This window comes from Anas platyrhynchos, chromosome 1 (assembly GCF_047663525.1).
Source record: "Anas platyrhynchos isolate ZD024472 breed Pekin duck chromosome 1, IASCAAS_PekinDuck_T2T, whole genome shotgun sequence".
Taxonomy (NCBI): domain Eukaryota; kingdom Metazoa; phylum Chordata; class Aves; order Anseriformes; family Anatidae; genus Anas; species Anas platyrhynchos.
In genome coordinates, this window is record NC_092587.1 from 47,604,873 (window position 1) to 47,719,739 (window position 114,867).

A 114,867-nucleotide genomic window follows, 5' to 3' on the forward strand; every position below is an offset into this window, starting at 1 on the left:
TTCAATGTCTTCTTTAATTTAGAAACTTATTTACAGTGGAAATTTTAAATTGTGAGGTCTCATTTTCGTAAGTGTCTTACAAGCCTAAGTCACTTCAGCAACTTTTGAAAATTCATGGAGAACTAGGTACAGATAGGTAACAAGTTTAGAAAAATCTCTCATTACAAGTATTAAAATGCAGGTTTACTGTTCGTTTAAAGAAAGCCAAACCCACTTACTCTCTGCCGAGTAGTTTGGTATGTGTTGGACTAACTTGAGTCAGATCCTCCCAGTGCTAAGATCTTTGTACTACTTAGGGCATCTTACAGAGGCTGCTGAAGATTTCTTGAGGAAAAGCAGCCTGCAGCATCAGACAATGTGCATGGGTGGAAATGAAACCTTAATAAAGACTTTAACTTATTTTTGCCTGGAAGCTAGATATTAATGAAACAGCTGCAACCAGCATGCCTTAGCTCTCCGATTGTGATGAGGATTGTTTGAATCTTGTGATAAGGATACAGAAAGGTGCCATGTATCTATCACCCAGCCTGCTACCTGCACTAGTATGGACTGAAAACACAGTGCAGGTAAGGACCTAGTTCTTCTATTGTATTAATTTCTGATATTTGGTCAGGTAGGAGTAATCAGCTGATCTGCTACCTACAAAGAGTTAGGAAAATGTTTATAATGGACAGAATACAGAGGAAGGCAGCAGTATCAATTTCTTGAGGAATAATGTTTCAACCATTTTGCTCTTTTGTGTTAACAAAGGATGAACTCAAACAGGTGCAGGGAAGGGCTATGAGGATGATCAGATGAGTGGACGGTTTATTATAGGAGCCCATAAAGGCTTTGTTTTCATACACTAAATAAGCCTACATATTTATAAATATATAGGAGGGAGAATATACTTAGGCTGAAGAACAGCGTGGAGATAGAAACATGTGAGTGTGAGCTAGTCATGAATAAATGCAGGCTGAAGTAAATTAAAACAAGGTTTTTAACTACCTAACCTTCAAGTAGGAGGTGTGGGAATGAAAGCCCTAACTTCATTTAGGTCTGACTAGTTTCAGAAGGCAGTGCAGAAAACACTAGAAGAAGACAACCTGAGTATTGAGGTGATTCTTCTCCATGCTATTTTCTTGTAACTCTTACAATGAGAAACAGTATTTTAAATATTACCTGTATCACAGTTTTACAATTCACAGAATGGTTGAGGTTGAACAGAACCTCTGTGGACCATCTAGTCCACTCTGGCTGTTTAAGCAGGGACAGCTCAAACAGGTTGCTTAGGGCTGCATCCAGTCATGTCTTGAGTAAGACCAAGGATGGAGACTCCACCAGCTCTCTGTGTAACCTAGTTCACTGTTTGATTATCCTCACTGTAAAAAAAAAAAAAAAAAAAAAAAAAAAAGTGTTTCTTGTGTTTAGATAGAGTTTTGTGTGTGTCAATTTGTGCCTATTGCCCCTCACTGGACACTGCTGAGAAGAGTCTGGTTTCCTCTTCTTTGTTCCCTTCCCGTCAAATATTTACACACATTGATATGATCCCCCTGAGCCTTTTCTTCTCCAGGCTGAAGAGTCCCATCTCTCTCAGACTTTCTCTCTCAGGAGAGGCTGAGAGAGATGCTTCAATCCTTTATTCATTTTAGTGGCACTTCACTGGACCTACTCCAGTAAGACTTTATCTTGTACTGGTGAGCCCAGAACTAGACCCAGCTCTCCAGCTGTCTCATCAGTGCATAGCAGAATGGAGGGATCACCTCCCTCGATGTGCTGGCAATGCTCTTTCCAATGCAGCCCAGGAGGCCGTTGACCTTCTTTGCTGTGAGGGTGCGTTACTGGCACATGGTCAATGTGTGGTTGGTTGGAAGGACCCCAAGGTCCTTCTCTGCCAAACTGCTTTCCAGCCAGTCAGCTGCCAGCCTGTACTGGTGCAAGGGGTTATTTGTACCCAGGTGCGGTACTTGGCATTTTCCTTTGTTGAACTTCATGAAGTTTTTCTCTTCCCATGTCTCCAGCCTCTGTGGGTCCCTCTGAACGGCTGTGCACTCTTCTGCTGTATTAGCCATGCCACAGAAGTTTGTAATAACTGTGAATTTGCTGAGTGTACACTCTGTCCCATTGTACAGATTGTTAATGAGAGCCTTGGATGGGTCTGGCCCCAGTATTAACCCCCCTGAGGTACACCACAAGTGACTTGCCTCCAACTGGACATTGTGCTGCTCTTCACAACCCTCTTGCCTCCAACTGCCTGTTGACACACTGGAGGGAAGGGACGCTATCCAGAGGAATCTTGACAGGCTTGAGAGGTGGGCCTGTGCAAACCTCATGAGGTTCAACAAGGCCAAGTGCAAGGTCCTGCAACTGGGTTGGGGCAATCCCAAGCAAAGAAAGAGGCTGGGTGGAGAATGGCAGAGAGAGAGCAGCAGAGTTGAGAGCAGCCCTGAGGAGAAGGACCTGGGGGTGTTGGTTGATGTGAAGCTCAATGGGAGCCATCAATGTGTGCCTGCAGCCCAGAAAGCCAACCATATCCTGGGCTGCATCAAAATAAGCAGGTGCAGCAGGGTGAGGGAGGTGATTCTCCCCCTCTACTCAGCTCTCATGAGACCCCACCTGGAGAGCTCTGGGCCCCCAACACAAGAAGGACATGGAGCTGTTAGAATGAGTCCAGAGGAGGGCCATGAGGATGATCAGAGAGCTTGAGCACCACTCCTGTGAAGACAGGCTGAAGGAGTTGGGGTTGTTCATCCTGGAGAAGAGAGGGCTCTGAAGAGACCTTACAGTGGCCTGCCAGTGCTTAAAGGGGGCCTGCAGGAAATACGGTGAGGAACTCTTTGTCAGGGAGTGGAGTGAAAGGGCAAGGCGTAACAGTTTTAAACTAAAAGAGGGTAGGTTTAGATTAGATATTGGGAGGAAATTCATTACTATGAGGGTGGTGAGGCATTGGTACAGGTTGCCTAGAGAAGCTGTGGCTGCCCCATCCCTGGAAGTGCTCAAGGCCATGCTGGATGGGGCCTTGGACAACCTGGTCTGATGGGAGGTGTCCCTGCACATGGCAGCGGGGTTGGAATTAGATGGTCTTTAAGGTCTCTTTCAACCCAAATTCAAATTCTGTGATTCTAAGAAATCACTTGATTAGAGAGAATGCTTGTAGTTAAGTCAGAGGAAGTAAAACAATAGTGCAGGGTAATATTTGATTCTGCAGACAGCTCAGAAACATAGAATACGAATGTACTTTTGTCTTAACTGTGATCTACTGATGACACTAAAGTCATATTTCTAGATTTAAGTGTTTAAGCATATATTTATGCCTTTACAAAAAAAAACATTAATGATGGTATCATAAGAAAACACTGATAAAACAGTACATTAATTAAAGAGATTGTAATTATTCTACAATAAGCATGTTTCATCCTTTTAGAATATGGTGTTAGAAATGATGTGGGTCAAAGTTACTACAAGATCTGAACTTTTTAAATTTTGCCAAAACTTTTTAATTAAAAAGCAAAATAAAGCTTGACTCTTGAGGGGAGAAGCAACTGTCCCATGGTTAAGAGTCTGGGTAACAGCAAAAATGAAACACAGATCGGTCTTGTTCTGGAAAACGTGAAATGTGGATTAAAGACCTAACTGGTGGTACAAAATTTGCAGATCCCTAAGGAGTCTCACGGCTATTTTTTGTTGCTTTGAAAAGGCACTTCTAGTAAAACCTTCTAGTAAATCATCTCCTCACAGAGTCCCTGAGACAAAGTAGTCACAGGGTGCTCATTTACACCGTAGAATAAGTATGCCATTTTCTGATTTGAAACTGTATAATTTCTTCCAACCTTTATGGAATACAAATATTTTGACCTTATGAAGATTTCAGAGTTTTAGTTTGGAAAGAATAAACATACAGATAGTATTGGGTAGCAACTCCAATTATGCTAGATAGTTTTGACAGAATTAAATTTAACCTAGTGCTGCCAGTTTCAGATGCCATACTACAAGGCGTGAACAGGTGTTAACGACTCTGTTCATCTTCCCAAAGCAAAATTAAAGCACAGCTGTATGCAGTATGCCATTTTAAAACAGAGGCTTTCTGTATCATTTGAGTAATGTTTCAGACTTACTCCATTACATTTTGGGAAGAACAGTTTCTCAAACGATTAAGTTAGTAAAAATAGGTCCTTCTACCGAAGTATGCAATTTTGGAAGAAAAGCCAGTCTAAGACATTGTTTCTAAGAAGAGAAAGAAATTGCTTACAAATCCAGTTCAGGCTGTTCACATGCTCAAATTATGTCATCTGGAGCTTGATGTCTTGAGGCCTAAACAAGCTTTCAGTTGACAGAAATGCAGATATGTATTATAACATGCCTATTCCCTTACAAAGAAACTAGAACAAAAGGGGAAGCCTGTAGGCTCTGAGAAAGCTTGCAGACTGCACTCACAGAATAACCCATTAAAAAGTTCAGCTAACGAGATGTCTGTTCAAGACAATGCTAATAGAACTTGCAGTTTCTGTGTGTACTATTCAGCAAGGAATCATTCACCAAGCCATCACTATATGCCCACCCCCAGGCCAAAAAGCATGCGGAACAAATACCACACTAGTTGTCTCAATCTCATCTTAACATGCACCTGCTTAGGAAGTGCTCTAAATAATATTTCAGAGGAGGTGGAGCTTTACAGTAACATTACCCCCAAGAAGTCTTCCAAAATATCCTCATCTATCCTACATTTTGTATTTGGAATTTAATAATGCCATAATGGGAAAACTGCTTCTCTGAGGCGAAAGCACAGTTACATTATTTATCATTTGAAAATATCTTTTGGAGTACTGAGATTTAGCAGGGCTGTAAACAAGATTCTCCGTGTTGTAGGTGGAGATCAGAAATACCTCCTTTGACTTTAACACAATGGTACTAAAGTGAGAAGAATAAGGAGGTGGGAAGAATATCTATCTCTGTTGATCTAAACAATGTGAAACTTGAACGTTACATTTTCTGGCCAGAACTACACCAAAGCTCAATGATTTGAAGAGTCACAGGGCTAGCTTTAACTGTTACTTTGATGGTATTTTTACATGATCCATATGACTGTGTGGTAAGTGCTTTTTTAAGAAAAAATATTTCAGTGAAGGTACAAGCATTAGTGAGTGTGTGTGCATCTGCAACAGATCCACTAAAATATGGGTGTCTTAAAATATGTCAAGATGAGCCAATCCTGTAAGCATTAAAGTCAAAAGCAAAATTCTAATTACCTTGTAAAATGAGGTGGCTAAAGAGGTTTTCTGAAAGGCTTTAAATGCTAAATGTGATTCAATTTACATTTTAAGTATAACATTTGCCTAACCTTATTTTCTAATTACCTAGGGGCTTTGCAAATGGTTACCAAATAATATGTACAAACATGTAAAAGAAGGATATTGAATAACAGGAATAGAAGGCTCTCTTCAAAATGCTAGTTTGCTGCAGAACAAACTTAGAGAGAAACATAAAAATAGTTTATTTTCTTATGCTGATGCCTCTAAAAAAACTAAGACCTGCAGAAAGCAAATGGTATTTGGTAAATATCTTTATTACATTTGAATGATCTCTTCAAAAAATAGCATAGATTTTCAAGGGATTTCTTCATCTTTCAAAGCTACAAAGTATATTGTTACCTTTGGAAGTTAAATGTCTAAATGAGCTCTTTCTAGGCAGTCTAGTGGTGGACAGATGCCTCATGTTTCTTCAACAATTACTGACTGGCTTCAAGACAATCATTAGGTTCACCCTAGTTTTTGCCAAGGTTGCTACTGCAGGAAATCCGAGTAATTTTTAGCCGTGAGACTTCCTTAGCCAGTGCATCCTGGAAATAGTTTTCTTTTAGATTTTTTCCTAAGGTAAGCGGAATTTCTCCTACCACATTATGAAAGTTCCTGAAACATCTTGCCACCATAGAGGTGTTAGACTGTAGTTTGTCTAAGTCATCAGCTGCTTTCATGTTTATTTTATTTTACTTATTTTTTTATTTATTTATTTTTACCTAATAGTCTTGATCAACTTGATTTACTCATAGATGGGATCTAATTCAGAACAGATCTGGAAAAGGGAGAGCTTTCCTGGCTGTGCGATCCTGAACAGAGAACGTCTAAGTGGAGTTCATTGCAATGGGGCCCATTAACTGTAACTCAGTCAGATGGAAAAATTTCAGTATTAAGTATGTCTGTCCAGTATCAATTTTACAGGATGACAGTAGTTCTCATACATCAGTATTAATACTAACTGTAAACTCGGTGTAGTGTTTACCATGGAGAATAAATGATTACTTTTGCTTGTGTGACTTGCAAGACCAACTTCTGTATGACATCACTACAATAGGTATGACATTGCTACAATACATTGCTTTTATTTCCGGTAGGGGTCATGGGAATTTTTGCATGTTTGATTGTGTCCTAGTATAGGCAAAATAAATGGCATCTGTAATTGATTAGTTTCTTATTTCTCTTTGCATAAATAATCAGTTGCTACTTTATGGCTGGCACTGGCTCTTCTGTTATTTCAACAGAGACCACATTTTAGTATATACAAATCATCACAGTATTTGAGTGCCCTCCTGTAGTCTGTTGGCTAACTGCCTACGTATTTGTCCTGTACTTCCTTTCTCATCCTCTCCTTAGGGGGAGTGAAGATAATGTGCAAGAACATTTCATTTGGTGCTGGTGCATCAAAACTATAAAACTTCATAGGAATGTGCAGATTTCAGTAACCATTTCATCAGAAAGAGCTTTTAATGATCATTTGAGAATCCCCAGTGCAAACCAGGCAGCTTGGCTCCAAGACAACTTTGATGAGTAAGGTAAAGTGGATAGTGGATAAAGGAGACAGTGTCAAGGTAGTGGTATGAACTAGCCTGCACTCAGCGTCAGTCTAGATCTCCTGCATCCTAGGGAAGGGTATCACACAGCAAGCTAATAGTTATGGGATATGTTATGATCGAAGTATACCATTCTGAACCAGGTGCTCTTCGGTGGAGAGAAAGAGAATGAAAGAGTCTGAAAGGCTGAAGACCTTGTGGCATTTTCATAAGCTGAGGAAAAATAGCAAATGAGATATCTCTTCTTAATCTTCTCTGTGGTTCAGCACTTGATTGAGTTTAGGCTAATCTTACTTTTTCTTTGAAGGGATTTTCAAACTCTCCAAAAAAAAAAAAGTAAAAAAAAAAAATCAGAATCAGTACATTCCCACAAAATTCCCTATCCACTGGATCAGTGAACAGCAGAAAACCACAGTCTTTTCAAAGAACACTCAAATACCCTGAATCACCAGTTAGTTTTCCAGCAAGATAGTTTAATTGATGGGACTGCAAAAAGCAAAATCCTAGTCTGAAACATAGGCAATGGTTTACCATTTCTGGTATATCTGTCCTTTTGAGTTGTACTGATGCACAACCTATAAAGCTATTTCAGCATGGTGTCTGCTGGGTGTACCTGCTGGACTAGTATCCTAAGCCTGTAGTATCAGCATATGAAACCTCACAGACTCCTCACTTAAGTCCACATTTATGGAGTTTAACACCATTTCATTAAGCACTCCCAGATATTTACAGCCTTGTATTTACATTGTTCAGTGCAGATAATGGTGTAAATTGATGCTGTCTAGTTTTGAGTAGTGACTAAAACCCATTGTGAAGATAACCAGTGTCAACTTCTTGACTGTAAAGTATTAATCCATCCAGTTAATACAGGAACCTGGCAGGAAACATGAAAGACAGTGGAAATCCAAGACCTTTCCTGCATGAGGAGATGTAGCTGGCAGTCTGTTGGCACAGTGCAGCTAGCAAGTTCTTTTGGCAGAATGCATTCACATTTGTCTGCTTCTGTTGGCAGTATACTTCATGGCTTCAGATTGTATTGACAAAATATATGTAGCAGTAACTGTGTCTGTAGTGCTCCGCAGTGCTTGTCTCGAAGCCAAAAGCATTAACTATTCATTCTGCACTTGTTAGAGCATTGTCACAGCTAAATCCAGGGACACATGAAAACATATGATTGTCCAGCAGGAAAACTACTTGGTAGGGTTGGAGTTTTAAAGCTCATTCAGAAGTGTCCTGACTGCTGTGTGGATAGGCTGTGTGCCTGGCTACCTCAGTTTCCTGTGCAGATAAAACAATTCCTTGACCTTCCTTGGGCAGCTATGCTGCTTCTTGCTGTTACAAGACTCGCAATGGGAGGGAGTTTATCTCACCAATTTAGGAAAGATGGCTTCTCTGGTCTGTTTCTTTTCCATTTACCACATAGACTATTCCACATTGTAAGTCATACCCTCCAAATCCATGTCAGGCCACCCAGTAGGATCTGGTAGCTTCCAAGTCCTAGAATATCTTTGGGTGTCTGTGACTCCCCCGTCCATGCAGTGTGGAGGGAACCTGGTTGCCCAGTATTCTGGAAGCTACAGAAACTTTAATAGCTACAACAAAAGGTCTCTGAGAGGGGTGAATGTATGCCACAGGCTTTTCTGGGTGGAGTTCATCTTAACAAATGCAGGCAATTCCTTGTCTGGTCTTCATTTATTGTGTATGGAGGAAAATAGGCATTTCTGGGGCTTTTTATTTTATTTTATTATTTATTTTTTCATTTTGCAGAACAATTTATCTCATCCTAATGTCATTAAAATAAACCAGATGAATCAGTCCCTAAATGCCTGTTTTCTCCATTCATTCTAAAGGAGGCCTGAGATGACTCTTTCAGCTCTAACTATGTGTGCGGCAGCTGACTACAGCTGGTTGTAATGGGTTGCCTTTTATTTTAGTGGCAGCAGGCCATGACAGAACTTGCATTGCTTGGGGGAACTGGTTTAGTCTTCCCAGCTTTTTGCCCCTGGTTTTCTCAGAGGGACTGGAAATGGAGCAGGGAATGCACAGAGTTGTGCTATTTGAAAGCTGTTTGTCCTGGTTAACAGTTCTTCATTGTGTAGTGATTGCTCCAGAATAAAGTGTCAAATTTATCCTGATGTCTTTGGTATTTTAACCTGTATTCCTGAGTTGAGTCTTTCGGTGTTAGGAAAGTAGACTTCACACAGTCAGATGCACAGTAGGTATTTTTGGAGAAGATGCTACTGGCAGATTATCTGTTTCCAGGATTTGAACAGCTACACTGTGCCCTGCCTAATTTCTGAAGTATTGGATTTCACTTTCTCAAGATAACTTCTCTGTTTTATTCTATTTTCTTAGAGAAGCGCTGATAGCTCTTCATTTCTTAGTTTTTGGAAACAATGCGCTAAGTGAATGAAAGTATCTAAGAATCAAGCTGTTGGGATCTATTTACCTTGTGCTGTAGGATAGAGATATGGGAAACCAGATAAATGGGATGGGTAGGGCATGAGAGGCAGTTACATCAGAAAAGGAAGGAACAGATCCCACTTAAGTTTTCTGTACAAGATGTACGTGTTGAATTTATTCAATTTGAGTCTGTGTGACCACCAACATTACTGTACTCCATGTTGTTCAGTGGATTTCAGATTTTACAAGTGAGTATTAATTGCTAGATGTTAGATCCTGTATTTAAGATAGAAAGTTTCAAGCACTTGTATTTGCAGAAATTGCAAACCTGAAAGACTGAAGCAGAAAGAAACAAAGCCATTAATATATTTTACAAAACTCTCAAATTCTCAAACAGTCTTGGGATTTTTGGTTAAGTTCATTGCTTTTGAATGATTGGTAGTATCAGTATCTGCTGTTTTGTTTTCTTTCCATTGCCATTCAGGACTTAAAGTAACAAAATAATTTACAAATACCCAGTATGTATTTTGAAATGATGTTATTTGCTCATCTGCTGTTAGATTACCTCAACAGTTTTCAGAGGGGGAGTTGAATATAGTCACTTATTGCAGCTGATTTTTAGGAGCTTTGAACTTGTTCCAGTTCAAAGCAGAAGTCAGTAGGAATTAGGGCTATGGCAATAGAAGCAATTTTGTAACCTTAATGACCATGTAAAGTCTTTTCTTCCCTGATGTCCTACTGAGTTCTTGTGGCAATACTACAAGCAGATGGTATAATAGACTTTCAGGGACTTTGCTATGTGCATTTTGAAAACAGTATCTGAGTATGAGCACCCTGATTTGAGCTCCCTTGTATGAAAAGTTTGCATCTAGTTTCAAGACCTAAACATTAGAACTGTATGTTTAGACATTAAACACAATGTTTTCACTATATAGGATTCACCCAAGGGTGTGCCATACCCTTGAGAATCCAGTAACCAGGTCAAAGTCTCACTGGTGCTTAGAATACTGGGTTTGCTACATGCCTGTTTGAACTCCTCTCTTCTGCCAGACGGAGGAATTTGACATACTTCTGCTTGCTCTTTCTCGGTTCCTTTATCAACAGAGTAGCATTGGATATACACATGAGAATGTATTTTCAACTTACTTCTATGAAGCAGGGCATAAATTAAAAGGGTATTTCATGACAGGACTGAGGAAAGTGTGTGACTTTTTCAAATCTTAAAACTTGGAAACTTCAGATTTGTATGTGCTAGAGTTAGCCAACTTATTGTTAAATCAAAACATGATGTAACATGAATTTCTGGTTGTTAGCGGTCTTCCTGTCTTTTCTACTTGCTTTTCATTCTGAGCTCTTTATGTAAACTCTGTGTTGAAATAGTTTTTTAATCAACCTTTTAAGAATGTTTTCAATTTTACGTTTCCATGGTTTGTTTTTCAAATATGGAATTTTAGCATTTCAACTGTAGAGTCTGAAGACAGTATTAGTGGTTATGACTTTCTGAGTCATTTGAAAGATTTGACAAAAGAATCAAGAAGCAAAAGAGCCTCAAAAGTTGCATTTTTGAATTGACTGTGTGTTTGCAACTGCATTATGTTTTTCTCTTTCAGTCCCTGGATTGACCTGAAGCGTCTGTAAATTGATATTAACTGTATCAGAAGATTCTGTTTAGAAGTAAGAAATTTGGAGGACTATAGCAACAGCAGTATAACAGACCTCATGTATATATGTGGATGCAGTGGTCAGCTATTGCTTGATGCTGCCACTTTTTTATGGTGAAGATCTGATGTCATCTTCCAAGTGACTTACACAATCTGTAGTGCAGAGGTGTGAGGGGAACTCTAGCTGTCAGCAGACAAAAAAGATTTCTGAAAATGGAACTTTTAGAAAAATAGCTCTTTAGATACTGCTGCTCTTCCATAGCCCTTAAAGTGAGTTAATAAGGAGGTAAATATTTGTCATTAACACTATTGCCACATTTGCTTTTAATAACTTTTGAGTTATTGTTGTTTTTCAGATTGCAGAACTGGGAGAGTGAATTTGCAAAGTTGACAGGAACTATCAGCTACTGTTCTGATAAAGGAAAGTGAGGTACGTTGGGTTGGCGTAACCAATGCTACTTAAGTATGTCGAGACTGAAGTTTAGAAATGATCTGTTCCTGTACCCATACATTATAGTTCATGCCATGCAGTTTGTATTAGTATGTGAATGCCATTTTTAGGAGCAACTTAAGGAAGCCACCTGACTTCACTCTGTCCCTATTCTCCCATGACATTACCTTTCTTTAGTTCTGTCAATCACAATAAAGTACTATGTCTTACAATGAAGATATTCATATGGCAATCACCTTAATCATATTACCTAAAAATACTCAAATTAGACTTAATTAACTTCAGTCAAATACTACTACTAGTGTAGATTCAGTAGCAAAGAAGAATTCAGCACATTTGCTTTCTGAATTTGCTTCTCAGGCAGGCTTTGCAGTTTGCACCAAGATCTGTAGCTTCAGTGCTACATTGCTCACAGTCTGCATGTTTGGGCATACTTTCATAAGATACAGTCACACCTTGTTGGAAATCATGGCAGGCATGCCCTATTAGACAAAACAGCAGCAAGCAGAATAAGCTCCTGTCATGGTTTCCATCTCACTGTAACTGGGAGATACTTAGTATAGCTCATATGTTATGTGATTTTTTTTGTGTGTCTGGGGTTTTATGGAAGGAAGACCAGTTTTATGGAAGTAAGTCCAGGTTCCAATGGCACAAAACCAGACGTGAACATTGAAGTCAAATTTTGAATGTGTCAGCAAAGCAATACCACTTACATCAATGGTTAGAAAGAGACAGTTGGGGCTAAATTTTGAGGTACACGTCCAGGACTGTTGACTACTGCAAAATTAATAAGCTTTTAACTATACAGCTGTGTCACTCGTTGTCTTTCCTGCCATTAACATTGTACTTTCTAAAGAGATCTGCCTGTAACATTTGTTGCCTTAGAATAGAGAAGATACTTGTGTTCAGGAAGGAAGCACTAAATGAACAGTATTGAAAAGCTATCAACCAAAAGTTTAATAGCTGCTTAAGGCGCATGACTAATAGTCTAAATTAACAAGGATGACCTTTTTAAATTGGAAAGTCTCTTGCTGACTTCTACACTTAACCCTGTTTTCTGAACTGAGTGCTATTAGATAACCAAGAAATTTTTGAGGATACCCCCAAGTGGTGTTGAGAATTTCATACTGAACAACCACAGATAAATTAGAAATATCCACATGTTATGATAAAGCATAAGATGCAAAAGGTGTTGAGTGCCAGTATTTTATGAGCCAGAACATTTATAAGGTGCTGTTTCAAAAGAAACTAGTAGCAGCTTAATAGTATTGGAGCTGTTTTTTTTAGATGTGATCCTCAATTTCAAGACCTTACTTGGATCTATGAGATACTTGAATCCAAGAGTTAATGATGTTAGCCACTGCAACATTTACTTAGAAAATAATTTCTAAAAGAAGTTTAAGGGAAAAGAACCTGGATCCTCTATGCTATAAACTCAAAGACTTGGGATGAGATACTTCTCATATAATCTTATCTAATTAGAGGATACAAGTTAGTCATCTGGGCTCTCTTTCTTGCAAATAATGTAAAGTCAATGGGCTGAATTGTCCTCCAGAGTTGCCATTCCTTATAGATCATTATTTTAGGATAGGAAGAATTATCCCACTGAAGCCTTAGAACCCCTCCCTTTAGTAGAGTCTACAAGTAGTTAGAACAGGTACCTAAGTTCCACATGGCTAGACAGATACTTCAGGACAGATGAGTTCCACCCTTAGTGATTAAATTAGCATTTTTTTACTGTAAGAAATCCTAAGTAGTAGCCACTGTAGGAATTTCAGTATCTTCTCTGAAGAGGAGGGGTTCTATTTTTTAGGATAGGTTTTTACAATTTTTTCAAATACATATTTTTTTTAATTATTATTATTACTATTATCATTATATTTATAGGATATATGCAGTGGGAAATGTAAGACTTTACATTGGGCATAACATGTGGAATATAAATGGGGAGGGAGCATCCTTCCATTTGAATGTTTTTGCATCCAGTTTTGCTCTGTGTTCTGTCAGTTAAAACAGTTTCCTAGGAATTTTTTCCTAATTGAATAGGCCAGATTATTGGATCACTTTATACTTTGACTTCCTCCCACTTCTGATCCCGATTTAATAACGTATTCCCTTTTCTTGGCCTGCCACAATTTAGGATTTCCTCATGAATGGGAGGACTGATGACCAGTGTTTGTTCTGTTAATTTCACCAAGCAACACAAAACCAGACATGTGGAGTTACGTTTTGGTCCCATTGAACCCTGTAGCCATGGATTTTAGTGGTATTAGAGTTTCACTTGTGGTATGTTTACGGTCATGCTGAGTTTTCTTTTCTCTGCACTTCTGCCCTGATGTGTTGCTATATTTGTTTTTTATTTTTTTTTCTTTTTGTTGAAGAAGAGGAAGTGGTTACCCCTTTACTTAGGGCAATAAATCTGAATAGGGATTTGTTCTGATTAGAGTTACTGCTGTAATATGTGATGATACAGTCTAACAGCGTACCAACCTAGGGTTATTTACTGTACCATGTTTCTCACATATGATGGGAATCTGGGGGAACCAGGTTGTTGTTCTGACAGGTGGTTTGATATCAAACTATTAAAACTGTCATTCAGGCCTTACTTGAACATGGAGCTAATCAAGCAGATTCTGTTTTTCTTGCCATTAATTCACTAAAACTGTGAACACCGTTGGAGGGCCACTGTCAGCTTAGATCAAGCATCTGTCAGAATATTTTACTTGCCACTGTAACTGTCTGGTGGTGCTTTTACCTGGGGAGTTAAGAGAGCTTTACCCCCAGTCCTCTGCCATTAGCACCTTCTGGTGTAGTCCTTATCACACAGTGGGGCGCTGTCATGTGGCTGTGTGAAGCCTATCGATAGCTGAAGCACATGTATCCAGCACTGGCTATGAGTAAAAACTAAAATGACTTATTGAAACTGAGGGATTGATGTGCGTGGGTAAAGGCTGGGGGAGAAGGGAAAATAAAACCAGTTGTTAAGTTGTTCAGGCATTTAATAACATTTTTATTGTTAACAGGAAAAAGGGAAGAATTAATTATACAAAACGGAGCCTCAGGTTTGGAAGCTGTGCTCTGCAGGCAGAGTTCTGTTGACTTAACCAGACGAAATTCCTGTGGAAAGCCTTCTTCTTTGCCAGTCGAGTAAATCTAATAACCTTTCAGGCTAAAACAAACTTCTAAGGATTTGTAACAACAACTTGCTATAGTACTACAGAGACAACAGCATGTCCATGAATTGGAACTAGTCATCTGACAGTGCCCATTTGTCTGACCTACTTTCTGTTTACACTCTGTAAGGAACCACAAGAAGCAAATTTGGGGGTGAGAGAAGAAGGGGCAGTTGGAGGGACAGATGACAGAGGCAGAATGTTAAGTAACTTTCATGTGTTTTGAATCTCATATTTTGTAACCAGGAGAAAACATGAGTGAGGGAGAATGATGAAAGAATACTACTGTCTGATGAAACATAAACCCAGAGGAGTGATCCCTTTCTCTTGGCTATCATCAGTACCTGATGTGGGGACAGATGGGTCTGAATTGTCATTGCAAGGATCTTACTGCTTTCTATGTAAGGTGGTTGGAAAAAGTAGTCTGTCTTCTCTGAAAAGCTTTTTACATAGGTGGTTGTGTTCCCCTTGCCGAATGTCCCCCAAACAAGGATGGTAGAATGTGTGTCAGTCAGTATGTCAGTCATCCCAGCCACCAGTTTGGTTTACAAGGTGGGTTTTATTTATCTGCCAGGTGGTGAGGTGGAGCCTCTAAGGCATACTGTGCCCCACGGCTCTGTGCAGCTGAGTGTTGCCTTTTTGGTCTCGCTGATCCTGTAGCTGATGTTTGAGCCCATGTAGAGTGAACTACTAAGCCACATTCTCAGCAGTTATGACAAAATCTTATAGGATGTGGATTTTGAACATTTGGGTGACAATCAATGGATTTTTGAAATCCCTGTACTTTCTTACTGTGGCAAAATATCTGTTCAACTCAGAGGCAGGAAGTGCTGGACACTTTCTTTTTGTATTAAATTCAAAACTCAAGACGCTTTCACTTAATGACTGTGCCCTTTACCCAGGATTTGAAATTCTTTATGAGAAATATCCGTGGCTACTTCTTAACCTGTTGCACAAAAACTATTAAAAATCTTACTGAGGCTTGGAAGTTTACTATTAATACTAAAGCAGCCTACTTTGCAGCCCTGCCAACACAACGTACATCCTGATCTGCCCTGGCTTCTGACATTCAGGAAAATGATTAACTTGTAAACTTGTATGGTTTTCCTCATGAATGAATTCTGCAAGAGATACATGTGTAAGTACAGCTTCAGTGCGTAGTCAAGGTAAATATGCAAACGTTCAAAAGCACCATTGTGTTCTCCAAAATATTTACAGGTCAGATAAATAAAGTTATGAAAAACGTAGATTCCAGCAGACCTGTGCATGAAGGGAGCCCTTGAAGTCTGTGTGGGCTGTGCACTTGCATCTGGCGCAGTACATAGCCCTCAGTTATGAAATAATTAGGCAATAAGACACATTGACAATGTGAACATACTAATTAGTACACTGAGCAGTGCTGATGTGATGACAGACCTGTTTGTTGGTCAATGTGCCAGAGCTAAAAGCATGAGCTGTGCCAGTCATCTAAGATACAGAAGTTGTTAGAGCAGGCAGCTGGAATAGCTTGTGTTCCCTCTGAATTTTCCAGGGGAAAATGTTTTTGCATATTGGGAGGGCTAGAGTGCAGCCCACACTCCCTTTCCTTGTGGGGTGCTGCCTGTCTCCACTATCCCTTCCTCTCCCTATCCAAGCTAGCTTTCACAGCTTGGATAGTGAAGTGCTTGGCAGCTTTCACAAAATCTTTAAAAACCTGAACTTGAGACTGGGCTATAGAAAGTCTACAGAGGTAAGAAGGGGCAGTAAGCAAGGACAGACCAGGAGAGATGGAGATTTCCACCGTGTAGAACACCTAACTCATCTGAAGCCATTAGAATTTACAGGTTTTTATAAGGCCTTTCTATAATTGGTTGTTGCTTTTAGACTAACCTACAGCTGTTAAACAGGATCAAAGTGCTAACTAGCAGTCTTGGGAGCCAAAGGATGTCTGGGTGTGGGGACAAGTGCTTCCTCTAGTGACTAGAGGTTTCTACATCGGAGTAGAAGGTAGTGTTGTATTCTGTACTGTAGCTTTTCTTTAGGGGTCAAGAGAAGCTGCTTTTGTGAGGTGACACCTCTTTGTTTTCTTTTTCAGTTCAGGATAGGTTGAAGTGAAACATAGACTAAAACTTTACATACTAGTTGCACTTTTTAAAGTGGCTGATGCTGCCTTAGACATCTAATGGTAATACTAGCACTCAGCAGTGGGAATGAAGGCAGAGTCAGAGGATGATTCTGCTTCATTTGCATCTATCAGTTAAATGTCTTTGCACAGCAGATAATTTACATCTTTTTCCATGACATTAACTCTGCACTGCAGATGTAGAATCTCTGCCATGAGGCTGTCCTATTGAAGCCTGAGTTAATGAATACAAACTGAAAGGGTCTGACCCTGTCTCAGCACTTTTCCTGATTGGAACCATGGCAATCTATACCCACAATTTGGTGGTTTATATGATGAACAAAGTGTAAGAAACTGATGCATTATATTTTAACAATCATGTGGCCTTAGATGTGTACAAGAAAGACAAACTTTTTTTTTTTTTTCATTTGAATTCATATTGTTATGCCTTGAGTTCATACTAGCAGCATCACAGTGACCTGCAGAGTTTTATTAGCAAACAAGGAACACTTACAGGTCAGGACCCTCCTTCTGCTTTCCTAGCAGAACGTCTCTTTATTAATGTATTAAAAACATCTTTAAAAAATGTAAAGAAAACAATGAAACCAAAGACCCATTTTTTTCCTGAAGTGACATGAAAAGCAGTGGAAAAGGGGAAGTCCCCTCTTGTGCTAAAAGCACAGGATCACTCACTTATGGCAATCTCTGTGGTAGTAATGGGTCATCTTTACAGGCAGGAGTGGAGGTAGCGGGAGCCTGGCTGTGGAATTTCTGGGCATTGGTCTTTCCTCTATCTGGTGATGTGTGAGAGACACCTGGCAAGATCCCAACAAGGAGAGCTCATTGCCTCTTTTCACTCACCCTATTTCTCCTTTCTCATGTAGGATTGAATAAATAAGATTCAATCTCTGTCTCTGCCCTGCTTTTCCTTTGGTGGGAAGAAAGCAATAAACAGTAGATCCCTAAAGGAAGGGCATTTCACTATTCTTTTTAATCTAGGCTTGCAGATTAGTCTAACTCAAACCACAAAAGAAAACCAAGATATACTGCCTGATAAAAGTGACCAATATTGACTTCTATACATATCATATCTATACAGATATTTCCGTGTTTGCCGATTCATGCAAATGCTATTCCACAGCCACAGAGCTCTCAAACAATATCCCAAATGTGTTAACCCAGCAAGCAGCAGCTTGCCAGCTAAACCTGCTGAAGTCTCATGCCATTCAGTAGGGGTTGGCTGCTAACATGTCATTTGCACTGTTCCTCAGCTAAGATACTGAAGGTCATCATTCAGTGCAAAGCTGAGTGTTGGCAGACAGACAAAATAATACTAAGAGTTGGCCTTGCCAAACTAAGATGGGCTTGCAGAAAGGTCTTTTTATAAGACCCATCTAATGTGTATGGTCTCTTTGTCATCATTGAGATATTCAGAATGGACGTTGTGAAGAAGGTCTGGAAGACGATTATCTACAATGGACTCTTATTTTTTAAGTTTATCTTCCGGCCCATGGGGAGCCCAGCTGTGTATACAAGTGTCCAGAAACTCCTGCCAAGGTTTTTTTGGTCTAATCTAAGAAAAAGGAGCATTAGGTCAAACACTTATTTGCATCACTGTAGGGAAAATATTTATGAAGGCTTTATGTAAGATGTTTTATGCATGGTTGCTGTTTTTCTAAAATAGAATTTAAAGTAATTTGAAATGTTTCCCTAAGTATTGTAAGAAAATACAGCATATAATTAAAAAAAAAAACAAAAACACACACAAAACACTTCACAGCCATAGGAGAATTTCTTAGCATATGATGATGCTTAGCTTCAGAATCTAGTAGTTTATGATGATCTTGGTTTAGAAACTGTTTCTCAGCAATACAGAATGTTTGCTGACTATGGTATAACCTAATGACATAGGTTGTCCCTTCACGCTTGACTCCTGTTGGTGCAGATGGATCTTGAGCATCTTGACAGTGAGTGACTGAGTCTACATCAGAAGACATGAGTTGCTGTATAAATTCTTGCATGCTAAAACACTCTTTCATCATATAATTCTATACTGGCTTTTATGTCAATAAGTTAAGCCATATGATGATAAGCAGGCTTAAAGCAGTGATACTTCACCACTTCACAGCTAGCAGTGTTATGATTAAACTGGCTGCATGTAATGTTGGTGGCCAGGGGAGGAGCAGCAGAAAGCCTGTCAGTAAACAAACTTTATTAATAGAAATCTTATCACAAATGTCACGTGTTAATTTCCAAGGCTTAATTAGAACTTTTTATAGTTCAAACAGTATCAGATTTTGAGGAGCAATAACAACAAATAATGCCGTTTAGTTGTCATTTCCAACTATTTAATACAAGTTTCTGAAACAAAATGATTTCCAAGGTTGCTGCACAGACTGACTTCAGTTCATGAATGTCAAGTATAACCACCTGCACTATGTAGAAGTATTTCCATGTGTTGTGATGATCTCAGATTTATTGTTCTCTTCTAAATGTGCAGCACTCCTAGCAATGTTGTTGGCATTTCCACACATAGAGGACAAGGATGGACTGGTTGGACAGTGGACTAAGGTGAGAGACTTGTTGCTGGTTTCCTTCATTGATTCTGAGTTGGTCATTTAACCATTGAACAAACCTTCACTGACTTGTGTCAAAGTGGATTAAGTCCCTGACTTGAGTAGGATGTGTCCGTGTTTGTGCCTATGCTGTGCATGAGCAGGCTGTGCTACTGAGAAATCTAAAGCTGGTTTGATCCATCACCCATTTTTATGAAGCCACTGGATACTCCTTTGCTAAGGTTGTGTGGGTCTCTTAGGCTGCCTAAAAATCCCACTATCTGCTTTTGCAATGGACAATATATGAACTCACCTAGGAAGTGCTTAGCAGCTATATTGCAAGAAGGGTAGATGCGATAAATGTTGGTGGCCAGCTAAATGCAGCATGGTCACCATGCCCATATGGTCTGTATATGTGTACATTTGGACCTGTGTCAAGGGGAGATTAGACCCGAGATTTCATTCCCAGTCTTTCCTATATCTACCTCAGCTATGTAAGTGAATTTGAAAGTTATACTAAAGCACACTTTTGAACTCAAAATGTTGTGTAGGTGTAATGTCTGTACTTGAATTCCCCATCTTTAAAAATGGATGAAATAGGACATGGCTGCTATTTCTCTCTTTATATTACCACTTGTATTAAAATGAAAGGCTGAAATAGTTGAGTACTACAGTGACTGGGGTCATAAAGTATCATACACGATTGCGTTGTAGTTTTGCATCTTGTTTCTATAGCAACATTCAGCCAAGAATCTCAAGGCTTTTCACAAGTATTCATGAATTAAACCTATGAGGTAAGAGATGGTGATTATTCTTGTTTACAAATAAGGAAATGCAGAGGTTAAACTACTCGATCAAGGTCACACAACAAATCTGTATCCATGCCAGGAATAAAAACCAACTCTGTAGTCTGTCCTTTAGTCACCAGGCTGATATTCTCTATTGGAAGGGCTCAGAGCTGAGAGAAAAGCCTTGTACAAAGTCTACTGATTTGGTCATTCAAAATGTACATTCCAGCTCAGATTGCCTCACTGAAGTGACCTTATATTTTTATCTCTTTGTCTGTCTAAACTTTGCCCTTGTGAAAACATCATTATATCCAGTCAAAGCAGGAGTAGCATGATTTTGACAAGACTTTCGCAAATCTCTGACAAAGCAAAACTGAAGCCTATGCTAAAAAAGTATGACAATCTTTGCATGTATGGCAGCTAATCCTTCAATGGCAATTAGATAAACAGACCCAGAACATTCCTGGTTCATTTCAATGGCTACATAAACCAAAGAAAGCAAACATATTTATGGGAAGAATAATTAGGTATTTTCTCTAGAGTTACCACAGAGATATTGCATTGTATGATGAATATGTGGGGACTGTTGTGAGACAACTAAAATAAATAAATAAATAAATGCCCACTCTTCTGTATTTCTTTTTAAACCACAAGAAGGGAAAACCTGTAAACTCCTAAACTTTTTTGGTATCCAGTCTCTGATCTTTCTGTTGTGCTTCATGCTTACCAGCACCAGAATATTGTAAATGGGGTATTGGAGGAGAAAAAGACACACCTCTTCAACTCCATCATCCCACTGGGTGCAGTTTGTAGAATGAATGAGTAGAAAGTATGTTCTGTTAGAGCAAATATGCTCTAGGGGGATGCTCTTTTCTTGTCTGAAATGAATAGTTTAAAATGGTTTCTTGCTTCCTGACCTGTTAGGAATACAGATGTCTGACCTAAGGCATGCTTCTTTTCTTTCTTCTAGATATTACAACTTACAGTTAATATATGCCTACTGGTGTGAATTTTGGCTAGATCCTTGTGCTCATGCTTTTTGTTGTCTGTCTGGCTGCAACTGAGAATTTTGCACTGCTTGGAGGACAGGTTTGCTGCTGCTTTCTCGAGATCATTGGCTGTATTACTGTTCTGCTGAAGAACACATTGGATGAGTGAATGGCAGTAATTTAGTGAGGAAAAGTCTTGGGAGAGCTGAGGATCATGTTTAGCAAATCTGATTTTAAAAGTTCACAGAGGTGCTTAACAGAAATTAGGCTTATTGGATCAGACATTGCGGGGACAAAGCAGGGATGGAATAAGGACAGGAATGGGGACGATCAGCAGTGCCACCCTGAAAGATAAGCACCCCTGGAACTATATAGTCATATATATCACAGTTTGAATGAAATTTTCACAGCTTTTGAGAAGTCCCACTTAAATGAGCATTAAAATCCATAAAGACTGAAAGGATAAAGTGTCAGTGTCACATAAGGTCTGATAATCAATCTGCATTTTCATCACAGTGTCGAGTGACAGCTGCACCTCAGCTGCCACTGTTCCCTCTGAGCTGGGCTGTCAGAGATGGTGATGACTGCAGATCTTGCTCAGTGTCAGTTTGCAGTGTTACTTCCCAAAATGTTTGGTTGATTTCTCAAGCTTTTTACTGGCTTTTATATGAAAACTTTATAGCAGCCGGACCTGCTCGTGAATTTGCATAGAGCTAATCCAGTCAGTATTACCAGTACTCAGCTTGCATTAAAAAGGAACACCTGAAAGTACAATATCTCTCAATACAATATCTCACTTTAGTAAGTACAGGGCCACATTTGTCATCTGAGTTAGATTAGCTGAGGATACAGGTGTATTTTTTTGCAGGTCAGAGAAAATTTAATGGGAGACATGTAGCAATAGGACCTAAATAAAACTCTGACTCTCTACTTGCCTGTCTCTGGCTCAGATCATTAGTTTATTCTTTTCTAAAACTATAGATCTTTACAGTCTATAAATACTTAAGTGGGAGTACCTCAAAGAAGTAAAATTATTTATATTTTTTTGTATTAAAATAATTCAGTGATCTTTAAAAGCATTTTTTTTAAATATATTATTTTTTTTTTTAATAGAAGATAGCTACTTCTGTTATATATAGTTTATTTTTGCTTCCACAGATTAGAGATAAAACCACCCACTGTAACAAGATTTGTGGGAAGGCCTACCGTTAGGTCTTTCACCTTCTGTCCTGCTGCTTATGGAGGAAGAAAATTGTAGTTGCTGTGTTGTCTGCATGTTGAAGCTCCAGGGGAGGACGGGCAGTTTTGGAAGTGCCAATCACTTGATAAGTGGAATCACCAAAGTGATTGGTTTCACTCCCTGAGTAACATAAGTAACATAAACTTATCTCAGCGTTTTGTAGGGACTAAACCTTGTAAGTAAGAAGGCAAACTTGAGAACAGTGGTGATTTTGGAATATACCACACAATCCCAGCTGCCTATTATTTGTAATGATATTTTTTTCTGTTCTGGTAGAGCAGAGTTCAGTAGACTAATAGAACCTTTCTATAAGATGAATGCACCAGATTCTCATCGTCCTCATGTCTGGTAACACCTCCACGCATAGTCTTATTTAAATGAACCTGATAGACTTGCCTGAAGCAAAATACTGCTCAGGCAACATGTGGCCTTTAGAGAGAAATTAACTGAAGAAATTCTACAGTCAGGCTGTCACTCGCTCAGTTGTTGACACAACTGTTTGGGGACTGTGAACTGGATCAGGGAACCAGACAAGGTAAAAAATAATGCAAACAAAAAGGAGGCAGGAGAAGGTACCAAATTATTTATGGGGAAAGAGAGGGGTTTTGTAGTTCTTTGCTGCTCTGATCCGTGCTTTGCAGTGGCTCTCCTCCCGTTCTGGACAATGGCTTCAATATTTGTCAGACCCTTCTGAGAGCTCATTTTTCTCACTACATAGAGCAGCAGAAAACTATTAATCCCATTTCCCTCCCTTGCCATTTTAGCCTATTAAAGTAGCTCAAAGGAGGGTCTGGTGAGTACCAGAGCTAGTAGGAGATCCAGCGAGTACCAGAGCTAGTAGGAGATAAACAACAGAGGTACGATCTCCTGCTTATAGGTTCAAGGAGCTGTTAGTTTAGCTTAGTGTACCTCTGGAAACCCTGTGCAAATAATGGTGTCACTACCTGTGGGGTGGGAGAGCTCCAGTGCTGAGAAAAACAAGTGACTGGAAGAAGGGGAAGAGAAAAATTCCATTACCAAAATCCTTGTATAATGAAACTGAGGTTTCAGCATGAGATAGAAGGGCAGCCCTTGTCTTGCTGTATTAGTGTACAAACCAGGAGATAAGGGTTTGGAGAAAACTAAGGGAAACCTGAAGTGCCTTATTTGGAACTAGCTGTAGGACTAGTACGAAATATAGAGTTGAGTATGAAATAACAAATGGAGATTGCAAAGTAAATGGATATTTTTCCCTTTAAAAACAATTATTAGTGGAAAGATAAAATTCAGATTTGCTTTTGGAATGATTCTTTATCTTATCACTGCCTAGAAAATCATTTATTTCTGATTTTAATAACTGATTCCAGATAACATCACGGACAGGTGACTAGACTGCCAGCCCTTGCTGGGTTTCACTACATGCATTCTGCGTGTAGAGCTTGTTCTTCTGTCTCTGATGATCTGTCTTCGCCCCCTAGGGACCATCACCAATGGACCAGCTGCATGATTTAAATTCATAGTACTTAAGCAAACTTAATTTCTCTCCTGTTATAGTCATGTCTGCTTAATTATGGGAAGCAAACTACCCCCAGCACACTGAACTGAGTTAGGAGTGTGTGGATGTAACTAGGACTTTTTCAGTCCTGCAGATGTAGCACATTGTCAGTAACAAGAAAGCGTCAAACTCTGAGGTTAACAGACACCAGTTTAAGTTAGTAACTAAAATGCCATGGCTGGTTTATGTCTGCCTGGTGTTGTTCAAAGTGACCACATGGCTTTTATCTGGTTTTCAAGGACAGAGCCTAATTAAGCTCACTACTGCCTGTGCCATTGCCACAGTCCATTTATGATCAGTATTTGTGCTGGTGATTTCATTCAGAAGTTAAAGACTGGACAAGTCTGAAGGAGACATTCAGATTGTTTTATGGATAGAGAACATAATTCCTCAGTTAGCTGTGTTTCCCAGAATGCTAATTTCTGATTATTTGCAATGTACATTAAAGACAAACGATGAAATATGACCAGACATGGTTTGAAAAAACAAAACGAAACAAAACATTGATACACAGAAATTCACCACAAGAATGTGATTTGATGAGACAGGATGTTGACAGCAACACAGCTTTATGGGAGTGCAAACCCTTCCTAGTGGTGCCAAAAACCCAGCTTGTGTGAAGGTGTTATTGGTAACGCAGATCAGCTCCTTGATCTGTTGCTCAGTGTAACCCCAGAAAGACTTGCACTGGCACAACCAAAGAGGGGCAGAGCAGGAACGAACAGCTGTGTCACTGTCATTTGTGCCTCTGAAGGTCTTTTGTCATCAGCCTACAGACAGAGAACTATGAAAGTAACTTCTTTATTCACCTTCAGCTCTCATCTAAATGGGTAAGCCACTCGTTCCTACCCTTGTGCTGCAGTTGACTATTTTTTCAGTTGTGCCATTGGAGTCTTTGTTACTATAAATTGATCAGTGAAATAATTCAGGTTGAAAAGCCGTTCCCATTCCTTATTTTAAGTTCTCACAGTTCAACTCATATTTTATTAAATAACAATCCCACCTGGTAGTCACATAGCACAAGTAAGAACAACATTTTGCCAAGGACAAAGGACGTCAGAAAACTCTTTTATTAGTTTGGTTGTGGATGAAAATATGAACAGAATCACCCTTTCAATGCAAGACGCAGTTTAAAGCCAAGGTAGTTTATTAAAACATTGTGGTTTTGTGGAAAGGGAGATCTTTCATTTTACATCTTCCTCTGTAAGGCATATACTGGCTTGCCTATGTGAGTTTGAAACTGTGCTGTAGTCATACGGATTGTTCAAGTTCTTTCTCCCATGTTTAGTTAAAAGAATTGATTGTCTTGCTCCTCATTGCCCTTTTATAGTCCAGAAGACAATGCTGCTCTGTGATTATTGTTGATCAGCTTCTCTTTTATTTTTAATTGACAGGATCCTGTTATGGTGTACAACTTTCATTAGTAAGATACAGGAAACAAACAAGCAAACAAACAAACACTGCTGTGGTGGTGAATTTTTAGTAGCTACCTAAGACCCGAAAACAAGCCAAACTCATGGTGACACATCTTGGAAAGATTCCGAATGAAAACTGTCCTGGAGAGAGCATATCCAGTGAGCAAAATTACCCAGGGCAAGGCTTGTCAGTTACTGCAAACTGAGAAGAGGCAGCATTGAAAAACAAATTGAACTTTGCTGTAGGAAGGAAATCATGCCAGTGAGTTCTGCAAGAGACTGAGCCATGATGAGGGTGAGGACACCCTCGGAGATGTACTCCTCAGTGACACTTGAATGGGTCACTGAGGACAGAAGAATTTAAAAAGTCATGATTAATACATGGTGTCTGTGACATGTCTTGCAGCAACAGAGCATTCAAATCCTTTGCAGTGCTATCATTGTTAATTATAGGTCCCTTCAATCATTAACATTTTGATAGATCACGGAGTCCACATCTTGCAATTTCAAGGTATCTTCTTTACCTCAGTATTTTTTCCATTATCTAATCTAATTTTAAAACTCCTAGTTAACACAACAGCTGGTACCAACAGCATGCTAATTACTGAATTTCCTGTAGTGTGAGAGGAAAAAAGCAATACTTTTTGAGAATACATGAAACTTCAGTGTGCTGAATATGGGTGAGTGCAGCCTACCCATTTTCTGCCTGCAAGTACTCCAATCTCATACTTGTGTATAATTATTTAAATACAATTATTTAAATACAATTCTGTTGCATAAGTTTAAGAAGTAGCCTAGATTAAGTATTTCTCACATAGCAAGTAGAAAGGCAGGGGCTTCTCTACAGAATGATGGTATGCTGTTTTATCTTTAGTGAGGAAAAAAGCAGGTCTTAAGTAAAACTGACATTGCTTGCCTGTAGTTTGAGTACATGGGCAAAGGATAAGGATTTGCAAAGGATAGCAACCACTTCACTAACCCCTCTCAACGTTGTAGACATTATGCTGCAAAGTAATCTAAACCCCTTGACAGAGAGCAGAGAGTTTTCCCATAAACTCCCTTTTCCCAAACAAGACATACAATTTCAAATTTGTATGTACTCCTGCACCATCTCATGCTACAATTCCCTTGACTGCAATGCTTGTGTTACATTTTTGTTTAACTGAGAAAGCTATGTGAAGCTTGGTTAGTAAAATTTAGCTAAAAATTTCACTGAGTAATCTCTAATTTATTACCAGCTTTTAATAAAACCACAATACATAACATTTACTAGCAGTATATTTTTTCTTTACAAGTACTACTTTTGGGATTGATACAAACAAATAATACACACATGGTATTGTTTCCCTACTCTGCCAGATATTATTTCCCTTTGCAGAAATCTGTAACCACTAGCAGTGAAACTTTCTCCCTTTCTCTCTCAGATGTTACGTAAAATAAACCAATCACTCACAATATGAAGCACATTATGGGAAGCATTCAGCTGTGCCGTGAGGCTCCTTCTCCTTCCACTCAGTGCATGTTTTGCCCCTCATACTGTACTTACTCAGCATATAATCAATTCACAGATCAGATCACATTATGTGGGAAGGCTGCCAGTTTGGGAAGGTAGGAATATTATTTGGAGTTTTTTTTTTCTGTGTGTGCCATTTTGTAAGCTGCAAAAGTGATGTTCCTCTTATTGTCTAGAAAGTTGATGTTGGTTGAGAAGCTTTCTAGAAAAGGTCTGATGGGAGGAGGGTAGGTGCTGAGTTTGTCACAGAATTCAGTGAGTTAGTCCTTGTTTACAGACTGGGTGGCAATGCCACCTTTGTAACTTAGGAATGAAATAGTTATGGGTATAACTATTCAAGATAGTTATGGGTATAACACTTCAAGATGGTTGATGAAGAGGAGAGATATATTACTGTCCTGAGATGTGCCTCTAGTCTGGAGAAGATGTTTATTTAAGATGTTGATATGCAATCGGTGTGATTTATGATGTTTGAGTGAAAAATTAGACAGCTGCTTTCATTTGTCTGGGTGCTAAGGTAGGCTGTGATGATATGGTGTATGGGATGTTGGCATAGGGGCTGGTATCATGATGTTAGGGAGGTGGAAAGATGAGACAACATGATTGTAAATTTGTCTACCTGTAAGAATTCAAACTTTCTTAAAAGTGAACATTAATTAGAAATCTTCTGTGTTATGAAGAGTTGTTTTTTAAAAAAGTACATTCTGAAATAGTAATATATCTGCTTTTGCTGTTTGTTTGCATTGATGGAGGAGTGGGGGGTTCACAGGAAAGAAGCTGAACTACAGAAATACTTGGAATGTATGTTTTGTTAACATTTTGCAAGGGTTTTATTTTGCATTGACCAAAGTACAAATTCATGGTGACAATACTTTCTTATTTTTCCAGCTGCTTCCTACATGTTAGCAAAATAAGATATTTCTTTGACTGATACATCACTTAGATTATCATGTACCTTAACCCAAATGTAAGATCTAATTGACTTGGAAAATTACAGCTCTTGGAGATATTTAAATATGGAACCTCTTCAAGTATTTAACTGTCAGACTGTCCATTTGCCTATTGGAAAGTCAACAATAGCCACCACAGGACTGTATTAAAATAATCAAAATCTCCTCTTTAGACATACTGAGTCACATAAACAAACAGATTATGTATCTTACAAAATATGTCATTAGTGTTTATTCTTAACATGGTTCTTAGATATTGAAAACACTGAGCATATTGTCTAATGTGCATAAACATTTGTGCAATTAGTACTGCAAACCAAAGACAAGCAATGCTCTTTATGGGGACTACTCAATTATTTCCACACCGTTCCATGAAAGGTTACCTGAATAAGCCTAGCATGCTAGGACAGTGTATTTTTCATGTTACAAGAGATCCTCTGTGTATTTGTAAGATCAGCTGATAAGAATTTGGCAGACTAAGCTGGCAGCATGCGTGAGCACACCAGAGAGCCAGCAGTGGTCTGGAACCCCTCTGAAGGCACCCAAACTTGAGTTTTTTCTCCTGAAAATCTGCACTGAAGTTACTATCCTTATGTAGTGGGTGTGCACGAGTGTCTTACCATTAGTCTCACTCACTTGTGGAGCATGGGTCTGCCTCTGCCCAGGTGGTTGGTGCTTGTGGGAGTCAGAAACATGAGACCGGGCACAAGCTACTGCAGGTCTGCTGAAACACAGGACTCACAGAAGTGCCCGTTTGTATCAACAAACACAAGGTAATTGACTAATTTTAGCAGACAGTGAATCATGTTGTTTTACTAAAGGCTAAGATTTTATTGGTTTTGCGGCTTAGCTGATAAACTCTTGCTGTTGTGTTTGGGCCTTTATTAATCTCTTTCCAGTTATACTGGATTGCTTATCACAAGATCACTCTTTGAAAGATAATCTCCCCAAACTCTTAACTGCAAGGCACCAAATAACTCCTATCTCACCCCAAACTCATCATCAGAAACAATCATCCCACAAAGCTGATGTATCACTAGTGGAACCAAACTGTGCTAGAGCAACAAATGCAAAACTAATGCACCCATTTCTACTTCCTCTGCAGTAAGTGCTCCCTTCTTTGTTTAGAGGTATCACTTGTCTTTCATTTCTCACCATGCAGTCCTATCCTCATTCCTCTGGCTATAGTCCCCATCTAATCTGCTTGATCCTATTACTCTTTGCAGTGATATTATCAAATAGGTTAACTTAACTGGGAAAAATCTCAGCGAGATTGTTGCCAAAAGGCAGTTGGCTTAAGTCTGCTACTTCTGTTTTGGATTTGTAGAAAGATTTGTGTCCTGAAAACTTATCTGCTTTTCTTGAGAGCAGCACTTACTCTATTAAAAGATCTTGTCTCTCTGCACTACCTTTCCTTCCTAGCTAGGGTTGACATCTTCCTTACTTTGCTTGCTTTGGATTAAGAAAAATAAGAAAAACAGTTGCAGAATTAGTCTTAGCCTGGATCAGTTAAGTGATCCAGTTTACACAACAGCAATCCAGCTCCAAAACAGTTGACAGTTGTATGGGTACGACTGAGGGGACGTGAACTGCAGTGCAGGACAGCAATTGTTAACTGGGAAAAAGGATGGGGACTATTTAAGGCAGCTGATCCATTGCTCCATTTCATTTAGCTCCACTTCCCAATAGTAACTCAGTGGCTTTGTTCCATGCCTAGCTCCTTTAAATATGCATGCTTTAATTTTATAGTCATATATAGTTTTACATGTTTGTAAATGACAATGTACACATTCTTTTGCCTAAGGAGACATGACTATTGTCATGTACTCAAGACATTTTTCCATAAATAGGAAAAAATATATGTATTTTTAGCTTATTTAGTATTATCCACTAAGCCAGAAAGTTAGCAACTAGCCCAATTTATAAACACAACGTATACAAATATAGAACTGAAAGGTGCACATGTAAGACAAATAGGTGGTTTAATCTCTCTCGTTGCAATATTCTCAATCTCTTAATGGAGCTCATGTTTGTTTGTTTGTTTGTTTGTTTGTTTTGTATTTGTTTTTTAATGATATGAACTTGAGTTCATGCTGACACAGTAGCTTTTCTAATTGATTTAACACCATTGTGTTTGTTGACATCAGTTCTTTTGATAATGATTTTCTGTACAATCATTATGAAAAAGAAAGAAAAGGACTCTGGAGAATATTATAATCCCCATCATGCACTTGGGAGAATGGAAATTCAGGCAGACTGTGACTTTCTTCAAGTCATATTTGTAAAAACACAAAACTGAAACTTCTGACCCCTACCACTGGCCTACAACTTTACATCAAGAAGACTCAGAAAAGCTTTCAATAGCTGAAGAATCAGCAACATGGTGTTTGCACAGAACAGAATGAGCTCTGAAGAAGGGTGGAAAATGTTTTTATTCATAGCATTTAAAACTCTGGTTTATAAACATTTGTATTTGATTAACTTCAGTCTCAATTACAGTTCTGACTAAGCTTGCAGTCCATAATTCTGAGACCACAAAGAAAAATTTCAGCAAAAATATGGAATGTCAAAGTTAACATTCTGGAATTGTGTAAAGGAAAGGATAAACAAACAAAACCAGCCCCCACGTTTTGTGAAGGAACGTTCTGTGCATTGCAAGTACTGTTATCAAGTGCAGTCATGGGAATCACATGAAACGGCAAGAAAGAGTAAGCAGGATGAATTTCTGAATGTAGTCTATGGTTTTTTTTTTTAATGTTGGATCAATCAGTTATTTCTTTTGGCACCTCTTAAAGCCTTGATTTGCTGAGAAGGAAACATGCAAAGGACATAGGGAATGTTTAAATAATGTGGCCTGTTGCTGAAGACCTAAGTCTTGTTGGCAGTCTAAAGGTTTAGGGTCCTCAGTCACTCTGGCACTTTTAGAATGTTTATTTTCAGTGCTGTTGAAAAAGACACTGCTTCACTTAATACAAGACTTCAGTTTTGTGAAACACAAGTCTTCATCACATTGACAGTACACATTGCTGAGATTTTGTCACATGATTCTGGGCGATCTTTTCACATCTGCTGATGAACCCTTAAGAAAAAAATAACAAAAGAACAAGGAGGGAAGAGAACTCAGTTATTTAGTTATGCCTGCAGGAATCACATTTCTCTCTCTTTTTTTTTTTTTTTAAAAAAAAAAAAAAAAAGAGTTGGAAAAGGTCAGTGAACTACCAATTTTTTTTTTATTATTATTTTATTTATTTCTTTTTTTGCAACAAAGCTAGAAGGTCCAGAAGAATTTCTGCAAATAGAAAAATGCAAAACAAATCATAAATTTAAATCAAAAGAACATCCTGATCTTGTTTATCTTGTAGATGAAACTAGAAATTCAAAAACCTTTATGCACAGTTGCAAGTGGATTCAAGACAACCTGTTGTCTGCCTACGATCGGAACAGCTGTTTGTAGGAAAATTTTCCACATAGGTCACCACAGAAAAAGAGTAAAGTGTTGACAGCCTGACAGATGAGTTTGGCTGGCATCATGCCCATCCAGTGGCACGACTAGCACTTTTGTGTACAGTAAGTATTGCACACACTCAGATTGCCTGTAATATAGTATCACATCTAAGGCTATAAACTAAAAATGAAAGATCACCTGAGTTCCTGAAGAGCAAGGCAGTCTTCCCCTAAATGCTCTGCTGATAGAAAGGGTAGTGAAAGTTCAAATTAAATTTATGAAAAACTCTTCATGTAAAAGGTTGCAGCTGTTAATACGTGGAAAGGATCAGGCTGCCATGCTACAAGGCTGCTCAGTGGCCACATGCAAGTCCTTCTTCCACAAGGAGCCTATGCAGACCATGGCAGGTGCCTGCAGCTTGCTAGTTTAACCTTCGGCTGGAAGGGAATTTGGAAAAGCTTTGTTGTTCTGTTCTTTCCAACCAATGACTTACAGAGTAAATCAAACTGAGTTCCTTAACTTCTTCATTTTCTTGTTACCATATTTCTGAAGCGGTTGCTATATTTAGTATTTACCCACCATTACAAATTTAGTGAAGTGTCTACAAGGTGAATATGCTACTGTATAGATGCCTTCTCACTGGGAGATGAAAGCTAAAACATGACTGATGTTGTCATATTTGCTTACATAGCAAATACGCAAGCAGTGCAAGAGCTTTCTGCTTTCCTGTCCCTTTATCACACATAACAGGAGTCTTCATTATCCTAACTCTTTTTAAATGTGTTATTTGTATATATATTTATGTTTCGCATATATGAAACATAAATATATGAGCCTTTGGGGTCTCTCTGGTGGGGCATATTAATCTTAAAGAAGGAAAATGAGTTTCACCACTACTTATCACAAAGGAAGGACAGCACATGGCACTTGGTTTAGCTCCACAGTGGAGACAACTGGGGATGTTTAAGCACCCTCCATCCCAGGCTCAGGAAGCCTGTGGTGATATGTACATTGCAAAAGGTTATTGTCAGCACCCCACATTGTTCTGCCCTTGGCTCTTCTGGGAGAAGCTCTCACCCCCCCCAGGAAAAAGAGACAAACTTATTTTGACAACCACAGTTTGAAAAAGAAAATGACAGGAATGATACCCTCCCATGCTAGAAGGTTTGTCATGTTTTAATTACTTGACTCTGTCAAACCTAACATTTTTTCTTCTTCTACCTTGTTCAACATTTTTTTTTTTTTCTTTTTTTTCCTTTTCTGGGAATTCCTTCCTGAACACTTGCTCTGAAAAGCCTACAATATTTTTCTACTTCTTGGCTACTGAAAAGTCCATACAGTGCTAGCAATCTCACAGTACCTGATATGTTGGCTACTATGTTAGCTACTTAACGTATTAGGGGTGTCGTGGTAGAGGATACAGTAGGGAGGACATATTTCTCTGTGGGAGTTTCTAAGGTACTTGTACAATCATTAACAGTTTTATTTTGGTCACAACTGCAGGAAAAAGAGCAGGAGACATGTTAATATTAAGCTTTGTAACAATGCTTTGTTTCACTGCCCTACTTATAAACAGCCCAAATTATAAATAAAGCAGAAGCCCAGCTTTCCTGCAGAAACAAATGGAAAATACTGGCACACTTAAAAAATGCTGATGTAGAAAGTGTGTCATAAAACCAAGAGGTTTCCCAAATACCGATCTTTAATTATGAGTCCTCCTTCTGCAGTATGCTGTGGCTCAATGAATGGCCCAGGAGCAAAGCCCTAGCTTTGCTTTAGCTTATGCTGATTAGCAACTAGAATTGTTCAAATATGAGTAAGTCATTCTTGAGTCATCTGTGCCCCACCAGATTTTTTTCTGGCTTGACAAGCTGTTCAAATGATGCTGATGCTGTTTTCTGTGTATAGACAAAACCCAAGGTCCAAGCCAAGGTTGGGAAGTCTTGCATGCAGTGAAACTAAACATAAACTTGAGTCAACAGGGAATGTGGTGTTTTTTGAGCAAATTAGGCACACTGCTGCCCTTGCCTTATTAATGCATGTGTCTCTAGACTTCACCACTGCCAACAAAAGCTGATCAAACATGAATTAAGGGTGGCTCAGCAGGACAGCTGGTGTTTTCACTAATTGGCAATAAGCATACAGTTGCAAGCATCTCACCTGCCTTCCCGCTTGATATAAACGTGTACAGCTTTTATCCCCAGTGGCATGATTTTAAATTGTTTCTAAAGCTATTTTCCTTGGTGTCCCTGACTATGGAGAATAGGTTTAATCTTTCCAGTTGCAATGAACAACCATTTCAACAAGGGCTCTGGTCAGTGGTCAGGGCCATGTACATTTATGGAGAGGAGGCATGGTCCAAAGTCATGCAAATAAAGCTAAACGGGAAGCAACCATGGTAACAGAGCAGGCTTGTAGAGCTAAAATGCATTCGATTTATTGTCTTAATTTTTTACCATTAAAAAAATAATAAAAATCAAACCTTCCTTTTATCTAGGGAGGAAAAAGAGCTATAAAGGGAAGAGTACCCTCCTTAGCTATCTATATAGCTACATGCATTGGACATATTAGATTTTCAGAAAACAGGAGACAGCTTAGAGACTACTGTCTACCAAAGATCTGCAGTACTACTGTAACTTAACTTATGTTGACTCTACTTTTTAAATAAGTTGCAAATAAAAAAAAATAGAGTGAAAATTTTGGTGTATAATATAAACCAGGAGTATGGGAGTATAATATAAACATGATGTAGGACTGAAGATGTAGGTGAGGATCCATAAATACGTGTCCTGTAGTAGAGGTCAGCTATTTTATGCATGCTGAGTAATATTAACCAATCCTAAAACATGAGGAAACATCCAATTTAGACAATTTATCCCATAAGATGTCGTCACTTGTTAGGTCAGATCCTTTTGATAATGTTACAAGAACAGATCTATTTTTACCCAGCTCTGTTCAAATATCATTCACTAGCTTTGGTCCAAAGCCTGAATGAACAGGTGTAAGAACATTAGCTGACCAAATATGAACTCATATATTTTATATATTGTACATGCTCACACTTTTATTTATAAAATGAGTTCACCGTCCTTGGCATTTTACTTGCACTGTTTATATTATGTCTGTCGAAATCTGAAGTGAAAGTACTTTTTACTTACCAAGACTACAGAGAGATTTAAGAAAACTCTTAAATTCTCTATAATGTACTTTAATGTACTTTTCCAAGAAAAAATAGAATAGCAGAATTCTCTCTTTTTTTTTTTTTTTTTTTTTTTTTTTTTAATGATACCGTATGAGAGTTTATGTGCTTCTTTACTTTTTGACAGTTTTTTTGGACGTTTTTGCTTGAAACATTATTGCTGTGCAGTCTGTAAATATCTTTGCACTTCATTTATAGTCCTTGTTTAATGAAAGTCAGTGAATACTTAGAATTTCTCATACCTGTCTGTACACATATCTTTTCCCACATGGCTCAGGTTTCCTATAGCTACCAGCAATTAACTGAAGGTTCCTGGTAAGATACAAGGAAATTGCATACAGACAAAACACAAGCCCAAAGAAACAAGCAAATATCATACTGGGAATGTCAGACCATGTGATTTTTAAGCATACTAGAGTCAAACGCCCGTCTTTAAATGTGTTCTTTTTAGCATGATTTTTTCACAAGCATTTGACTGCCGAGTGACAGTACAACACTGGCAAAAGCATTAACCCTGTTGTTATCTAATTATCAGTGCTGCATTCATGATCTAAAACTTGATACCTATGCTTAGCTGCTTGTTTTGAGGTGGCTCTTAGGTAACTGCATAAGAGCGGAATTTTTAGCAAACATTTTTAGCAAACTCTGTGTGCTTAAAGCTGACCACCCTCTTTATTTAACCAGGGCCAGTACTTTTCACTGAAGCAAAGTTGAAATTAATGGAGCTAATGGATATTTACTCAAGCCAATACTCTAAATGAAAGCACTACACCTGTATATAATTAAGATTCCAGGAGTGGTGGATAGCAGTGTGTGTTGTTAAGGCTGCACAGCGTGTACCAGTCTGAATCCTTGTGTCCAGCTGCTCATAATTTTGAGAAACTTTGGCCATTTTGGCTGCACTTCTCCATAGCTGATTTCTGACTGAGGTGCAAAATTCTGACAAATAGCAGCCAGGTGATCAAGACATTTCTGAAAAGAAGATTGAGGGAAAAAAAATGTTGGTTTGTTCCTTTAAAAATATTCTCGGCATTTGTCCCTGCAGTGTTGTAGTTTGACCTGGGAGCTGCAGGGAGAGGGGGAAGGAATGGGAGGCAGCAGGATGAAGAAGAACAGGAGGGAGGCATGGAGATGGTGAAGATGGAGAAGAGAGAGGAGGTGAGGAAGGTAAACCAGGGCTGGATGGAAGAACAGCTGACCTGGGACATGGGCTGGCAAAAAGGAGATCAAGTAGGCATGGGGAGGTAGAGATGTATACATGTATAAGGGTGAAGGGTGGAGAAGGCCTGGGAGCTAGTGGCAGGAAAAACTCTGAAAGAGGCATGTTCATAAGGGTCATGGAAGACCAAGTGGGAATGAGGTATCTAGTAGATTTCTGGGCAAGAAACTGGGAGGATATGTCAGGACTGAGAGGGCCTGGAGGCTGTTGGGAGATTGATATTGAAGCAGTGACCTTGGAGAGAAGGCAGAGGGATAGAGCTGAGACTGGCATAGCCATGACAATGGGGCTTATAAAAGAGGCTTTCTGGAGAAAGAGGAAGACACAGGTGGGTAGGCAAAAGCGGGGACCTCAACAGGGAGCTGCTACAAAAATATTTATGCATGGATAGGGACAGACAGGAAGGGCTGGGCATTGTGAGTTAAATACAAGAGTGTTGAGACTTTTACCTGTCAGAACACATTTTTCTTCCTCAGTGAAACCCACTGAGGAAACCCTAAATTACTGTATACATCACCAAATTTTGGTAGAACCCCCTGACAAAGTAAATGCCTTGCAATTTCTTCTGCTAGTGGGAAGGCAGCTTAAACGAATCGGGCACAGAGACCTGTGCTTTGGGTCGGAAAACCTGGATGCATGGTAGGCACTCAGGAGAGGCACGTGGGAATTGCTGTAGTGGGGAGTTCCTCTTCTTTTCAGGTGGTAGTTTGGAATAGCCTTGGAAATTATATACACGTGATTTATTCGCTAATACACTTCTTTTTTTTTTCTTCCTCTTGTTTATCCCTATTGACTTTATTCCATAATAGTTCTGTGACAGAATGGGACTTTAGTACCTTCTTTTTTTGTTATCCAGAGTAAATTAAGACTGAGATGATCAGGAGCTGATATTTCAGAGTACTCTGTGTTTATTACTGCAGATACTCAAATAAAAGCATCCACATAAATCGACTGGAAGACGCCACTTCAGCTCTCCTACAATTTAAAACCCACAATCTCAAGCCACAGCTGGGAAGAGAGCAATATGCAATTGCTAAAAAACAATGAAAAGTATAATTTAAATGGCTTGGCTGGCACTGCAGATGAACCCCATGGCAAAAAGCCACATTCATTTGCTTTTGTTGTGATACCTTCTCTTTTCTTCAAGTACACTTTTAATCACTTGCCAACTTCTGCAATGAACAATATAGTGAAAAAAAAGAGTGTCCAGAAAGGGTGGCCTGCACCAGTACATAATCTGGATTTGGTCCCAGAGAAAATTGATGTAAACAGAGTAAGGCAAGGGCCCTACCAAAAACCTTACGTAAGCATGTATTTTAAGACCTTGACTGAGTGTACACAGATAATCCTATACACAGCATCGTGTCACAAACTCAGGTGGTTTTGGAGGTTGGCAAAGATCGCTAAGCCATTAGAAAAACTGATCTAATAATTTGGCTTCAGTTTTGTGATAACTAGGCCACGTCCTAGTATTTGTTCACTGATGCCACTGCCGTTGCAGGACTGGAACAAAAAATAATGACATAACCCTCTGCTTTTATTTTGTAAGTGCATTTTAGGTCTAAATATATTCAGAAAAAATGACTGCACCTGACTTCACAGTTTTCTATACTTATTACTCTCTTGTCAATTGTGTTCCATTTACACAATGACTACTGTATCTGCTTCCAATCCAGCATATTCAACCTGGGCTATAAAAAAGTAAGCAATATTCTTATAGAATCATCCAAAAATGAGATTTATAAGGCTGGACAAGTGCTGCTGGAAGAGGAGTGTTAGCCTATGTATTTGTGCCCAGATTGTTCTGGGGGCCTGGGTTGCCTGTATGCTGTTATGGGTATGTGTGACTGACCTCATGTGCCACATGTGGCTGGCTTGGTGCCTGAGCAGTGGAGAGGAATGGTAGTTCTGCAAAACATCTGAAGAAATCATGTTTTTCCTCAGCACATTGCCAGACCTCACTCCAGTGGACAACATAGTCTTGCTTGTGGCAAGATACTGGCTGTGGGCTTTGTCCCATGACCTGATGCAGTCAGAGAATCAGCCACATCTCCCAGCCTCTTCTGGTGGAAGGAGTTCTTTCTTACAGGAACTGCAAGTCTGAGGTTGGAATTGTGGCAGTTGGCCTGTTATTGTAGGCAGAAGACTAGAATTAAGTTTTCTCCACTCCAGCTGATTCATCTCTGCCATTCCACCAAAAACAAAATTTTGCTGACATTAATTAAGTTAGAAAATAATTCCTAAACACCCTGGAAGCTGACAAGCAGAATAACCAGGTAGCATGCCATTTTATAGAGTTACTTCATGAGAGGAGAGGAGAGGAGAGGAGAGGAGAGGAGAGGAGAGGAGAGGAGAGGAGAGGAGAGGAGAGGAGAGGAGAGGAGAGGAGAGGAGAGGAGAGGAGAGGAGAGGAGAGGAGAGGAGAGGAGAGGAGAGGAGAGGAGAGGAGAAGGGATTTATTTTTATGAAGCAGAAGAGACGTAGTAGAGCAGATGTTGGACCGAGTGGCAGGGATAGGATAATCTGAGAGAGGAGGAGGGAGAGTAAAGTATTAAAACCTCAGGAGACTGAAAAAGGGAAGAACTCAGGAGTCTTATTTTTTTCTGATTCATGGATAATCTTCCTTTTTCTCACCTGGAGGTGTAGCCTCCTGGTTGGTATTTCTGTTAGCAATATCTTTGCCTTTACCATTGCCTTTCTCAGATTCTTCAGATGTGGTCCACAAACCTCCTGGGATCTATAGTGCCATTGTTGAAAATTAGTGTTTTGCATAGGGAGGGTAAATGGTTAGTGCTAAGCCCTAGACTGGATTTCACAGTGACATCCTGTTCTGAAGCAAAGAAACAGGCCTTCTCTTTTTCTTCACCTGCCTGCAGGTACTGCATTTCAGGCTGGTGCCACTGTTTCGATACAACTTTGGGATGCGTGAAGCATATAGCTTAAAACATAATTCTCAGTCACAGCTTTTCATCATAACAATGAGAAAACTTAGAGCCAGAGCCACTTCAGTAAAGCAGTAGCAAATACAGAATTAGCAGCGTTATCTTCCACTCAAGTCCCTGCATTCTGCATGGGAAGGAAGGTGATCATTGCCTAGGAGGTACTTCCTCTGCAGGTGTTTTCCAGCCACTGAACTTTTGGGCATGAATTTACCCTGTCAATGTGTTTTTGTGCCAGATGCCACATTATATTTGCAGAGGACAAACACCTGTGTCCTTAGCAGGGCTGGTTGCTGCTTTACAGCCCTTCCCGTCTCTGATGTGTGATCTTCGCTCTTCTTGGTGTTTTGCATGGTTTAAGGAAGACCCCTTCCTTAAGAAAGATCATGAATAAAGATCACACTTTAGACAAGCAAGTAAACAAATAAACAATACTGTCAGGAGGACAATGATATTTCTTTCTTTAGCTATTATTTTCATATTTGCTTCTTCATTGGCAATTTTACTCCATCGTCATTTTATAAGCAGTTTGTAGGAATGAACAGAGACTTGGGATGTCTTGGAGGCATTCTGCCTGGCTATGCGAAGAATGTTCGCTATCAGACAAGTGGTGGAAAATAATAAGAAACCTTGTACTGAACCTCATTAATGTGTAATAAAATGGACTAGCTCGTTATCTTTGAGATACAGACCACTATGCCCTGTAATAGAGAATATCTGCAACACAGGGGAAGAGAAAAATGGTGTGACTGTAGGAGCAGCAGTGGGTTTGCCATAACAGGCATTGCTCCGAGGCAGCAGTGCCTGTGCTTTCAGCCAGGGCAGTCTCCTAGCTTCTGATAGCTGTGTGATAAGGGTAGGTGTGGCCCTTCCCCTGCTAGATAAGTGGCCGCGTACATGTCATATTCTCAAAATCTACCTGCCGCACCTCCAGGTATGTGTGAAATGAGTCACCTCACTGGAGGCTGCGTGTGTCCTGCTGCATGGCTGATGCAGCCTGGCTCCATCCCGTGCTCACAGCACAGTGTGTCATACATCCAGAGGTTGTACATCTGTCCTAGCACCACACACGTGCTGTCCCACCTTGTGTCTGTCTGTTATGGTGGGGAGACCTGCCTGGATGTAGAGGAGATGAATGTTGCAAGCTGGTGGAAGGGCTGTGAGGCCCTCAGAAGAAATGTGGATGCAGGTTGCCCATCCCATGGCTTGTGACTTACTGCCTGTTCACATGCCAGAGGCTCTCCAGAAGGTGGTGTTGAGACAGGGCTGCAGCCTGGCTGAGCCATTCAGTAAGTTCATGAGCTCACCGCCCTGCACTGAAAAACTCTGACTCACTCACTAGGATTTCATCCATTAGGGTAATTAAAAAGTAAAAAGAAATGAGGCAAAGCTAATGAGACTTCTTTAATAATTTCAGTGAACCTCTCTTGAACAGAAACAGAGGAGGAATCATTTCATTTTACAATAATTAGACTTTAATTCATTGAAGCTTCCAAAGTGACTAGGTTTTGGAAGTGTAAGAAGCTGTGTCTGACCAAATTCCAAATTCCAAGGCGGAGGTCACAGCCTGTTATCAAACACACAAAGTCTCAACATTTTTTCTCATGTTAGGAGTGCAAACAGATGTTTTGAAGGAGTAACACGCACAAGATGTTTTGTAAGCAGGAGCCTGGAAGGGGAATACCTGTCTGTTTTTGCCTTGTGCCTTCTGAGGAAAGGCAGGCCAGGAGCTCAGGTTTTCCTGAAACAGGGAGTGTGAGCAGGAAAACCAAAGTAACCAATGTTACTTCCCTTGTTTCCTTTTCTTCTGCTTTTTTTTTTTTTTTTTTTTTTTTTTTTTTTTTTTCTCAGTCCTGTGCTTGGCTATGTAAGCGCCCTGCTTTTTACTAGTCTAAACCTCAAATTTGACTTTGTTGTTATGCAAAAACTTACAAAAAGGGTGGCAAGTGTATCAAAACCTGAAAAGCATACAGAATTTGTTGCTGATGTGTAGGTGCTGGAGTCTCCTGATTTCATCTGAATCACATTGGAAACTAACCTACTAGAGGCTGGGAAAGGCATACTTACTATGGTTCAGGATGAAACCTTACCAGTGGACAGATTCATCGTAGAAGCTGAGTATCACCCAGTCAGGCATCATCTAGGAAATAGTATCTGACCTGAAGTCCTGCAGAAACTTCAGGCTGTTGTCCCTTCCCCAGAACAATGGCTGAGGGTGGTTCAGCTCTAGGACGGTGTCTACTGTGACAGTATCCATGAAGTGCTTGAAATCAGGGAACTGCCTGCTAAAATGTGAATAGCTCTAGGAAAGGTTGAATGGGTTAACATGAAAAAAATAGCAAGAAGCTTAGTAAAAGAGTCAGTTTTCTGTCTTATTTTATTACCATGTGTCCATCTCTGGGCTTCCAATTCTGCTTGGGAGGAAAGGCCAAAAGGCCCTGTGTTTTTTAGGCTGTCCAGTGTTTTTGGAGTGGGATGCTGCGAGGTGGGGGTCTTCTGGCACACTGCTACCAAAAGCATCTCTGATGATTTTCTCTCTCCTGCTCCTGGCTGCATAGTGCTACTTCCTCCCTCGTATGGGCCCTGGTACTTAGCTGACTCTGTGCTGATTCAGTTTGCAAATGCAACAGAAAAGAAGTCTGCTTTTATGATTTATTTTTTAGATTAGTTTACTGCCTCTATTGTAAGCAGAATTGGTTCACTGAGGGCAGCACAAGGGAGAAGGAAGAGCACATGACAGAATACTGTGAGAAGGAGCTGGGACACCCTCCTTTGGTTGCCATAAGATGTGAGATATACTCAGATTGCCTTTCTTGGGAATTGCGCTCAAGTTGTGGTTCTGTGAGAACTGCCTACGTTAGTGCGAATCCTTTTAATACCATTTCCGTGGGTGGAAAAGGGGATGTGGGTTCAACAGGATTATTTTGACTGAACTGTGTGCAGAGTATGTACAGATAAGCAGGCACAAAGGAATGGGAACCTCAGCTCGGGTACGGAGAGATGAGGGCAGGAACCTTTTAACCAGAGTATTAGCTTTGATCAGAGCCCAAACTTTTGTAGACAGACAAAGGTGACGTAATGTTCCTGGGAGCTGGAAATTACTTCACCTAAAACACTCCTCTGAGTTTGACTCACAGAGAAAATGACTTTAGGTGAGATATATTTTGAAAACATCAGGGGGAGGATTTGGATCTTACCACTTCTTTTATTTAAGAGCAATAAATTCAAAGCTTATTTCTGGCACTCCACAAGATCAGTTGGCTTTCATAATGTCATAGAAGTGGGGTAGGAGATTGCCTCTGGGTAACTGTTCAGTAGAAGTAAGCACAAACAACAGAGATTAAAGATCATGGTCTCCTTTTCAAAAAGGCCCTTTATAAGAGCTTGATAGGTATTGCCCTGTGATGGCTTCAAGGGACCACAATTGTAAAAGGTGAGGAGTCCTTGTGTCAGCTGAACCTGGGGACCGAGGGCTGACCCAGCATGCTGGATGCTCACTGCTCTCTCCTTGCTAAGAAAAAGCTGTATGGAAGCACAGCACATTGTGGCAGCGTGCCCTGGCATGTGAGTCCTGTCTTTTAGGGATGCAACTTTAGGGATGCTGCTCCCTAACACTGCAGCATGACAGCCAGCAGTGATTAATCCTGGCCAGTAAGTGGTGAAGAAGTGTGGTATTCATCACAACTGTCAGTCAAGGTGAGGGATAAGAAATAAATGGGTTAAATAAAAAAATAAAAAATAAAAAATAAAAATAAATTTGTATTTCTGACCATTTAAAATAGCCAATAAGTATGCAACAGCTAAGTAGTTGAACCTTATCAATAATAACCCCCTCTAGCACTGATATATTTCTTCAGCTTTTTCTGTCCAAGTGGGAAGTAGGGCTGATGAGTGCAGGCAGCACTGAGGCTATCACCCCTCCTGCAGAGTGTTTCAGAGGAAGGTAATGGAGCCGTCTGTAGCACTGAGAAATTCACTTCCACCTTCTGGAAAGAATCAATAGCCTCCCTTTTGTGTCTCTGGGACAGGAAGAAGTACCAGAACAAAGAGATTAGAAACAGGTGGAACCACTGTTATGTTAGGAATTGGAAATCCTGGTTTTGAAGGGATTTAAGAAGAGGATTCAAACATTTTTCAAGTTCATTGCACATGCAAGGTTGCAGTGTTATGTGCAGCTGATGCACATAAGCCTTTCCCAAATACTACAGACATTAACAACAGCTCTCCAATAACTGTAAGAGGATACAAGTTTAGCAAGAATGCCAAGCATTTGTGGGAGCAGATAGTTTGAAAACACAACAGCTTTGCCTGGCCAGGTGGCTAAGTTTGCTTGATCGCGTTGACAGGAGGGTAAAGCAGTACAATGCACTGCATAGCTCGTTCCAGTTACCAGATGAGACTGGTTGGTACTGGCTGAACAGACGAGGCTGTTACTGCAGCTTTCCTCTCGCCACCTTTTATCTTAATTCATCCTGATTTTCCTTTCTTTACAAATTGCAAGGAACGGCTCTGCTAAAGAGCTCTTTTCAACCTCTAACTGTGCTCTGAAATGCTGTGATCTTGCAGTGACTGAGGAGGTACTGCATTATAGTGCGAGCTCTAGCACTGGTCAATAAAATCCTAACAGTGGAGCAGCAAGAACCTAACAGCAGGAAGAGGACGTGTCAGAGAGGCAGAGAAAAGATGTCCAGCAGGACGTGGAGTAAGGGCTGTAAGTCTCAGGGCTCAAAAGGAAAGAGAAGCAGGGCTTTTTGACACAGGAGGCACTTCAGTGGAATTGCTAACAACGACGGAAACAGAGCCTCTGCGCTTTGGTAGAGTCAGGAAGAAAAAGGTGTCAGGGCACAGGGAAGCAGACAAAGAAGGTGTGGCCACTTTCTTGTCTGCACCTCACTCATCCCTTTCGTCCCAGCTGTTGTGCCGGCAGAAGTCTGTTCCTTCCTTCATTGGAGGTGTCCAGGAAAGCAGTGGAGGGGCTGTGCCATTATCTGAAATGCTCTCTGATGTGATCAGATTAGGCAGTTCAACTGCTTTTTGAGTGTAAAACCTTTCTTGCCTTCATGCCTATCAGCCTAGCCCTTGTTCATCTTTCTGCATAGTTCTTGACTGCGAGAGACAAAACACATGGGGCAATCTGCTGCTGAGCTTGTGGGCTTAGATTGGGTGGGGAGGTGAACTGAAACAGCACTGACCAGTGTGCCAAAATAATCTCAGACAAGTGGAGCAAGCTCCCTGTGGAACTGAAGGCAGAAGTATCCACTCACTACAGATGAACTGAAGGAGTCAGAGAGGGGAATGGCAGAAAAAATGTGAGGAGTGCTGGTCCAAGGCAATGGCCGGCAAAGTGAATCCTGAGGTCCAAATAGGTTTTTTTTTTTTTTTTTTTTTTTTTTTTTTTTTTTTTTTTTTTTGACTGTATTTCCACACTGTAGTACTTGGCTGAGTGTCAGTGAACAATAAGGTACTGGTATATCACAACTTTTTTTTGACTTCCACTAGTCTCAGTGTCTTCTCTGTCTTGATAGGGTCTGTGTGCAGTGTCCAGCAGTGTGCCTGACTGCCAGTATCTTCTTTCATCTGCTGTAGATTTTTACTAATAAAGGTGATGATCCTTTGATGGTGCACCAGCCTTCCTCAACACATTGCTGATTGATGCCACTGAACTAGGCCTTCTGCAGTACCAGGTGTCTTGAGCTGGATTCCTGTCTCTAATTAAAGCAGAAAGTGCCTGCAGATCTGTCCTTGCAGAGTGTGGGTGTTCTGGAGCTCTGCAGCCCCCAGCACAAGAAGGACATGGAAATATGGAAATATTGGAACGAGTCCAGAGGAGGGCCACGAGGCTGATCAGAGGACTGGAGCACCTCTCCTGTGGGGACAGGCTGAGGGAGTTGGGGTTGTTCAGCCTGGAGAAGAGAAGGCTTCGGGGAGACCTGACAGTGGCCTGCCAGTGCCTAAAGGGGGCCTGCAGGAAAGCTGGGGAGGGACTCTGTGTCAGGGGGTGTAGTGATAGGATAAGCCTTGAAGCTGAAAGAGGGTAGGTTTAAATTAGATATAAGGAAGAAATTCTTCCCACAGAGGGTTGTGAGGCCCTGGCACAGCTTGCCCAGAGGAGCTGTGAATGCCCCATCCCTGGAGGTGCTCAAGGCCAGGCTGGATGGGGCTTTGGGCAACCTGGTCTGGTGGGAGGTGTCCCTGCCCATGGTAGGGGTTGGAACCAGGTGATCCTTGGAGTCCCTTCCAACCAAAACCGCTCTGCAATTCTGTAATTCTGAGTACAGTGGGCAGCTCCTGAGGCTGTGATGTTGATGTGAGAGGAATCAAGCCTGTTCTGTCTTGGGAGGAAGACGAAGTGGAACATCTGCAAGGGGAGAAGGATAATGTGGGGAAGGGGACAAAACAACAGTTCAAGCAGTGTATTCTGACTTCAAATTGCTGGAAACATCCTGTTCAGGTGGCACAGGTAAGTGATGAGGTCTGTGCTTGCAAATGCTGCAAGTACCTGTGCATATCAACTCGGTGTAATCTTTTGCGGGGTTAATAGCAGTAAATGATCAACTTAGATTTTCCAGATTGTCTGGAGGTTAAATTTCTTTAAATCCCTTTGGGTGGAGGTAAAGCAAGTGCATTGCTTGGGCTGTGTGCTGTGACCTGTAACAGGATCTTGCTGGAATACACTAGCATGGGTGGCCTTCAGGAAGGAAGGCAGATGTTTATTGATATGAGGGGAGTGCAGGGGGGAGTAAAGGGAAGTTTAAAAATTAACAGAAAAAAACTTCAACTTTACAATTCCAAATAAGACCTTTCAGCTGCGACTGTCAGTAAAAAAATGAGAAGCAGACCCACCGTAAGCCATGTGAAAAGCATATGGAGAGTAGTGAAGCTGGAGCATCCTGAAGCCTGAGCAAAACAAGTCTGCATGCACTAAACTGCATGCAGTATGTGCACACCAATAAGAAGCACGAGGTGGGTGTAGCACAGCAGCTGTTCCACCTGCCAGCAATGGAGACACCTCTCAGGTGGGCATGGCGGTGGCTCTGGGAGCAGCGTGGCTGGCAGGTGAGGCAGCAGTGGGATACAGAGGAGAAGCCACGTCCTGGCAAGATCATCGGACAGGATTCCAGTGGGGCTATGCTGCAGATTATGTGGGAGCATGGCTATGACTACTACAAAGAGTCCAGCCCCCGACAAAACAGCATGAAACAAGATGGTTGTAGGTTGGCATGCAGTGACTAAGAATAGTCTGCCTGGACATCTGTCCCAAACTGTAGTAGGCCTAGTTCTGGAAAGGAGGAGCATAGAGCTGCATTAGGGCCTTTTCTTCCTTCTTCTGTTCCCCTGTCCATCATTTTCAGGCATCTTGGTGCTTCAAGTAAAAAAAAAAAAAAAAAAAAAAAAAAAAGGCACAACTAAAGAAAACACTGAAGGAGTCACTTTTCAAGCAGAAGAACAAAGCATGCTGCTGGCATCACCTTTGGTACTTTCCAATTTCCAGTTCAGTTTGTTGCTCTCAGGAAGTCTGGAGACACCTGAAGAGTCTGGTCCATGTGCTGATGGGAAATGAACAGAGCTTGTCTTGTGGCTTGTCTGCTACTAAAGACAATTTAGTTGTGTGACAAGAAATTATCCCAGACCCCAAGGCATCCTGCAACAGGATGACCAGATAAAAGCTAGACTCCAGCCAGCCCTCTCAAATTATCTGGTTTTGATGGGAAATCATGAAGCCTTACTTATTAAGGGCTGACAGATGCCAAAGAAGTGGAGACAGAAGGCTGTCATGGGTAGATCAGCATTAGGAAAGTCTGGTTATAATCTTGAGCAGAAACAGTAGACTGCAAGGCTTGAGGGCCCTTGTAGATAGTGTTGATAGAGAGCTTGATCTGAATAAACTGTGGGAAAAGGACTGGCAAGACTCTGTTGTGGCTGGTCTGATGAGAAATGTTGGCTGCGTTGTGCACAGGCAGGCAGGCTGTTAGACTCCCAGTATCTGGGAGTCTATATTGAAGAAAAAGGCTACAGCCTTTTTAGTGGCTACAGCCTTTTTCTTCAATATATAACAAAAATTTTAAATAAAGAGGTCTTCTGCAGCTAAGAAGATCAGAAGGAATTACTGTTCTTAACCAAAAAGAGACATTATCCAAAATAATTGTATCAGATGCTAGGAGGAAAAGGATTCAGGGAATTCTTTGTGAAATAATTAGTCATATAAATCAAACCTACTCTATATGCATGTGCAGGTTGGATCCCTAGATAGAAAATGTATTTCAGTCAACCTAAATGCTGACAAATATAATCAACTTGATGAAGTTTCTTGTGCAGTATGTGTGCTTAATTTCAAATAGTTTTAATCAATATTTTTATTTCTGGAAGGGAACTTTCATATAGTGCTTGTGCTACTGTTTTCAATCAAGTCCCACAATTGTGATGCCAATCTTGGTAACATCTATCAAGACAACTTTATCTAAGAGTTATTAATTTTGAATGTAAGTGTCTTGTAGTTGATTTCAGTGAAGCATCAGGACAGGATTTAGGCACATGCTTAAATGCTTTAAAATACTATTTTTACATCATGGTCAGTAAGGTGTTATATATATACTTTTTTTTTGGAATGTGTGTTTGTTTCTTTATTTGGCATTCTGAATGATGCATTTGCACTGTGTGTCTACTAAAGGATAGTATTTAAAAAAATTGTTTTGTTTAATACAATGAGAATAGCATCTGGTAAGTATTATCATATAATCATAGAATGGCTTGGGTTGGAAGGAACCTTAAAGACCACTCAGTTCTTGCCATGTTTTCTTGCCATAGGCAGGGATGCCACCCACCAGACCAGGTTGCCCAGGGCCCCATCCAGTCTAGTCTTGACCACCTCCAGGGATGGGGCATCCACAGCTTCTCTGGGCAACCTCTGCCAGTGCCTCACCACCCTCTGAGTGAAGTATTTCCTCTTAACACCTAATCCAAATCTCTCCTCTTTTAGTTTAAAACCATCCCCTTTTGTCCTGTCATTATCTGCCCAAGCGAAGAGTTGCTCTCCATCTTTTTTATAAGCCCCCTTTAAGTGTTGAAAAGCTGCAATATATTAAAGAAGCTGTCTTCTAGTTCATAGAAATTAGAGATAAGAAGGAACAGTTAATTATTTCTGACAAAAGAGTGTCCTATAATGCATTTTCTTGTACTTCAGGACAGAATTCAAGTGGTTGGTAATACTTCATATTTAGCCGAAGCTTCTCGTGGATTAATTTCTTTTCAAAATTCAGTATTCTTATTATATTAAATAACTGCTTGATTGTCATATGCAATCCATGGGATCTCAGAATTGTCTCACAGGGACTAAATGAAGTTTCAGTTCTGCAAGTATACAATGGTAGTGTGATATCTGGGCTATTGGACTGCTGCAACACCATTCAGAATTCATGTTTGAAGTGTATTTAGGCCAGCTTGGGTGTCACTTAATGTTGTAATTTAGATTACACAAAAGGGTGATTTTGCAGGGTGGGGAAGCCAGATGTCTAAATCCCACTGACTTTCAGAAAAAGTTGTGAACATAACTTTCTTTTGTGCTTTTTTACAAACACAAGTGTGGAGTTCATGTAGTTTTGCTTTCTTTGTCCCATGCTCATGTGATCTCTTTCTGGTGTTAATCAGAACTATTGTTCTCATCTGGGCTGGTCCTGCAGAGTGGTGAGTTGTTAATCAAACAGTGCATGCCATCTGCTTTAAACCATGTACAGTATTCCAGGGGTAACCAAGGATAAGTGCTCTGGAGTCTGAACTGGTTTCCTGTTATCCTCTCTATTTTATGAAATGGACAGCTTCCCAAGCCTGTTTAAATAAACAGAATTGAGAAAGAAAAATGCTTGTTTTAATGACTGGGTGTTGGAGATGTATGTACCAGGGCTTGTTTTTCTTTCCCTGGGCATGATGAAACAGTACCTCATAGCCACCTTATTTTGCTTGGCTTTGCTCCGTAGTTTCCAGTTTTATGTGGCTGCAAAACAATACAAAAGAACCTAAGCCAGATCATATTTGGGAACTTTTCACTTAAAACAAGTCCACAGTGGCACACAGATTTGCACCACACAGTAGAAAATGTGAATTGCATCTACTTTAGCTGCTTTGACATAAAGTTCTATGGGAAATAATTCTTGGACTGAATTTTCCTTGATGTCCAAAAACCTGTTTTAGATTCCTTTTCTTTCTAACATCATTTTTGCTCCAGTTGCTGTTGTTGAATTGGCCTTAAGTTCAACTCAGAAACAGCTTGATCAGCCCCCTTGAGGGACAGGCAGTCACAGAAGGGACAGGGACCTCCAGAGATGACTTCATGGCTGGACTTGATGTGTTATGAGATTGTTGGATCAGAGTCGCAGCACCTGTATTTGTGTGACTGTGCAGGCTTTCTTATCCATCTGGTGTTTTAACTGTTGTTGTGTATATTTCTTTAGTGCCACTGCCAACTTTACTGCTCCTGGCTTCCCATTCATGTCACTGCACTTCTTCTTCCACTGTGCTGTCAGGTCTTTTTGGGCACTTGAATGCCTAATAATGCTGGGAGTGGATCCATCTGCAAATAACCATTTATTTTGCCTGGTTGTTTTACAGATGGATCAGCTCTTTGATCAGGTTCATTGCATGGCTGCTTGAACAGCTTGGCTGGCAGAGCAGAGAGGGAGGTAAGGTGGAGAAGTTACTCAAACCAGCAGAAACAGCACTGGTGGCAGAGGTGAAACCCATCCATTATTGCTCAGCCATGAAGTGCTTAGACCACAAGCATATCTTCCTGTCCTTTTGCCTAAATCATTTAGTCCTGCATAATGTGGACTGAGTAAAAAATCCTGGTTTCTGTTTTTAAGAGTGCCATTATATCATCTGCTCCTCCAAAGAACCTTGAGGACTTTCTCACAGCCCCCTTTAATGAATGGCCAAACCATGCCCAAGAGACTCAGGCCAGCTTCCTGCACTTGCTGTTAACAGGAGAATCCAGCCACAAGTGATGAATAAGGGGTATTGGCAGAGGAGCTACTGGATGATATTGATGATTCTGCTTGGATGCAGGCTCTGAATTTTGTGGCAAGTGATAACATGCCGAATGTCTATATCCTCTGTTGTTCCTTGGTTTCTTTTGTCGTGTTGTATTTTTCACAGTAAGCAGAACTGAAGTCACTTCAATAATAGCTTTTTGACACTGGAGAATATTTAAGTTGCAGTCTTGCTTTCCCTCTGGCCCATAGTCAATATTTGAATTGAAGTAGATGATAGATTGAGGATATCTTCCAACATCAGAAATATGTTTAATCATTCAGATCAGTGGTAAGTTGTTTAAAGATGTGATTATTTTTCAAAACTAAAGAAAATATTCTAAGCGGAGAGAATAAAAGATGCATTTCAGTAGCTTACAATAAGTGGAATAGGAAAGAGAGAAGATTGTCTTAAATTTGATTCCCTTCATTGCTTTTCAAATAAGGTACAAATATTTAATTAATTTAAATAACATTTTCTCACTTTTGTCTTACGTGAACACTTCTGAAAGTAATATATTCAGCTGCACAAATTTCATTTGAAAATCTTCTTTTCCCTTGTCATCCTGATCTCTGTGGAAATTTAGACTTCAGATATGACAAGTAAAACAATTGTCCTTGAAGTAGTTGCTTCTAGGGTCAAGAGACTAAGCGAATAATGGAAAAACATTATTTTTCATATATTGTACTTGACATACAAAAACCCCTGAATTTCTTTTTACTTGTATTTTTAGACAAATTTATGTTTGATTGACTAAGAAAAAAAAATATCTCCATGATTAACACTGTTTGACCTCTGCCTATTGCTTGTCCAATTAAATGTGATATTCTTACATTATTTTTAAACAGTTGGTCTTAAGCAACTTCAGACATGTACTTAACACCAGCTACCTCTGCAGGTGCATGCACTACATTTGTTTATACTGTTATTGCATGAACGTGAGACTTATATTCCTGGAGGAGGTTGGCATTTGCACAGTGTGGGTCCTGTGCTCTGAAATTCTCAATACAATGCATTGGCTTTTCAGAAATAAGCTGGCAAGCTGAAAAGGGAGAAAGATGGTTCATGCACAAGCTGGCAGATGTATTTTCTCTCCTGCTAACCCCGAAAGGACTCCTTATGTTTATAATGGATTATTTTTAAAAGAAATAAGTGGGCTTATGTTTCTTTTTCCCTTTTAAATGATCTCAGCTGTTGCAGGTCTATCTAAAAGCCTGTGTCAGAAAGCAGTTTTAAGAAAAATGGTGGTTACTTAGTATCATACACACTGTTGAGGAGAACTTGCAACAGCTATGGGGTTCTTCCTGTCATGGCAATGGACTGCTTCAAGTTCAGTTTGTGGTTTCCCATAGTTCCAGGTTTTATTTTTCAAAATTTCTATTCAGTCTTTCCTCACTAAGAATTTGTGGAATGAATTATCCCTGAGTATAGCACTTTGAACTTAACCATTACTGAATTACATACTACCTGTCCTGTGGATTTTCAAGGTCATTTTGTATTTTGTTTGTTTCTACTGCATGGTGCTTGCAACACTTTGCAGCTTTGTTTTTCAAACAAACTTTGTTTTGTTTTGTTTTGTTCAAACTTTGTTTGAAAGGTGTCTTCTCTACCTTATCAGCCAAGAGAGTAATAAAAGCACAGAATAAGACCAATATACTTCTGTCTAACACAAAGCTATCTAATGCACTCTTATAGTGTCATAAAGAAGCTTTGAAAATTACTCTTTCAATACATTTTTCCAAATTATTTTGCACATATCATATAAAATCTGTAACACATTTGGTCATGTGAATGTCATGTGAGACAGTATCAAAAGCCTTATTAAAGTGATGGCTGTATCATCTCTGCTGTATTTCCTACAGCCATAAAGTATCTTTTCTTCTAACAATCCTAAAAAAATGGATGCTCTTTCCTTGTTGTTCAATTCAGCTGGCTGTTTATTGAAAATAGAAATGTTGACATAGGCAGGTTTTGCTATAATGAACAAAATGTAAGTTTTTGTTCAAATGCATATTTTTATTTGCTTAAAATTTTAGGAACAAGCCAAATTGTTCAGTAAATAAAATTCACTTTTGACCTGCTGTTCAACCTCGCCATGCCCTCAAAGCTGGTGGTGTAGCAAAATATAGATCTCCCCTGGAAGTAAATACTTTGAGGTTTCTGAGAAGACAATATTGGTTGTTTCCTACCAAACTGAAAGGAAGTTACAAATTTAATGAATGTGTCTGGATTATGGGATGTTACAAGGCAAGTTTAAGTAATTACAAATTCCCTGTTTCAGAGGCATCTTGGAAGAACGCCGAACAAGGATTTTGTTTTCAGTAACTACCAGAATTAGATTTCTCCTGTTGTTTTAATTTTGAATTTCAGATTGTAGAAGAAGGAGATAGTTGGTGTTTCTGATTATCAGGATGTGAGGGGTATTATGCATATGTAACTTAAAAAAGATATATTCCTGGTTTTTGAACTCAATGTATTCTGCAATACAGATTAAGCCATAAAATATCAATAGCTACACATTTTCTTCAGTAATGATAGATTTGTCTGCAACTTTTCTCCATGTGTGAGTAGGCTGATATGTTTGTTTATTTATTTATTTGTTTATTTTTATTTTATCTGAGTGGAAACAATAAATTTTATGGTGAAAAACTGTATACTGGAAACATGCAAAGTCCCTTTATGGTGGCAGGCTGTGTTAGTTCCTACCTCAGCATGGATAGACTGACCTGGCCACCTTATTTTCTTTTACTTTCTTTTTCTTTTTAATACCTCTCCAGACTCTTATGGTGAAAGATTCATAGTTAGATCTTCCTGACTTCACATCTTTGTGGGTTCAAAGACATTTTAAACATTTTCATTTGCAGTACATTTAAAGTATTAGATCCTTGTATCTCTTCCTCTTCCACTCCAAGCCCTTTGCCAGAAACCTTTGATTTGGTGCCACAACAGCACAGTATCAGGGAGCTGCTGTTATAAAACCCAGGAAGATTTGTTTCACTGGGTAGTTTTGATTGCTACAGAGTTTGTTTGGCAGTAAAATTAGAGGTTGCTTAAGGCTTTTGCAGTATTGGTGAAGCAGGCTGATAGATCAGTTGCAACATTTCCTTAGACTAAGGTTATTTTTTAGAGCTATGGTTAACATGAATGCAGTAAAAATGATCAGAAGTCTCCAGAGCACAATCTGTGATGAAAGACTGAGAAGACCAGGTTTGTTCAGCTTGAAGAAAAGGAGGCTGAAGGGGGATATGATGACAATCTTCAAATACGTGAAAGGTTACTGTAAAGGGAAAAGGTCTAAGCCTCTGCTTGTCTCATACTTCTTGTCTTTTAAATCCAGTCCAGAAAAGTTACCAGATCTAAGCTTTGTGTTATTACTAGTACTGCTGTGGAGCTGTTGGTGATGTTGTCAGCACTGAGCCAACAGTTATTTTGCCAGCTGAAACTGAAGTCTTGTCTGCAAGCTATTGCTTCTAAATGAGTGAGTGCAGGAACCTCCGAGTGCTACATGATTGAGCCTCTGAAGGCAGGTTCGGCTCTCACCCTCCATTAGCCTTTTCCTTGTACCTCTCTCTTCTCTCACTCTGTTCTGGGAACCAGCGAGTGTTGCACTTGAGGTTAAGTTAAGCTGAGGCTAAGGCTGGCTACGTTTTAGTGAAAAATGAGATGAGAAAATAGCGTAGGAAAGTACTGTGGTAGTGCCCCTAAGGAACAGGTACAGGTGCAGTTGACAGTTACCAGCTTGTGCTAGAACTCATTTGATGGCTTTCTGCCCGGAGAGATTGCAAAACTGCCCAAGTTTTGCACAGCTGATCAGTGGTAATCTTTTCTTTATTGCTAAAATAAAGAATGACACAACAGAGGGGGACTGATAACCTCTGCTCTTATGCACAAATGAGGAAAATCTTCCTGTCGGGAGGCACCCATTAATATTTATTTTTCCCCATTTTCCAGGAGGTAGAGGCATATGCCTCTCCTAAAGCCTTCTGGCCCTCATTCACTGCCTCCTGGCAGTTTTATTCTGGTGAAACATTCCGAGGCAGGAGGCAGATTGCAGGGTCCCCCAGGACTCACACCCTGGCTGGCTGCTTGCTGTTAGAGCTCCTTGCTGACCCTGAGGGGTCCCAGCGTTCAGCAGCCAAACTAACAGGAATGTGCTCAAAGATAGTAGACCTCCTTTTATTTTTTTAAACTCACATATTTCATAAAAGATCTTTCAGATGCTGAGATAACTTGAGCAATTTTTGTTTTTCCATCCAGTGTCCTTTTCCAAATTGTCCCCACTCTGACATCAGCAGTCACCATCAGATTGCTCACATATTTAGGTCAGTTGGGCTGCTGGCTGATCAGTCATTTGGTAGATGTCCAAAGGTAGATGTATGCTATGGTTTCAGATCATCAGGCTTTAGGACAAGAGAAGCTTACCATTGTTAGACATTTACAGGCTAAAAGCAGTCTGCCTTTCTTAAAATCTCAGATCATTTCCTTGCAGTGGAAGAGTAAGTTGCAATCATATTGTAAATATTATAGGCTATTTTTGGTGTTCAGACATCTGCTATGGACTCAGCTATGGTTTCACAGTGAGCTTAAGACCACATTGCTGTTGAAAATAGTGGTTCTGCCATGCAAATATATAGATGAGCCTTCACTTGGATCATCCAGTAGTTGTGAATTAGCCCCTGGCTGCATGCATGCGACAGCTGATGTAAGGGCAGGAGCAGACTGGGAGGGAAGGGCTGATGGCACCCATGGAGGACACAGAGTGCAGCTTGTCACGGTGGCTGGGTGCGAGACCTCAGGCTCACGACCTGGCTCAGATTGGGCTGCAGGATCTGTGCCAGCTCTATCTGCTTTGTCCAGTTCTCTGCCCTGCACTGGCAGAGCTGTTTGTCCCATTTGCCCAACACATTGTGAGCTGTTGCTTTCATAAGATCATGGGAACTTGTCCACCTCATATTTTCAAATTCCCTTTACCTAGGCTAGATCAAAGAACAGCTTTTCTGTCTCTTCTCTTTGCATTTGGATGGACTCCTCTGCCAACTGTGAAGAATTATGTTGTTTTTCAGCAATGCATCTATTTTGCCCTTGCTAATTCTTAGTGCTTTGACATGCCAGGCTGATAGAAGGGCTCTCCTGAATGGTCTTTTCTATCAGCATACTAGGAAACTTTTCCTTGCTTTCCCAATTCTGGATTTTAGAGAGAGAGATGGTAGCATTAAAAAAGGCAAGAGTGGTGGGTCATCCTCTCCAGCTTCATGCAAATTCTGTGTCCTTATGGATGTTTCTATAGCTGACTTGACTGGATTACCTGAGTGTTTTTGTTGACAAATTAATTACAAGTGACCCTGAGCAATAAGGTTCCACAGGTGTCTATTGTCAGAGTGGAAGATCACATTAAGAAATCATCAAATTAATTGGAAGTGACTGGAGTAAACATGAGAGGTGGTTTATTTATTTGTGGGTTGCTACTTCACTCCATTGCATTCTTGTTGTGTACACAATTAAAGTAAACAAGTGGCTGCACAGCTACAAAGAGCAGCTTTGGGCTTGCAGCACTGTAGTTGGATGGCCACACAAACTGGCTGAGCCAGCCTCAGACAGAGTCAGTCTTGTGGGTCCTTTTCTCAGGCACTTGCAAGTGCTCTTGCCTTTGTGCATATGTGGTGCAATCCATGGAGGGTGCATCCCTCAAGAACTAACTTGAGCAGAACAAAGGCAAAGTCTACTTTTCAGCTGGGTAATTCCCCAATCCTGTTTATTGTAAGGCCACAAAAGACATCTTTCTCTGCTAAAAGGAAATGGAGACTCAGAATGGGAAAGAGCAGGTGAACCCATGATATACAGGACTGCTTCTCAGGAAAGCAGAGCAAGGTAATGCTAAAACAAAGTTTATTTATTTATTTTATTTTTTTATTTTTAGCATTAATTAAGGTATTTGATAGCAAGTCTGTTTAAGCATTTTCTGGGCACCAGAACTATCTTCCAGAAGGCTTATTCTAGTCTCCCAGTTTGCTCTTTTTCCATCTGTGGAATGATCCAGCTGAAAAAAAGCAGGGTTCAGGTGGGAATTGGAGGTGTAGTCAACCTCAAACCTGTTTATTCCAGGACCTCCCAAACCTGCACCCTCAAGAAGAAGAGAATAGGATCAAACTGTGTTTGGTGGGAAGAAGATAGGAATTGTTTAAGCTGGCATTGTCACTAAAGATCAGCAAACTAAAGGTGAAATGCATTTGCTCACATGAGGAAGGCAGTAATTACTGATATAAACATATTTTTTTAAAAGCAATCATTCTAAAACTGCATCTTCAAATGAAAGGACTTCTTTTTTTTCATTATGAAAGCCAAAGCATTCATTCATATGTGCTGAGAGTCTGTTTCATAACTCACATTTTTAGTCACTGGGCTTCTCTTTGCTATTTTTAATTTTCCTCTATAGCTGCTGTGTTTCTTCTGACTCTCTCTACTGAGACATATGAGTCTTCTATTTTTTGTTTCTACTTTGTTTCATTCACTGAAACATGTGAACTGTTCTGTTCTGGAGTATTTTAAGTCTCTCATCCATGAACTACAACAGTTGGATTCTGTTAATCTTACAGGGGGGAAAAAGAAAACACAAGAAAAAGGCTATGATTTGGAAGTGAGGTTTATGTTCTAATATTCTTCCTCTTTACTTATGTAAAATTCTCTTTTCCAGTAATGGACTCATCATATAATGAATAGAGTAGACTGAAATCAAGATCAAAAAATAGTTCCCTAATTAATGTTCTCAGTACTTTTCTTTACTAGGCAATCCAACTGCTTTCTTTTTCAGGAGGATGAGCTATCTGTTTTTCAGGAGGCATGGTGCTTTGTAATGACTTGCCATGTGACCTTTCACCATGCAGTAGAAGAGGAAATAAGGTTGAGAATTCCTGGTCCCCAGACTTGGATTTATACTTCTCCATCTTCAGGCATATTACTGGGCTCTGTCCTGGAGTTATCTTGCTTACCTGCTAATGCAGTTGGTTAAAATGACAGACTGTGAACAGGGGAAACATGGGAGGTTTGTGGATCAGTGGGATACTGGTACACTTACACTTGCTACCCACAAAGTAATTTGTCTTTTGGCATCCTGTGTGACGGATTGATTTACACAAACAACATAATTCTGGTCAGCTGAGCAGTTTTCTGTAATGGTGCAGAAGCCAAAAGTGACACCATTCAATGTGGATCCATCCTCTTACCTATCATGAGACCTATTGTGCAAAATACATAACTGGTGTAACCATATACCAGAGTGAGCTGCACATAGCTGGTGTCACACTCTGAGGTCATCCATTATTTTCAGAAGGCTTTGCTTGTCTGGTCTCCTTAGCCTCTCAAAAATAGGTTTATATTAATAACTTTATGGTAGGCATTTTATGTTGAAATATGTTCCTACTATATTGGGATTTTAGTCCATCCAATAAATGTCCACTGTGGTAAACAATAGAACACAGTGCTCACTAAACTTAGAGGGAAGATTCTTAGTAAGATGCTTAGTCTTAAGTTATTTGCCAAAATCTCATTTACTTTGGCAGCATCAGATAGCTTTTAAGTAGTAAATGAATTGCTGAGTATGTCTAAAGAAGAGCCTGTCAAGTGATCGGTATTCGATTCCAACAGCTTCATCAGGAAAGAGATTCCACCTCAAATGAAGGAAGTCTTTCTTCATTCGTCAGTCTTCATAATCGAGAGTGAAGCAGCTATAAATTACATCTTTCCTCTGGTGGGAGCTGCTCACGGCGGACGAGCGTTACGCTATGGTGTTATCCCTGCTATTGATGGCTTTTCATACTCACTTACTCAGACTTCCTGTGTTACTGATTTTAATTCCTTGTGAAAGTGCAATGGCATAAGAATTGATCTGTGCTGGTGCAGTGAGAAATCTCTTCTGAATGGATTATGATAAAGTTGTCCTTTTACAGGAACTAGAGAAGCTATGAAATTAACAATTGATTGCCTCACTTTTCAATTAGTCTGAGCACTGTGACAGGAATATCACTGCTCTGCTCCTCTGCCTTTCTAATACAGGAAGACTCAGCAACTGGGCGAGATTCTAGCATCAGCTCCTTTCTTCATTATGTGCTAATTCTGTATTTAACCCAGGTTTTCCCCTTCCACGTGGGATGCATTGTTGAATCTATTGCCACTGTCAGAGGCCACAAATGAAAACACTGTCACAAGCTAGCTTGAGGTGGCTTTGTATCAGCTGTTAGTGCCAGGTGGATTCAGTGAACGAGTGTACTCACACTGAGGTAATCAGTCTTTTAACACCTTCCAGAAGTCTTCTGACACTCATTCCTATGTACTGCTTACCTGTGCTGACTCTCTCTTTGCATTACTGGCCAGAAATGGGAGATGTAAAACCTTTGCTTAGCATATATTATCAGGACCTGATAATTACCTACTAATCTCTTCTGCTACTAATCTAACCTGCTACTAATCTCTTCATTTTCATTCTTCTCTACATTTTGAGTAGCCCTTAGAAATCCAGAGGTCTGCATACCAATTGCTTGACTGCAGGAAGCCATCAGGGGCCCAGCTGATGATGGTCTGAGCTGTAGAGAGCAAAACCTGCTACTTTAACAGTGCAGGAGGAACACCAAATATCAACCTGCTCCTGCTTGACTAGAGGGTTGGGGGATCTAAAGATCAGTGTGAAGAAGAGATCAAGGGGCTGAAGGGAAGTGTGACTTTGCCAGGGTTTTAAGTGATACTTTTTTCTACCTATTTCTGGGATCAGTTTTTCATTTGTGCACTTAAAAATAGCTGGCAAGTGGAGAAAAAAGAGGGGATTTGCACTTCTTATCAGGTGAATTAGTTGTAGACTTAAAACATATTGGTCACCCCTTGATCAGATCAAAACTGTCAGATGATTGCATGTTGTCCCTATCTGTTCAAACCACTTGCCCATTTAGACATCCTGTGTATTATTGTGCACCAGATTATTGCCTGGTTGATTTTAGTTTCTTTCTGGAGAGGAATAAGACAGAATTTTTCACTTGATAAGACTTATAGGCAGTAATTCTTGTGTAAAACAAACATCTCATCTGCTTCTGTAGCTCGCAGTCCCTGTCTAGTCACTCAATTTACTGAGCTCCTTCAGTGTAAAGCAAAGAAACATTTCCACGATACCAATGGAAGGTGTCACACCATAGATAAATTGTTATTTCTTCTATTGTATAAGGATGAGGTCTTGCAGCATGGCTCAGCTATTGTGATGGTCACTGTCATGTGAAAAAGACCAGTTTCTTTCACTTCTCCCTCTCTCCCCTTTTCTGCTTTACCTCCCATCACGAGCTGCACAGATCCCACCACCTTATTTTCTGGCACTTGCTTACCCTTGGCCAGTTCACCTCACCGAGCCCACAAAAAATTAACTCAACCCAAGAAAGCAAATATTCTTCTGAGGATTTGGTGAGCCAGATCAGTTCGGCTGAGCTGCCAAGCCATACAAAGTATGGAGCAGAAATGCACAGAAAGGAATGATGGAGGAGGCAGCCCACCCCCTGTAGCAGCAGTATGCTGTTGGATCAGGCCAGCTGCAAAGTGAAACTTTACCTGAATGAGACACCATGCTGGAAGGTTGCTGAAATCTGGAAAGGGCACAGCGTAACCACCACTGGTTTATTGAGTCTTCTAACAATTGGCCTACCCACCTCCTTCAACAACTGTTTTGAATAAGTTAAAATTAACTCCCAACTTCTTCCCTGGGAATAAGTCCCTCTAAGAAATATTCTCAGCAGGCAGAAGATTAATAACAGAATGAACAAACAACAGGAGCTAATGGACCTCGAGAAGAACAAAGATGGAACTAATAAGACTTCTAATCCCTAGGAGTGGGTTATCCTCTCTATTATATTTGCACATACTTTGACCAAATTAGGGAAGCTACTTTTTATAGCATCAAGGATTTTCAGTGCACGTGGAAAAAAAAAGTGTTTATTTTTGTGACATGCACATAAGGATTCTATCTGCATACAAAGCAACAACCCAAGAACCGCAGCCCAAACATGCCACTTCATCCTACTTTCCAGGCACTTTGAATGTGTTGGAGAAACTGTATTCCTTGCTGTCTTTGCTCTGGCAGCTGTATTGCCTGCTGTGGCTACATGCAGCCTCAGGGTAGGCATGAAACAGTATGCTAACATTATGAGTGTGACCATACTGTAGCAGGGTAGGCTAACACACATGGGTAAGCCCTGATTAATTGCCTCGAGGACTGGCAAAATAATATACAAGGGTTTCTGCTTTGTGCTTCATGCACTGCACAGGAGGTGCATTATTTCTCTGCCTGAAAGGGATGCTAGGAGGATAAACCCACTAAGTACAGTACTTTTAGTACAATTACTACATCTTGAACTGACTAACTCCTGAGGATGAGCCACCAAAGAGGTGAGTATGGGCACAGTCAACTTTCCATAGAGAGGTAGCTTCTCCAAGCAGGAACTAGAAAAGGTTGTTTGCCATTTGAAGGTGTCTGTGTTCCCTCTGCTGTACTGCTGATGCCCTTGCCATTTCTGTGGATAAAAAAAACTTCAGCCATTCCTGTTTCAAAACAAAAAGTGCTCATTTAACAGTTAAAATTAACTGTGTTTTACCGTATTCTATAGCACAATTAATCTTCAGCCTGATGTCCTTGGCAGGTATCATTTTAGGTTTCTTTCTAACTACAGGCATTCTCCTCTACTAGGTTCTCAACAGACAGGGATTAGGATGTGGTACTTAGCTGAAGCTGTCCTGCTGACAGATTGTGGTGACCTTGCTGTGACTTTTGTTCTGATCTCACTGGCACTGCTGGAATTTGACACACTAGAACATGAGATACTGGCTCCATTATGCTACTAATTGGTATCCAGAGCATTGTGTTCCTGCCTCCTTCACCATCTGATGTAGGTGGCAGATAGCTCTAATTTATCTTTGCCATGTGATTTAGGAGGCTTAAGTCTCTATCATCAACCAGTTGATGCCCTTATCCTTTCATGTGGTTGTCTTTATCATATGCAAGTTTAAAGATTGACGCGGGCTTCTGAGCGTGGTTGGTCTCCTTCTCTTATTGCTGGGTGCTCTTCTGAAATGGAAGGAAATTGTTTGATCACTGAACATGGATAAAACACAGTAAATATTTTCATATGCACCATTAGAGGTATATCTTCACATATTTATTTCTCAAATGTGCAGTAACATCTTTTCTTTTATCTCTGCAAGGTTATGTAATCTTTGGAAAGCACAGATTGGCTTTTATTTTTTTGTCTGGGTTAGTGTGAAATGTAACACGGTCAAAAAATTCATATCCTTAACCAAAGTATTTCAGTTTGTTCTAAATGACAGTTTTTCTCTGTAATGATATATATATATATATATATTATCCAATAATCACAAAGCTAGACAGACAGATCAACTAAATGAGCCAGAAAACAACTCCATGTGTGATGATGCCTAATGCACTTTTTCCCACGGACAAAAAAAAGACAGTATTTTTCCAAAGTCCAGTTTTGTCTGTCCTACACACTGGAATTTCATGCTGTTAATTTAATCGTTAGGAAAGCTTATGACCCTGAAGAATATGACTTGCAAATGCCTTGGTATCAAAAGGGAACAAATCTGGCCTGGAGGGAGCACAGGGAGTAGCTGTAAGCTACTTGACGCAACTAACAGAAAAATAACTTGTGGATTTATTACTGCAGCTTTGCTAGTTGAAAGTAATATAGTAATTTATTTCTGGCACAAATTAGGCCCTGATGGCTACATCTACGGGGAGACTTCAGCACTGTCAAAATGATGCTTACCTTGTAGGGTCCTGGCTCCCAGGATGGAATTCACAGCCTGCTGCTTGCCCCCATGGCTCTGGTGCAATACATGGAAAGGCATGGAAGGCATGGAAAGGTGTCTCAGATTAAGATGCAAAGCACTCTGCAGCTACCTAAAATATCAAACGCAAAATGGCGAATTGCGCAGTATGAACCCCACTTCTTTCTCCTAGCTAATGCTGGGTTGCAGAAGTGTGCCTAGACCAAATGAGAATTCATATCTTCTTTCATACCCTCTTTTTAGCAACCTAAGTTCACCCTTCAAAAATGGAGTAGGTGGCCACTGGTACCTAGAAATCAGTATATAGGCTGTGGATGGCTGGAGCCAACTCCCTGCAGGGAAAGCTCTTTCTCATCCTTGATTCAAGCACTGCTCTTATATTTCACACTAGTCTGTCCGCAAGTCTCAGTTGCTCCACCTGAAGAGTCCTATGTGGACACAAGAATTTCCAGATCTCAGAAATATGGTCAGGGCAGCTGACAGGAAAATTTGCAGGGCAAACCACAGAGCAATTGTCAGCACAGATATGAAGGCAACTGACAGACATGTAGTGGGTTATTGCAACTGTGACACATTTTTCTTTTCTCTGAACAAGGAATGACTGGCAAGCTACAGAGGAATAATTTTCTGACAATATTAACAAGGTGAATTAATGACTCATAAACTATTCTAACAAGACTATTACAGAGTGGAGTTCAAGCAGGAATGTTCAAAGAATTTAATGCACAGGACATGTTCAGAACACAAGCTCGCTCTTTTACACTTTCACTTCCCTGATTATTTTTCAGTGATCTACAAAACCTGACAGATTTGAACAAGCAGATACTCTTTATTGGTTAACACTGAAGACTGATTTCCTGGTTTTGTTGGTTGTGTTTTTGAGTACAGGTGCACACAGCTAAAGGCAGATTTATGTCTTCAATAAAGATGTGAAAGAGATGGGCTGGTGTAAAAATCTCTTTTTCTTGACCTTAGTCAAATGACATACATTGGAGATAGGAAATCCCACAGCAAAATTTATCATCTGCTGAGTGTAGTCATTACAGATCAGTGCTTTTTTTATAATAATCATACAGCTGAATTCAAAGCTTTAGGCAGACATGATGAACACTGATAAACTAATGCCCAGTAGTTTGGGGATTTTAGAAAGGACTGTACATGCAGTTTACCTATTTGGTTTTCCTAGATCATGTCATGTTTGAAGAGCATTTTGGTCACTATGCTGATTTCCTTGAATCACTTTCCTGATTTACTTGCTTAACAATTTTCTGTTATCATTATTTATTGAAATAAACTTAGTTAGGTTTTTATGATCTCTTTTTCCATTGTGTTCAAGCTGCTCCTAAGTATCTCTTGATTTCTCCTCACAATTTCCCTGGCATTGCTCCCATTGACATAAGTACTTGTAATTTAGAGAAAAGCTCTTCTTTTACAGAGGAAGTCTTGATCAAGAGACAGTTCTCAAAATCATTACAAACTGAAGGTGTAATTTACCAAGCAACACAACCAGAAGCATTTAGTAGTTCAGCAAGGGTGCCACATTCAAACCTATCAAGACATCACAAAATGGCATGATTTTTATTTTTTTTTTTCTTAAGAGTTCCGCCCCACCACCCCCCAAGAACTATGACCTCATAGAGGTTAAGACTGTGGTTCTTCACAGAGGTTAAGGCTGTGGTTCCACAATATGTGGCATCTGTTGGTAGTGCCACATAAAGGGGTTGTGTTTTCCTAACCCTCCAACCTCCAGATACAGTTTCCTTCCCCTGTGCTGCAGAGAACTAGCCCCTCAGTCAGCCAACACAGAAATCACAAACCAGATCAAAGAACTAACACATGTTAAAAAATAACCTTTGTTTTGTTTTTAACTGGGATCGGCCCCTTGGTGGAGGTCACAGCAGAGTCTCAGAAGTCATGGATCAGGGGTAGCATTTCACAGGGCAGCTGTGAAGGACCTGCTTGGCCAATGGGAGGTAAAGGTGGAGCTCTGGATGGGATGTTGCTGCCAAAAATTTGTTACTCTGGAGCCATGATCTCAAATTTCCCATCTTGTTTAGAAAGAGCAAGGCCGTTTTTCTGCTGGCCTTACTTAAAAGGAACCTGAGACCTGCACAGCCACTGCTTAACTGATGCTTTTCTCAGTAAGGCCACTGTGAGAGCTTTCCAGGTGCACTCTGTGAACAGATTAAAGTATTTTATTCCACTATTGGGCACTTAGGTCTTGAAAGCAAACCGATTATTCTCTACTTCCTATCTTCAGTTGTTGCTGAAGCAGTCATTTTTATTGAATTGCTTAAGCATAGCATGGCCAAAGGTTGGGGAAGCTATAAAGCCACAGGTAGCTAAAAATTCTCCAACATAAAGACATGTTTGAGGAATGATAACCTATCATCAATAGCTTTGCAAGTGGAATGACAGTCTCTGTTAATCATTGTGAGTAGTCTGCTCTGAAGAGTTCAGATATTGTCACTAAGGAGTGGTCCAGTCCACCCCTCATTAGGGTGATGAAACTGCTCTACTTCAGAGGGCTGAGGCCAAACCCTCAAGGTACAACCAGTCAGCCTGCATTGCTGGGGTGCGGGCCCTGCCCTGCACCCTTGGGAGGAAACAAACCAAAGCTGCTGCTGGGTAGAAAAGCAGAAGTTGCTCCACCAAGCGTCAGTTTCCATAGGCCAAGTCATAATCCCGTAATCCAGGGGAGAACCTTCTCCTTCTGTGTGGAGAATGATTTCCCCCAGGCCTTGGTACTGTGACTGTTCCTGCCCCACATTGCCCCCTGGGTCAGCCAGCAGCACAGGCCCAAGCCAGGTGGCGGCTGGGCACAAGACCGCATTTCTGTTGGGTGCCATCTTGTGTGGGTGCCGGCCTTGTGTGTTTGTTCAGGCTTTACTTGGCCATGTGAAGATGGGTAGTGCTTCATCTAGCATAAAACCTGCCCATGCAAAATTAATCCATAAAAAAATTTTTATTGCATCTGAACCAGCAGAGTGAATTTATACTGGATGAGTGCCTAATGTCCTATGGCACTTTATGGTCCATTTCCTGTTCGGTCTGATGAGAATTTACCATACTTTTGAAGAACTGTAGACCAGAAAGAGTGGGACTGGGTGAATTTAGGGCAAGGAGTGCTGGAGACAATTCTCTGGCAGGTGGAAAGGAGCTATATTTGGAGCTGATAATCAAGAATCTTCATTAAAACTATGCTGTGAGGAAAGAGAAAGAACAAGGGATCTCTGGATTCAGAAAGGCAGCTGTAAGACAGTCTCTTATTAATGGATGAAAGCAGAGGCTGAGTCTGTCCTGTATTGCAGTGTGAAGAGAACTCTTTCCTGCTGTAGAGCAGATCTGTCCCAGAGTAACTCCTCCTGGGCACAGTGCACGGAACACCCCACTTCACCAGGTCAGGGGTGATGCAGCTCATGACTGTTACTTGAGCAAAGAGGTGTGTACACCAGCGTGTACAAACACAGGCAGGACCGTGTCATTGTTTGAGAAACTTAATATCTAAGAGTCTAGACAGGCATGATCTATGCTTTGAAGGTTTGGATTTGAAGCACTACTCCAAAAAAAAAATATATATATATAAAAAAAATCATCCTTGGAGCTTGATTCTCACCCAGTACCACCTGGTATCAACAGCTGTCTGTTGTCAGCCGTTCCCTGCTCTCTAAAAATAGACAGAGATAAAGGCCATATAAACTGAAGGCATAAAAATACAAGATTTTTTTTTTTTTCTTTCTCCAGGGGAAAAATCAACAGATATGTGGACTTTTTCTTACGGCTCTGAGTCTGAACAATAATTCTATGCAGTGTGTGGGACTCCAGACAGGCATAAGGGGGTTGTCTGCATGAATAGCAGTGGCAAAGGTGCAGCTTAAAATGCAGGCAGAGGAGTGGAGAGTTGGGCACGTTACCTTTACAGGAAAACATTATCAAATGTTTACTCATGGCCTAGATAGTTCCAGATATCTTTATCTGGAAAAGGAAGAAAAAATAAAAAATGAAGTCAGAAATAACTGTTTGTAAGTAGGTTAAGAATCTCACGAAGTGACTCAATCTGCCTGGAAAATGTTGCAATCCCCACTTCAGACTTCCCTGCCCCTCCTGCCTGACAGGTGAACGCTCTTGGGAGCAGTGATTTGACCAGCTCCTTTGCTGGGTAAGCAAGGAGCAGCTTGGCTGAGAAAATATTATTCTTAATTCTCTGTTTATAACCTGGAGAAGGTCTCCACAGCAACTGAAGCCACTGAATAGAGTTGGTCATGATGTTTTGACAGAAGAAGTTTTCCACTAGAAAATGCTGTTTTAAGGAAAAAATGCTGGGGAGAATGATTTGATGTTGACAGTATTTTGGCCTGAAAAAAATAAGGGAAAAACTGAAAAAAGTCTTGGAAGGAAGAGGTTTTTTTTTTTTTTTTTTTTTTTTTTTTTTTTTTTTTTTCCTTCTTTTTCTTTTTTAAGCCCACTGCCTTCCCTCCTGGGACCTTTCATGTGAGGAAACCAGACTACTATCTCTTCCTTTTCCATTTTGGGAATCATGGTTAAATTCCCAGTTAATCTCCTCTTTTCGACTCTTTATTGTTGATGCTCTTCTGAGAAGACTCTAAATAAAACAGGGGATGAAAAAAGCTGTAAATCCTCAAATATCTAAAGTATTTTGGAAGCTCTATTTAAGGAAAGAGAAACTCTGAAATAAAGGCAAAATACTCCATTGGAAGAATGTGCTGTAATTACTTACCCATTCTGTTTCAAATAGTTATTTTATACTATATGGCCTAAAATCTCAGATTAAAACTCAAGTTTTTCATCTGCTTTGCTCTGAATGAGCTATCTTCATCCCTGCTCTACTCCCAGACATGAATTGCTGGATATAGTGACAGCCGGAGACATGTCATTGCATATAATATCCTCTCTCTAGCATTATTCATTTCACTGAGAAAAGGTCTTGGGACCTGCAGGTGCCAACCTAGTGATTTGTCTCTTTTTCCCAGTGATGGTTTTTCTCCTTGTGAAGCCGGTGGAGAAAATGATATAGGCAATAAATGTTTCTGTAGAGGCAGCTTTCACAGTTGTTCTGCCTCATGACTCCTTCCTTGCCCATTTGGTATTAAGAATCTGAATAAAAATGAAGTCATTAATTCCTTGCAGTCAGAAAAGACAGGGAACTACACAACTGTCTTCTTCACTGTCTTCAGCAAGACAGTTATTTTTAAGAGTTTCCCATGGGATTTTTGGAAATGGATTCAGCACTCAAGATCATTAGTCAAATTTCCTGACTATTTCAGCCTCTTGACTGCCTGCTGTCACTAGCTGACACTTCTGTAGCACGTTTCCCCACGGTGCTCTGCTGCTGAGATTACAGTAGCCTTTTCCCCTGTGGCTTCCCCCATCCTCTGTGCCTTCCTGATCCCTGTGAGAATAGTCTTTTCCAGGGCCTCCCAGGTGAGGGTGGGAGTATTGCCACACCATGCAGTGCCAAGCAGTGCCTGAACCCCTGGGCTAGTGCCAAATGAGCTTGCACTGTGCTCACAAGTCCTGTGTGGTGGGACAGGGGCAGACTGATGTTAGAAACATGGCAGGTCTTCTTCCAGAGCAGTGACCTGTCTGACAGAGAGGTACCGGTGCAGTCAGCCGCCACCAGCATCCTCAGGCTGGAAGCTGCTAGCAGTGCCGCAGCTACATCCAAGTGGTACACACAACAAAACCCAGCCTCCTGTCTGTCCTGGAGATGACTGGAAGCAGACATTTTGGCAACTGTCAGACACCCAGATACCTCCTCCTGCACCTGCCCCTTGGCCAGCACAGAGTCACGAACTGCTGCTGCTGCCAAGGAACAGCACAACTCCCTTTCCAGGAGCCAGCCACCACCACCAAGCTGCACGTGTTAGCGTGGCGTGGTGTTGTCTTATGTGAATTTGCCACTCAGGAGTGTGCCAAGTCACCAGAGATTATCGAGCCATGTAAAAAAATGCTGGGAATGGGAACAGGATTGGTCAAATAATGTATCTGGAGAAAGTGTAAGGTTTCTAACTGGAGTAGCTGAGATGAACAAAAGGATGGAGGTGAGCAGAAAGACAAACAGCTCAAGGTCAAACAGCATGTTAGGAGCACAGCTGGGGTAAGCATTCTAATTAATCAGGCCATTTTCCTATCACCTAATCCACAGACTCTCTCATGCTTTAGGTTCAGAGGGCTTACATCTGCTTTGGATACATTTTTCCTGGAAAACATCATCTCTGCTTACCACAAACTACATCACAGCATAGGGTTTGCATGTGCTGTGGCCACTCAGCATCTTGACTCTGGTGTTAAAATTGGCGAAGGGGCAGGTGATATCCCCTTTGTCAAAGCTAACTGACGGAAAAAGAAGCAAAGCCAACAGCAAATGCCAGCTTTGATAGGAGGCTGACGCAAAAGAGGCTGAGGAACTGTATAGGACTGCTGCTCTGGTTATGTAACCTGGAATATTTTTTGTAAATACTCAAACTGACGTGCATTGTGTTTTGGCATGTGTTTGTCAGTGCCCTTGTTTTATAGCCTTGCTGAAGACTCATTGACAGATGGCACTCAAGAGAGTGCTTTTTATAGGTGCCAGTGTCCAACTCAGATACAGTTTCTGAAAGCAAAAGGTGTTTGGGGGTGGAGGGATCTGAAGCACTGCCAAAGTGTGTTGTAAAAGGTGCTTTAGTGGTACTTCATGCTCTGCAAAATGGGGAGGTGTGTGGGAGATGAATGAGGAACATTGACCATCATGGATGTTGAGTCACCAGAGGATTATAGTAGAAGGTGAACAGCATTTATGAAATGGAAGAATAAGAAAAAAAAAAAAAAAAGATTTTAAAATACCCCGTGTCCCAGGGGCAGTGCCTATGTAACCTGGTATTCTGGAGAATGATTGCTTGTCACAGCTTGACCTAGTTCTTGCCTGGAGACTACTTGTGTTATAAGTGAATCCAAATGTTGGCTGCCTGGTGTGTTTCTTAGCACTGTTTTCCTTTGTGCAAAGGAGCAGCAGGGCTCCCTGGAGGGGATGGGGAGCTTGGGGCTGACAGCAACCACAGTGCAGGCTATGCCCTCACTGGTGGGGCACTCTCCCATGGGGTCCGAGCATGGTGAGCAGAGCCAGGTGGTGGCACCAGGCTCCATCAACTACCCCAGAGAAAGGGACTGAAGACCTGGGTCCAGTGTGTTCATCCAGGGGGAAAAGGAGAACGGACCAGAGACAGGGATGGAGACAAAGCTGCAAAGTGGATCTGAAGCCCATACAGGAGGCAGGGACAGAGGCTATCACTCCTCTGGCATCACTGGTGCAGGGACTGATGTCTGAGCTGAGATGGTGTCCTGTGCCGCGGGCAAGGCAGGAGCAGAGGCCCCCAGTGAGGTTCATCAGCACCTATCAACATCGATTAGTAGACTCAGGGCACTGACACGGGCAGAAAAAGGTGTGTTTTTACTACAGGATGACTCATGTGCAATGTCTATCCAGTGTTAGCAGTAGGAGGAAATAGAGGCGATTTTGTCTGCAGGAAATAAGAAGAGTACTTTGTCTCTAGCTATGACTTTGCAGTTAGGTAGATAAAAGTACACAGTGCATTCCTTGCTATGGTTTCATGAAGACCTTTACTCACTGGAAGCATCTGGATCTCAGTGGAGCTGCTCTTCCTAGCTCCAGGGCTGAAGAATTTGCAGGCTCAGAGCCCTTCCCACAGATTCGGGAGGTTGGACATGGCAGTCCAGCCACCTCTGATTCTGTCTTCTGGCTGCCGCGTGTTCTGCCTACCTGGGGCTCAGGCTCTCAGTTCAGGTGTCTGGGAACAAGGCAGAAGGCAGGCTGAAAAACACAGTCGAGGGGGTTTATTAACCGCAGGCACTTTGCTCTTTACATGTGCCTGGGCAGTTATACATATCTCTGAAGCAACACAGGCCCGTAAAGTACCTTTTGTGGAAGTCTGTAACAAAGACAAATATAGAATCCATTTATTCTTGGAAGTGCTCATCTGTGGAATGATCCTTTCTCTTCTGGAAGTTATAAATCTACTTTGCCACACACTTTACAACTTCTGGAGAAAACGAAGCAGAGCCGAAGAGCCAGTAGTCTCTGAGTTGGGTCTTGTGTGCACTGAGCAAAGCACAGGGTCTTTGCAAAATTAACGGTGTGTGTGCCTGCACCGAAAGGTTATACTGTAGAGCAAATATATTGTCATTGGGGGTGGGGATGAAATAAGGTAATGCAAGCAACTGTGCTATTTCTTAATTTTTTTGTGAAACATCAGATTTTATTTTTTTAATTTATTTATTTGTCTATGATACATTTGTTTTATGTCATTTCCTAGTGCTTGGAAATGCAAGTAGAAAATATTTCACAGTACGAGGTCTACTTCATGCAATTTTTAAACACTCAGAAGCTATTTCATCAACATGACAATGATGTTGATGCCTCTGTAAGCTATTTGAAGCCTTTAGATTAATTGAACGTGCTCACTTCCTTAATAAACGCACTCAGAGGAGCTGAGGGGTTTCCTACAGCAGGAGAATGGTAAGATACCTTCTCTGGAGGGGACTATGTACTAGTAGAGTTAGATCCTTCTGCCCTTTGTGGACAATATTTTCCTGTTCACCCTAACTTTTCTTATGCTGGCCCATTTGTCTTAGTTCCAAACTTCAATCCCTAAGATTCCTGTCCCAGCCTACTGTCTTCCCACTCTCCTCTCCTCTCCTCTCCTCTCCTCTCCTCTCCTCTCCTCTCCTCTCCTCTCCTCTCCTCTCCTCTCCTCTCCTCTCCTCTCCTCTCCTCTCCTCTCCTCTCCTCTCCTCTCCTCTCCTCTCCTCTCCTCTCCTCTCCTCTCCTCTCCTCTCCTCTCCTCTCCTCTCCTCTCCTCTCCTCTCCTCTCCTCTCCTCTCCTCTCCTCTCCTCTCCTCTCCTCTCCTCTCCTCTCCTCTCCTCTCCTCTCCTCTCCTCTCCTCTCCTCTCCTCTCCTCTCCTCTCCTCTCCTCTCCTCTCCTCTCCACCTATGTATGTGAAAAAGGCTCTTCTCTCACACCAGGCTATTCCCTGTAAAGCTTCAAAATCTGTCCCCGAATATGGGAACATAAAGGTTTTCAAAAAAAAATTTAATCTGCATTTTTTTTAACATTAGCAAAATATGAATGAAGCTGGCTTTTCTTTGAATTCATTCTTAGACATTGTTGCTCCATTTTGATTGATAGTTTCTTAAAGCAGATGTCCAGCTGGAAAATTTAAGCTATAGTGATGGAGATCTGGCAAAGTATTCAGAACTAAAAAAAACACCGTAGAATGGGAATTGTCAGACAATGCTAATTATAGGTGTGGCAAGCAGCTGTAACAACCAACACGGCAATTTTTGCTGTCTCTCTCTCTGTTTTGCAATTTAATGCTCTTATGCTCTGTTGCCTAATTTTAGAGCAAACACACATTAGCAGTTCTCAACCAGGTAATGCTTGTTACCATCTGGAACAGAGATTATCTTAAAATGGGAATTAGAGGAAACACTTTTCCATGCGGTTGTGACGCTGCCTGTTCCTGACCTCTCCAACGACTGGAATTTAGGGAAAGCAATCATTAGAGGGAGGAGAGGAAGGAAAAGCAGGGGGAGAAGGTGGAGCAGGACAGAGTGCCAGAGTGTCAGCGCCAGCGGAGTCAGTAGGTGCACAGACAGATGTAGGATGACAGATTTACAGTGAGCAAGAAGCAGAGTCTGTGTGTGGATAAAGCCAATGTCAGGGAGTGTAAGGAACATAGGAACGGAGGAGGATGCAAAAGATGACATTGAAGAAGCAAATATGACAAGAATGGGCAAGAGAAAATAAATAAGAGCTATGATTAGAGACTAATAAAACCCACCAACAAACATACATGGTGTTCCAGTTCTGTTCAGAGAAGGTGCTATCTATCCCAGAAGTTATGATGAGGAAGATCAGCTGTTACTTTTGAATTACAGTATTTTCTCTGAATAAAGGGCAGGCAGAGGAAGTCTATCCACAAAGTATTGGACCAAAATCTATGTTCCTCATATAAAAAGATTTGTGTTTGGTCTTTAGTACTTGAATCTTTCCTGATCCTTTTACTCAGTCCATCATATGGACTCTACCTTCTACATATGAAGTTCATTTGGAGCTTCTGCAGGTTTTTTGGGGGAAAGAGACCTCAAAGCTCAAAGATTCTTTGTGTAGCCACTCATAAATGCCTAACTATGTAAGTTTTAGGATGTAGCAAGAAGTAATAATTTAATATTAGTTCATTGTTTTTAAAATAGTCCTGTAATCAGAGCAATCCTATCACACTGACCAGAATGAGTGATAGACAGGGATAGGTTTGGGTCAACTGTCAGTAAAAGTTTGTTTACTTTAAAGTCAACACACTTCCAGATACCATAACAATAGGCTGCATTGCATCTGAATGGAGTAAATAACATGACAAAAAATTGTGTGGATGTGTTGTGTGACAGTCACTCTCAAAACACTATCATAGTCCATTATAGTAATAAGGTAAGGCAACAACATGGTTTGGAGTGGTTTGAGGACAGTGGAGAAGAGGAGAGAGGTAAAGGAAAGGGAAGGAGAAAGGAAAAGAAAGAGATATAACGTAGTGATAGTTATATTTCTTTTGGGAGCTGCACTGAATTTTGTAGATAATATTTTGAATGGCAGAAAATCACCATCTCTCTCTCTCAAATATAAGAAACAGAAAAAATCCTAAAAATGTTGATGTTCACAGTAGAACCAGAAAAGAAGTTAGGCATTACTGTATGGGAACCTACCCAGGGTCACAGGCACTGGTGGCCTTTGACAGTCTTTAGCTGCCTCAAAAATAATGGTGTTATAACAGTTTAGAACATAGGTTAGTATTTGCACATCATTAGAAGGGGATAAATTTAATCATAGCGCAGAACTAAGTATTATAACGTCATTTTTGAAATATGTCAGAAATGAATGCTGTGCAGAGCTGAAAAAGTTCCAAACAATGGAAATTTTGGGCAGGAACAATACACAATCAGTTTTTCTGTAGTGCTACAAGAGTCTTACGCTGGTTGAGATGTAATTCTTCCGTTGCGAAGTTAAACCACATTTAATACCCTGCTTGCTCACAGCATTGTTTTTCAGTCCCAGGAAAGTAATTTAAATCAACTTTTATGATTCTGGAAAAAATCTGATATTTAGGTTGGCTGAGCAAATGGAGATATTTTTGAACTTGCTTCAATAACTTTCTGTAAGATAACAGTTGGCTTTCAGCACATAAAGCTGGGCAATTAGTCATGACTGAAATCAGAACCATATAGCTGAAACATGTTGTTTAATTAACATTCTCCCACATTTGGAACTATCATGAGACAGTAAATAATTCTGAGTCTTCCTGAAAAAATAATTCCTGAGCCTTTCATTTAAATGGTTGAATACCTTTAAAGTCCCTCATGTTGCAATGGAGCTGCTGCTAGCATTACATTAGCAAATTTGGAGAGCTGGCTTTGCCAGTCCTTTTTAGATTTTCTTGGGAACTTTTCGTCTCAGGCATCTCAGGCATTTCCAGCTGATGACTTAGCTCCCACATTATGTTGGAAGCTTTCATCTCAATGGATTCACTGAAATGAATTAAGTGTCATTTTGAAGTGTTGGGCCTTCTGTTCCTAAAATATTTTATTTTTACAGAGTTTTGGACAGATTGCCTACTATGTTGAGGGAGTTATGATCTTTATTCCTACTTTTGACTCTTATATAAGGAGCTTTCATTGCTTCCTTCACAACCTAAGATACATAATATAAGGCATTTCTCAGGAAGCAAAGCCAGTGCCTCTTCTGTGGAGCATTCCTCTGATTTAAGAAAAAAAGGTGCTTTGTGGCACAGCTATCACTTTATCCTTCATGTCTTGAAAATACCTACAGTATTTTTGGTTATGATCTAGACAATTTTATAAACTGCATTTTAGAACTGTGTTTCCTAAATGCTTGTGAAAGCTTCATTAAAAATCACACAATTCTGAATAGAATATATAGGTATGGAAATTCTGAATAGAATATATAGGTATGGAAAACTCAAGTGACTTCCAAAATCAACGGGTCTTTGTACCTCACTGTTCCTCCTGTTGCACTCCTGTTGCTGCTCCAGACATGAGATCTGTTGTCTTAGAGCCAGCATTATACCATTGTTTCTGTTAGTTGATCTTGAGATTAGATATAATAGTAGATAATAATAGATTTTTACTGTCTGATTATGTTTGCTCAGCCATATGTTGCAGGCGTTTTCTCTTATCTCATTTCAGATAAGTTTTTAAGTGGATTTGTAATCCTCTTAATCCAAATCCAGTAATTGGATTTGTAAGTTTGCCTTGGTCACTTTCTTAGTAATTTTGTAACTTTAGAATTATTTGCTCACAAATCAAATCAAATCTCACTCTGTTTTAGATACTTAAAATTTAAACATTCAAATCCAAACTGGTCTTCCTGGGCTTTCTTTGCAGTCATAAGAGAGAGTTTGCCCTCCAGGGAGCAATGAATCCAACATTAGATGTGTGCTAGGGCAAGATGGCTTTTGTCTTGAAAAGATATTCATTTATGTTCACTAAGTATCCTTAGATTCAAGAATGACCACCACTTTGCCATGTTGGCATCTGCGTTTTAAACTCCTGGATTAGAATGGGTGAATTCTACACTTCCTGTCACAAACATCTTTTGTTCTTTTATGATGATACAAGTATCCTGATGCTTCTCATATCTGTTAATTTTCCATGAGAAAAACAGGTTGCATTTAAGTCCCAAGTCTTGGTTAAATTTGATATATATATATGGGAACTGTCTATAACTGAAGTACTGCATCATTCAATTCAGACTAATCAAAACACAAAAAAATCATTCAGCTGGGTTGAAAAGAAAGAATAAACATATTTCACAAAGCTATGTGCTAAGAAAATGTTAAGTTATGATGCATAAAGTACCTCAGAAATATGAATAAAATGAGGTCTTTGATTTCTGGAGCAGGCAGTGGAACAGGTAGTAGAGTATGACAAACAGCTGTTTGCTGCTGGTAATGTAGGATTTTTCTTCTTTAGTCAGACACTTATTAATTGTTTTAACACTTTGAAAGTGCCATTTCTATTTAGAGGTTTTATGAGCTGTGCGTAATTTAGAAAGGAGTAGGATTAGGGAGCTGAAACACCTGTAGGTCTCTGAGGCAAATATCCAGCCCACACAGAGATAACAGCCCATACCAGACTTTTCATCACACTGGAGACTATCTGCTTTTCTGGTTAATAACCTAAGTCTATCAGTTCCTCTTTCCTTCATGTTCCTGAGAAGTGAAAGAAAAATCAAGGAGTAGCTGCTGGTCCAGTGGCCTTGAGGAAGATCAAAGTGCAAAATGGCTGTTGGTTATCTGGTTGGCTTGTGTTTTCGTGGAGATTTCACTGGGCTTTCACTTTCACTGGGCTGGGATAATAGAAAAAAGAGAATTGCTAGCAGGGGATTAGCCCAAGAGGAGCAGTGGGATCTGGATGTCTCCCAGATAGAACACGGGCATCCTGTGGCAGGAATGGGAATGAGAAACCTTTGTGAGAGGAAGAACAAAAGTCTCACGGTGGGAAAGCAGTAAGAACTCAACAAGAGGACTTACGCTCAGGCGTAACAAAATAAGGAGTGCCTTCACAGCCTAAGAAGAAAGGACCTAGACCTTTCTGCAGTGGAGTTCCTTACCTTAGAGGTACTTAACATTATGTACTGGTTCTTTGTGGTGAAAGAGAAGGACTGGAAACTAGAAAACTACAGAAACGTACACCTCACAGGCTGAAAAGGTGGGTATGTATAGGCAGTGGCCAGAGGAGTGACAACGAGTCAGGTGTCCATACTTGAGGGAACTGCACTCTGGTTAACTTGTGTGCAGTAGCACCAATGCAGCAATGGCAGGGGCTTCACCACAAGCTGGGCGAGCCAGACCAGGAACCTTAGGGAGTCCTTAGGGAGTAGCAGGAGGGATGACCCTAATCATAGCCTATCAATCACTGCAGTGGAGAAATAAGTAAATTCTTAAGGGACCAGCCCAGATATAGTAGCTAGAGGACTCTCGACTATTAGCTTGCTATTTTATAACTACATTGCCATTTCCTCTGAGCTAGTAAGGAAAGATGTCTACAGCCCCAGTCATTACAGTGTTTTAGTAAAATGGTAGAAGATGCTGTGGTAAGGTGCAGTGCTTGTAGAAAAACTCTGAAGGATCCCAAGAAAAAAAGGTACTAATATGGAGAAAGAGAAGAAAAGGAGTTGGATCTAGGGAGTCCTACAGAGAAGGACTGTGACTTTTTTTTTTTTCCTGTTATGTGCAAGCTACATTTGTTGGCTGAGTTATTGTAGATTGGGGCCATGTAAATTCTTTCTTTCAAATGATAAATTACTCACGACTGGGATTTGGAAAGTCCTGGGTATGGTATTTGCTTCCTTCTCCAGTGGCAGAGTCTGGCTACAGGCACTTTGAAATACCACAGAATTTTTTTGCACTGGACATTTTTTTCAGAGCACTGTACTTCTAACCAGCCTAATTCCCAGTGGGATGCATTTATTCTTAAATGGGAATGCTTATACTGGCATATTTTATTCTAGTCTGAGAAGAAAAATAAACGCTCCCTGCTTAAAGCTCTTTGATGCTGTATGTGGGGCCCATCTTCCCAAATGTAGGCACATACAAATTAATCAAGTATCCTGGGCTTCCTTTTAGTCAAAGTGAGAAATAGCACCTTCAGTAGACACATGTAAAATATCTGAGACAAATCAGAGAAAGCACCCTGGAAATTCCCTCTCCACTGGCTGCACAGGATGCTTAACACAAATCTCATTTGGATGTATAACTTTCAGATGTCCAGATTTGAACAAAATAAATCTGACCATATGTGTCTGCACTGGAATTTGAATCATTGTGTCCACAGTGGTGCAAAATCATGAATTCAAGTTGAGTTGTATGGGTATGCTTTTTCCCCCCTAACGTAAGCCAAAACTTACACCCAAGGCATGTGACAAAGCTTTCATGCACTGTGGGTGGGGACTTTGGGGACTGTAGAAACAGCAGGCTGAGCACTTATGTAGGTGGGTTTGCTAACTGTGTGGTAGACGTATTACTGTGATAAGTACCTGGTTGCTTTTTAGCGCACATCCAAAATACAACAGCTGACGACTTGTTTTAAGCTAGCGGTATAGAATTAGAAGCTGCCAAGACAATGCTGCTGATAGTTAAGCTTGCTAAACATGTTCCTTTTTAAAAGAAAAAAAAAGCAGTGTGTTTCTTCCCAGTGTAAGTACAATTGATTCTTGACTTGAGTGAAAATATTTCTCATTTTTATGGAATGCAGAATACAGAATTTAGACAAAAAGCATGGGCATTCCAAGAGAACCTCTATCCACCTTCTCCCTCAAATAACAGAGAGATGGTTTACAACAATATTCGTCATAGGTTAACTTTCAGTGACTTTTAGAAAGGCTTAGGCTTGGTATTGGGTTTTTATGTCCATTTCCTGTGTATGTGAGCATCTTTCTTACAGAAAGCTCTTTGTAGTGCACTTGGTCTTTCCACCTTCACTTGCTGGAAAAACAGCAACATGGAATTTATGGATTTTACCCATGGTGCAGGCAGCACGGAGAGCACTGGAGAGCTGTGTGTTGAGGCTGTTATATACATCAGCTTTCACCTGTAGTGCAAGGTGCTCAGTAGGAGGAAGAGTCCTGCACTGTGCACGCAGAATGCACTGTATGGTTCTCAGCTGGTGCGCTGAGCTGAGACCTCTGAGTGCCTGTGCTTTGTAAGAGATGATGTAAGCGAGTGGGCACTTCACCTTTGATGATAATTATTATGAATGCCATTTAAGATTCATATCTTAAAGATGTTCTCAGAATTACTGCTTTATCAGCAATCTAAATTCTTAAAATGAACTCTACATCTTGTTGGTAAAAGCTGAAGTGCATTTTTTATCCCAAAGTGAATGACATTATCCCTAACTTAGTAGTATTGGCATACTTGTACATGTATATCCTTTACACCCCTGGACTCTTAGTCCAGTTTATAAATAGTAACTTGCATGGCTGAAGATGGACATTATTTGTGCCTGAACTCAGTTACTAAGGTCTGGGTTACAGTGGCTTGAAAAGATGGTGTACATCAGAAAACCTTTAGTGACGGTTGGTAATTGTCCGGGTACGCACACTTAGCCCACTGCAGTTGTGAGGCGATGTGACTTTGCTTAAGCCTCTGAAAGATATCTAAGTGATTCTTGTTACCTCATATTTGGGGTGGTCTAAAAGCATACCCATTGATAGCTGGCATAGTTAATCTGACAGGCTGGATTTTACTCCATTTCTTTTCAGGTGAGTTGAGAGACCTAAATGAGAGCAACTGGTGGACCACATTCTGATGGGCTCCCATGCTGCCTAAATATTTTTGTTTCCTATATTAAATAAAGTTTATGGAGGAAAAAGGATGACAAGATCTGTAAAGACTGATTTTTCTTGCAAACTGGAATGCCAACAAGTGGCCAAAACATGCCCTGAGCCTTGATATGCCACAGGTCAAGACAAGACATGCCAGGTACACACACTTACACCTGGGATTTGCAAAACACTGCAGATTCCCCCTGTAGAGACATAGCTTGAAAAAATGCTCTGAGCACATTGCTGAGGTTGCACGAGTGCCAAGAGTAGTGTATGTATCTGGATTGAATAGAAGTGATCAAGGGCTGGGGAATAAATATAATTGTACTGCGAGTGTGTTGTAATAGCAGAAACAGCTTCATCTCCTTCCTTTTATCCACTTGGATCGAGCTGTCTGAAAGCGTTTCATGTCTTCTGTTACATCACATGTAGAAAAAGATGAAAAGAAGTGCTCAGATCTAGCTCCCTGGGTTGATGTTGAACTTACTATGATCTGATGCAGAACTCTTTTATGAGTATATAGAATCTGAAATACAGTGGAAGCTGTGCTTCTAAATTCTTAGCAAAATGTTAGGCTTATTTATTCTCTTTCCAAGCTGATGTGCAAATTTACTGACAGTTATCATATGGGCTAGATTTTAAACAAATGTTTAGTTTTACTTTTCAAGAACAAAAATACTTAAATATGTTTACAGTGCAGGCTGTTGATGATGTTTAACATACAGTTTCAATGTTCTGAGTTTTTGCCTGGCAGGCTAAGAACTGCACTGTAATTATTTTTTAAATTGTCTTCATAGCTTAAATGTTAATTGGGTTTTCGACTATGGATGTTGAAGTTTAAATGCTGCTGATACAGCTTTACTTGAAGCAAAGTAAGAATTAGGAAAATGTGAAATATGTCCTGGTGTTGCATCAAAATGGAAATACGGAGTGCTATCAACCTAGACTTATACTGGGCACTGCAGAAGTGTGTTGTGTAGTATCCATGGAGCAAGATTGTTACCTTGCAAGGCAGACAACAACTGAATAAAACCCACATCAACCCACATTAGGTATTTCCTGTTAGGAAACACTGGATATTGTTTTTCATAGCCACTCTTTATGAAACACGTTATGATAATTGTCAAGTGCTGTGATACTTCTTCTTATTTGGTAAATCTTGTACATGTGGATGAGATATTATTTTTCCATGGATATGTTTATATGAATTGCAGCCAGTGACTGTACCTAGAAAATTATGTCAATGTAATGCAATGTTATGTAAGTTTTGTTTAGGTTCTTATATGCTGCACGTCACAGGGTCTGAGTGGCTTCCAGAAGTGAAGTGATGGGATTATCATCTGCTACACATGGTTTTCTCTCTCCCCTTCTTTCCAAAGGTGACTTCTGTGTTCTTTTTATTTTCAGTGTCTTTTAAAATAGTTATTACATTGTCTGAACGCTGTTCTGTATGTATTTATGTGACTCACAGAGTAGAAGATTGTGAGCTTTGTGCTGGGGATAATTCCAGTGGGAACTCATCCAAAAGTTTTAGGCTGGCCTACTGAGAAAGCTCTGTTTTCTGCACAGCTTTTCTTGGGAGATGGCTAATCCTGCTGTGACTGAGCAATGAAACTGCTGTCTATTTTTCCTTGTCCTGTCTCTCCCTGTAGGTGACCGTTCATGTAAGTGTCCAAGGTCTATAACTTCTGAGTGCCTTAGGAATTAGGATGCAACACTGAAAGCAAAACTGCAGATTAAATACATCACTTACACTTGCATTCATTTGGAATTGGTTCTCACAACAGCAAAGGGGTGTCCTTTCACATTTGTAGTGCTTATTCTCTATTCTGCTGCAGGGAGGAGGACAGCAGGACCGAGGTTACAGTGATCCCAGAAGGACCCACTGTTAGCAAGTGGGTTGCTGTGAGACATGTGTCCCCACCTTTCCTTTATCATTTCCAGCTTCTTCAGGCTGAAGTCTAACACTGGCTCTTCAAATCTGTGTGTTAAAGATGAAGCAGCATCTGATATGTGTAACCCAAGAAGAGCGCAAACCCTTTTGACCAAGTATTACTTCTGTGGTTTTTATTTTTTGTCTTTGGGGGTTTTCTCCAGCTGGATATTGCTTTTGATCTGAAATGATCTGCATGTCTCCTAGGAGCTGAACTGTCTGGTAAACATTTTGATCAAGTTCCAGCACAGTTTTTTCAAGTGTGTTTCTTTTGCCTTTTTCTAGCTATTTCCTGATGCTGTTTATACAAAACACCACCTGCTGTCAAGGGCAGTTCTGGCCATTTGAAATGTCCCCATGTCCACGAAGCAGCTGTACCTATTAGGTTTAATTTCTGCAATGAATTACCAAGTGTGTGTAATTTAATACCCACTCTTCTTCCCTGCCCTCCTACCACCAGTAGTCATCACTTTTCATCTGTGAAAGCAGTGATGGAATTAGGTTGCCAAGAACCTGGAAGGTTTGCTTTCTCTGTAACAAATTTAAATAATATATGCAAGAAGTGGGACAAATTTTCTGGTTTTCTGCCATATCATATAACCTTGGAATCTGTTTTCTTCATGACTAGCAACATTAACTACTAATTTCAGTTCATTTGGAGGAGAAGAAGGAAAAAAAGGGGAAATGAAGACTAAGCTCAGGAGCTGTAGCAATACACAAGTACAATTCTCTATTAAATGTTTTAAAATTCCAATAGAATCTATATATGGGGACTGATACACAATGAAACACACAGGATTTCTAGATGGAACAGGTGCCCAAGAAGTCTGAATCAAAGTGAAACTGAAGATATAATTTTGCATGGTAGTAGTCTGTGCTTTGGATTTGGATCATGGGATGAAGGAAGGAAAGAGAATCTGAATTGTTTGTAAGTACAGTTGGACACTAACATAATAAGAGTTGTGTGTTTTTTTTTTATTTAAATAATTAATTTATTTATTTTTTGTTCAGGAGAAACTTAAGTAAGGAATAATGGAGGAGTGTCAACAGAAGAGTGGAACCTTAGCTGCCAGCAAGCTGCTTGCGTGACATGACCGTCCCATCCACTGAATGTGTTGGAGCTTTCCTGACAAGGTTTTAATATTCTGCCATTGCAGACTGATTTTATTTTTAATTTTTTAAGAATCATGAGATTGGAAAATTTAGAGGACAGCAGTTTTATGATGAATTTCATGAGCCATGTGATATTGTTACTGTCACCTGATAAGACATGCTTATAGTTATAAACTACTTTTTCTTCTTTTGTTCTTCTCTGCTTCCCTCTCCAAATTCCTGTATCTTTTCTCAACCAACTTTGGCTGCAATAGTAAAACTACTTTTTGTAAAATTTTGTTAGAGCAGACTTTTGTTCTTGGCTCTTGGAATATCTCTGAACAACTCATAATGAAGAGATTAAGTGTTGAATTCAGTGAGGCAGTTTCAAGCAGGTTTTTAGATTATTTGAGTAGATCCAAGACATGTTTGCCTGGCTCCTCTGGAACAAAATAATTGTGACTGTCACTAAATGTTACATCTGGTGTCAAATTCCATGACACTAGTTTATGTCTTTGAAAATCTCTGGACCCCACTTAAATAAACACTTCACAAAAATATACATTGCATACTTAGCAGTGGAGAGATGCCACAGTTAGATGACAGAGACACTCTGTGAAAAGGGTCTCACCATGCATTCCCAAGGGACACATCTTGTTAAAATAAAATACAAGGAAAACAAGAACATATCAAGAATAGTGGTCTGTGTATTTCAAAGGCAACACGCTATGCCAAGAAAAACATTGTAGTCATGATTCCAGCTTAAACAATGTTTGAGAAGCATATTGAAAAGCTTTCTACTTCAGTTTCAGTTCAGTGCTAGTGTGAGTTTTCAGGCTTAAAAGACTTTTTTATATATATTTAATTTGGACACAATACAGAAAGTACAGAATTAAGAAAAAGCATTCCTAATGTTGGAACACATTTGTTACCTAGTCTGAAAATGCATGAAATATAGCTTGTTCTTTAAGTTGTTCTTAAGAAATAGGTTGCTCTTAAGAACTTGGAGAGATGAGGAAGAATGTTCCAAAAAAGTTTTTTTTTTTTTTTTTTTTTTTTTTTTTGTTTGTTTGTTTACTTTTTTGTTTCTTAAAAAGGAGAATCTAAATCGGAGAAACAAACCAACTACATTCATATGCAACTAATGCACTAATTCATATGCATTATTAAACTGGTAATGGTTTAAACCTAAACAAGAAATTAGTCTTTCTTGCAATAGCAATGGCTAAATGGAAAGCTGGTGATGAAAACCCTTGTTTTAGGCATAGTAGTGTCTCTTTAACAACATTACACAGCAGCTTCTGCTGGCTACGTATTAGATGAAAACTATTCTGCTAGATATTGTTCCTTGGAGCAATTATTAGCAGAATACGAATGGCATAAAATTGGTAAAAACAAATCAAATATATAGTGTCTCAGAACACATTTCTGTGGATAATCAGTGACAACAGTGAGTGAAACTATCTGGAAAAGGTGACATCTGGCAAAAGGTGACATCCAGAAAATTTAGCTGATTTGGACAGAAATTATCTACAAACTGGCCAAACTGAGTAGCGCTCAGAAGGGAATATAAAGGCTTGTGTTTCTGATCATTCCTGTGTTGCCATCTGTCCCTGCTCTAAAGAGCATAGCAACCCTTAGTGGCTCTACATGGTTGCCTGCTTAGGCCATTACCTGAGCATCTGTTTCATTTTGTTGGATTTCAGTATTCCCAGGAATGAAAGGGAGTACAGAACTCTAGAAAGTGAAACTATATAAATTAAAGAGTAACCTAAACCAGCTGTAAAACAGGAGGGGGAGGAGGAATGCTGCACTTCTATTGCTCCTGTACAATATGCTGTCCACCCTTATCATCTAGACCTGTCAAGTTTTCTTCTCTTTCGACTTTGACTGCATTTATCTTCTGGCAGCACCCTTAGTTTTTTTAGCTGTTTCTGTGTGATAGCTCAAGCTATAAAACTGGACATTACTCTGTGTAATTGGATTGATATATTTCCAAAGATTAGACGTGCATGCTTCTGGGATTTAGATGGAGATATCTGAGATGTGCTGGTACACATGGGTTAAAGCTGTGTGTTCAGCCCCAGTGGAGCAGGAAGCCTAGGACACACCAAACTGTCCAGATTCAATAGAATAAAACTCTAGTTTTTCCTATCTGCACCATGGTTTTGCAATGTGATAGATAATACTGCAAAACCAGAGCATTGGAAAGGGGCAGTAAGTGGAATTTCTATGATCACAGAATTGTAGAATATCAGAGTTGGAAGGAACCCACAGTGATCATCAAGTCCAACTCTTGAGCCCCCAAAAGACACCCCTCTCAAAAACAAACAAACAAACAAACAGACCATGTGTCTGAGAGCATTGTCCAAATGCTTCTTGAACTCTGACAGTCTCGATGCTGTGACCACTTCATGGGGAGCCTTTTCCAGTACTCAACCACCCTTCTGGTGAGAAACCTTTTTCCAATATCTGGTCTTAGCCTCCCCTGTCCCAGCTCCATGACGTCCCCTCGGGTCCTGTCGCTGTCCCCAGAGAGCAGAGCTCAGCGCCTGCCCCTCCGCTCCCCTCGTGAGGGAGCTGCAGGCCGCCATGAGGCCTCCCCTCAGCCTGCTCTGCTCTGGGCTGAGAAAACCAAGGGACCTCAGCCCCTCCTCATTCATCTTGTCCTCCAGACCCTTTACCATCTTAGTTGCCCTCCTTTGGACACTCTCTAACAATTTTATATCATTCTTATCCTGTGGCACCCAAAACTGCACACAGTGCTTGAGGTGAGGCTGCACAAGTGCAGAGCAGAGCGGGACAATCCCTTCCCTTAACCAAACTGGCAGTGCTTGTGCCTGATGCACCCCAGGGTATGGTTGGCCTTATGAAAGGACTGAAGAGGACTGGTCCTAAAATGGCCCCGAATAATGTAAGTTCCATAACCAAACTAAAATTTTCTGAAAAATAATGAATTAAGCTAATTTCTGGAAATTATTTAGCACTTAAAAATGACATTGCATTTTGTCTTCCTTTTTTTCTGGAAAGTATCTGAAGTTTCTTAAACTGCCTGATGGGAGGCTATGAAAGACATAGATCCTGTTGGCTGCTATGTGAGGAAAAAATATAGCTGTCCTTTAAAGACCAATTTCACCTTGCCTTTCATTTAACTAGACTGTTTTCTGCATTGGGTATTAATGAGTTGTATTGATCTTCAGAAAACAAAACAAACAAAGGAACACAGCTAAGACAATTTCAAAAACAATTGGAGAAATAATCTGTGAAGACCAATGCAGTATTTGATTGGAGATGAAGGAAGGAAGACACATTTGCTCAGCATTAGATACTTAAGATACACATTCATGATGGTTGTAGCCAGCCTACCGCTGGCGGTTGAACCCTGCGTCCTCAGCCTCTGCATTAGCCAGCCAGGCTGCCTAGGCTTCCTTTGTAGGTAGCAGCGAGTGAGGCCCTGCACAAAACAACTGAGAACACCTGAGTCAAGAGAGTCCTGATCTACTGGCAAAGGAAACTCTCCCATCTCTGTTGGACATCAGAGATATGTGCTTGGGAGGTGCCTAAGATTGCATGGTGCCAATTATGCCTCGTATGTAAATTTTCAAAGAACTAATACATTACCTCGAGTCCTCTATGAAATATCATGGAGTCAAATAATTTCTGTTCACTTCACTAACCAAGAATATTTTATTTTATTTTCTTCTCATAAATTGTCCTTATCTAGCTTTCACTTCCCATTCCTTGTACTGCTACCTTAAGATCATGAAATAAACGCTTCATGGTTTGGCCTTATCATAGGAGAATCAAAGCTTATATACAGTGAGAAATAGTGCTTACTAAATTTAAACATCAAGGCAAGCTGTTATCAACATGCAAGACAGCTTTATTGTTATGATCATTTATTCATTATACTTCTAGCGTACCAGGAGCCGTGCAGCACATACTGCTAGGTGTGCTCTCTGCCCTTTGAATAATGATATTTTGGAGTTCTCCTGAGACTGAAAAGCTGGTTGATCTACTCTTGAAGCTTGACAAGCAATATTATTATTTATCTTTTTAAAATGAGACAACAAAATGTAATTACCATTCTTTCTGAGCATCTGGAAAAATGTATATAGCAGACATGAACAACTGCAATTCTTTTCCTCTGTTAATCACACTGGGTAGGAATACTTACAGATTTTATGGTCTGATTGCCTTCTTCATGTAATGTGATTCACCACCACAGTTGGGGATAAATGCTGCAGGAAAACTGCTGTGAAAGGTAAAGTATACATTATTCTTTGAGATGGTGCATTTATCTTTTTAGTAAACCTGGTTCATGGCTTTCAACAGCTATAGCCATCCATGAATAATGTAATTTGTGTCAGCCCACAGGGGCCCGGTAGCAAAGCAACTAGGACACCTGGCCAAAGAGCCAGAATGGTGCGCATGAGTCCTGCTCCATATGTGTGCTGACAGTGCTTCCCAGGGGATCCTGCTTTGAATGAAGGCTTAGTCATTCAGGCTGGCAAGTGGGCAGGGGTGATCCCTACAGCCTCATGACTGTCCCTGCTGTTTTCTGCAGAAATGGGGATGCTTTAGATGCACTTAGGTCTCATCCCAAGACTCTGGTGGGTGGTGGATGTGTTTGGTAGATGCATATCACTGCCCTCTTATGGACAGAGTCGGCAGTGATCAGAAATCTAGTATCAGTCCCCCCACAGCAAGGCTCACGGTGTGCGTCATACCTGGAAAGCCTCTGTGGTTCAAGCAGTGGCAACCTTATCTTTCACAATATTAATAAGTGCATCCAGTCACCAATACAGTCTTTGCTGTGCTGTGCTGCACAGGCCAAAATCTTAGTCTTGCTGAATATGGCTATCTGGAACTCCATTACTCAGATGTACAAGCTGCCCATGGAACCTACTGTAAAAGCAAACTAGATTAGGAAAATGGCAATATTTGCAAGCAGACTCAATAATAATATTTAATCTGGTAGGTTAGTATTGTGCAGTCAATCAAAACCAAGACTTCACTACTTCTGTGCTAAGGAAGAGAGAAAGTGTATTCTCATTAGCTGGCATTAAACCTCCCTGGCTATATTGTTGAGCTGCTACAGTTTCAGTCTCTCTCTCTCTCTTTCTCTCTCTTATTTATTTATTTATTCATTCATTCATTTATTTATTTATTTATTTATTTATTTATTTAATGTCAGGCTGAAGCTCCATTACTCTGTTTGTGACCTCTTTGTCAATCAAACCTATTGGAGTTCTAGCATCAGTTCTGGATCAGGTGTTGAACACAATTCCCTGCAATAAACAGCTGCCTCTTTTCTCTGTACTTGTGCACTGCTACCTAGGGTGCCCATCAGACAATGGCAATTACATGCTGTAGCTCCCAATCTAGTGAATTACTGGATGCTGAAGAGGGAAGATCATGCCACCTCTTCACTCTGCTCCTTCTTCTTGTTGCAGAGCTTTGACTGTCCTCTGCATTATCTCTACTACTCATCTGACTATACAGTGGATTGACTTAACATGTTAGCCCAGCAGTAAAATAACCCCAACTAAAAAACTAAGTAGAGCTTTTTACTGCTTAGCAATTTAAATTGGCTTTATTGTACAGTCAGAGCATCAGAAGTAACACAAGAGAGGAGTTGAGACTCTTTGGTTGGGAACAGGAATACAGACAAAAAAGAGAGAGAGGGAAAATGGATTAGCAGGACCATCACTTCCCAATGCAACTAGCTGTTCTGTCTTCTCCACTGTGCATCTAGCTGTATTCTTAGCATCTCAGCACCTCTCTGTCTGTGGTCTGTGGTTGTCATTTCACAGGAGAGAAAGTGAAGCACACACAGTCAGTGGATGTTCCAGTGTTAAGCAGATGAGCTGAGACATGGCAAGAAATTGAAGTTGGGTGTTGCAAACCCAAGGTGAGTGCCTGAACCCCTGGCCATTCCTTCTTACCAGGAGGTGCAACCAATCTTTCCTCCTCCGTCTTTATTCCTGCTCTTACATGCTAACCGTACATCTGCTTATAAGCATACAGAGTTATTTTAATACTCTGCTGCAGAGGCAGAGGTTTGGAATCCTTATCCTATCCTTTTATCTATGGAACTACTGCAAATCATCTTGCCAGCTAGGGAGTAAAGTGGAAGTTGCCTTCCATTTGTTGCTGCTCCATTGTAGGCTGACTAGTGAGCGTCTGTGGTCATCTGTATCTGTTTAGCTGCAACGGTTTTCTAATTTCTAAGCTAAATGTGCTAGCACTTGGATTTCAAAGTGTAGAAAACCTGTTTAGCATATTCATATGCAGGAGTGCTTCTAGCTGGAGTTTTTATGAAATGGAGTTTTCTTCATTGTCAGGATTGGGGATATGAAAACATGTCTTGCTGTTTAAAAGTCCTAAGGTAACGTGTCCTGAAGATGAACTTGTTTCTACGTAATAATCATGTGACACTCTTAAAAGCCACTGTGCAGACTGTACATGACACTCAGGGATGTGTTTAAAAGCAGTGTTACCAACTTCCAGTCTGACGTTCCAGTTCGCATGTATATATAGTAAGTCAGATAGAAGTGTCCTATGCTTAGGTCAGACTAAAATCTCTTTAATTACCCACTTGTAAAATCTTCTAGTAGCACAGTACAAAAGCAGTAAACAGCTCATATAACACCTTGAAAATAAAGTAACACATTGGAGCTGAAAGCTTCTAAATTACAGCTTATTTGTTGCATTTAATATTAGCCTCAACTAAAATTTTTATTGGCTCTGTTTTGCTCAGTGAATGTAGCCTCTTCCACTTACGGAGTGCATCCAAAGAGACTGTGCTTTCCTTGTGCATATTCTGTAAGTATGTTTGCAGTATGGAATACTTGGTATCCACAATACAAGCTGTGCTATTTAGCTGTGATTAGTTACTTAAGTCACTTGTTATTATTTCCATTACCTAATTGGGGGAGACAAATTTATAATTAGCAGGGTGAGTTTGACTTTCTGAATAAGGCAGTAATTTGTGGGATGAGATTTAGCAGTGAAGTAGAATTAAGATATTTTCCCTTTTCTTAATTATATAGATCCTGTCCATAGAATCAATCCTAGAAAATTAAGTTACTCTTAATACTTTAAGAAGGGAACATATTAATTTTAACTACTGTATTCTATTAAAAAGGAAATGCAAATATGTTCCTGATACTAACTGAGAAATATTGCCAGTAGAGTTTGATTTGTGTAGGTCTGTGTATAACATATGTACGATGAGTCTATTATGTACTTAGATATTTTTGATCCATGGGCCTTGGCTCTCGTAACCACCTTTAATTTGTACCTGAAATCAGTGATATAGCTGTGATTAGAGGCTGACAGTTTGGTACAGGTTTCTAGTCAAAGCCCTTCCTTGCTGGTAAGGCAGCTTTTCTGTGTTGCTTGTGTGGAACCGCTGAAATGTATTAGGAATTTTGACAATTAAGAACCACGAACTTGTTCTTTCTTCCATATTTGCTAGGACTGGAAGTCTTTCCAGGGATACATTTAATGTTAAAGTTGAAGTAACAATAAGAGTCTGGCCTAATTGGAGACTTCAGCTTCTGCTGAGTCTATATGGGAATATTTTACTCTGTTTAGGAATATTATCCTCAAATCTGGGCTGTTCAGTGTCAGTCATGCAGTTCAAAATATCAGCTCAGGCTTCATTATTGTGTTGATTTTAATAAACATAGTCTCTGGCACCTCAAGATTTAGTTTACTTTGTATTTGGCTTACAAATTATGTTTTCAACTCCAGTGAGTAGAAATGAGAGACTGAGAACAGACTCAGATGTCTGCTCACAGACTTTCTTTAGGTTGCATCTAGCCTCTCACTGACCTATGATGAGCATGAGGGGCTGAGTAGTGCTCATAGGGCAGTCTTGAATTCTGTTGGGCTCATGCAGAATTGATAAGCTAGGTGTCAGGATGAATTATCACTCAGGTGCTTATCATTCTTCATGGACTACACAGAAAGACTAGTGTGACTGGGATTCCAACTCAGATGTCTGCATTAAATACCTACTGCTAGATGGGATGAATCAGGTCTTTTTTTTTTCACGTTGGCAGTAATGCTAATGAAGATCAATTGCATAAAGAAACGTTCAGCACATCAGTACCAATCAAGAACTACTATGGAATTTACTCAGAATATTGTGATCAGGGGTTGCTCTCTTTGTCAGTTATTTTGAATAACGTCTTGAGTTTTTTTTTGACAAATATGGAAATACGGTGAAAAATAGGAAAGCTGGATCCAAAGTAGGTGAGTTGATTCCAGCTTTGTTCAGGCTTGATCTAAATCTGAAGAGAGTGCCTTTCCACAAGATGCTGGGTGGAGACACCCTGGGTTCTGCAGCTCAGCCAGTCTGGCTATTTCACTTGGAAAATTCTGCTTCGTTTATGCTTCTGCTCAGGCCAACTTTGTGCTAGCTTCTGCTTTCTAACAGATGTGCAGATTCACCTGGCTCCTATATATTTGGTAGAGAATTCCCCTCCTGAGTTCAATGGATGTGAAAATAGAAAATAAGCAGTACTTATTATGTCTTTCATCTATATCTGCATACTCTGTTAAGTCCTCGTACAGAAGTTCCCCTTGTAGAGAGAGGAAATCGTAGTTGTGAAGGGGCTGGACCGGGAGCTGATTCTTGCTTCTCTGAGGGTTGGGCTTGGCATAGAATTCATTAATCTGCAGCTCTGGCTTAGGCAGGCATTTTCCTCCCTCCTTCCTCCTCCTTTCCTTTCCTCCACTTGGCTGCTTGTCCTTGTCTGGCTCTCACCCCACCATGCTAGCACAGTTGTGAGTAGAACTGCTGAATAAATTGGACTGGGGAACTGGTCCAGCTAAAAAAAGATTATTATATTGGAGGTCCAGATTATATTTCAGCTGAATCACTTCCTTAGGAGACTACACAAATGTTTGTGCTGGGAGGGCAGTGCAAGAAGCTGGATTGGACATGGAGTAGGAATGGCTTCAGCTGGCAAAAACATCATGGCTGCCAAAGCCTCAGTCACAAGAAAGTGCTCTCAGAGCGAGGGCAAACCTGATCGAGTGACCTGATAGACTATTGGCAATGGACCTGCTTTGAGCAGGGAATTGGATAGATGACCTGAAGAGATCCCTTCCAAACTGAAATATTTTCTGGTTCCATGATACAAACTTAAGTCCTGTTTCAGACATCCTTTGGCTTTGTAAATTTGGCACCTCATCTTTTGAATTTATCTGTGATGCTTTTGCAGTTGTATTTTTTCAAGAGATGAATACAGAGTTAAGATCACTACTGTTCAAAAGAGGTAGAGGCCTTCTGACCATCTGGTATGCTGAACATAGTAAAAGCCACAACACATCCATCCCTGTTTTCCTTAGTAGGAGGAACACACTTGTGACTTTCCTTTACTCTTTTTTACCTTTTTCTTAAGTAAGATTTGCGAATGTGGCACTGAGTACTGTTGTATTTTGATTTGTTACAGCTTAATTGTAAATAATGTGAAAGCTGAAAGGATGTTGTCTAGGCAGAAACATTAGACAACCCCCTACCTGTTCTGTTGTCACTTTCTGTGATACCCATGCTTCTGAGCCTGTTGTTGCATAGCAAGTGGCAAAGCAGGCAGTGCCTTCAGTGATGCGGGACTGTCCCTCACAGCCATTTATCAGCTCTCTGGTTCAAGGCCACCGTGTGTTGGAAGTAGATTGCATGGGCACATTGACTGTATACCTACCTCTGTTTCCTTCTTTGTGCTGTGATGCTGGTGTTGAGACCGATGTTTATTTTCATGCACAAAGCAGGGAGCAGAAGACAGCGTAGCTTTCCCTGTAGCTGCAGCAATGCAGATATCAAAGAAAGTGCCGACACCTGGAGATCCCACACATCTGATGCATCCTCCTGGGTATTGCAGCTCTGGCAGCCCCTGCTATTTTCCAATGGGATAGCACTCAAGAAGACCACAGATTACTGCACAGAGATCCAAGGCCAAAGATGAGTACTATGTCTAAGCATTCAAGGTGCTGTGCCTGACTTTTTTGGCAGTCTGCACAATTTCAGTTTAAAAAAGAATATATATCTTTTTAGTATGCATGAAAATATATGTGGGAGACTTTATTCTAAACTTTTTCTGTGGCTTAAGTGAGAAACAACTCCAAGTATGCAAAGGAAACTGGAATGAACCAGTTCGAGGGTGATATACATGTAAATGTATCCAAGTGGGTATTTGTAAGAAACGGTGCAAGCAACTACAGCTCTGCTTGTTTGACATCCAGAAGGGGATTCATTTATGGATTCAATGGAGAGGCATAAGTACTCTAATACATTAGTCACCCCATTCTGAAGTAGATACATAGATTAATTCATACAAGTTGTACTCCAGAAGTGCCTCTCCACTACGTTTAAAAAGTTGTCCAGATGACTAGCTCAGATTTGCCTGCTTACTTAAAAGGCATCTAAAGTTTTAGTGAAATGAATATCACCCCTGGTTTACTGCAGGCCTAACTCATGTCCAGCTTTAATATGGGGATGTGAGAGCCTCATCCTGCTACCAACATGAATATGTTAGCTCTGTCTGGATCTTAGCCATACTGAGAGAGGGATATACTGACATGCAGAGCCATGGCAGAGCCAGGCAGGGGGCCATCAGATATGCAAGGACTTCATAAATTTTGTCTGTCACAACTTGAGGAACATCCATGCAGGGGGACGTGCAAGGGATTGTCAGTAGTTGGTGCTGCCCAGACACAGGATCTGGTGGCATCTGAAAGGTAGGAAGAAGCACTGCAGTAGGTTGGTCTGGGAGAGGGATGCTCCTAAAACTTTTTATGACAGCTCTGCCTGCATTTCTTGCATGCCAGCAAACACTGCTTCTGACCCAGAGAGAGGCACGTAAGTTGCATTGCTCAGAAGCCGACAGCAAGTTATCTGCAGCATGTGAAGGATATTTTAGAGCAAGAGTGTTCCAGAGAAGTATCGTGTAGGGTCAGGACCTCAGGGGCAGCTCAGGGATGAAGTCTGAAGAGGAATTCCCTGGTGGCAGACCTGATCCCAACCAAAATCTCTAGCCAGTTGGCCTTCTCCATGCCAGCACAGCTGTTCATATCACCATGTGGGAGAGCAGACTGGGAAAGTGATGCCACAGAAATATAATGTGTTCTTTATTATTTTGCCGTGTTGTTTGCTGTCTTAAATGGCTCTGCTGCCAGTTGTCTGTGGTGAGATTCAACCAACAACCCTTGCACAAAGCTGTTTTTCAAAGGCTCAGTGTAGCCCATTGGAATGAATTGCTCTTGAATTGCTTGAAAGAAAGGTCTGATGCCTGTAAACATTATTTGCACAAATAACATGCTTAGTGAGAGAGTATCTGAGGCCGACCAGGTATCTTGCTTTTGTCCCCCCATTAGATTTCTGTTGCCATCCAGCCAAGTCATTCTTGCTGGTGACTCAGGTCTTTGCATGTTTCCTGGCTACCCTTCAGCTGCTCCTCAGAGGAGATACGGAGTCGTGACAAGCTCCTTCTCTGAGCCTGGTGAGCCAGGCAATGTCGCAGTGCCTTCGCTTATCGTCAGTGACCTCACCGGAGAGACTGAAATCGATCCTCAAGGAGGGCTTGCTCTTTTAAGGGAAGTCAGTGAGCCTTTACTAATTACTGGTTGGCATGATATGTGTTGGTTATTTGAACTAGAGAGGGCAAAATCCCTTGGGCCTGCTGCCCAGGCTTTATGAGTTTATTTGGGGGTGGCTGACAGCTTGCTGCCCCGGTGCTGTGCCTCATCCTGGACGTGCAAGGTGACTGAGTCAGCTGCTGCATCACCTCGGTTTACATCATGGTTATGTTCTGTGGTAGAAGAGGGCTGATTCATGTCGATTCACCAGCAGCTCAAATGTCCACGCAGTTTGGGCTGGGCAGAAAGCTGGGGCTTTACTTTTCACCTTTTGTCCCATTGGCACCTTCACCGCAGCCCTTAGGCGATTTGAATACAGGGAGATCCACTGCTCTGCAGAGCACAGCTGGCAGTCCTTCCTGCTCACCTCAGCACCCTTCCGCCAGGGACTTTCTTGGGTCTGCAATCGCAGGAGCATACTTCTGGTGGGCTCTTGTTGTGCTGCCAACCCCCGTATGTCTTCATTTCTTCCTAGCTCACTGAGCGAAATCCCTTTTCATTCCCACCCCTACTCATCTCCCCGGCTCTGCCTCTGCAGCTGTGTGCGGGGCAGCAGATTAAACCCTATCACTGCACTGCTGAAAGCCAAAAGGAACTTTGTTTCTGAGGGTTAGCTGCACTCCTGATTGTGGTACAGTTGCATTCCTGGTGACACTCCTGACTGTGATAGAGTCAGTGGCACAGCCCCATGGTGCAGTTAGTAGTGGACAGGAAACTGCCTGGTGGCTTTGTCTTGCAGAAGACAAAGCTTTGTGGGCTGAAAGGAGTCTGTCAAAGGGGCTTCAGTGTAAGAAGGGTGGGAGATCCACAGGATCTGCTCAGAGAGGCCTAAAGGGCGTGGTGGGGCAGGGTGAGAAGAATGGCCAGAAAGGTGGAAATGAGTGTGTGACAGCTTCCTGGGTCCAGGCAAGACTGTGAGTGCTGTCAGAACAGAGAGAGGGCTAAGAGGAAGCTTTACCACGGAGAGCTGTGCATAAAATCAAGGAGGGGAGCACTGGAGGAATTTTGTTATATTTTGTTAGATGTATCTAGAAAAAGTCCAAAGACATTTCTAGGCACATCAACTTTCCAGTGGTGCAGAGATAGATTTGTGGACCTGAAAATCTGGCTGCTTTTTCCCCCCCCAAATATACCACTTAATCAAAAAAAAAAAAAAAAGGACTTCTAACAAATGTTGCCTCTACCCTGAGACCATCATAGCTCCAACAGCAATGCTATTACAGGCAGAAGTAGAGACAGAATGAAATGTGGGGCACCAGCAATGAATTGGAGGAAAAATTCAAAAGCAGCTCTTTCTCAAGGGTATGTGAAAAACAAACCTTCCTTATGCAGTCTCTACCCAGCAGTAGATTTTACATCCTCTGTAGTTCCTAGAGTTCAACCCAGTTTATCATCTAAAAATGCTTGCCTGTTTGTTACATAGCCAGATCCTGCTCTGCTTTCTCCAAAATTAGCAGGGCTTCTCAAATAGTAGAGATGACCAGGATCGGTCCCTTCCTGTTGTCTTTATGCACAATTTCCCATGTTGTTTACTGCATAAACTCCTCAAGCTAAATATGTCCATCAACTTATGTGTCATGGCTCTGTCCCAAAGCTGGCCGTGGTACAGACACTGGTGAAGGAAGTCTTCTAGCGTATGATAACACACTGCCTTCGTGTTTCTAGTTTACTGCAGGGTAAGTGATGGTATATGATTTCAGGGAAGACTGCCGATCTGCAACCTCTTCAGGAAATTGTAATGTTCACTTAGACACTATCCTTAGTCTGAATACATGAACTCACTGCCGAAAAGACGGCCACAATTTAAGTTAATTGTACAGTTGTTGGAAACAATGAAAGAAAAAAAAAGGTTTCTCATTGTAGTCAGTCCTCCCACTCATGGGATCAGCCAGTTTCATATCCTTGCTGTCTCACACCACAAACCAACGGGGAGGAAACAGTAGTTCCTGACTCCTTTTTGAATTAGAGGAGGCAAAGGAAGGACATTTTTGTATTCTGCACAGCTTTATTTTTTAGCAGTAAGTTTGTATTTCACTGCAATTTTCAAGTGTTTCACATAACATTACCACAGCTATCCTGAGAAATATCAGCAGTGGAATTGTTGCTTTATTTTAAGCAAAGAAAACGAGACAAAAATAAGTGAAATTGAAAGAATTCATGTCAGGACTTCCTGTCTCTATGTTTAGGCTTAGTTTATTAGAACCTGTTAAATGGGGAGATGAGCTAATTCAAAAGGCTTCTTGGTAAAATGCAATCAAAGGGTAATACTTCCAGACTTTTTCCTCCAATTTACAAGGTAGGGCTGTGGAATAGGTAACCAGGCAGCATTCTGTTACATCAGTCTTCAAATCTGGAGAGAGTGAGATAAGGAGAAATGCTCTGTTTGCCTCTGAAATGCTAGCGGCTGATTCCGAAGGATCCCTGATCTTGTTGTTGATAGGAGGAAGCTCTTCTTAGATGAAAGGACACTGTCTTGGAGATTATGGTCTTGGCCTCAAATCAAGGCAAGAATGAGATATCACTGTGCAAAGAAGTTTTCCCCAGGCATTCAGGAGGGGCTGGGAACTTTGAGTAGCTCTATGCCTATTCACAGGCATATGTTCCCAAGACAGAGGTTTCTACATGCTTTCTAGGGACAAATGCTGATGAAAGCATACACCAAAAGGTGGCACCGCATTGAGGCCAGCAGAGCTGCTTAAAACAGCAGGCTGTTTCCCCTTGCTTCTTGCAGTCAGCCATTCCCGTTCTTACAGAAAGTTCCTAACAATCCCAACACAAGCATTTATATGACCCTGTGGCACACTATATTGGAAAAAATTGCTGCTTTTTTTTTTTTTTTTTTTTTTTTTTTTTCCCAAGGGCTGTTTTTCAGCTGGATCAGTTCCCTGATCTGGTTCACCACATGGCCACACAAATATTTATGATGGCACAGTACAGCAGATGATCTGGGAGTGATGTGGGAGTGGGAGAAATCAGGGGCTGCTTTATTGGCAATCTTGCACACTTGAAAGAATACCAAATTGTAGCTTAAGGAAGAAAGGAAGAGTCGTGGGGTGGCACATCTGAGAAGGAGGGTTGAGGCATGTACATTCTTCCCCAGAAATAAAAACACAGCTTCAAATGCCAAATGGTGCAATTACAGGAGGTGAAGAGCAGCTAGCACAGCCATTTCAAATAGTGCAGTCTGCAGGCAGGGACATTTTCAGTATTTCATCCATCCCAAAACCTCACTTGGAGGGAGCTGGGAAGCAGAAGATGCAGACGGTGGACCAAAACAGCTGCAAAAGCAGTGGGTCAGCATGCAGATGAGTCCTACACTTCCTTGTGATCTGCAAGAGCTGTGGTGAGATCCTATGGGAGAATATCACCTACAAATTATTAATCACAATTTTCTTGCTAGGCGGGGCTGCTTGCAGTAGCCTTCTGTGCCTGGCACAGCAGCCTGGCTGAGCCCTCATGGGAAGATGACCTGGAGCTCCCTGCAGTTGTACACCCTGCCTTGTGTCACCTCGCACTTGGGCTTTTCTGGCCTTGGGACAGGTGCCCTGTCTGTACCTGTCAATACCTCTCAAAAAAGACTTTGCTGGGACTTTGGATGTCCTCTGGCAATTGCTTTAATATGTCTGTTTTTTATGCCAAAGCATCCTAGTTCCAGGGCATCCGGGTGGAGAGGAAAGAAACTCAATAACCGTTGTTTTCTGCTTTCTGAAGCTCTACTGTGTTATAAAATGCTTCGGAGATAACTCCCAGTCCAGCAGGGAGCTCAAAAGACACTTCACCATTGTTAAATTAATGCAGTTGCCAAGTCTGTTCAGAGCCTTAGAGCTCTGTGTGCTGAAAGGCTTTGCTGGACAGGACAGCAGTAAAAATGCTGGGCTATATCTCTGCTGCAGTCTCAGGCTCCAGTTCATACTTGCTTTTTTTCTCCAGGACCCAAAGTACAGCTTAGACACATCCAAGCTAACTTGTTAACTCAGAAGTAAAGCTACAGGGCAGCACAGAGTTCAGGAAAAATTCCTGCCAGAACATCTGGGTGAATGAAGCAGCACTGAGCTCCTTGGTGCTGTGGGTTGTTGGTTGTCTCTGCCCCCAAAAATTGGGTCTTTCCACACTGTAGAGTGTTTGTGGGGCATTCAGTCCATTACACTGTGAAGGACTGTGCTTCCCACGTAGTAAGTAGAGATAAGTTTTCCCCATTTACAACTGTCTTTCAAAAGATTTTCAGACCCCTGTTGTGTATAACCTCACAGTTACACAAGAGGTGAGGTGAGGGCATTTCTGCTCTGCGCGCAGTGTCACGGAGGGATGGGCCCTGTTCAAGGATTTAGCCTGAATGCCAAGCCTGATTTAGTGTAGAGGTTCCTCTATTTTTGTTCCCGGTGACACAAGAGGCAGTTCCTTTCGGAAATGGTTTGTCATAAATGAAGTTCTGAATATCCAAGTGACTTCTCATTTTTCACTGGCACTTTGTTTCAGTAGCTGCAGTTTCAGTCAGTACTTCCCTATCTTTTAAGTGAATGATACCTCCACTTCTTCAGAGGCTCTCAGGATCTGTGGTGAGATCAAAGATTTCGACTGCTCTGTGATCTTCATTAAAATGGAGAGACAATAGGGAGTGGGCTGGCTCAGGCAGTGAAAAGTTCTTTAAAAATCTTTGTCTCTTCAGGCCATAATAACTGAGCAATATCCCAGCTTGGGTAGAGGATGCAGGGCAAGAAGCAGAGCAGTGCTGGAATCAGATCATTGGCTCATTTCTTTCTTTTGCACTTTGGGAGGGTCCTTTCCTGGACATTAAAAGTTCTGCGTTGCCCCTGCATTTGGCTGATGAAACCTAATGGGAAGGAACAGCCTTGGGAACAAGTTTACAGTTCCAGCTGCTACAGATTGAAGAGCAGGATTGCAGGGCTTTTAAAGCTCTGAATGAAAAGAAAGCAAAAACATCCCCATCCCCAAGGAGGTGTCCGGTGCCCCGTGCCCTGCTCCTGGCTGGGCAGTGGGACAGGCCCTGCCCTGGTGGAGCCACGGGGAGCCCCCAGCCCCAGGAGGCCCCCGGCCCTCGTGGGGCACTGACAGCAGGTCTGCCTCTGCTGGAATCCAGCCAGTGCCTTTCTGCGGGCTTTTTCCCGGTGTGTTCTCAGCTACATGAATACATCTGAGCTGACTAAAAATATTCTTATCTATTATTCAATAATCTCTTCATCTTTCACCTTGCTGCTGGGTTGCTTTGTAAAACTTTAACAATAAGCTCAGCCGATTGAAGTGCAGATAAGGAGTCAGCTCCTATGCGCAGATTTTTGCTGGGGAATGGTTTGTGAAACCCCCACTTATTCAGTCTATCTACTAGTTTCAAGACCTACAGACACCACCACATGAAAAGAGGGTGCTTGTTTGTTTCCACAAATGTTTCAAGTATGTAATATAAGACAAACATGTTATTTAGCTTTTATTTAAAAATATCTATTGCAAAAGCACTGAGCTAGACTCCAACAGCCAGGAATAGCAAACGAGCTGTTCGTTATGTGAAGCAATGTTCTCAACAGTGTTTTCACATTATCAAATATTTTCAATATTTTTTCATTTCAGTGATTCTTCTTCATCAGTGTCAGAATGTTTGGTGAATGCATTTCACAATATTTTCTTAGAGAGTGTGTGACAGCCACACGTTCGAGGCTGGAGGAGGAGGAGGAAGGAGGGAGTTACCTCGTGTATAAAGGAGAATACTGGAGCAACTCCCCTCTCCCAACCCACTTCAGATTTTATGACACAATTTGCGTTTTGGAAATATGCCATTTCTTTTTTTTTTTTTTTTTTTCTCCTAGGGAAAAAAAAAGGCAATACATTTTTCACTGTGACGAATCATCATTCTCCAGCCTGCCCAACCTGTACGTGCGCTACATGCAGGCAGTGTAACGCTGTCTCATGGAGGCGCTTGTTCAGGAGTGACAATGGAAGTCTAATCCAGAGCACAGTGATGGTTTTGGTCTGAAACACACTCCTACCTACATAAGGAAATTTCACCACAAAATACCTATCTGAGCTGTTGCCCATTGTAGATAGGTGGATATCTGGCACCTTCTGCACTTTTGCCATTGAGGTGGCTGTGATAGCAAAGGCTTCTCCACTCTTAGCAAGGAATTGCTTTCACATCAGACATCCCTCTAGGTCTCCTGTGTAAACAGGACTGAAAGCTAAACCATCTATATTCTCAGTATTTCCCTGAATCCAAATTCTGGAGGAACGAAGGGTTAAAAACATTTAAAGCATTAAGAAAAAAGTCTTATTAATTAAAAATGAATGAAACCCATCTTAAGCCTCTTTGGCTTTAGCTATGCTGAGAAAAAACATCACTGAATCAACTCATAACTTGCAGAAAATGCAGTTGCATTTAATGACATGGTAGCTTGTCACAAATTTCTGCCCTTGCCCATTCCAAGGACAAAATGAAGTTTAATGTTGTGATAGTTAGAAAGCATTTTACCTCATACATTTTAACGCTGCATTTTCCCAGCGTAGTGTTGGGCTTAGTTATTCTAATTTTATCTTCAGTAATGGGTTCCTAATTTTATTGTTGCGGCTGTTGTTCCCTCAGGGCATTTGGAAATGAGAATCAGCATTTAAAAAAAACACCTTAGCTATAACAGACTTTTAATAATGAAATCAATGAAAGGAGTATTCCTGACTATAAATCCTGAACACTTTAAGAAGGACACATGAAGCATCATTACCATTTGTTTAGTGCTGAGTTTTCCAGCCCTGTTGCATTTAACCACGTTTTTGTCCTGAGGATATTCTGCCCAGATCTGCCAAACCCCATTCAGAAGGGCTGGTGCATGACATTTTTTTTTTTCAACCAAAACATTCGTCAGATGTGGCAGAGTCCAGGAAACCTTTTGAAATAACAGAGGATTGTGGTAACCAGTGTAGAATTGTGGCATTATGACCAAGAAGCTGCTTTGAAGTAACAGCAGGCCTTTCCTCTGACACAGAAATAGGTGCAATTTTTCCATCACTTCTGTGGGAAAGTTGGTGACACCAGATGTAGGAGGAAGCATGTCTATGGCTAGGTGGGACTCTGGGTTTCCAGCAGCTCTCTTCAAAAAGGTGATCAGTGTCTCTGTATGTGTGCGCCCCTGGGAGATGGGCTTTTCTCCTGGGAAAAGTCTCTGGGTCTCCTCACTGGCTGCAGCTTTTCTGCTCTGTCTGCCCTGTGCCTCCCCAGCACCTGTGTCTCAACCACTGATGGCATTTGGAGGTAAAAGGAAAGCCTTGGTGCCACAGCTCTGGGATGGCCAGGTGCTCTCTTCCTCTGCTGCCCTTCTCCGCATCAGCAGGGACCATCAGCAAAGGTGTCTGTGGGCCCCACGTCTGCAGACTTCTCAATTCCCATGTCTGTAGATTACTCAAGTAGGATAATGTGTTTAAAAAAGGATTATCTTGCTGGCTCTTGTTTGCCAAATATCAGCCTGGAGCAAGTTTTTACAGCTGAGTTGCAATGGCCTGATAGCAGTGTTTATGATAGAAATTCTGCCAGCTATTTAATGCCAGGAACGCGCTGGTCGCTTAGTCACTGGAAGACTTTCTTGTCAGAATGACATTTTTTTTTTTTTCAGATGGGAATATGTTTGGTGAATATTGCTTGGTGCTTCTAAGAGCAAAGGCTCCAGCTGGTTAGTGGTTAGCCAGCCCCACGGGCACTGCTTGCAAACGCCCCATGCAGCTCTGCCAGGAACAATAGCGGCTAATGCTTGCGCAGCACTTCTCCTCGTCAGGCTGATCGCAGCGGTGGTGGCACCCGCGCTGCACAAAGCTGTGGGTGCTGCAGAGCTGCCACCACAGCTGTCTGGTAGTACAGGGCAGGAAGGGGGTGGTGGGGTGCAGAACATATGCTGCCCATTGCTCCTGTGTGTTGCGTGAAGAAGAACAGCGCATCCCAGCACAGGCACTCAGCACTTACCAGGGCTAGCTACCGCACTGTGCCCACCTGGAGGTAGGAATCCTCTATCCTATGGACAAGCATGTCTTGGGATATTTTACATGGGAAATATGGCCTTGAAGTACCACAGCTATGGCTTCCTAAACTCTTTTTTTACTGCTCTTCATGTCACAGAATCAGAGAGTGGGGATTTGTTCCTTTAAGGCAATTTTTTTTTTTTTTTTTTGATTTCTCATCTGATTTCTCACACTTGGAGCACTTCTGGGTAAAGAATACCAAATATGCAAAATTATAAAGTGCTTCTACAGTGGAGTTACTAAGCCCCATTCAATCTTGTGCCCTTGAGCAAAAATTAAAAAAAAAATAATGACAAGGCAACCTCATGGCAGTGGACTTTGCCCTCGTGGAATTGCAGGATAACCTTTCTGTGGATATGCCCTTGGGAGATACTGAGAGCCAACAGCCTCACATGTTGGTGTGGACAAAAGCTACCTAGAATCTAGATTAAAAGGAAAATGCGTTTGCTGAGCTGCTCTGGGTAACACAACAGCTCCTACACCAATGTGTTTGTTGTCATTGGCCTGGTACGAGCAGCAGGGTTTGTTCAGCTCATACTCAGTCATATAAAAGAACATGAAAAATGACACTGTGATCCAAGACCACGGAGCTTCAGGTTACGTGGTACATTGCCTGCTTTCAGTTAAGCTCAATTCAAAGGAAATTATTGCCAGTTGTGTTTCATTAGTGTATTGAAAAAAAGGCTGCGTTTATGTTTTCCAGAAAGTTGCTGAATCACATCACTGTGCAGAATATGTTCCTCAAATTGTGTCTCTCCAGTAATGCAAGGAGGAAAAAAAAAAAAAAAAAAAAAAGGCAAACCCATATCAAGACATGAAACCCTTTACATGGGTTTTACAATAAAAATAATGCCACCTTTATTTAAAGCCTTGTGTTGCAGTGCCTGGGAGTTGAAGGGCATAGAGTGTTCCTCTTCTGTTCCACTGCTTCATGACCCTTGCTTAACTATTTATGCTGCAATCCTAAAACCTGCTCTTGCTCCCCAGGAGACAAACACTGAAGTATTATTAGACCTTAGTGCGTGGGGGGGAGCTCTTAGTATAATTTTAATGTATAAATATTGTATGCTCTGTGCCTGTTAAGTTTTACAGACACACAAGTTAGCTGGTGCACACTCTGGTGGCCAGTCTTTCTGCAGAGGGAGCTCACAGGTATGCCACAGTAAGTAGCACGTGTGTTTCCCATGCACTGTTTGCCAATTTCTCGTTTATTCATAGTTATGTTTAAGCTGAGGATGCATATACTCAGTTACACATCTTATAAAAGTCATTACTTCCAAACAAATGTTTTTCAGTTGCTAGTCCTTTGATTTCAAAGGCTGAATCAAATCTAGGTTTGTTTGCTAAGATCAACTTTCTGTCAAACTTTTTTTTGGTTACAGCCCCCATCTCCTTCAAATATAAAAATGCCTTATCCACTCTTTTTTGAACAATAAAATGCAAAGTGAGGTGAAGGCTCTTGGTACAGATCTGTATCATGCTCAGCAAATGCAATTCTGACTAGGCTGGGCCTTCTGGGCTTTGCAGTTGAAAAAATAACTACCAGCTTTCTGGGCTGACAATAACTATATCCATGGGTTAAAGGTTTCTATTTTTTTTTTTTTTTCTCATGTAAATTAGAATAAACATATTTGATCTGTTGAAAATCAGGCATATAGGCTGTAGTCACAGTAACAACTCTGTGCTACTTCTGTATATTCTGTCTTCTGAATGCCGTAATAATATTGATTCTGCTTCATACTGCTGCCTTTATGTTGTCTGTGACATACAGTTAATTATTCATTTTCTAATTCTTCTTTTTGTTCAACAGAATAGTAGACTTTACTTACTGCATTCTTCCCTCATTTCTAGGCAGCTGTCTATTGCTTAGGGGGGATGAAATTCTTCTAAATCAAGGAATCACAGAATCACAGAATTGTCTAGGTTGGAAGAGACCTAAAGATCATAGAGTCCAACCTCTGACTAACAAGTCCTCCACTAAAATATATCGCTAAGCTCAACATCTAAACATCTTTTAAAGACCTCCAGGGAAATCTCCATCCTGCAATGTGCAGAGAGAAGGCTGGGATGGGACAGGCCAATGACTGCAGAAGAGGGAAATCACAGCAATTTTTGACTCCTTGCTGGGCTCAGGTGTGAACTTGAAGATGTGTGCAGGAGGAAAAGAAGGCAGATGGGCAGCTGCAGCCCTCTTGCCCATGCCCTGGGCAAGTAGGTGTTGCTGCTGCCCCTCCTCTTTGCAGGGTAACTCGATCTAGCCCTAGGACTGCTCCCTAAGACATTTTCATCCTCTGTCTTTGGCTGTCCTTCTCTCAGGGTTATCACAAGCTGAAAACGGCTGTCACTCAGGAAAACCGGGCGACATGCTCCCTCTATTGGCTTTTCTGGTTGTTGCTCTCATGAGCTGGCTGTTCAGGGAATCGGAGCCACATGCAGGCTTTGAAGGGCGGTGAAAACTCGTGAGTGCATTTATTTTAAATTTAGAGATGATTTTTGCATGTTTATATGTATACATTGGACACAGGTTTCTGTACTTATGTATGTTCGCTAGCACCCATGTATATAGCTACTTTTTTCTGCAGAAGCCACATATAGAACATTTTTTACTGTTCAGTCTTAGTCTTTTTTGAACCAATTTATTATACTTTTTTTTTTGTATGAATTTTCTGTTAATGGCATTATGACAACACGTTTTTGATTGCAGTCTACCTTTATTAAGGGAAGAGACCATCTGAACCAAGGCATGCTTCCTTGGTGGTGCCAGCAATCCTGACTGGTTTTCTCCCCACTGCGTCCCAGGGCCCAACCTCCTCAGTTGCACCAGCACTGCAGTTTCTGGTGTCACTCTGATAACAAAAGCAATCTGGATTAAGAACATACTCTAAATAAAAAAGATAGTTTGTAACTTGGGTCAGCTCAGTGACCTGTAGCAGTTGCAGAGCTGCATGAGTGTGCAGAAGCAGCCTGAGGCAAGGCAGGGAGAGGAGGATGATGTTCCCAAGCTGGTGTTGCAACCGATTTCCCCCTCTTTGAAAGTACACCTGCCAGTGTGCTTCTTTTCTGGCATGGATATCAGAAGGAATTCCCCTGTAGTGCCTGAAATAACACTTTAGGGAAGAACTGCACATCTGTGAGTTATATATTAACAGTCACAGGTGACTTTCAGAGGGTGGCGGAGTAACCATCTCACTGAATTACTGATTAAAATAATGGCACTTTTTCCATTATGCAGAGCACAGATATTAACACCTAGGAAAATACTGCCAAACTCTTTCAGTTGAATGGTACCGTTTTCAGTTCCTTCTTACTTTTGTAAATGTAAATAAATTGTTCAGAAGTTTTCAATGATAAATAGATAGCTCTGGCTGTTTCTTGTGGGGAGCAGAAGGGAGAAGGCAGGAAATGTTTTAGCTAAGATGTCGAGGGCATTTCCAAGGAAATGTCAGGAGAGTAACATACAAGCTTGCTTGAGTTACAGAAAAAAATCTTAGCAGTCATTCAGTGTTGTGCTCATTTTTCCTTCTCCAGGTCTGACCTTGTTCTGTGTTGAGCACTATTGGAAATCTGCTGCAGCGAAGTTTATGTACTTATGTCACTTAGGACACAAATGAATTGCTTTAACTCAAGCTTAAAAGCAAAACCCTGCCAAAGATGACAAATCTATATACCACCAGTTAAATGACTAATGATTTATTTGTCTTTGAAGCTTCTGGTGAAAGCTGAAGCATAATGAAAGAAAAAATAATGTAAGTTACATAACATCTCACATACGGAATTTATAATGCTCTGATTTAATATGGAAAAAAATGTTCTTCAGTGGTTATATATGTAGATATAATGATGATAAGTTTATGCACAGTGCACGTTGGACACCAGATATGTTCAGGAGATTCAGCTTTTTGACTAGAGAAGAAACATTCACAGAAGGGCCTTTTTTTGGTCAATATATTCCACTACTTAATTAAAAGAAATCTTGGTCATGTTTCAATTCCATTGTTTGGTTTTCAATAGACATTTTTTGACCTTCAAACATACAAAAAATATCCTTGTTTTAAACCAGAATATTATCTTGACATTCATTAAAAATTGATATATATATATATATATATATTTTTTTTTTTTTTCCCCAAAGATCATCTTGTTTGCCTAGTAATACATTTGCTTCAAATTGGATGTTTGGAATGGTATGGAATTTGTGTAGCCAAGGATTTAAGCACCCTTGCATAATTAATAATATGAAACAAAGTCCTTGTGGTGTTGAAGCAGTTATTCTAACAAGAACTCAGCTAGACAGACACCTGCAGAGACTCTTCAACTCCATCAATATGGGAAGCACGCTCTGCACTCAACAAGGCAAAATAAGAAGGGATTTGGGTAATGAAAGGCTGCTAATAAATACCAGCCATCACAGGAGATTTAAGGGTGGACCATGTTCAGGGCAGTATATAGTTGGGGAGGGAAGGACTGTACCTTAGGGATAGGGATATAAGGGCTCATATGTAAGGGTAGCTGATCCACCCCTTAGAGTTGCTACCACTTCACATGGGCCAGCGTTGTCCTGGGTGATGAAGGCTATATCTCCTATCATCCCACTCAGACTGCTCCAAGAAAAAGAGAAGCATGAGTAAGGGAAAAGAAGATAAATCATTCTGCATAAATAGCTGGTGCTGTGGCAGCCGAGGAGGCAACCAGTGACAGGGGAGAAAGGTGAAAGGCATAGAGGATAACCAGGATTAGGTCAGAGTAAAGACTGAATAAAAGCAGAGAGAGAAGCATAGGTACAAGAGGTTAGCCCACGGATGAATGATGCAGGGCTTTTATGCAATGGGTAGAGTCCAGGATGTAAGTGTGCTTAGGAGTAGAGTGGTGGTTACATTTGGATGCAAGGGCATGGTACGTATATGTGCATTGCAGACACTGAATGCTGATGCCAGAAGCCTGCCACATATATCAGTCTTGGAATTGTTGCCAGTTTGCTGAGTACAGTGTGTCCGAAGGATTATTACATGAGATCGCAGTTAGTAGCATGCAAAATGAGCTGCATGTAAGTCATACTTGCATCTGACGTTTGGACAAAGAAGGGGGAAGGAGATTACGTGTGACAATTTTGATCAGTCTTTTCAAAAAAATAAATAAAGTGCTTTGTACTTGGCCATAGATTAAATTTGTGTTGTGATGAAGAGACAGCAACATCAATTTCCACCTCCTGGAGTTGTTTAACATGCAGGCTTTGACAACCTCATTTCTCCTCGTGGGAGAAAGAATGTTAAGAAATTCCAGCGTTACCTTTCAAACGGTTATGCCGCCACGCGACTGTATTGCACCACCACGGCCTTGCAAAGAGTACAGTACAACGCGAAGCTACCCAGGCTTAAAAAGGCTCAGGAGTGACATATTTACTGTACGCATGACACCATCTCAAAAAGGAAGACTGTTCTTATCATGCTAGAGGTGATGGGAAGTTGTTACGAAGAGTTGTTACGAATTTAATTTCAGCAACGGTGTGGTTCAAATAAGAAGAAATCCACTACTGTCATTGTCCTCATTGCCACTTCTACCTGTAACTGTTCTCTTTCATTTCAGAACAGGCAATCCCCACAAACAGCAGAATGAGCAAATTTCCTGTGTATGAGCCGGGGCAACATCAGAGCGGGATGTGCAGAGCAGCTGGTGTGGCTGTTTGGGCCACTCGGCAGGACCAAGAGGACCACGCTCCGCGCTGGCTGCAGGGCAGAGGAGGGAGCTGCCAGCAGCCACCTCTGGTATCAGACTTACGCAAATCAAACCATGTCACTGCTGCATAGAAAATACCCACATTTCTTTCTTGCATTGATGAGAGGAGCACTGCAGATGTGAGGACGTGGACAAAAGTAGCCAGTATTTCCTCTCCTCTCTACATGCTAATCAGCCATGCTAATGGGACACTGGCTAATCCCTCTGGCTTTTGAATTGAGAAAAGAAATGCTCCTCTTCCCAGTAACTAATGAATCATCCCTTTTAGTACATGGCATGCACGACTGCATTGTTAAAAGCAGTCTTAATCACTCACTGAGAAAAATGATATTGATCATTTCTCCCTTTTAGAGATGTTGTTAACTGTAAGCCTCGGGAACTCTGACTCACACTCGCTGTGTGCTGCAGCAAGCCCAGAATGACTACAGTAGATTTGTAGCTAGTTATAGAAGCCCCCTGAGTCTTATTCTTTGTGTCTTCCTAGTATGGCTATAATGTTGAAAGATGCTAGATTTCTTGGCTTTGTACCTTTCTAGGGATCTCTGGTCTGCAGACAGATTTGGACTGAACTTTACACCAAAGTTCGAAGAGGGGATGTACTTTTGGTAGGCAACTGACTTCTAATGAGAACAGAGCAGAGCAGTTCCTGAACGGGAGGAATGGTACACTCCATTTTGCCTTTCGTTCTGCACATCTGATGGGCAAGCTACACGTACAGCAGTTCATCCTGCTTTATGAGCATAGGACTATGTATCAACAAGACAGTGGAACAAGGAAGAAGATTTAATAAGCGTACATTTAAAAGTCCTTGACAGCTTCCTGGAAAGAGACTGAATGGTTATGAAGTGAGAAATACATTCTGTTGTTGTCTAGGAATTGCCAATGGCAGAGCAAACAAAGTAAATAGAGAAAAACTTTTCAACCTGATGGAAAAAAAATGTATCTGTTGTTGTTTCAAGTATAGACAGATGTACTGATAGAGGTACCTGTGTACTCCTTGCATAGAAAATACCACACTGAAAGACTGAAGATTGTTACCAAAGTCAAATGGTCAAGTTTTCAGCTGTTGGGGAAAGCAGGAATCAAGACAGCCCACATCCTCTTAAATCAGCCCTTTTGTGCACGTATTTGTATTATATGAGTATGCTATGGCTGAATTATGTTATTACAACCAGGTTATTTATTAGGACAGGACCTGAACCTGTTAATTGCTCCACAAATGCACAGGAAGATCTGGGGCCTCCACTGGGGGCATGTAAGGACAGTTCTGACTGTCAGTGCCTGAAAGGATGCTTGCTGTTACCGATGCTTTCTGTTATTTCCCCTAAATAGCCCTTCTCATCCACTCTGTGCAGAGACTGCCCCCATTTGTTGCCCAGTTCTGACACCGAGTGACATGCTGCCATCCTGCAGGTCCCCGCCGTCCCACTGCTGCCTTCCTCAGCTGCTGGAAAATGCAGCTTGCCTCTGCTGACAGCAGACTCTCAGGAGGCAGGAAGAGGGTAAAAAGGCAGCCGATGAACTAACGATTGCTCGTGTAACCAAAAATGCACGTGTGACAAGACCTCATCATGTTTGAATGTAGCTGGGGGCAAAGGTGATGTGAAACTGCTGACACAAGCGGCCGGGGTGGAGATGCCTGGATGCTGTGCATGATGCCCCCTCGCCTGTGCTGTCTGGTAGGCTGAGGTTGGTGACACAGCAGCTCGGTGATTTGTTGGGCGCTGTTCAACTGTCACAGCTTTCTGTAACAAACAAGTGCAGGGCACAGTATGCTCAGTCCCTGAAGTCCGCAGCAAAGAGGTCTCTTCAAAGGGACCACGTTCACCCACAATGGCTGATGGCTTGAAAATAAAATGGCTTTTATTTTCTCAGCGGGCCTTTCTGGCAGCTCCATCCCTGCTCTCTGATGAGAAAGGACAGGAGGCACTCCCTCCAGGAACAGTTCAATGTAGGATTAGGATCCACTTGCATGCTGCCCAAATGCAGTAGAGTATTTTTTATTTGCTGCTGTGAAACATCAGCCATAAAAATAAGTGTAGGCTACTCATTAAATGTAAATTGCTAATGATGATGGGGAAAAACAGAGAAAAAATATCTCCAGATAAATGGCATACTACAGGTACTCAATAAAGGCACTAGTTACCATCACGTGGTCTGCTCTTTGAGTTGCACTGGTAGAGGTGGAAGGGTGAGAATGGCTCAAAGATCCTGTGCTTTAGCCAGGACCCCTGGGATGTTTGCTCGATCTGTAGATCAGGCAATTGTAGTTTTCTCTCAGCATCTTTGCATTGGATTGGAATTGGCATTGCATGGCATTGGATGATTGTGGTTTTGTTTCTTGGACTGCCTTTGCTACAAAAGTTATTTCCATCTAAGAAATATCCTGTGCTACATGGAATGGAAATGGGATTTATCTAGTGACAGTCTCACTCCCCTTGCAGGCTGCCTGATGGACGTGGTCACTGGATGGAGGTGTGCTGTCATGGGGGAGCAGCTGCCAGGATCTGCCCTTGTGTCAGCTCAGCCCTCAGACATAAACCGCCGTCAGGAAGTGGATGTTCCCAGTGGTATCATGAGGAAAGAAATGACAGAGGGAGCCTCTGGAAGAAGAAAGAAATGACTTGGGGATACCTCTGGAGCAAAGCCCCAGGCTGCCAGAGTTGTTGCAAGGTCTGACTGCCCTGAGGGTGCAGAGCGTGGAGAGGCTCCGGTAGAGCCACAAATCCCAGCCATCCTCTGTGGTCAGTGAGAAATACCAAATAGTAACTGTACAAAGTTCCAGCCTCTACATAGTTTTCTCTCAGTAGAAAATAACCTGGCTCTTGGCAAAGAAAAACGTACTGACCTGTTTTAATCATCTGTAAATGTTTTCACGACAAAGCAACAGTTACAGTAGCCAGCACTTGTTCTTTGTAAGTAGGGTAGCAGATGTCAGGAAACCAACATCTTTAATAGCAATCTGCAATGTGATGTTTGAATTCCTGACTGCAAATTCAGCTTAAGGTCTCTGTAACACTCCTAAAATATACTTCTGGTTAGGAACATCATTCAGCATCGTACTTTCTGCTCAGATCTGAGAGTACTTTTTAATACTTGCTTTTTGTTACATTCATAAAAATAGTAATTAAGCATCAATGGGTCCTTTATAATACAGGACTCTTGGATCACTTCACTAAATTACTCAGTACAACTAATTGCCCAGCACTGCACAAAGCCAAATTTCTGTTTCAGCGGCCTTCTCTGTAAACCCCCAGTGAGACTGAGATATCTCCTCATCTGGTATCCCAATATGTAAGGTGTAAGATTGTGACTCTCAATAGACTTGATCTTTTTCCTCCTAGATCCCATGCATGTCTATGGGCAGGCCCAGGTCTTCCTGGAAGACCTCAGAACTGGGCCCTGGGGTCACTCTGGCTGTCACACTCATCCAGGCCCACTGCTGCGGCCTCTCAGTCTATGACATCTACATGGACATACTGTCTGCCTTTCCACATGAACAGAGAGTCTTCATTACTCATTACTGAAAATCTCAGTATTTGACCAGAAATTGCTAATATGAATTAAATATGCCAACTTCAAACAGCACACCTGTTTCCACTTCTTACTTCTCCAAATCACCTGTCGAACTCTACAAGAGATTTTGTTTTTCTAAGCACATATTCTAGCCAGTTAAACCACCACCACTGAGACATTTTGCAGGTTGGATGGTTTTAATTGGTTTTCCAAACTTTAATCTTAAAAAGATTTTTTCTTTAGAATATGCTTTTTCTTGCTTATTTGGTTCATAAACTTTTTTGAGGCAGAGACTGCCCATGCTATGGACTTGTATAGTATATAATATCCAGTTTTGGAAGAGCCATTTTAGTATCATTATAATGCCAAGCAGTAAATAAGGAGTGAACAGTTATTTTCTGAGCATATGTATCAATGCCCTTCCTTCAAGTGCTCTCAAGAATCATTTATTTCTTCTGCATTGTTCTTGCTGTTACAGCTACCTAACAGCCCTCCAAGAAAGGACAGGTATGGAGGCCAGGCCATGGTTCCACTGTGTGGTAAATCTGGCTTCAGGGTACTTAAATACAGATTAGAAAAGTTACCAGCATGAATTATAAAAAATACAAGTCTGGTGCAAACTCATCTGACCTAATAATTTAACATTGTTTTAAAGCAGTAGCTTTATTTATTTATTTATTTATTTATTTATTTATTTATTTATTTATTTATTTTCTGGCCAGCTTTATAATGGACATGATGATTTCATTTTATTTATTTATTTATTTTGCTTGCAATCAACTTACAGTAAGCTAAAAGCATAAAATTTCTTTAACACTATATCCCACACTCCTGGTAGTTCAGAAGAAACAGAAGCACATTGGTGCACACACATTTGATTCAGATTAAAATTGTATTGTCAGTTGACCCAGTAACGCATATAGCTGGCATTAATGAAAGGAAAGCCTCAGCTGTTGAAGGGTTGATTCTTGAGAATGATGTAGAATTTCATCATCCCACAGGAAATGCATTTGTTACTTTTCCCTTCATTGATTCCCAGTGCCTGTTTGTCCTAGGCTTTGGTAAACACTCTTAATTTTTCATTTGTAAATTAGCTTTTTTTTCTTTTTTTTTTTTCTTCCCCACACTTTATGTAGTGTTTATGAAATTGCAAAACTTACCTGCTGCACGCCAGGAAAGGCAGATCAAGAATGAAAGGTCCACTTCATTATTCTTTTAGTATGTACATTTTAACATTAACAAAAAAAGAAGGATTAAGTAAGAGATTTTTAATCCTGCTTTGGTTATTCCCATCATTCTTCTTCTCATCTAAATCATTGCTACAATTGCTACACAGACAGGTTTGGCTAGTACTGCAAGAAAATCAAGGGTTGGCCAGCAGGGCTTTTAACAGTGTAACACTGTGCATCTTAAAACCAGCATTTTGGATCCTAGATGCAGTAAATTTCTGACATTAAAATACAAATTCTGAAAGACTTTGAGAGGTTAAATTTATAATAATAGATGCCATGAAGCACTGTGTTGTTACTCTAAGCCTGTAGGAGTATTTGTGTATTGTTTGAAAGCCTGGAAACCTCCTTTTAGAGTTAAATTTTGCCCTCTTTATTTAGCAGCCTCTACTCTGACCATTTCAAAATATTTAACTGAATTGCTGATGCAATGCATGTACACAGTGACTCCCAACAAAGCCAACATTTATTGCAACTGCTTACTTACAAAGCCATGAACAAATCATGCATTAATTTTCAGAGAGAGTGAGGACAGTGTTTGAATCAGTGCTATATGTATGGACCTCCATATATTTAGAAAAAGCTTGCTACTATGTTCATTTAATTTTGTGTTTGAAAACTACTGCAGACCTTCAGATTTTTATTTTATTTTATTTTATTTTATTTTATTTTATTTTATTTTATTTTATTTTATTTTATTTTATTTTTTACAATTATTCAGAAGGGTTATCAAAACAATGCACATAACTATTATTGCAATCTTTACATACCACATTGAAAAGCCATCTTCTGTTTCAGCTTCAAATAAATGAGCCCTAGTAAGATTAATGTAAATGATCAGTAGTACTGGCATCCCCTACAATCTGCATAACCAAAAGCTCCTCTGATTATTTCATTTGGAATTTTAAGTATTTTGCTGACAAATCTTTGAAATAGCCTCAAGCATGCCTAGAATAATGGAGAATAAGCTTGTGTCTAACACCCCAAGAAAGAGAAATTATATACATATATGCTTATATATAAATATATATAAAGCACATACCAAAGTGAGCAGGTGAGTAAGCCCAAAGAATGTGTTCTTTAAAATATTTATGTTTTACTCTGCAGTGGAATTCCACCAATCCCCTTTCTTTTTCCTATTTATTCATTTTCTGTGCCATTTACTTGAAAGTGCCTAGGAAACTTGCCAGCAAGGGCTAACATCTCTTTGAAGTAACAGGATCAGAATGTCATGGTATCACTGCAGCTTTTTAGGGTGGAATTTGGAAGTCTTTGTTTTGTGGCACGCTTTCAACTTTATGCAGAATACTTTCTTAGCTGAGGCATTTGGCAGAGCGCTCTGCATGACTCAGCAGCAGATCAACATCTCAGATTTTGGTCATATTAATATCAAGTTTATTTTTTACTTGAACTCATACATATTTATCATTTCAGCTCTCTTTCATGCTGCTGGGCTTTCTCTTGTTCCAATGCCTTTCTCTCCAGCTACTCCAGCAAAGCTGCATGGCATGCTCCACATTCAGTCCTGGGGGATGGGAAAAGAAATCAATTACTGCAGCCTTTTTGTTGTTGTTGTTGTGAATACAGATAATTCTATCCTGTCTGTCTTTAATTTTGGGTTACCCATGGAGAACAGTGCAAATCCTACAATGTTCAGGTTCTGTAACACCAGGTACAATACTGGTAGGCTGTTGAATTTGTTACTAATGCTAGCCGTGCAATCTTTCTTAGTACACCCACTTGTTACTCATGCAAGTAATTGCACTGACTTGAAAGAGGCTTTCTCTAGGACAGGACCTGGCCTGTAGTCACCTCTTTGTTACAGACCTCATCACATATTCAGCCTGACTGAAAAAGATGGGGAAACACGCTCACCCTGGCACATGCAGGCTGAAGTACTGATGCTCTGGCCAGCTTCTACAGTACCTCAAGTTAAGAATTGAAGAGTGGTTATTTTTCTCTGTAGTGAGAAGGGAACGGGTCAGGAAAGACTGGTGAGCAGTCTGAACAGCCTATAATCACCCTAGAGGTTTTGCCTAGCTCCTTAAGGAAGCAGAGGGGACCTCGTGTGTCTTTCAACTTCCTCGCCTCTGCTCTCCACCAGCTCTGGACTGACCACAGCACTTATGTCTCCTGTGGAGTGACTTTTAACTTTGTGTGTCACTTTTAAAACTTTTTTTCTCTTTTTTTCTTGATGTACTGTGAGTCTCCCTGATGTCTTAGCCCAATTGTCTAACACTTCTCCATATCACAAATGTCACCAAGAAATTCTGTTTTCTACCATTGGTGCCACCTGCAAGAATGACAAGTTACAACTGGAGTTTCTCAGCAAAATGAAGAAAACATGAATTTGAACAGCACTCTACATAGTTAGTTTGCAAATATTTTTAATGGGAGACAGGAGTATCAATAGCTGAAATGTTCTTCAGTGTTGGTTTTCCTTCCTAGATTTTAATTTGTTCAGCCATGTTCTTAAATGACAATTCTGAGTAGGCGTTTTGATGGAATGGTGCTTCCATTTAGGAATACACAAATCCCTAATTTTCTATGGAATACATGCTCCTAAACCACTTGGGTGAATTTGCACATTCCTGGTGTTTCTCCTGGTTTCAGTAACGTTATAAGTTACAATGTACTACTCACCTATGAATTACACTTCTGCACTTACAATGCTTCCTTCCTTTTCTATTCACAAATTTACTAGCTTAATCTGTTTATGAAATGTTATGTACTTAACATATATATATATATATATATATAATTATTTTATTTTTTTTACAAGTGACCAAATTAGCATGGCAAACCACTGCATGATGTTGATCTAGCATTTTAGAACCCAAACTCCAGATGACAGGTTTTCTAAATCATTGAGGACTAAATGGAAGATGGTGGCTGTAAGCTTTATCTGTATCTGGACTCCTTGGCTGCCATTTAATAAACATGCACGGTAGTTGTGCAAACCTTTTGAACAATTTCCAGAGCTAACAAACTTATTGTGCCTATTTGTTTAAGTATTTTAAGATAAAACACTTAACCTGATCAATAATTTCCATATTGTAAGCTGTATTTTTTTTAAATATATATTTAAACTCTGTGTAGAATCCATTTTTTTTCCCATTACCTCAAACATGCATTTGTTGGAGGTACTTGGGTGAGGAAGATAAAGGGGAGGTTATGGAAACTTTTAATCTTTGAAGACAGATGGTTGGCAAGTTTTTAATACTCTTAATCTTTAATCTCATTATTTGTCTTTGCCTGTTCCATGGTCTGTGATGTGGATTTTTAACATATTACTTTTACCTGCTAGCCATTATGGTTTTCAGCATACAAATCCTTTAAACCATCTGTTTTGTGCATTCAACTTAAATTCATAGAGTTTAACCTGAAAGGAAAGAGCCTCATAAAAAGATGTGGGCAAATCTGAAAGACGCTTGCTGAAAATACGTGAACAGCATACAGTGACAGTCAAAAATGTACAACTTAAGAGCTAGGAAGAAAAAGAAAAAAAAAATAAAAGAGATAGACTTTCTAATCCCTTTATAAATTGGAAACTTGAAGGCAACATCTTGAAAACAATTGGATACTTTACTATTGCAGCACATCATGAACCAATGAGATTGTGACCAAGAGATTTTGAGGTCAGGAACCTGACATGATTGAAAACAATCATCCATATAAACATTGATAATACACAGGACAGCAGCCCAGAATCTTTGAAAATTTACAGGCCACAGGTCTAAGCTAGTGTATGTGATGTTGATGTTATCGCACTTTTCCTCTATTGTTTTGTGCAATGTGCTGGTGGCTCATTGTGGCCCTCAGTGATGGCAAAAGATTACATGGGCATAGTGTCCTGTGTGCCACAGACCAGGAATCATTCCTTTTATTTGGCTGTATGCATAGCCATAAAACCGAAAACAAAACCAAAAGAAAAGGCAGCTCTCTGTCGGAATGTCTGTGAGGTGCTACTGCATGCTGGGCCATTCTGAATACTGCTTATACAGTCAAAAGATTGATTTTGATTGTTTGCTGAAATAAAGGCC

General features: G+C 40.7%; 1 long non-coding RNA gene across 5 annotated transcripts; it reads left to right on the top strand.

Annotated features, from left to right (window-relative positions):
• The first annotated feature begins 287 nt into the window (after window positions 1–287).
• Window positions 288–113,887, top strand: LOC110351475 (uncharacterized). 5 transcript variants are annotated; one of them, XR_011808658.1, is made up of 8 exons: window positions 288–566; window positions 11,244–11,317; window positions 13,479–13,624; window positions 14,362–14,485; window positions 19,113–19,183; window positions 105,930–106,108; window positions 106,616–107,581; window positions 108,524–113,886. It is a non-coding gene; the product is annotated as an uncharacterized lncRNA (long non-coding RNA). The 5 variants fall into 5 exon arrangements; XR_011808657.1 differs by having other exon boundaries at window positions 107,435–107,581; XR_011808662.1 differs by lacking the exons at window positions 288–566; window positions 11,244–11,317; window positions 13,479–13,624; window positions 14,362–14,485; window positions 19,113–19,183 and adding exons at window positions 98,134–100,323; window positions 101,431–101,508; window positions 102,198–102,557; window positions 102,663–102,805; window positions 103,875–104,092 and having other exon boundaries at window positions 107,435–107,581; window positions 108,524–113,887.
• The last annotated feature ends 980 nt before the right edge of the window (window positions 113,888–114,867 follow it).